Raw genomic sequence first — 135,814 nt, 5'->3', positions numbered from 1 at the left:
ATTTGTTACACTGAATACAACGACATAATTTATAACATGACATTATCACCAACACATGGCGAATGATTGTCAATATCTATACTATGTAATAAACTAATGCAACAATATGAATTCCATATATGAAATAAAACACACAAACACACACATATATACATGTTTCTACTATGACCAGTATTTTGTTTTTAATAAACATACGGTTTACCTTAAACTTTAAATAACAACAATTAAAATGACAAGCCAATACGTCTGGTGGATTCTGTTTTATCGGTTTGTATTCCAAATTTGATTTTAGAACATACATATTACTCCGGAAAGAACATGCCTTTGCCTTTTGTCAACCTGTGTAATATTTGACACAATTTCTATTGCAGAATTTGTGTCAGAATTAAAATGTCCATTGTGTTCGTCTATCCGCATTCTTATTGTTGGCAACAGTTTGCTATCGTTTCGTCTCGCCCGCTCCCACCTTACTCCTAGTGTTCCCTTCTGTATAGCATTCCTGTCTCGTGAAACTGTATCCTCTGTTTTTTCTTCCCTTAACCCTTATCCGCTCACTAGTGCCAAATAGGTGATAACTGAAATGAATGAATTTTTAAATAATAATAATAGATCTACTACTACTACTATTACTACTACTACTAGTAGTAGTAATAGTTGTAGTAGTAGTAGTAGTAGTAGTAGTAGTAGTAGTAGTAGTAGTAGTACCAGTAGTATTAGTAGTAGTAGTAGAAGAAGTAGTAGTAATAGTAGTAGTAGTAGTAGTAGTAGTAATTGTTGTATTGAAATAATTGAAATTAATCAAAAAATATATATATTGTCGTTATTATCTCAATTTATCCGTAAATTGTAGAAACACGGATACTACATAGATCCTTCTAAACACGTATACCACACAGATCATATTACTGTTAGAATATTTTTCTTGGTTTTGTTTTCATAAATATATGAAAGAAACCTGAAAAAAGAATGCAAAATGATATAGTGTAAGCTCCGCCCATAAAGTTTATTGCTTTATTTCACGAGAGGTGATGTTTCTGTTTCATAATAAAATAATGTCCCCACACTGATCCTACCTTTTTCTAACCGTTCAAACGCGCGTTTGCACTTTACTGAAAAAATATTCATTTGTTTTACAAAATCATGATACCTATAGAAAACTCTCATGAATGAGCGGGCTCTCCACTTTATCCCATTGAAAATGATGACATATTAAAAAAGTTATCCTTTAAAATCTTACCTTTGTCGTGCTTTTGTTGACATTTAACTCCCCACACAGATCTTAAAAAGTCACGTGGTATAGGCACCGTGAATATGAAGGACATCGCTTTCGTCTACATTAGAAGACTGGTTATAGGGTCCTGTTGCGAAACACATGTTGGCTTTCTAAGTAGATGATCCCATGTTGGGATTCCAGAGAGATCATTCGATAACGATTGCCACCGAGGTGCCTATTGTAGTTGTCAGCAAATGGCTGCTAAACCTCGACAACTCAGCGCGAACGAATGAGAATAGTACCCGGTACATATATTACCCTGCATGTATATATGATAGTTATGTACATATATTACTCTGCATGTATATATGATAGTTATTGTGCACCAGAAGGTTACGCATGCGCAATTAATTTCCTTCTATATTACATATAAAATAGTTGAAGTTCAAGATCAATTTTTACCATGACCAAGCGCAAAACCACTATATCATCGTACATCATGGGAAAGATAAATGCAAAATCTTTTGAAATTAATGCATGTCATTAAATTCTATACGCGCTAACTCAAAATATTTGACTTAGAATAGGCACACCGGTTTTGACAGCTGTGATGAATGCCATTTTGGGCTCAAATAGTATGACCTACTAAATTTCAAAGCCGGGAACCATCAACACAAAAAGTAGAGCACAAAAATGGCTTTTTTTTCTTATTGCTTACAAATTTACCTTCAAGTTGATACCAAAATCAACCATTTGCAATGTATTTTACAAATCCTAGGCAGCATGCACTCAACAATGTGTGCTAGGTATCAAGTTGACTGCATATAACCCTGCAAACAGGAGTTCCGGTTTGGGGTTATGTGACCAGAACAAACATATCATATATACCAAATCCTCTACGCGTTCCTGAACATTTCACACACCCCTTTCTGCAGTATAGTATGCAGTATAGTAAGCGTTTGGTCATAAATGGTATGTGACGATTGGATGGAAAATCTCTTCCAGGTTGTGGTAAGTGGTCCATACGAGAATATGCGGGAGTTCTGCTGCCCGTTTTGTTACCACCACTGTGTTTGGTGCAAATAGTCGCGTTGTCATATCGCATCTTTGGTAGATTGTATATTTCTGTTGATGCGAATGTAATCAGCGACGAATCTGTTAGTTGATCTACCGGTAAGTCATCATCCATTCATGTTCAATGCGAACACGAGTGGCCCTATCGCAGTGCTTTGATGGACGCCGAACGTCATCACAGATGTAGAGGACATTGATCAATTCACCAAACTTCTCAGTCCTGATAGCACACAACATGTTTTTCAAGCAATGTGCTCTGAATTCTTTCATAAAATTAAGTCATGCATCAGCTATATTTTGAATTACTTCATCCAAAGGTGCTACATCATGAATGGTTTAAGCTGTGGTTAACAAGATAGCGAGCGACATGTATAATTTGCAACCTTCATCAAGAAACAGTCTGAAAGACAGTCAAATCCCGAGTGAAGAGTTTGGACAAAGGTGAGCCTATGCATTTTGAAGACAATTATATTTTAAGGATTATACTGTGTTAATAAAATTGGTTAAACTTAATGATAAATTGTATTAATTTATTTGCGATGAATTGCGATAAATATTCAGTCCATGTATAGCAAATTGTTAGTGGGGTTGAATTATTTGAATTCCATAGCACAGCGACATTTGCTAAGCTTAACATTTCTATAAAACAAACCACTACACCGTCATCGGTTTTATGTTTAAGTTTCAGGTTGTTACACACATCGTATGGAAGTTTGGTGAGAGATATGATAGGTTGAGACACACATTGTATGGGAGTTTGGTGAGAGAAATGATAGGTTACACACAGTGTATGGGAGTTTCGTGGGAGAAATGATAGGTTGGTACACACATTGTATGGGAGTTTGGTGGGAGAAATGATAGGTTGAGTTTCAGAATTTCGGATCTAACATCTATATATTATACCTGACTATATACAGTGTTGATGTCAGATACCATTATAGTATATTTTCTGATACAAGTTAATAATATTTCATAAGGTTTAATGCAATTTTGTGTTCGAAGAGTTTAAATGTAATGCATGCAAGCCGTGAGTTTCTCACTGGTGAGAGAAGAGACGGTCAGGTTCATTCATTTGGCATTGCATATTAATTGGGCACATTTAAAGGATATGGGTGGTTATAGGTTTTACCCTTTTTTATGGAATTCCTTTATTACTATTGGAAATATTACAATCATTATAAAAATAATGACTTAATACGCTCAGCAACGTTTGTATTAGATCAAATGATTAAGTACATTTAAGTACCCAATTATATGATGTAATTTAAAAATAAGGAATTATATTATTTACAAAACCTTAATCAGTCTTATAAGCATATCCTCGACTTTTTTTGATTAATCTTAACCTGGCGAGTGTACACATAAATAGTTTATTCAGATCTAAGGTTTTTCAAATGCATGACATATCCATTCAAATGTTTCCAATTTGGACAATGTGTTTTAGCCGCGGCTTTTGAAGTATAGCCCGACCCAAAGCTCCATAAGAAATGCCACGAACGTAGAATTTGTTAATATTTACAAGGATTTATCGACGTTAAACTTATGAATGCACGCCGCTTAATAGCTTACGAGTGACAAGTTATTGCTTTCAACGCATTGTTGGAGCTAATACCATTTATCAAAACTTGGCTCCCATGAACTTTCGTTTTTATCAGTACCTTGTCAAAAAGGCAAACAAATGTATATTTAACAGTCTTGAGCGATTATTAAAATGCAACATTTATGTTAAAATAAAGCAATAAACATACCCGTTGCATATACAGGCTTTGATTGAATGATTTGTTAAGTACAGTTCGTTCTACATTTCATTAACTATGTTCTGAATGTAGCACGTGTATAATGGATTAAGGCTTAAAGAGGTGAGGTAATTATGCGATAGCTTACGAATTTATATAGTTATACACTTTTAATACATTGTATAAATAAAAATGTGGTCGATAAATACACCATAAAAATTAAAAGTAAATAAATAACCAAAATATGCACATACAATGTAAACGCGCATTTAAAGAAATCGCAGGTCGTTCATACAACATTGCAAACATTAAGCAGAATTACGGTGCGCAAAAAAACATGAACATTGAAATAAAGCATTCGGTTGGAAGTGTTTTTTTTAATTCATAACGTGCACATTGCGAATCGCTTTTCTAGTGTAAAATTTTCCATATATATGATGTCGCACCGTTAATTTAATTAAAAAAAGTTAGTCATCGAATTAGTATGACTTACTTTTTTTACTTTTTAAAGATATTACGGCTATTGCGAATCACTAATTCTAGTGTAAAATTTTGCAAATATATGATGCTTCACCGTTCATTTGATTAAAAAAACAGTTAGTCATCGAATTAGTATGACCATAACTTTTTTAAAGATATTACGGCTAAAGCAGATTTAATGCACGTTATCGAGGACCTATCAAATATATTAATCATAAAAACCTTTAAGATAAGTACTTAATGCCTAAACTATTGTTTCATCGAATGTTATTTTGAATATTTACCCGTTTAAAATACCCCATTAAACACTCAAACAATCAAAGCGCGTTGGAGTCATGCAATTAAAACAATTGATAGATTAAACGCCCTGGTACTCTTATCGATAAACTTGACCCTTGGCACTATGATTTAAATACATTAATTGAACTTCTAATGTAAAAAGGTAGTATCTTCTTGATTTATCTACAATTGAAGTCCAAACACGGCAAATAAGAAACAAGACGTTTTCCTCCACTACCATTTCAAAACAATTAAGGCAAGAAGGCTGCCAAATATTTTTTGTGAACTTTTTAAATAAACAAAAGCCGAGGTTACGCCAATATTTCCATTTTCTATCAAAATGCCCTGGATGGCACTTCGGAAAATGTTGCAAGTCGTAGAAACAATGTCTTGCAATCCACATTAAGATTGCTTATAACGTCAAATTGATTGCATACACGATTAAGTCGTACATAAATTACTCATGTAGCGGTGTAACGAGACCTTTATATCGTGGGAACGGATCGAAGATCGCGAGAGGTCAATTACTGATTCAATTAACAGACGAAATTAACTGGATTAGCTTCAATCGCAAGCTACACCACTGTGTTATTTATGGGTATCTTGATTTTTGTTCTGACCCGAATACTTGAAAACATAGTTTTCTTCATTAGCGTATTTCCTTACATACAAAATTCCTCACACGTAAAATAGTTCAAGGCTATCCTAGATAAGCAATTTAAGTGCATGTAAACCTGCATTTTGGTCATTGAGGCAATTAATATATACATGTATGTACTATAGTTCAATTGAATTATCATGCAGTGGTACATAGAGCGCACGGGTGTTTGGTATTTAGCATTTTGAAATGTTAAGTATGGATTATTAATTTTATACTAGAACAGATGAATCTGCCAATACAAGAGCTAACAAGAGCTAACAAACCAACAGAAATCGAAACTGATTGGGTGATAAGAAATCGTGGTTATGGCGACTTGACATTATTGTGTTTCCGCCGTCCATTTCCGCCGTCCATTTCCGCCGTCCATTTCCGCCGAAAATTTCAAGTTGCGCAGTTACATATTCTTTCGTGGGACATCTTAATTAAAAAGGGTAGATTTAAATTGGACACTGCCAATTAATTGCCGATATTGTCTTCCCACAATAAATAATTGTGGTGGGATATAAAGGCTCTGATGTGGTCCAAGATCAGAGTTCGTATACAATGAATATCTGTAGCCAAATATTTATTGGCCAATTTGTATAGAGCACGCAATCAGCTCAGATTGTGTTTTATCAATTAATGTTGGATGAGTGGAAGTTTATACTTGGTATTCTGCTTTTATGGATTATATTTGCATTTGTAAGTTGCAGTTTAGAATCTTATTCGTGATTTTTGATGGTGCTTTTTTAAAGATATTTATATCATGGAGAAAATTGTAAACACAATTAATATATATTCGACTGTGGCTAGATAAAGTGGCAGATAGTCTTCAAAGATGCAATTTTATTTGAGTCAATGTGTCGAACATTTCGACAAATGTCATCTATTTCGCGATGTCATAAATAAGTACTACAATGCATCAGTTCAAATCGTTTACGGTTTAATCCTAACAAGATTTTATTTCGTTTTCTTTTATTTAATCAACACGAACTACATGCTAAGTTTAATGCAGTGCGTGAAAGTTTGTTGCTCGAACGTATTAGAGTACCGGTATTTAATTTTATGACCTACTTTTCCAATATCCGGTCTAGTACAGAGGAGCAAATACTTTTATTTATTTCTTATAGATCCTTTATCAACGTCGCCAATAAAATTCGTCATCCGCTGCTTTTTCCATATAATTAAACGGCCTCTCTTTGCAGCCACTCTTTTGGCGAGTTTTTACGCCCGATTGAACAATTTTCAGCGGTGTGAGGGAAATGTAAACATTTAATGAGAAATAAACGCGCACAAGTTCATCTTAAAATTAAGCTTTAAAATTCGTGATACTGTTGCTGCTAGCACAGCGTGCCGAATTCTGCTGATTGGATCGATACATTTAACTATTATACATACTATATCAACGGACTTTCGAGTTGAAGCGTGTAGGTGATTCGGCGTACAGCGATGAGTGCTTTTGAACCCATGTATGTGTAGTTATTTTTAAATAAATGGCGTTGGACTAAAGGAAATCTCAATAAAACAAGTTTGGTCTCGCAATTTTGCAAACTCAATAGGATATATCAGTGGTACTTTTTATGTGTACTATTGTGTAGTATTTGCAATTCATTTAAGATTTGTTTATGTTTACGCATGGATGGTGTATTAATTACATGTAATGAGCAACATGAAACAATATATAGATATAAAAATATACATATAAATATATATATGAGTACATATTTAATAAATAATTGTTATTTAATATTATATATACTTGATTTTATGTAAATAAATTATCGCATCATATTATATGTTGTACTTGAACTTATTGACATAGAATTTAGTATACAAAGGCTGTTTAAATTTTACACCACTCCGAATTATTTTGTATCTTACATACACACGAATTATTGTGTATCTTACATACACATGTCCATGTTCTTTATATTAATATTTTTTATTTCAGAATGAAAACCGGGATCCTGTCGCAAACAAACAAAATTCCAAGTGCAGATTTCAATTGTTAAAGCCGCAAAAGGCGTGCGTCACGAAACATTTCGTACCAACACCACGGCGTAGCAGGGGACCGCGTGCACACACAGTGTAAAGATTGTGTTTGTACGTCCTGATTAAAGAGCACCAGGGTGAGATTAGTTGATCAATTCAAAAGAACAGAAAGACGGTCGAGTTAAATGAATCGGAACACAAGTTTCTCTTTTCTAAAGAGTAATTTGGAAACGAAGATAAACAAATCAACAATAAGTCACACAAATGTGTCAATTGAATGTTGGATTAGCGTTTTACAATTGAAACATAAACAGAAAGTGACACCGGACGATTGAAATACGATATTAAAAGCGATCAACGATCCTATCAACTGTATATCAATGACCATATATATTCAATGTACCGTGCTAGGCAAGTCTAGATAGCAAACAAAACATGTCATTCCCTTATTACTCCGTTGCTACTCTCAGTAAACGTGCGATCTATAAAACTGAGTTTGATATTTTTAAGAGGAGCACAGATATAGATTTGATAAGTTTGATAAGCTACGATGAAGAGCCACCTTTAAACTCTGCGCATCCCAGGAAGGTAAATAATAATTCTTATAAACACCAGTTAAATATAAATAGACGCCCGGAGACTGTCCCTGAAACGATCCGGCGACAAACTGTTCGAACAAATTTGAAAAGTGCTAAGAACGCTAATCCTTCCTCTAGATATTTATACCGACGACAAAAAGCGAAGAGCGCAACGGAATTAAGTTCTAGGAGATCAAACGAACATGTAAGGAGCAAGGGTAATAAGCGTGTACCTAAAAGTGCAGCTATCAGAACTAGATGCGGAACAAATGCTAAAAACGAATTTACTAAAACGTCCCAAGGTAAACCTCTGGATAATAATGAGAATCAAAAAGATGTAACCGACAAGGACCGTCTGTGTCAAAGCGCATGTGACATAAGGGATAAAGCGGATACAGTGAGAGAACCGCCAAGAAGCCGAACAACGTGCGGCTTTAATCAGGACATTAAGTTGAGTACGAAAACAAACAGACGGCTTAAACGAAAAAAAGGAAAATTAAACTCTGCCAACCATACTTACAGTAAAACAGAACAAAACGATAACTCCGTAAAAAAGATCAGACAAAATAAAGTGTTAAATAATGAGTATGAGATAAATGGATTTGTTACTGAATTCTCTGACGAAGGTTATCGAAATATTGACGACCCTAATATCAAAACACGCGTATCCTTTACAGAAAATACTAGACAAGCGTTCGAAGAATCCACCGGTTCGGATGAAAACAATCTTAGCAGAGAGCCTGCCATATCTTGCGCTGATGAGTGCACCCACAAAAGATCTTCTTCACATTCTTCGGTAAGTTGGCCGGGTGATGAATCTACGCACAATAGGATAACTCTTACAACAGGTGGCACAGGACATGACAATAAAGTCATTGAATCAAATGACAGTGGTGTTAGCAGCTATACCGCAACACCAGATGCAGACGACAATCAACACCCTGTTGAAGCAGACGACATTTCTGAGAAGAGAGTTGCTTTCAATATCGTAAATGTTAACAAAGAAGAGCTTGAAAACTGTAGTGGCTTAGAGAATAGTGAGTGTGATAGTGATGGTATTTGTGACGTGAGTTACAAAACTAACAATATAGGCAGTGAAGCGTTTGATTTTAGTAATAATATCAGCGAAATTGAAGGACTTGAGTCACAAATTCGAATTTCTACGTCTAGTGGTATTTTCGATGCTGAAACAAATTCACTAATTTCGCATCAGGAGGAAAGAAGAAAAAAGCATTCAAAGTGCGTTGATTTTCCCAATAATACTAAGACAGATATTAACAAATTAGCTATGTCGAAAGAGGCTAGACATGCAATACGTGAAACGTTGAATGACATGGGAGTTCATCGTAAGAGGAAAGGCGGCGTTGAAAACGGTTCCCATAACATTCTTCACAAAAGTGTAAAAGCTCAAAGGAAAATGAATGAGAATAGGAATAAATATGATTGCATAATGCGGGAGCGCTCAAAGTCTTTCTTAAGAAACCAGTTTGAGTCCATGGATAGTTTAGGCAATGACGAAAATAGTTCGCATTATTCTTCACCAAGTCCTCTGAAAGAATACGACGATGCCTCGAGCGAAGATTTGGAACGCGCAAAGCTTTTCCCCGCTATCCGTGAAAATACCAGACTTAGTCGTGCAACTTTGCAATCCAATTCGAAGACGAACGCATACAGTTTAGAGCAAGCAAAGAAAAAGAACTACAAAATACCGGGAATAGGAAACTATAAATTCGTAGCCACTCCGGACGACTTTGAAATTACACCGCCGGGCTTTGATAGCAGGTACAATCATAGGCCTATTATTTCCGAAGAGGAGAAGGAGATACCGCCTCGCTTGGTGCGGGAGAGATCCATACAAAAGTGTCAGAACTGGCTATCCAATGTCAGCCTGTCACCAATGTCCTTGAAACCAGTCAGAAACTCGAAGAAACATGACGCATAAACGCATTAATGTTGGGATTGTATGTGTGTTTTATGTTGACAAAATGTGTGAGCTCTTTTCTAGATCGCAAAGGGAATTATATGGAGGAGGAGGAGCAGAAGGTTAATTTTTTTAAACTCACCGCCGACTTCAATGCTATCTTTCAGGATTTTCAGTTGTTTTTTTTTTAAACTGTAGGGCTGTAGCAATTCTGTCGTTGAACAATTTAGGGCTATGTGAGGTTTCGGTCGCTTAAACTATTAGGTCGTGCGATTCCGGTCGATTGAAACTTAAGGGTCGTGGGTTTTGGTCAATCAAAACCTTTGGGTTTAGGGAGCTAAGAACTTTTTGGTTGTTTATTTTTAGATTGTTGATAATTGTTTAGGTTGTCAGATTTCGACCGCCGAAACGCTTTAAGGTCTTGTGGTTTTCGCTATATAGTGTCGGTGTGATCGTTGGCCTATTTTTGGTTTTACAGATACAACTTGCTAATTAAACTTACCTTTTATAAGAATATATGTATACATATATGTTGAGTATTTTAAACACGTGCACAATATTAATTGAAAGAGCAGATCAAATCCCAATTCATATTTATATACGTAGTAACATATTTTTTCAATGCAAGTGCATTATTTCCTTTGCATTTCAGTCAATATTTATTTCAATGTTTCATTAAGGGTGTTATCTGTGTTTATTTATTGATGTTTTAAGCAAATGCTGTATTGGAGGCGGGAAATAACACTAAACTTTTAAAGACCTGACGTCAACAAGATCTTTAAAGCATTTTATGATACATATTATATGTGGGCATTTAACGTATTTTACGGATCTGTAAATACTTTTCCATCCATATCGTGTTGTTTTTTCAATATCGAAGTTATTTAGTACATAAATACCGATTTAGAATTCTAGTGCGTATAATTAAAACCCCGAGGGCAAAATCCGTATTTTTATAGCTTTAGAACGACAAGGCGTTGTGTTCTGGCTAATTCAACGATATTGTAGCAATAATTTGTATTCTATCACAATTTCATAAATATATGGACAATAGAAATGAGAATTATACATTACTGTACTTTACTCAGCTTTACGACTTCTTTTTTGCGTAGTTGCGTAGTTAACAACTAGTTTTACAGCAGTTATTTTAGTTGTCTGTTTTAAGATCTAATAGTCTAATATTCGAATGCAGTATTACACTTTTACAGCTATACATACAAGCAACTAGAGTATTGAATATAATTATATGTCTGCTATATGCACACCGTGAACTAATAAATTCAATAAATGTATTCGTTCACAATGTGCACATGTTAAGTACGATAGTAGAAATATAATCATCGAAATACATGTATACCCATATACAGGTATATGAGCCGCGTTCTGAGAAAACTGGGCTTAATGCATGTGCAGTCCGCACAGGCCAATCAGGGACGACACTTTCTGCATTCACGGTATTTTTGTTTAAAGGAAGTCTCTTCTTCAAGAAAATCCAGTTAAGGCGGAAAATGTCGTCCCTGATTAACCTGTGCGGACTTCAAAGGCTAATCTGGGACGACACTTTACGCACATGCATTATGCCCAGTTTTCTCAGAACGCGACTCATATTATCATGAATACTAACAATGAGTTAGTGAGAATTATATGTTTATCGTTTGTGCCATATTATTAAGTGTGTATCTTGCCAAAATGTTTACATGTAAATGTAATTATATTTACAAAGACGACTGTCCGTGTTTGTTTGTTTGTTTTCCGACGTATAATTATTTTGGCATTCTACATTGGCTGATTAATTTGAGGGAACAAGATAGTATTTGATTGGCTGACTAACTCGTGGCCACGAGTAAGCTAATCGGGATCTCGAGATCTCGAAATTTTCTCCTCTTTTGTTTAATGCACCCTTCCTTTATTTACAGCACCGCTCTTTTTTTAATTGCACTCCTCTTTTATTTAGTTTTGCATTCCTCTTTTTTCTAACTCGTGGCCACGAGATAGAAAACAGAGGAGTGCAATTTAAAAAGAGAGGAGTGAATGTCACCTCTATGCCACCGTACTATAATATTAGTTTTGGACAATTTAAGTACGAAAGATAACAAAGGGCAATAGCTCCATATTGAAAATTATAGAAAAGGAGTAACGGTTCTTGAGTACTGCCCTTCCTCCCAATAAGATGTACTTACCTATTAAGTTTCAATAAATGCGACACCTCTTTCAATAAATATGTAATATAAACATCTAGCAAGTACTCATAAAAAAATGAAAAGGGGGCATATATTTTGTACCTTTTAACCGAATCATGAAACAAAATCGCACACACAAAATTAATATGTCGGGCAACACTACCTCAAAGTATGAATGTTATACGATAAAAATTGAAAGACAATGCCTTCAGCCAAGTTTTAGTCTTCGGACTGACAGTCAGACGGACAGACAGATAGACAGACGAACAGACGTCCACTGCAATTCCAGTATATACCCTTTACTCTATATCGATGGGTTTAACAGTTAAATTATGTCTTGTTTATTTTATTTAATTTATTGATATTTCAAGTGAACAATGAGCACAGGGGGACAAATGCTGGTGATAACCGCAGAAAAAACTTTCTGGTATGGTCTATTCGCTTTTTTTATTTCAACAATACATAACAATAAGATAACTATTTAATTAAACTGTATATATGCTTAACAGAGCATATGACACGTGTTTTAATATAAATAATGTATAATATATTTGTTGATATTTTATGCCTGATACATGTTCGCTATACTCCATAATTTCTGTATTACTCAAAAAATCTACAATATGGGGTTTTAAAACGGAATAATCTTGGACTGAACAACATGTCTATACTTATATTTTACTGAAAAATATCGACTATGCTAATATATTGAAGTGAGTACCACATATATAATATTTAGCCAACTTTACATGATATCTTACTTGTTAATTAGTTACACGTACATGGACCTTCGTACGATACGTGAAAACCCGGTGGGGTGTAATTTAACTCATTATGCAAAGACAATTCCTTCATTGAATTGTTGTTTTGTATGAAGTAATTCAACCGATAAAAATGACAATCACTTGGTGAGTTCGATCGGTTTGGTGTCATTATTCATTTTAACATGAACATAAAAGAGATCTAGATTAAGACCAGACTTTCTAGCGAGTGCTAAAAGGTATCTACTAAGACCAGAGTTTCTAGAGCGAGATAAGCAGTACTAAGTTACACAGAGGCAACAATATTAGTTTGAACCTATTTATTTTAGCTCGATTGCATAAAAAGCCTAAGGCTTATTTGAAACGCTCTCGAGTCCGTTTCCTTGGACTTGGTGTCTATGGTGGAAATATAAGTAACGCTCCCACAGTGGGGATTGAGCCCGTAACCTCCCGATCGCTGAGCGGACACCATATCCGCTACACCACTGCGACCTTTAAGGAAACTATATTAGATGTAAGCTAATAAGTTCTGAGGAAAGAACCTAATTTATAGAACTTGGAAGCATGTTTTGAAGCGAGACAATGCGTTATATAACACAATGATATCTTCTTGAGCTAGATTAGAATTTCTAAAGGGAGACGAGAAAGTCTAGAACCAGACGAGAAGAGAAAAATTTAGATGATAAGTTCTGGAGCGAGATGAACAGTTATATAGCGAAATGAATAGCTCTAGAAGTTCTAGAATGAGACGAGAAGTTTGAGAGCGAGACGAGCAGTTCAAGAAAGAAACAATAAGTTCTAGAACTAGAAAAGACGTTCTAGACTTTAACGTGACGTTTTAGAATGAGACGAGAAGATCAAAAGACAGGCGAGAAGTTCTGTAGCGTGTCAAAACGATCTAGAGTGAAATGAGAAGTTCTAGAGCGATATATAAGACGGAGTAAAGTCGAACGAGAAGTTCTAGAGCTAGATTAGACGGTCTAGAGTCAAACGAGAAGTTCTAAAGCGAGATAAGAGGCAGTAGAGTCGAACGAGAAGTTCTAGAGCGAAATAAGACGGTCTAAAATCAAGCGAGAGGTGGTAAATCATGTCGAACAGTGTTATGATACTTAAATAAAACACGATTAACTTCGAGATGACAAGACTCTCTGTATAGACCAGTGTATGGTACAAACTCTTCTCACTGCTGCGAACCGAGTTGAATTCTTACTCCCGGCGAACGTGAGCAACCCGATCTCCTATTAAAACAAACAACCAGAACAATACCAGCAGAAAACAAAACAATACAAAAATAAAAAATTGTTTAGTTACGAAGCTTTAATAACAATACATTGCAACAATCATTCAGATTCGTCATAGTTTGCACGAGTCTAGCGAGGTAATAAGTAAGGAGTGATGGGTCACACTCTGCATGACTAAGTGACCTTACAAGTCATAATGTAGCGTCATGCACGGAAGGACGTTGTAAACTTCCAAACACAATCACTATAAACCATTTATGTTCAAAGAAAGACAGGGAGCTCAAGAGAGAAAAGGGTTGTGTTTTAGAGCTTTGTAAGGTTATGGAACTAAGCGATAATAAGTAGAAGGTTATATATGTGTGAAACGTAAGATTCTACAGCGAGACGTGAAATAAGCGGATCTTTGGAGATTCCTTAAGTTTTAGAAAAAAACTGGATATGTTGGGGTATTATTATAAATGAAGTTCTAAAGCGATATGTAAAGACTTAGATCAAGGGATATTTTTAAGAAATTCTTCGCTCATTACTATCGCCAGAACTATTTTAAATTAAAACAAGGGACAAAATTGTCACAAAACCAGGTTTTCAATTTGAAAAAAGACTGATAAAGGGAGACAAGTCAAACTGAACTGATTGTTTAAAATTAACCCCCTTTGTTTCAAAATAAATCTATTTTTGGTCGTGGCGACCTTGACCTTGGAGATATTGGCGTAATTCTTTCGTGCGACACACCGTCCAATTATGGTAAACAAATGTGCCAAATGATTTTTAATCTCACAATGAATGACATAGTTATGGCTCGGACAAGCTCATTTATGGCCATTTTTGACCTTTTAATTCAAAGTGTGACCTTGACCTTGGAGATATCGACGTTATTCTTTCGCGCGACACACCGTCTAATGATGGTGAACAAATGTGCCAAATGATTTTTAAATCTCACAATGAACGATAAAGTAATGGCCCGGACAAGCTTGTTCCGCCCGCCCGCCAGCCCACCAGCCCGCCCGCCCGCCAATATTCGCCAATCTAATAACCAGTGTTTTCCTTCGGAAAACCTGGTTAATAACTAAATTTATTACATACAATAGAGCACGATATCACCTTTTTTCAGTATACATTATTCATTAGAATTACAGAAACAATTATTACCGGTAAGTGTAAGGCCGAGTAAGTACTGTAAGGTGTAAAGCTAACGCGAACATTAATATTACGTTGATGGCGTATTATTGCTTAATATCTCAAGCTGCAGCGACACATATTTTATAAACCTACTTTGTATTATTCTTGCATCACTTTTAATCATTAAGACTTTAATACATATAGAAACTTTTTTCATGTTTCCCTTCTCTCGAGGTAATTACATATCATGGAATCATTAATCGGAATCAAGAGTGCGAACACGTTGAAGTCTCGCGCGATAACGCCAAATAAAATAGGGTCGAAAGATAGCAGGAGATCACCCGCAATCTACTCCTATAAATATGAGGTCGATATACATCGTAATCGGTACTCGGTCAGCAGCTACAACAGCTGCAGCTGGAGCGTGCGCGTCGCGACCGAGGCGAGAGTCACCCGCAGAAGATTTTCTCATTTGAGGGGAACTTCTGCGGGCGGCTCTGCTAATCCAGCAGTCCGCCACCCTCGAGCCGTACGTACTCTATTCTGCTGGGATTGCTGTCTTGTCCAAGATGCAGCGGTCTTGTCAACCGCTGTTTATCGTCGAGAGTTCGCTGGCCCGGACCTGCCAGAGGTCCCTTCTGAAGGGGGACGGGAACAGCGGGATCACCACGGTTGAGGAAATACGGGACGGACCTGAGCTCAGGATCAGAACATCGAGGGGGTGGCCTTATAGAGGGACCCCGGAACGGCGGTGCTCAGTACGTTCAACGCAGTGGGGAAACTGTCTCTGGTATGAAGACGACGGCTGGTGACAACGAGAGTGGCCATAAAGGCAGAGCTGTGCGCTGCAGTCCCTTGGCGGAGCTGCGCTCAGTCATGAAATTGTCTTGAAATTGTCTACCACCAGTGCACATTAAGGTCTCATTGGCCACCGTGCACTGGTCTAGTTGGATCTAAATTATATCTTTGGCGAATACCCGGGCAGCCGGGGTAAATTTGACCTACTTTGGCTCAAAATTAATCTTTTTCCCCTGTAAGATCACATGGGCAGGTCCAGATAAAATGACCTCGTTAAGAGGCCTGGGAACTCCGAAGAACACAAACATCGTAATCGGTAGATTACGTCTAATTATTTGGACTATCCCGCAGTCCTGTTACCATTCCTGCATTCCTTTGGTTATTGATAGATCTTAGTGTGGACACACTGCAATTAAATTTTTTGAATACAAACTTTTTGCGTTCTCTCTGATTCTAACCATACACCGGGATCTTTGCAAGCAAAATGTTACGAGCTACCATTTGAACGTTTGAAACCGATAAGGAAAAGCTTTGCCAGTTATAAACGTATTTTTAACGCACAGTTTGTGCTTTATAACCTTAAATGATTTTCGTAGTTACGGCCCTTTTTACCAATTTTGTCATTACTTTAGCGAACTGTATTTTGTTCACATCATTGATTTAATGGAACATAGAAAATATTAGGTTTACCAAATGATTTCAACTGAGATGTTCACACAGATTAATCAACATATCTTACTGTCTTGATTAAAAAGATGAGGACAAAAATATATTAACCTGTATCGCTATTGCATAGTTAACTCACAGGTACTTGACACGTTTATTTGGTCTTAATGATTATAATAATATCTTTTATGAGTTAAATATGCAAAATCAATCTTTTGATTCTTATTTCCCGAGAATGAAACGACCAATCTTTGACGAAGCAACATGCTCATCCGTATATGAAACTTTGTTTGCATACAAACTTTATAAATGACAAGATGCTGGCAGAAGCTGCAGAATGGAAACTCCATGTCATGATACATCCACAGGGTTAAACCGTTATATTGTGTCCATTTTTGGTTGACATCTACATTAAAATACCTATAACTGTATCATGGTCTGTATGTAGGACTGTCTGATTCACTGGTTAAAGGGACCTTTTCACAGATTTTGGCATGTATTGAAGTTTGTCATTAAACGCTTTATATTGATAAATGTAAACATTGGATCTAAAAAGCTCCTGTAAAAAAACAAGAATAAAATTAAATAAAGAAAAAAAAAGTAACCCTCAACTGGGCTGGAACCACTGATCCCTGGAGTAGAAGTCTTAACGCTTAGACCACTCGGCCATCCGGCTCATACAATTAGTGATGTATTTTATACTTCATATAAGCAATCCTCGTATTGTCACAAAATATAACAACAGCAACAGAACTCTCCAAATTACTCAATCATTTAGTGTTGCAACTCTTTATAATTTTCAGGTTTTAAAATCGTCAAAAGATGCAGCAGCTTACATGTATAATGGATGTTTTAACAATTTCATTATTTGATGACTGTCTTCAAAAATAAATTGACACATGTAATAATGTTTTGGAACAACTTAAGTTTGTGACATATTTTAAGTACAAGCATTTTTTTTGCAGGAAATTGTAGGAAGATTTAATGAACAATGGATGTTTATCTGTTGTCGCTTTACGTAACATTGGAACAAGAAATAGCCATAAGAGAACTATTTGTCTTCAAAGGGTGGACATTCAACAAAGGTTTTGACACTTTTGTTCTTAAATCTGATTTTATTTAATAATCAACTCATGTTACTGTAACAATGTTATAATTTCTGCTAAACAATACTGCCTAATAAACTTTTTAAAATAAATAAACATTATTTGATATGGGAATATAAATTAAACAAAGTTTTATCTTCAAACACTGAGTAAGAAACTTATTTTCAAATTGAAGTAATAAAACTCTTCAATCATACTCACCTATTAAGTATTCAAACAATTGCTTATATTAAACACTGAAGTTAGCCTGTATAAATTATCTATTTTGTGTTGCAAACATGTATGTCTAATTTCTAAACAAAACCATTTTCTTATTTTTTAGATTTGCGTGATAGACAGATGACTGTCAATGAACAGACCTTTGAACCAAGTCAATACTGTGATAGGAGTGATGTTTCTAAGTTTTCAATAAATCAAACTGGCTCAACAGGCCCTGATGACGATCAGGGTATGGTCGGTACAGATGTTTTATCTTACCTACAGGACTATGTAACTGCTGCCCTTGGCTCAGAGCAATCAATCATGGAAAATGAAGAACGTGACTTTGAGGAAATCTGCAAAAATTCTGAAAGCAGTGCATCCATATGTTGCAAAAAGGAATTTCAAGAAAATTCAGGTTCAGAGACTGAAGTTGACGATGCTCAAGGGTTGAGACTCAATAATAATAATGATCTAAATAAAAATGACATCATTAAAAAAGAAAAGTTGGAAGAAACTATACATGGTTCACAAACTGTTGAAAAGTCTTGCAGTTATGTGAAAGAAGAGAATAAGTGCAAACAAAAAGACAGATTTACTTGTAGTGAGTGTGAAAGAAGTTTTAAGCGTTTATCTGCCTTCGAAAAGCACAAGATAAATGGTAAATGCGTGTTTGTGTGTGAATTTTGTAACAAGAAGTACACTTCGCAGACATATAGTCATTACATGTTACATATGAAATACCATACAAATGACAAGAGCCATATATGCTCCGAATGTGGAAAGTGTTTTGTAGAAGCTCACAATCTGCGTAAACACATGTTGCGACATACTGGGAAGAAAACATTCCAGTGCGAAGTTTGCGGTAACCAATTCTATGAGTCGGCTCAGTTAACCCAGCACAGGAACATTTTCCACAAAGAATCAAACATTGTGCACAAATGTGACCAATGTGAGGCCATTCTCAGCACAGCAGGTAATCTGAAATTTCACAAAGAAGTTGTCCATTCTCAGGAGCGTCCTTGGACGTGTGAAATTTGCGGCAAAAATTTCAAAACTCAGAAAACTCTGGAAAAAGTTCACGCTAAAGTGCATCAGGATGTCTATCCATTTAAATGTGATTTTCCCGGCTGTGGAAAGGTGTTCAAAAGATCTGAAGGATTATTGGAACATTCCAGGCGTCATAGAAATGAGAGAACCCATGTTTGTGATCAGTGTGGTAAAAGGTTCTATAACAGGAAGGACTTACGATTGCATAACCGAATTCACACTGGAGTTAAACCTTTTGCTTGTTCTCTGTGCCCATATAAATCCACCCTTGCTGGAAACCTACGAAAACACCTTAAAATTCATCAGTCATAAAACATTACTTAATTGCCTATGCTGGTACTGTTTAATTGCCAATACAATCATTTACATGTTCTGTGGGTTTTCATTCTTGTACTTCTAAAAAAGTAAAATCATTCGAGTTTTAGTTGAGTCAGCCAGCTGTTGGCTTATTGTTATGCTATCACAGCATTGCATTGAAGGTTTTGTGTATGTACATGTGTTTATCAATGTGATCCATATGTCCTTTAAGCTTGTCTTACTAAAAATTCATCATTCAACATGCAATAATTTATAAAAGTTGTTCATTATAAATTGTAATAGAAAAGGCTTTGTGGCATTAAACAGATATCTCCTAGCTTGATGGTCAAACTTAGAGGTTAAAGGTCAAATTTAGAAATGTTGCAGCTTGTCTGAAAGTAACTTAATAATTCACAAGGGAATCTTACAATCTTGCCTAAAATTCTGTGGAGACAGCGTCTGGTGGATGACCATTGTCCTTGTTGTGGTTAAAGGTCAGCCGTGTTTTTTGTCATCATTTTGGGAATGGGGCTTGGTCCTTTGGAATGGGAAAATAGCGTTGTTTTGACTAAACTTGGGAAATTAGTGTTTTAGATTTTTTCCAAAGAAATTCTTTAAAATCGAGAATACAAGTGATTTTAATATTACATTTACTACGGTTCAACTTTTAGATCTGGAAGGGTGATGAACTAAATGTTGAGACTTATTAATATTTTTTGGGGGGAAACCTTCAAATGGGAATTTTTAGGTCCCATTTGGGAAACATTTATACTTTTTTCTATTGGTAATGGGTCCCCCTACCAGACCTAAATTTGAATGAAACAAGAGCTGTCTCCATAGGATGACTTATGCCCCGGATGGACGCAGATTTGGAAACCTAAACGCAGATCCTAAGGTCAAGGGGTCAAAATTTGTGTGCGTATGGAAAGGCCTTGTCCATATACATATGCCTACCCAGGCCTCGACACTAACAGTGTCCCGGGAACCCGAGACCCCTAAGTTTTTGTGAGGGACACCAGTTTTTCCCAGGATTTTGCTCTAATTTTAATAGGCAGGGTTCCCTATGGACACCAATCTGTACAAGTTAGTGTCAAGCCCTGATACCAAATATGAAGGTTACATCTGAAGCGACATAGAAGTTATGAGCATTTTTCGAAACCTACACACAAAGTGTGACGGACAGACATACAGACAGTGCGATCACTATATACCCTCCTTCGGGGCATAAAAAACAACACTAGTCAGAATATGGGCATGATGCACCTTGTGCTGACTGTTATTTCATTTAACCAGCAAAAATTAAAATGCATCATAATAATTATGTTGTCCACGTTAAAAGGATTATTTTGTAAAATGTTCGGAGGTCAAATACACACTGACATTTTAAATTATAACAATATATTAGCATTCTTTACAACAGACGGGCATCTACCGGTAGCTTACAATTTACTTGATAATGTTGAAACTTTAAAACAATATTTATTTGATAATGTATAAAAACAAATATGCATCATGATAAGAAATATTTATTTAAATATAACTCTATCAAAAATAATTTAAAATGTCTGTGTGAAGAAGTTACATTGGCCATTCTTGAGGAATACAACCAAGGACAGTTATAGGACAATTGGTACTTAGTATGAGAATTTATTAATTTGCATGGTAAATAGCATACTCGTACAGAACAAAAGTACTTTCTTCTATGTATTTCAGTACTAAAAGCACATAAATTACTTGGCAATCGCCTTGTAATACCCTTAAGAATCCAACAAGAAATGAAAGATATATACATTTTGCGTATTGATGGTAACCTTTCAATGTGCAAACAGGCATGGTATGATGTATTGATAAACTGGGCAAAGTTTATTAAATCACTAATTTATAATTGGAATATATTGAAAAAATAAAGTCCTTTTTTTAGTTAAGCATATTATTTCTAATAAATGACTAGAAAATGAAAATTTAAAGACTCACACATAACTCCTTTCTTACACTCATTTAATCAGATTGTTAATCCACAAGTCTTGAATCCACAAGGAACAACATAATATTTATCATTGTTAAACTACGTTTAAGGAAAGGTCTTCCCAAATCTGCTGATAACTATAGGATTGCCAAGTATGCAAAAATGGTTGCAAACGGTGCCATAAACTTTGAAACACTACATTACTACATATCTTAATGCAGCATCACACATAAATGATTGCCTTGCATACAATTCTGATCTTGCACCACTTCTTCCCCTTATCCCTTAAGGTGGGCTTAAAATTCCTGATGTTCTTAGCCAATATCACTAGTATTATAACTAAACAAAAATTACAAGTATAGTAATATTAACAAAAGTGCAGAATCACAAGAGCACACTGTTTTCCCACTTCTCTAGTTCTGATCTGAGGCAGTGGCCACCATGCCAATGCACTTGTCAAAGTGCTTTTCCCTTAGCAAAAAAATGCTACCTTATCAAAGTATTGCTCAGAAAAAATCTGTCGCTTTTTGCCGTTTTCTTGGAATCTTCAGCAAATTGTCAGTCAATGATGGAGCCTCACTTGCATCCCGTTTCTGTCCAGGGGTCAAACTAGGGGAATCACTGAACAATGGCGTCTTATTTTTAGGTGTTGTCTTGGGCGTGAGTTTCGGGGTCTTGTCCCCCGACTGGCTCCGGGTCGGAGAGGGACTGTAGCTGGCCCGGAGAGCCTTGTCTGTCCCAGATCGGACTGCAATCTTGGAGCCCAGTAGTCTCTGGGCGGCAGGGGACAAGGAACTGATCCTCTCGATAGCCGAACCTTTGCTTGTGCCAGGGCTGTGGAGAAAAAGAACAAAAATATGAGCCTCTTTTTTGGGAGAATCGGGCAAAATGCATGTGCATAAAGGCTTATCAGGTAAGCCTTTCCGCCTTGAATGAATTTTCATTTAAACGGATGTAGTATAAATGAACAGTTCCATGAAAGAAAGTGTTCCCTGATGTGTGTGCAGACTGCACAGGCTTACTTGTGAAATAACATTGTATTGCAATCACATATATTTCTGGTATGTTGTAGTGGTACACTAGCAATGCAGATATAATAGAATTTTAAAACATCAAAATTCTTTGAATTGATATCCCGCGCAAAATAAATTGTGTTTATGGATTGATGCATATCCGTTGATATAAGGTATAATCCTTAAAAAAATAAAATAATTGTAGGGCAATTGTTTTTATGCATTGCAATTCTCCTTATTGATGTCTATACACCCACAAAGTTTTATGTTTAAATCTTGAAGTGTATCTGTTACACAGCCCTGAAAAAATACATCATATAAAACAACAAAGGGCAATAACTCTTATTTATGTAAGAAAGTGTAGAGTTATGGTTCTTGTGCAAGGCAATTCTGCTCATTGATATCTATACAGTATACACCCACAAAGTTTCATGTAGAAAGCTTGTATCTGAGATATAGCCCAGAAAAGTTACATTGACAAACAAGATATGTGTTTGTCAGAAACACTATGTCCCCTTTTGCACAGCTTTGAAACTATATATTTGACCTTTGACCTTCAAGGATGACCTTGACCTTTCACCACTCAAACTGTGCAGCTCCATGAGATACACATGCATGCCAAATATCAAGTTGCTATCTTCAAAATTGCAAAAGTTATTGCAAATGTTAAAATTGGCGCAAACAAACAAACAAACCAACAGACAGGGCAAAAACAATATGTTCCTCACTATAGTGGTGGGGGACATAAAAAACAATAAGAGAAATAACCTTATGTGAAAAAGTGTAGGGTTATTTTTATTATGCATGGCACTTCTCCTGATTGGTATCTACATGTATACACCCTCGCAGTTTCATGTTTATATCCTTTATAGTTTCTGAGATAATGTATAGCCTAAAAAAGTTTGTGACAGACGGACTGGCAAATGGTCGACAACCATTATATATCCCTCCGCCTTTTGCAGGGGATAATACATATCTTGCAAGTAACAGTGAGTACTGCTAACATATAATTCAACTCAATGAAAAGCAAGCGGCATCTTAATATGCATTAATAAACAAAAATACGGGTATTAAAGCTGTGTTCAATAAGTGATCTTACTGACGCTTTCACATTTACACATTTAACTGTGTAGAAGGTATTTTATCAATTGCTCAATTAGACACACTACATACCCAGGAGTTAAAAAACACATCAACATACTTTAAAACTCATTATTTACTTTGAGAGTACTAATGTACCTGAACAGTATTCTTTTTCAAAGTGTGACATATCAAAACAAAACAGGTGTGTTACAGGATGTGATACATACGATCACAAAACAAACCTTTTCATTGCCATGGGGAAATACATTGTACATTTATTACAGAACCAGGACAAATGTTTTTCAATAAAAGTTTGAAAAAAAAAGAAAGAAAATGCATGACTTTTGACCTCATACTGTGATTTGTGACACATCCTCTGGTTAAGGTTAATAATGCTCCATGGTATTAAAATCCTCCCAGGCATTAACAAATGAAAACAAATGTAATTTGACCTTCAATTGGCAACTTGACCTTTCAACAAGGAAAATTAGATTTGTACATGACACATTAAGTTATATTAAAATCAAATCATATACAATTTTCAGAAAAAAAACAATATCTTGACCAATGGGGACTCACAATCAATAACCACACAATCATCAACAGTCAGTGACACATCTATATGCCCTCCTGCGGGAAAATAAAAACTTAAAAATAAAATAAAATATTCTTTGATGTGTCAATCAAACATGTAACTGCCAATACCTCGCAAATCTGGAAGCCAGTCTCAGGGCATTCTCCTTCTTATCTCTGTGCTGTTTGCTGGCCTTTTCTGCAAGCTGGAATGCCAGCTGGTCTCTTTTCGGAACGTCAGGAATCTGAGTCAGAGATTCAGGGTAAGCAACAATATGCCATAAACATAATGTTTTTTCTGGTTTTCAGTTGAAAAAAGTCTGATAAAGGGAGACAATTTAAAATGTGTATTGTTAACCCCCTTGTGTAAAACTGACCTTGATTTCAATTAGAAACAAGAGCACCGCCTTGCGGGTGCAGACCGCTCATCTATTTTCTTTTTAAAGGTGAAGGGACTCTCATTTTCAATCACAAAGGAGGGAGGAGTGGAGTGAAGAGGGGTGTATAGTGTGGGGTTGTGGACATTTATTACATTATCTTCCAAAAAAGCGAAAAAAAAAAAAAAAAAAAAAAAAAATCGGGGGGGGGGGGGGGGGGGGGTATAGTGTGAGGGTGTGGTGATAATTTGTGAGATGATCTTAAAAAAAAAAAAAAAAAAAAAAAAAATCAAAAAAAAAATTTGGGGGGGGGGGGGGGGTGGGGGGGTGGGGTGGGGGTATAGTGTGAGGGTGTGGTGGTCATTTGTGAGATGATCTTATAAAAAAAAAAAAAAAAAAAAAAAAAAAATTAGGGGGGGGGGGGAGGGGGGGAGGGGGGGGGAGGGCACGGGGGATGGTTTGGGTGAAGTCTATTGTGGTATGTCAGGTAAGAGTAGTTTCATCAAAGTATCAATCAAATCTAATCATAAATAAAGAAGTTATGGCAATTTTAGCAAAATTTAATAATTTGACCTTGAGAGTCAAGGTCATTCAAAGGTCAAAGTAAAATTCAAGTTGCCAGGTACAGTAACCTCATGATAGCATGTAAGTATTTGAAGTTTGAAAGCAATAGCCTTGATACTTCGAGTGGATCGAAACACAAAATTTAACCATATATTAAAAGTTACTAAGTCAAAAAAGGGCCATAATTCCGTAACAATGACAACCAGAGTTATGCAACTTGTCCTTTTACTGTACCCTTATGATAGTTTGTGAGTGTTCCAAGTATGAAAGCAATATCTATGATACTTTAGGGGTAAAGTGACCAAAACATAAATCTTAACCAAATTTTCAATTTTCTAAGTATAAAGGGCCCATAATTCCGTCCAAATGCCAGTCAGAGTTACATAACTTTGCCTGCACCGTCCCCTTATGATAGTTCATAAATCTTGCAAGTATGAAAGCAATAGCTTTGATACTGTAGGAATAAAGTGGACCTAAACACAAAACTTAATCAAATTTTCAATTTTCTAAGTATAAAAAGGGCACATAATTCTGTCAAAATGCCAGTCAGAGTTACATTACTTTGCCTGCACAGTCCCCTTATGATAGTTAGTAAGTGTTGCAAGTATGAAAGCAATAGCTTTGATGCTTAAGGAATAAAATGGACCTAAACACAAAACTTAACCAAAATTGTCAATTTTCTAAGTATAAAAAGGGCACATAATTCTGTCAAAATGCATGCCAGAGTTATCTAACTTTGCCTGCCCAGTCCCCTCATGATAGTAAGTAAGTGTACCAAGTTTGAATGCAATAGCATTGATACTTACTGAGAAAAGTGGAACTAAACGCAAAACTTAACCAAAATTTGCAATTTTTTAAGTATAAAAAGGGCACATAATTCTGTCAAAATGCACGCCAGAGTTATCTAACTTTGCCTGCCTAGTCCCCTCATGATAGTAAGTAAGTGTACCAAGTTTGAATGCAATAGCATTGATACTTTCTGAGAAAAGTGGACCTAAACGCAAAACTTAACCGGACGCCGACGCCAACGCCAACGCCAACGCCGACGCCGACGCCAAGGTGATGACAATAGCTCATAATTTTTTTTCAAAAAATAGATGAGCTAAAAAAAACGAGATGTGTTCGTCAGAAACACAATGCCCCCTATTGCGCCGCTTTGAAATAAATATAATTTTTTTTTTTTTTTTACCTTTGACCTTTAAGGATGACCTTGACCTTGAACTTCCACCACTCAAAATGTGCAGCTTCATGAGAACGCCGCTTTGAATTATTTTTTTTGACCTTTGACCTTGAAGGATGACCTTGACCTTGAACTTCCCCCACTCAAAATGTGCAGCTTCATGAGAACGCTGCTTTGAAATTATTATTTTTTTGACCTTTGACCTTGAAGGATGACCTTGACCTTGAACTTCCACCACTCAAAATGTGCAGCGTCATAAGATACACATGCATGCCAAATATCAAGTTTCTATGTTCAATAATGCAAAAGTTACGGCCAACGTTAAAGTTTTCCTTTTCTGACATACTGACGGAAAGTTCAACTGCTATATGCCACCATACCGGGAGCATAAAAAGTCTGATAAAGAGAGGCAACTCAAAATCAAAATGTGCATTGTTTCTGATTGTTCATAGTTAGTTTACATAGTTGTTTCAAAATCAATCTGTTTTTAGTTGTGGCGACGTTGACCTTGGAGATATTGGCGTAATTCTTTCGCGCAACACACCGTCCAATAATGGTGAACAAATGTGCCAAATATTTTAAAATGTCACAATGAATGACATAGTAATGGCCCAGACAAGCTCATTTACGGCCATTTTTGACCTTCAAACTCAAATTGTGACCTTGACCTTGGAGATATCGACGTGATTCTTTCGCGCGACACACCGTCTAATGATGGTGAACAAATGTGCCAAATGATTTTAAAATCTCACAATGAATCACAAAGTAATGGCCCGGACAAGCTCATTTATGGCCATTTTTGACCTTCAAACTCAAGTTGTGACCTTGACCTTGGAGATATCGACATAATTCTATTAAGCGACACATCGTCTAATGATGGTGAACAAATGTGCCAAATGATTTTAAAATCTGACAATGACGACAAAGTTATGGCCCGGACAACATCATTTATGGCCATTTTTGACCTTCAAACTCAAATTGTGACCTTGACCTTGGAGATATCGAGGTAATTCTTTCGCGCGACACACTGTCTAATGATGGTGAACAAATGTGCCAAATGATTTTAAAATCTGACAATGAACGACAAAGTTATGGCCCAGACAAGCTTGTTCCGCCCGCCAGCCCACCAGCCCGCCCGCCAGCCGACATCGCAAATCTAATAACCATTTTTTTCCTTCGGAAAACCTGGTTACAAAATGATATTTTCATATACAAGGGTAAAATTGTTTACCACTGTCAAAAAGAACAATGAAAATTCCTAATTTTCATAACTTTATTTAGGTTTTCACACAGAAAGATTGTTTAAATGGGACCACTTTAGATGGCAAATCCATTATCTAGAACTAGGGATGAAATATGTTTTTTATTTTTTATTTTATTTTGTCGTCAAATACTGAGAAAACCAGTTTGTCATAAGTTAACATTACCTTTGATGTCTGATGACTGACCTCAAATCCTGTTGAAGGCCAACATGTGCAAAACATTGTTTCAGTTAAAAATTTAAATTATAATTTCTAGATGAATTTTGACTTCGTTTTTATCAGGGTATAAATTACTATAATACCAGTTTTAAGGCAGTAAAATGCCATCATGATGTATAACATCATTTTAATTTTATGATAATTATGATCAAATAGAATTACAACATAAGTATAGCATCATTAAAATTTAATGATAACACCAACAATTACCTTAAACGCGGGGGCATCAGACGGCACCAGTGGCGTCTCATTGGTCAGCTGGAAAGGTGTCCCCTCAATCTCTCCCCAAGTCATGAATGGTGAGTCTTCAACCCCCGGTGCTGGTGAAGGGGTTGCCACAAACCCGTAACCGTTCACTCTTGGTGTCATGGCCACCTCCAATTCCTTCCCATCATGCCCAAATTTCCCAGAATGCATAACAGCCTTATCAGAGGCAGCCTGCTTCATGGCTTCTCTGTTCTTCAGTGCGTTCCACGGATTTTCCTTGAAACGCGTGTTCTCGTGAACAACTTTGCGAGGTTTTTTCTTTTTTAACTCAAGAAGTTCAGATGCACTGTAGTCTACTCCGTCTGGAACGTACATGAGTGCGTTTCTTGTTTTATACTTCCAAGTGTCCACCCCAGCTTGGCCATCGGTTATTGCTGCCTGTGTTTCAATATTGGGCAAGGCTAAGCGGTCGTTTTCCTCCTGAAACATTTCAACAAATATTGAATACAAAGAGTGAATATCATTTTTAATCTTGGAAACACTAGGACAAGTACAGCATTTGTCATATTAATACATAATAAACATTTCATTTTTCTTATTAAAATACATCTTTCAACAGTTAACTTAAATAATTTTAAAACCATTTATTTAAGCTCAATTGCCCCGAAAGCCTATTGCTTATTAAAACACTATCAAGTCTATTTCCTGGGTAGGAAGTGTACTCTATGTCTTTGGAGTAGAAATTGGGAAGGCTCCCAGTGTGAGAACCTTTGACCTCTCGCTGACAAGATGGGTACCATATTAACCCCGCTGCAACTTTATCTCACCATAAACATTTGTATGACTATGAAAGCTACGGAAAACATTCATAAATCATATGGAGTGAAATTGTAACCCTATCCTAAAATTTGTGTTCGAAAAGGTATAATTTCCTGTTGAAATACAATAGTTTATTAATAATTTAAACTTAATAAGACCAAAACATAGGACAATCAGCACCATAATTTACCAAATTGTTTATTGTTATTTGAGGAAATTCATTCACATAATTACATAATTATCTGATTATTCAGAGAGAAAATACAATACATTTAATTTTTAATTTAAGCTAAAAAAAAGTCTGAAAAATAATTAGGTACTGGTTCTACAAGAGTGTCTCAATAAGCCATTTGTTTTTTTCCATTGTTTAGAAATAAGTAAAACAAAACTAATGAAGCACTTGTACATGCACCTTTGTTCGGTTAGTCTCGTTTTCAAATAGCCATCCATGTTTTTCTCTGTGCTTCTTTTCAGATTCAGCCAATATCTGCCCAAAGGATTGATTGTCTTCACTTGTGTTGCGAGATAAGAAGGAATCCAGGTGTAGCTTTGGACCTGAATCATCTGTCCGGTTCAAACAGAGATTTTATCAATTAGAACAGGTTTATGGATGCAAGAAATAATGTCAGAAATTATGGACTAAATAGACTTCATTTCAACTACATACAATCAGAATGAATTGAATAAGATTGAAGTTTATGCGCTCTCAATACATCAACGACCTGCAAATACCTTTTGTAACTTGTGTTTGTGCATGCAAAATGTCATCTTGATACTGGGATATATTATGTAAATTTATTTAAAAATCTCATCCTGCATGATGGAGAAACAGACCTCACAGCCACACAAACATCTACTATCACCACTACCATATATAACAAACACTGTACAAAAACTTCAAGTTGTAATGATATGATTATCGTAAGAGCCAATGTTTTTCATAATACCATAATGCTGGATAAAGTTACTCGCCAGGCACAAACACGTGCCTTCACTTTATCCATGTAAGGAATATGCACAAAGTGTCCAGTGTGACCTTGGCCTTTAAGCGAGCAACTCCACCCAATCAGTAAGGAGGAGAAACAACCACAAGCTTCAGGCCACTGTATATTCTATGTTGGAAAAACAAAGAAAAGGGCAATACATATGCCAAAAATTGTCACAGCAAAAAGCCCTTCTTTACGACCATCTACACATTAAGATCACTCAACTGTGAAAGCTTGAGCGAGATCCACCCTGTTATTAAAGAGAAGTTCAAAACCGAAGCTTCAGAGCGTGCTATTGTACAAATGCCCCTACTTCATATGGGCATAAGTACAAACGCTAACAAGTTTTACCATATGCTATATTCTCCAGGTTATTCTCTGTCAGGGTAACTGTGGGATGTTTCTGTGTTTCAGGTCTGGAACCCGGTTCTGGAGTTTCAAAAGTTGATGGGGACGAATCTGCAAATATTTCAAATAAATTATATACTTTACACTTTACATTACAAGTATTTTTTTTAGCTCACCTGTCACGAAGTGACATGGCGAGCTTATGTGACCGTGTGATGTCCAGCGTCCGTTGTGCGTGCGTGCATCCGTCAACAATTTGTTTGTGTAGCAGTAGAAGTCACAGTTTTCATCCAATCTTTATGAAATTTGGTCAGAATGTTTATCTTGATAAAATCTGGGTAGGGATTGTATTTGGGTCATCTGGGGTCAAAAACTGGGTCACTAGGTCAAATAATAGAAAAACCTTGTGTAGACAATAGAGGTCACAGTTTTCATCCAATCTTTATGAAATTTGGTCAGAATGTTTATCTTGATGAAATCTGGGTTGGGATTGTAGGGGCCGTCCATAAAGTATGTCACGCTTTTTTATCCACCATTTTTACCCCCCCCCCCTGTCACAAACTGTCATTAAATCTTGGACCCCCCCCCCTAAAGTACGTCACAAACTCTAACTTTTGAACATATATTTTTTTAATAAATACCTATTTCAAATTTAATCTTAAACAAAATTCACAATTAAACCGTGTTAAAATTTCACTTAAAAGAACGTTCACATTATTAAAAGACTTTAATACTAGAATAGTTAATTGTCAACAGTTGTCACATTTTTTCATTGAATAACATGTTTGATTTAAAAATGTTCACTGTGGACATCATCCATCCATGGTGAAGTGAAGTGTTCATCCATCAGGCTTTTATGACTGTAGGGTTGTTACGGTGTGCAGTATGAATATTTATCTATGTGTTAACCTCTAATAAAAACGAAATTATAATTCAGATTTTTTTTCAACCCTTTACTAACTAAAAAATGGAACAGTCCAATAAATTATTTCCTCATTTACTAATAAAATCTGCGTGGAGGTTGTGTCTATTGAATAAGCCGGCCCAGCCAAGGTGCCTATTAAAAACCCGAACAACACATTCAGGAGATACGCAATTTGTCTTATTTTGACATAAAACTAATTCAAATGTTTCACTTTTTTTAAAAATTATTGTCAAATTTTACTTAAGAAATAATCAATATTTTTTATCTTTTTTTTTAAATAAATGTGTGACATCACACATAACCTGATCCCCCCTCCCCCATGTCACAAACTGTCACACTTTCTTACACCCCTCCCCCCACCTGGAGCGTGACATTCTTTATGGACGGCCCCGTAATTGAGTCATCTGTGTCAAAAACTAGGTCACTAGGTCAAATCATTGAAAAACCTTGTGTAGACAATAGAGGTCACAGTTTTCATCCAATCTTTATGAAATTTGGTCAGAATCTTGATGAAATCTGGGTTGGGATTGTATTTGGGTTATCTGGGGTCAAAAACTAGGTCCCTATTTCAAATAATAGAAAAACCTTGTATAGACAATAGAGGTCACAGTTTTCATCCAATCTTTATGAAATTTGGTCAGAATGTTAATCTTGATGAAATCTGGATTGGGATTGTATTTGGGTCATCTGGAGACAAAAACTAGGTCACAAGGTCAAATAATAGAAAAACCTTGTGTAGACAATAGAGGTCGAAGTTTTCATCCAATCTTTATGAAATTTGGTCAGAATGTTTATCTTGATGAAATCTGGGTTGGGATTGTATTTGGGTCATCTGGGGTCAAAAACTAGGTCACATAGTCAAATAATAGAAAAAACCTTGTGTAGACAATAGATGTCACAGTTTTCATCAGATCTTAATGAAATATGGTCAGAATGTTTGTCTTGTTAAAATCTGGGTTGGGATTGAATTTGGGTCATCTGGGGTCAAAAACTAGGTCACTAGGTCAAAGTTAAAAAATAAACAACTTTATAGACAGTAGAGGTCACAGTTTTCATCCAAACTTAATAAAATTTGGCCAGAATGTTAATCTTGATGAAATCTGGGTTGGGATTGTATTTGGGTCATCTGGGGTCAAAATCTAGGTCACTAGGTCAAATCATAGAAAAACCTTGTGTAGACAATAGAGGTCATAGTTTTCATCCAATCTTAATGAAATATGGTCAGAATGTTTATCTTCATAATATCTGATTTTGGATCGTATATGGATCATCTGGGGTCAAAAAATTAGGTCACCGGGCCAATTCTAGTAAAACCTTGTGTAGATGAAAGTGGTCACAGTTTTCATCACGTCTTAATGAAATTTTGTCAGAATGTATTAATTAAGGAAATCTGGCTTGGGATTGTATATGGGTCTGATAGAATTTAAGTTGATGTAGCAAGGTTAGTCAGGTGAGCGATTCAGAGCCATCATGGCCCTCTTGTTTTACAGTATTTCAATCATAACATGGCCATCAGTTAACACACAAACAATTTTCTTCAGTAAAGTGGTTTACCAATTAAAAGTGCACATATTGAACTCTGCCCTACTTGAATAAGAAGAAGGGGGAGAATGACCAAATAAATAATTTAAATTATTAGTTGAAAGTGATGTAATTCTGTGGTAATCCAAAATGTAAAGGTTTAATAATAAGAACAAAATTTCTCTTTAAAAGCAAAAACTACCAATATTACACTTGAAAAGTTCAAACGTGAATTAATACTGAACAAGCCATCATAAACCAGGTATGGGTCAGATGTCCATAAAAATAACACTGGCGATCTTGGCTGTTTAAATTCTGATTAGATATTCAGTTGTATGGTTCAGGGATAAGAAATGTCCACATCATTAATAATTGAAAACTTGGAATTTTGGCACAGAATGATCAATTTTGTGATTAGAAAGACAATAAGAAATACAAATTTCACAGAAACCACGCAGCGCCAACATACATATAGATTTGTCTGTGTTGGGTCTTCTAGAGAATCTGAGCTCTAGTTCACGTAACTTGACTAGGTCATTCTTCTCCATTGCTTCCATGTATTCAGACTGTGCCTTCATCTTCGACAAGTCGGGGAAGAAATCTTTCTCTATGATCTTTTCAATACCCTGGAATTATATTAAAAGTATTTAAAGTCAGTAAACTCTTAAAATACATTCAAACTTATAGGGTATTATCTAAGCTCAGAAAAAGTTCTAGTTGACTAATCATCTTAAAAAAAACACTGCATGAGCAAATGAGGGCATAAATATGCACACTAACCTTTCTTACCAACAAACTAAACATCACTACCATTTCTTATTTGTGGACATTTTTAAAAGACAATATTGTTAACCTGTTGTTGGTTTATTCTTTGGTTGAAAACCCAGTTATACAGAAATGTCTCTTTTAGCATGGGTGAAGATTTTCAGAATCCTGAAATTGAGGCTGGGGTCCTAAGGTCTGAAGGACCCAGGTTAGTTCAGGGCATTGCCAGAAAGTCAGAGGTCCCTGTGAGCTCCTGGATTTTGGCTTATTTTAAAAGCTTGAAATCGTTGCATATTGATTTGACTGTCTCTTTTTAACAATAATACATGTCCAGAAAAACTGAACAAGGGGCTCACCTGGGATTTAAGTAAAAATCCTTGTTAATGTTCACAAGCTTTGCCTTTTTTTTGAACCCAGTGACCTTGTTTTCACCCGATATGACCCAGTTCCAAACTTTACTAAGATATCATAGGAACAAATGTTCTGACCTAGTTTCATTTACTTGCACCAGCCACCAAGTTTTTGACCCTGTGTCAAAAGCCTTTGATGTGAATGCTGAGTTGGGGCCAATTTCTAAAGAGTTACAACTGTAAGCTTGTCACACATCAATAAGTGGCAGTTTCAAATGGCATTACCGTAATCGGTTGTGTATAACGCGCATTTGTGTATAACGCGCATCAACTTTTTGAAGCAAAAAATCGGGAAAAAAAGTTTTTGATGCAAAAAAACTGGGAAAAATTCGGTTCCATACTCCATGGGCTAACAGAAAATCGTTTTATTTACATTGCCGGTCTCGCGCGTTATTTCGAGCGTCTATGCGATATAGATGGTAAGGTTACATTACACAAATATATTTGTGTTTGACAATTTGCAAAATATTCTTTCCAGAATATGCGCGGTCCTGAAAAGGACCTTTGTTGTTGTCTTTGATCGTCTTTATAAGGGTCGTCCGTCTATGTCCGAAACGTCAATATTGTGACTGACAATTAAAAAATTCTGACAATTCAAAGACAATTTCAAGATTCTTTCTCTGTCGATCGCAGTGCTATTCAAGATACGGTAAGTCTAATGACAATTTTTATAATGATTAAAAATGGCAAATGTGCAGTTTTTATTCATGTTGAAGAGTGTTGTTTATTGCTCATTCAGTTGCTCAGTATAATTGACAGGTGACTTTAACGACTCAAACTTCTCAACACCATTACTGACATTACACGCGATAATTAAACAGTGGAGGTGTGATGCCGTCTGCCGGTTCGCATGTTTTGATAATAGCCCAGCTACACAAAACTTGACAGGTGACTCAAATCTTGACAAGACGTATGAAAACGTGTGAACAAACACAACATCAATTTTATTAACACATTTGAAAAGCAATAAAAATAATCATCAATATCGGGAAAGGCCTTGCCGACATACTATTGTAAATCGACAAGTGCCCCAATTAAATTGTGTAACCCTAGTACAGTAGGGTATAATATTGTGGGAATAAACAATAAAATTTAAATAAAAATGGCTTCCTTGTTTTTCATTATCTCCTTCAAATTTATTTGATTTCGATGCTCTGTACGTACCTGAAAAAGATAGAAAATATTAATTTTAACTTTATAACGTTTGTTAATCTATATTCAGATCGTAAATATAATACAATTATTAACATAGTGACAGTTAAATCGACTGGGAACAGAATGGTCCGAGTTACCGTAACTGGGTAACTGACAGGGAAAAAATGTTTTGGCATGCCTGTTGTTGTGCATAACGCGCATCAAGTTTTTTAAATCAAATTTGGGGGTAAAAAAGTGCGCCTTATACACAACCGATTACGGTAATCAATACCACATTACTGGATGCATGCACAAACTGTCCAAACTGCCCAATAGAGCATTAATGAATTGGCTTCTTAGAGGATATGATGTGTGAAACTTATCGGGCATTTTACCGGATAAATGGATTTTAAATGGATGTGAAGAAATAAATTGTGTTTGCTGGAATTTAAATAGAAGGTTGTTTTGACTTGAAAATTAGGGTGAAATGGATTTCTCCTTGCTCATAAAATAAAGCCACTTTTGCCGACTTTCAGCGAAATTCTTGTCCGAGTCGCCCGTGGTTGTAACATTATCTTTCATACAAATTTTGCACTTAAGACAAATGTCCAAAACCTGTTATATAACAACAAGCCAGTGGAAATCATTTTTACAAAGATGTAATTGTTATTTGTTTTTCAGACACATATTCACCGCTGTGTTTTGCCAAGAATACTTTAGAATTTGTCACCACCTTCGCTATTGAATCTCAGAGTACGATGCTGTCCGGTAATCTTTCGCAGTTAAGGATCAATTGGTTTAAAAACATGTTCTTTTATAAATTGACAACAAAATATCTATATTTATTATGAAAACAATAAGTTCATGTGCTTATTAACACAAAAATATCTAATTAATTCAGTGAAGAACTGTCCGATTTGATTTCAAAACAAACATGACTCACTTCATTTTCAAACTATCAGAGTGTCCGGTAATCTTGCGCACTTTGTATAATGACCTCGTTTAGGCAAAATTTCCAAAATTGTAGACATATGGTGTCCAATTATTGACAAACAAACATTCCAGAAAAATATTTTAAAAATCAGTTTGTAAAACCATTGAAATTAAATGTGGATTTCTAGTGCAGTTTTTGTTCACTACAAATCAATAAATAATATAGTCACTAATAATAGTGTACAATTAATAAAAAAGTACCGGTATGCGTGAAAAAAATGCATAACAGGTTTGATACCACGATCATGCTTCCATAGTTTACAGAAAATATAAAAACTAGGCCATTGCGCATGCGGAGATCATACCAAAATGGTTTGACAGAATGGCGGGAAATGATGACTATGTCGTCTGATGCGATATATTTTTATGGCAAAAAATATCAAAACTGATCGGATATTGTGCAATGGAATAATAAATTACACGTTGGATATATGAATTCATAATTTAAAGTATGAAAACGCTAAAGACTGCAATGAATTTGTGATTCATTTTGAATTTTTCGTTAGAAGGCCAGTGTTTACGATGTATAGGGATGACGCGACCGGTGTTTAAATGAAATGATCGAATTTAATTTTGCATGGAATACGTAACTTTTAAATCCGTTAATTCTTTAAAATGTGAAATTCCATCTTTCATCACTAAAGAAAACCATTCGTCGTCTGCGAGATTCGCAAATGCGAAGTGCGCAAGATTACCGGACGCGCAAGATTACCTGACTTAACTGTATACTCTTCAAAACATCTTTTCCAGATGGTTTGGGTCATGTAACAAATTCTTAAAAGTTGGGTGTGCACGCCGTTAATGAAAGTTTCCTAGCCTTTCGGCGTTTATTAGACATTTTATTTTTTCTTTAAATTTAAACCTATATATTTTAGCTCAATTTAATAGAAAGCCCATGGCTTATTTTGAAATGCTATTGAACTGTTTCAGAAAAAACATTCCAGAAAAATATTTTAAAAATCAGTTTGTAAAACCATTGAAATTAAATGTGGATTTCTAGTGCAGTTTTTGTTCACTACAAATCAATAAATAATATAGTCACTAATAATAGTGTACAATTAATAAAAAAGTACCGGTATGCGTGAAAAAAATGCATAACAGGTTTGATACCACGATCATGCTTCCATAGTTTACAGAAAATATAAAAACTAGGCCATTGCGCATGCGGAGATCATACCAAAATGGTTTGACAGAATGGCGGGAAATGATGACTATGTCGTCTGATGCGATATATTTTTATGGCAAAAAATATCAAAACTGATCGGATATTGTGCAATGGAATAATAAATTACACGTTGGATATATGAATTCATAATTTAAAGTATGAAAACGCTAAAGACTGCAATGAATTTGTGATTCATTTTGAATTTTTCGTTAGAAGGCCAGTGTTTACGATGTATAGGGATGACGCGACCGGTGTTTAAATGAAATGATCGAATTTAATTTTGCATGGAATACGTAACTTTTAAATCCGTTAATTCTTTAAAATGTGAAATTCCATCTTTCATCACTAAAGAAAACCATTCGTCGTCTGCGAGATTCGCAAATGCGAAGTGCGCAAGATTACCGGACGCGCAAGATTACCTGACTTAACTGTATACTCTTCAAAACATCTTTTCCAGATGGTTTGGGTCATGTAACAAATTCTTAAAAGTTGGGTGTGCACGCCGTTAATGAAAGTTTCCTAGCCTTTCGGCGTTTATTAGACATTTTATTTTTTCTTTAAATTTAAACCTATATATTTTAGCTCAATTTAATAGAAAGCCCATGGCTTATTTTGAAATGCTATTGAACTGTTTCCTGGGACTAGAACCAGTATGGGAAAAATCTAAAGAACATTCCCACAGTGGGGATAGAAGTTCATAGAACTGGTGACCGCCCGTTCGCTAGGTATAGAAAGTTGAAATTTTCCAGAACTTTTGAGACGGAAGTAAATTTCTATGTAGACACTGGCCTGAACTGTTGTCTATGTAAACTAACTACATATATAATGGTGGCACTTATAGTTACAATATACTTATTCCAATGGAACGCAGTACGATAGAAACGGTACAACTACAACTATTATCAATTGCAATTCGTTTTCCTTTTGCATAAGCGTTTTTTATACAGTTGATTTTTTATTTCAATTCTTTTTTTGCGCATAAAAATCTTCAAAACGATAAAACGATCTTTATCTGTTGCTTTGTTTACAACTTAAAAGGAGTGCTTTGTAAGAAGAAGAAGAACAAACCTCTGTGTATTCCTCTTCATCAAGAACTGAGACCTTTTTCTTTTCTGGTCCCAGAGCGCCCTTCGGTTTGGCCACTACTAAGGCCTTACTACACATTTTAGCTAGGTCCATTGTGAGATAAAAAGGTAAGTCGCTTAAAATTTAAGCAAACCATTTATTTATTTTACATATGTCAAACGTTCCGGAAGTCGTAGTGCTAAGACGCTCTTGGCGTCTGCTCCAAGCCTCCATAGGCAAAGAATAAACAACAACAACAATTTGGACTTTGAAATTAGAACTTGTAATTGTATAGAAAGTGTTCAAACAGACGTTTATTGTTAGTTTGGTTACGATGTATGTATACCTGCAGTTAAAAGATGTGTGTGTTATTGTTGCTTCGTGTAACGTCATGAATCAGTTGTCCATGTAATGAAAATGTAAACAATATCTATAGTGTTACCATGTTCGGATAAATAAATTCGGATTAAAAAAACAGTCTTCGAAATTAGCTTTGAAAAGTCACATGCCAGTCGGACGAGTTACTTAAGAATTATTACATGCCCAACATATTTTTTACATGCCCAAACTTTTTTAACCAAAAATGTAACAAACCACAACATGCTTGCACTTAAATGCTACACATAGTAAAGCAGAAAATTTGTTTCAACAGTAGTGAATACAATGACATCTAATCAGTCACTAGAATAAAGACGGTCGATCGTTACACCAGAGCGCTTGGAAAGAGCGTTATCTGGTGTCCTCGTACGCATTCTTGGCTTCCTTTTTCTATTAATCATTGTCAATTTTCTATTTTGGAAGTGTTTTACCGGGCTTAGCCCCATCAACATACAATAGATACTACATAGCCTCTATGTCGACAATGACATTTGTTGACATTGACGAAAACGGAAGCGTATTACTTGATTGAAATAATCGATTCAAAAAGCATCTACTCTATTACTTTCTAAAGAAACCGTCGATAAGAACTGAATGTAACCGAAATGCATCGGTCAAAAACAATAACGATGACGTGAGCAGGCAGGTGCATGTTGTTATACCGATAGAATTTCATTGTTTTACAACTTCCAAAATTGAAAAATAGATTTGCAAATATCAAGAACTTACGATTTTTTTATAAACTGTCAATTGGCTTCAATAATTAACATGCCTGGCGGGCCACAAACATGAATTTTCGTATGCGCCCGGCATTAATTTAACTCGTCACGGGCGATCGGGCATGTGCTAATTTCGAAGACTGAAACAACGACCATCCTAGGTCAGGGTTCGACACAGTAATGCACGTCCGACAGACATTGTCTAGTAAGATCGGTGGTCGGGCTAGTAAAACTGCGGGCTAGCTTGTCCGACTGGTCGTACATGAAAAAATCTATACTGATTCATAGAACTATAACTAACTGCTGTGAAAACCTTTTTTCTTAATGTGTAAAATTACTCTCGTATCTGTTATTTACATCAGAACAAAACTAGCGTATATAAATAAACACGGAGCATTCACATGATTCATCGCTATTTTTAGACGCAAAGGAGGGCTTCCCACAGAAATTGCTTTTTTTTTCCATTTGTCAAGTTGTCATGGATATTCAAGATTTTCTGCAGTGTCGTAAACCTTTACAGCATGTTTTTACGACTTTTATCGAAAATCAGTATCGTCAATGTTAACATTTTGGCGTAGCAGACAAAAGAATGTAATTTAGAGAATGGCTTTGTTCAAGTACGGATTTTCGTCCGAAAAATCAGTCAAAAAGAAAAATCCGACGGTAAAACTGACAGGAAATGTAAATATTAAAAAAAAGAAAACGTCAATTTTATCCTAAATGGAAAATTGAGTTTCCATGGTTTGAACTTGACGAAGAAAAGCAAAAACTGTTTACTCTATGCATCAAAATAACTTTCTGCTGTTCACTGATTTTTTAATTATAAATCCTGATTAAACAGTTACAGTACACTCCACGCGTTTTCCCCAAAAAACGCGCTCCCTCCGCGGGTTTTTTCTGCTAGCGAGTGTTCACGCGGCGTTGAGAGAGTGGTGAACTCGATTAAACGCTCGGCATTACGCCGCGTTCGCTAATTCCCGTGGCGTGTACATTTGTATTACTTTAGCCTAGTCGGTAAATGCAGACAATTTCCGTTCTTATCAGTGACCGCCGCGCAACGCTGCGTTAGCAGTGTGCTACTGGGCATGCCAAAAATTAAACATTGTTATAATAAATTGTTTAAATACTGTAGTACATGTATAAAAAAGAAAATTGTATAGAAAATTAATACGTATAAAAATTATGCTTTTAATTCACAGGTCCGTCTACAATATGAATGAATATAAGACATTTGACAAATTAATATTTAAATCATAACACATATAACAAAAGAATAAATGTTCCGTAAAATTTCCAAATGAGAATAATAATTAGTAATCCGAAACACACTACGATTTTTAATGTTAACACAACGTTTACAAATGCTTCCAATATTCAGTCATCATGTATATTTCCCGACAAAAGCGCGCGAAAATTATGCTGCAATGTACAAGGTCAAGGTATACTCTTGCAAAGGGTGCGTGTATTGAATTTTTTATACAAACTTTGTAGCGCAGAGAACATTGAATTTTGTTGATTTCAGTTAAAAGTTACTTTGGTATTTTTTAACAAAATTATATCGCGAATAAGTTGATATTTCCTCCAAAATAATTTCAAATCGAACACGCCGAATCTTTATCGTTACGGTATTTTAGTAGAGTAATTATTTTAACAGTAATTGTACTGTAAACTGATTAAAGAAGACATCTGGGCGGAACTGGATTTTAAGTGTTTGACGTTATGAAAACACGCAAAGCTTGTCTACTGACCTATTGTGTAGACTGCTGTCTGCGGTGTTTTGACAAAAGGGATTCACATGTGTGAATGTCACTCTGCCGATTTGGTCCATAATTACTGGTAAACATTGTTTTGAATGTCGACGCAACAAGAATACAACTGTGAATATTAAATGCAACTATCAACTCAATAGTTACCACCTTCTTTTAGCAATCAATGGAATAACCTACCTACAAAGAGAAAATAAATGCATTAGCGAGCAGAGAATTGACTTTGTTCCGACAATTAAAACCATTCCTTATGCATTCCTTGAACGTGTTTACTTGAGTAAGTTATGCCTTTAGACAGGAAGCGGCTTTTCTTTGATTACGTCAAACTGTCAATTCACACAGATTTGCGAGATATTTAAGGTCCTTGGTCATTTGTTTACATGTTCAGTATAGAAAATCACCTGCTAACATGAAAACCTTGGATTAAATTATCAAAATAAAAACAATGTTGCAAACTGTGTTTATATTAATTGGTAAGTATTAGTTAAAAGACGACGTTTTGTGTGTTGTAAATCAACGAGTTTTCTATACAACAACAACTACTTCTACAACCACGTCGGGATCGATCTATCTTGGTTGTTTTTTTTAATTGTAAATATTATACTTCATGTACATGTATGTACTTGTAATAAATGTAATTTTATTTGAAAATCAGGAAGTCAAACAAAATTAAATTGATCGTTATCTCGTAAAACGCGGAGTTTCCCCCGCGTTGCCAACACAGAGGGCCGCCGTGTCGGCTTATCAGTTTTGCGGATCGTTAACCGCCGCGTCCAAAATCATGCAAACGCCGCGCCTCGCAGGATTTTCTTTATCTCCCTCCAGGTCAATCCCCACGGAGTATGGAGGGAAATTGGGGAAAACGCGTGGAGTGTACTGTACATGACACAATTGTGTTTATTTGCTATGTCATTTATGGTCTAGTAGACATCAGATTCGGGCTAGTACATTTTAAGAGGAGCTGGTCCGATGGTCTTGCTGTAAAAAAAAGTTAATGTCGAACCCTGTAGGTACCAGTTTTGGAGACCAAGATGGTTTTTCGAAATAATAGTTAGAATGAGCTTTCATTTTTTTTTGCAAACTAATTATACGTATAAGTGTTAGACTCGTACTTTATTGTTGAAGAAGACCGCATGAAACTCATATAACATATTGCTTCTTTTTCAGAAAGAGGTGGTTCTTTCTGCAGGTGAATAATTTGATTACACATCAATAAGTCACATTGACCTTGACCCCAAAACCCAATGTTCAATAAGTTGCTACTACTCAGTCAATTATTTGATATTGACACTGCTTAATAATTGGTCATTATAATATATTAAGAACACAGCATTATAGATAATTTTTGACCCATGGGGGTAAATACCCCCACTTTTCAAAGCATGGGGGTAAATGGTCAAATTTTGCCTTGCTTGAAGGGTAATTTGCTAAAAGTGAAACAAGAATATAGCTGCGGTACAGACACACTACTTTAATCATGTTAAACACAATAAACCATTAACTATGTGTATTCCTTCAAAGTAGTAGGTTTCTTAAAGTGTTTTTTGTTTTTTAACTGCCTTGGTTAAGTTGGTTTATAGGCTTCCACCACCATGAGCTATGGAAAACTTTTTTGCCAACTTTCAACAGTTATTTGTTTAGGCTTCAAAGAAGCCATGCTGACCTCTACATGTAATTTAATAAACACATAAGCGCTTAACTGTCTGTTAAAAAAATCAATACTAAATTTACTATGCGTCTAGATGAAACAGAGTATAGTATACATACCAACTGGCTAACTATTTCTTCCATCCAGCGCACAAATAAGCTCTAATTTTTACGATAACCAGTCTCATATTTCGGAGAAAGGCAATCAGCTGTTTATATTTTTTGTGAACACTATACACAGAGAATTTATATAATTTGCGTAAGTCCAGATTGGCTTGCTTAAATTTACGCATGGAAATGATAAATTGAGCGTATCTTGATATTTCTAATGCGTATATTACGCTGATACGCAGCTTATCTAGAACGCTGAGAACGGTGTGTTAGTTTGCTCTTTGAATTACATGATTAACACATGTTCAGTAATATTGGTCAAGGATTTATTGGACATTAAATAAAGCATTAAAAGCATTCAACCGTAGCAGGGCTCAACATTAACCGAAGAACCAACTTGCCCTGATGGCAAGTACTTATTAAATCTACTTGCCCTGAACCTAAAGCCACTTGCCCAAACATGAAATATCACATCAACTGTGAACATCATATGTTTTAATAAATCAAAATGATACACCACAATACCTTTTTTATTTTTGAACATTTAACAAAATGATTACAGCAATTAAAGTCTAATTAAAGTCTAAATTACATGTACTTTGTTTTTTATGCGCTTTTCCGGGGGAACAACTAGATTATATAATAACTTGCCCGGACCCAACTTTTACTTGCCAGGGGCAATAGGACAACCGTTAATGATGAGCCCTGCCGTAATTAACTTTACAACGTCGCTCCCATGTTTACATCTGAGATATTACAAACAATTTTGTTTGTGAAATTCTTAATTATAAATATTTGCCTGATTTGGAATTGTTTTTAAGTTGTTATGTCACTGTCAAATTTTGGGCCGAAATTAATTCATCATCATATTAGGCCCCATTCCCAATATCCAAACGTCTATTTTTTCCCAAGTGACTGCTTAAAATTCCAAACCGAAGGTTGAAAAAAAAGTAGTACTAAATCTCAATTTAGTTTATGTCCCTATGCAGTTGTATTACTTGAACTTAAGTTAATCTAATATTGGAAACACTTTTATTTATAAAAAAATAAACAACACCAATTTCAACACTTAAGTCAAAAATACACATTTTTTCTCAATCCAAAAGGCCCTGGCCCCATTCCCAAAATTGTGAAAAAAACACGAATTAGGGTAAAACACACTGTGTACCCTACTCCATTTATATTTCAAACTGTTATCACCATAGACTCCTGAAAAAATAATTTCAAACTGTGTTTATATTATAAGTTGATTTCACTCATGCAGTCATAATCAAGGAGATGACATCAACATTAGCAGTATTAAATTATGCTTACTGTTTGAAGTGTCTTGGTAACTTTCTGACCTATCCTATCGAGATAAGCACTACATCTGTAAATTATTAATTGTTATCATTTACATGTACCTGGTATTATTCTACAGATAATTATCATCAGAGATAGACATGGAGAATTTGGATGTAGATGCACTGTTCACATCAGATTCAGAAAAGACGTTTCAGTATGACAGTAGTCTACCAAGTCTACCAGTCCCTTCCCTTCAACACACTCTGGACAGATATCTCGACTCAGGTTTGTTAAAAGTAAACTCACAAATTATTATTACGGTAATAATCATTCTGTATATGCTTACTGTAAACTCCACTGAAGATTCCTTTCTGTTTACAATCCTTAATTATTTACCATTAACCATTACTAAAATAATATTGTTGTGTGATTATCTTGATTGTTTTAAGTCATCAGAGTTGATCATTTTAGAGGATCTGTGGACAGTGGATTATATTATTATAAAGATAACTGATAAGGAAAGCGTTAAACAAGAATAACAAATCATGCTGTTCATGTATTCTCCAGTTAGGGAAAGTACAAATTAATTTCTATGGAGGAGAAGGCAAATTAAAGTTGTATTATAATCCTCCAGCTCTGCAGGGTTAAACAATACTATTGGCTTTCTCAAGGGTTAAGTCAGTGGTTACATACATGTATATGGCTATATGCAGTACAGTTGATTTCACTTGAGGCTTGCAAAGAGTGAAAAATTGGTATTGTTACTACCATGCTCACTGAATATTTTGCTAATACATACTGGTTCAATGCTATTGAGTTTGATAACAAAAACAAGTCCACAAAACATGATTTATATGAGTGTGAAAATTAAGGCCAATAAAACAATTGTTTTTTTAAGATGTGATCTCATTTAAATGTTGGACTGTCTCTACATGTGTACTTCAGGTCTTTTTTCAATGTATTATGAATAAGATAAATATGTACTCCATGGAAAAGCAGACCTTTTATTCAATCTCTGATGCCAAAACTTATCTCCTGTTTATATGTGAGCATTGTTTTTACCTTCAATAAAGATTTTTGTTAGGGTTTATTCAGTCACAAAAAATTTGTGATGAAAGTATGTGACTAGAATCAGGGTTTTTTTCCTTCTTTGGGACCCGCCGAAAAAAATCGGCTCTTTCCCCTCTGATTTTTTTTCCACTCAGTTGGTAAATTTTCCCCTAGATTTCATTTTTCCCACCAAAAAAAAAAAAAATTTTTTTTTTTTTTTTTTTTTTTTTTTTTACTTTTAGATAAATAAGTTAACCTGATCCACTGTTGAAAATAGAAAAATATTGCATAATTAAATTATCTGTTGCCTTGAATTTGTTTTAAAAACAGTAAAATATGTTAAATTGATTATTTTAGACTTTCCTTATTTTCCCCACAATCCAGCGTTTTAAGTGATTTTTCCCCAAAATACGGCGTTTCACGTGATTTTTTTCCCCTCAAAAAAGGCCAGGCCCTTTTCCCAAAATCAGATAAAAACCCCTGAGAATTCACCAGTATTTTCAACAATATAAGTAGCATTTGAAGAATCTTTCTTCTTAGTTCGGCCGCATGTGACAGATGCTGAATTCAGGCAGACAGAATTCCTTGTGCAGCAATTTGCTTCTGGCGTTGGCAAAGACCTTCATAAACAACTTGTTGAGCGGGCCAACAAGCATAGAAATTGGGTATGTTTATCTAGCATTGTTCTGTGTTTTAGAAAATGTTGTGTGTTTTTTGTATAAAATGCTAAATGCTTTGTGAAAGAATATATTAAATGAATGCATGTTTATTGAGAAAATGAAGTGATTTACAGAATACAAGGTAAATATTGGTAGTTTATTTGTTGAGCACATAAACATGAGCGACTTGCCAAAGCTTGTGGTTAAGTTTTTCTAAGCCTTGCCAAAAATAAATTGAGTTTGAAACTGTTGTGCAGTCTTTAAATTTCGCAGGTGTTTCCATTGTTTTATGCTCAATCCACAAGCAACGTTACACTTCTATATACCAGAATGATGTTGTATTACAGCTAGAGCAATGGTGGCTAGATTATGCGTACAACGATTTTCGCATGCCACTGTTTTTGCTCAACTTTGGTGGACCAGGCCCCTATGCTGATTTTCTAGCCATCAAACCTGGCAGCCAGATTGAGCGAGCGGGGCTACTCACACATTTGAACCTCTTGTTCTGGAATCTTGTTCGAAAGTAGGCGAAGTGCATGTACAAGTACATGTACCAACAAAACGTTCAGTGTATAAATGTATTCACAAGTATTCCAGCAACAGTATAGCACTTTCCTTTCCCTTCTAGTTATACCATGTGAACCAAACACTATAGCATTTTTTTTGTATTGATGGAGAACCTCCTCTGTTACATATCCAGAAGACACTTTTGTGGAGATAAATATTGTATGGCACACAGTGCATATATGCTGTAATTGAAAGAACCCAAATATAGTATTCGAATGCACACTACACAACTTCAGTCCAGTTAATACACTTCCTTTCCAGCTGGAGCAATGGTGGTTTGACTATGCGTATCTGGACTTTAGACTCCCCATTGACCCCTATATCAACTTTGCTGGGCCCGGACCCTACATGCATCACTTCCTCCCGCCACGACCCGGAACCCAGGTTGAAAGAGCTGCCCTGTTGACGCACTTTTGTCTGAGGTTCTGGAGCCACCTTAGGAAGTATATAAAGGAAATTTGTTGATATCATAATGATGTAATATCTAGTTCTCTCATAACAAAGCTCTTAAGATGCAGATGGACTTAAAGCATTGAATCAAAGATGGTCCATGTTATAACCCCGAGTTTCAAACCTGGCCTAGGGGGTCACATATTTTGTAAAGTCACAAAAAGCAAATGAACATACAGTAACATCTTTTGTTATATAACTGCAAAGCTCAAATAATGTTCAAAAATAGGCCCCTTGGGTATTATAAGCCACTCGTAGGGGTTCAAATTCCAAATTGGTTTCAAAGTCTCAGCTGGTATCCCATGGACTTTTTCGTTAAATTGTAAATGAAAAATTTTGCTTGACTTAATTATTGTGTTTTGTCACAAATTGCAGACCGGCATTACACGTATTGATGCACTATTTCAAACTGCATTAGACTAAGACAAAAGAAACAGTTTAATACCAATGTTATGTTACTGATATGGTTAGCTTATATTTCACTACTTGGAATAATAAATATAAAGCAACATCTTTGTTCACAGTATGTTCTTATGCATTGTATAACTGTTCAATTTTGTGTCTGCTTAGTGTTTCCTCTCTGATGTGATTTAAGGTCCTTACATGATTATACATATCAGTATACCTGTATATATATAATTAAACCTAACAGCAGGAATATGTATACTGATAGATGTCTTTTCTAGTTACTCCCTGCACCTACCCTTTTAATTATTTACCTATTAAAAGCTTACCAATATATACCCACAGCATTTGTGTTTGTGTCTTAGTCATTTGCAATTGTATTATATGTATTTATATTGATGTTTTCACTTACACAAGAAATTTATCTAAATTTATATTTTCACAATAGTTTTTTGTATGAGTATTTGTTTTTATTATTATTAGCTCATCTATTTTTTGAAAAAAAATTATGAGCTATTGTCATCACCTTGGCGTCGGCGTCGGCGTTGGCGTTGGCGTTGGCGTCGGCGTCCGGTTAAGTTTTGCGTTTAGGTCCACTTTTCTCAGAAAGTATCAATGCTATTGCATTCAAACTTGGTACACTTACTTACTATCATGAGGGGACTGGGCAGGCAAAGTTAGATAACTCTGGCGTGCATTTTGACAGAATTATGTGCCCTTTTTATACTTAAAAAATTGAAAATTTTGGTTAAGTTTTGCGTTTAGTTCCACTTTTCTCAGTAAGTATTAATGCTATTGCATTCAAACTTGGTACACTTACTTACTATCATGAGGGGACTGGGCAGGCAAATTTAGATAACTCTGGCATGCATTTTGACAGAATTATGTGCCCTTTTTATACTTAGAAAATTGACAATTTTGGTTAAGTTTTGTGTTTAGGTCCATTTTATTCCTTAAGCATTAAAGCTATTGCTTTCATACTTGCAACACTTACTAACTATCATAAGGGGACTGTGCAGGCAAAGTAATGTAACTCTGACTGGCATTTTGACAGAATTATGTGCCCTTTTTATACTTAGAAAATTGAAAATTTGATTAAGTTTTGTGTTTAGGTCCACTTTATTCCTACAGTATCAAAGCTATTGCTTTCATACTTGCAAGATTTATGAACTATCATAAGGGGACTGTGCAGGCAAAGTTATGTAACTCTGACTGGCATTTGAACGGAATTATGGGCCCTTTATACTTAGAAAATTGAAAATTTGGTTAAGATTTATGTTTTGGTCCACTTTACCCCTAAAGTATCATAGATATTGCTTTCATACTTGGAATACTCACAAACTATCATAAGGGTACAGTAAAAGGACAAGTTGCATAACTCTGGTTGTCATTGTTACGGAATTATGGCCCTTTTTTGACTTAGTAACTTTTAATATATGGTTAAATTTTGTGTTTCGATCCACTTTACTTCTTAAGTATCAAGGCTATTGCTTTCAAACTTCAAATACTTACATGCTATCATGAGGTTACTGTACCTGGCAACTTTAATTTTACTTTGACCTTTGAATGACCTTGACTCTCAAGGTCAAATTATTAAATTTTGCTAAAATTGCCATAACTTCTTTATTTATGATTAGATTTGATTGATACTTTGATGAAACTACTCTTACCTGACATACCACAATAGACTCCACCCAAACCATCCCCCGTGCCCTCCCCTCCCCCCCCCCCTCCCCCCCCCCCCCCCCCTATTTTTTTTTTTTTTTTTTTTTTTTTTTTTTTTTTTTAAGATCATCTCACAAATTACCACCACACCCTCACACTATACCCCCCCCCCCATTTTTTTGTAAAAAATGGTTATGTTTGAAATACCGTCCAACCATCGCACCCAAACCCCCCCCCCCCCCCCCCATCGCCCCACCAACCCCCCCCCCCCCCCCCCCCCCCCGGATTTATTTATTTATTTTATTTTTTTCCCTTTTTTGGAAGATAATGTAATAAATGTCCACAACCCCACACTATACACCCCTCTTCACTCCACTCCTCCCTCCTTTGTGATTGAAAATGAGAGTCCCTTCACCTTTAAAAAGAAAATAGATGAGCGGTCTGCACCCGCAAGGCGGTGCTCTTGTTTAAATTGTTATAACAATACTTGTTTAAGAAAAATAAAAATTAAGCTTATATATATATAGAGGAAACCAAAAACCTGTTTACTTTTGTAAGGTGAAACACAACACTACATGTACATGTATTTAATTTCATATTACATAAAAACATTATGACCTTTATGTATAGGGTAGTCCATAAAAAGCTTGAGAGATTAACTTTAGACTTTTGCTAAAATAAGCACATCCAGACATTAAAAGGAAATCATTTCATTGTAAAACAGTGAAAATTATTTATAATGTTCACTTTTATTTTCTGTCACTGTTTAAAACGGTGAATTATTGTTTTTAAATCAAGTGTATTTCCCTATACACCACAGAAAAGCATTAATTAAAAAAAAATCTAGTCTATTAACAAAATGACTTAAGATACTTTTATAAATACACAGTTTTACAAATGTGTAATCTGTTAGAAATGTTGATCTTTGTATAGGATTATAAGAGCCTTGATCTAGATTAAACTTGGCCCAAAGCATGTGTGTTAAGTGTTATCCCTGATTTGCTTGTGCAGTCCGCACAGGCTAATCAGGGACAACATTTACTGTGTAGACTGGATTTTTGTTTTAAAGAAACTTCTTCGAAACAAAAAACTCCACAAGATAGGACAGTAGTGTCTCTGATAAGCTTGTGCAGACTGCACTTGCTAATCTGAGATGACAATTTACGCATGTGCATTAAATCTAGTTTTCTAAGAAAAAGGTGTATTGCAAGCAGTATGTTATTGCATAAGGGAAGGGTGAAACCAGACTGTATAACAAGCAGTATGTTATTGCATATGGGAAGGGTGAAACCAGACTGTATAAGTACTAAGTTCAAATGATTTCTAATTTATTGAGAAATGATGTTTGATTTTGTGAAGGATTATTACAAGCAATGTCTTAATGTCCTAGGGAGAGGGTGAAAGCAGACAAAGACAGCAGGGGACAGCATCTGACTATGGACCAGTTTCGTAGGCTGTTTAGTACCTGCAGAATACCTGCAGTGCAGAGGGATCATCTGGCTACATACTTCAAAACAGGTCAGTGAAGATCTCTGTGATAAGTGCCTAATGCTCCCACTCAGAAGCAAAGTGAAAATGGCTATATGCAACCAGTATAACACTAGAACAGCCTGCAAGTAACTAACAGTCTTTTCAGGTTTTATGCTGTTTGCTGTTTATCAGTATCTTAGGGTTGGAAATGAAGCCTTTAAAACTTGAATCTCGTAAGGAAGGTCTTAAATTATATTTGATTTTCGTAGGTACAACAAACAGGTGAAAATGCGTATATGAGTGGTAAATGGTTAATGCTTTGGACATGTTCTTGAATTTGTGATGTTAGGAATTGTGTACTGTTAATTATGAAAAGTCTTGAAACCAAATTGGCAAAAAGCTGTAATTTTTTTCTCTCTATTCCTGAGATGAACAAAAAATATTTTATTCAGTATTTTGAAGTTGTGAACTAAAAATGGTGAAATGCTGTAATATTTTCATAAGCATTAAAGTTTAACCCCTTAGGATTTCAATATGAATGTATATCTGTTTTATTTGTCTGTATTCATTCATTTGAGTGAATGTTTTGGGAAAACTGGTCTAAGTGTATGTGCCTTAAGTGTCCTCCCAGATTGGCCTGTGAACACTGCACAGTCTAAAGTGTCCTCCCAGATTGGCCTGTGAACACTGCACAGTCTAAAGTGTCCTCCCAGATTGGCCTGTGAACACTGCACAGTCTAAAGTGTCCTCCCAGATTGGCCTGTGAACACTGCACAGTCTAAAGTGTCCTCCCAGATTGGCCTGTGAACACTGCACAGTCTAAAGTGTCCTCCCAGATTGGCCTGTGAACACTGCACAGTCTAATCAGGGACGACATTTTCAGCTTTTATGGAATTTTTTGTTGAAAGGAGAACTCTTCTAACCAAAAATCTCGTGTATGCAGAGATTGTTGTCTTTGATTAGCCTGTGTGGACTGCACAGGCAAATCTGGGATGAAACTTTACACACATGCATTAAACTCAGTTTTCTCAGAACAAGGTGTGATTTAACCCTCGAAAACACAGAGTCTGAAGGGAAGGCTCCCACTAACATCGTGGTGCTGTGCGGTGGTCGGATATTCAACATGACTGTGATTGACGATAGCGGTGAGCCCCTAACAGCTCTAGAACTGCAGGCCCAGTTCCAACGAGTCAGGGATCATTGTGACCGAGAACCAGAGGGGCCAGGGATAGGTGCCCTTACTGGGGATAATAGGACCTCGTGGGCACAGGTGGTTTATTATTGATGCATTAAGCCTGGTTCTGAGAAAACAGAGCTTAATGCATGTGCCTGAAGTGTCTTCCCTGATAAGCCTGCATGTGGAGTCCGCACAGGCCAATCAGGAACGACACTTTCATTTTTAATTATATTTTTTGGTTTAAAGAAAGTCTCCTCATAGAAAAGATCGAGTTAAAGTGTTGTCCCTAAATAATCTGTTGAACAGCATTTAATGCACATGCATTAAGCCTAGTTTTCCTAGAACAATACAATAAATAAATGTTTTGCAATTCTTTATGATGTTTTTGTCTTTATCTGTTCATTTGCCTGCCAATTTTTCCATCTTATTGCATGTAATGAAGATATTTTGATTAAATAAACAAGAACTGAAGATACTATGATTCCACATCAATTCACTTAATATGCATGACTTTATTTTTAACCAGATGTCAAATGTTACAATGCTTTCACTACTACAGAAAAAACTTGATATTGGACAACTGGAATAGTACATAACATGAGATATGAAACTGGGTTTAGCCCTTTGCATGCTGGAAAATTTGTTGTCTGCTAAAATGTTGTCTGCTGAATTTCTAAAATTAGCATTTTCTTTGATTTTTTTCTAAGTATACTATCAGAATAGCGAACAATTTGGATCCTGATGAGACACCATGCTCTGTGGCGTCTCATCTGGATCAAAACTGTTTGCAAAGGCCTTCAAAATTCGGTTCCAGCACTGAAAGGGTTAAATATTGGGCTATGAGTTCCCATTGTCTGACTATTTGTCCCTCTGTTGGCACAAAATTAAATTGCTTGAACAGAAATAAGGTATGACATTGACAATTGGTATAAATGATTTGGTATAGATTTATCCTTTGTTTTTCTGCCCATCCCTTTCCACTGTTTGACCTTCTGTCTGCAAACAACTGAAATAGATTGGAAAGCAGATTGAAAAGTCACTGTTTGCAACAAAATATGGGTATTAAGAGTGTTGACAATGTTATGAATGAGATTTTTTTCTCCAGAGAAATGAGCTTGTATTTCTCTAGAGAAACGTTATGTCACTGTTGCTAAAAACAGAAAAAAAAAACACTGCAATAACTCAAGAAGTGTATAAGATTATGACATTTATGTTATGTGTATGCAGAACAATTTTGTATCCCCCCTAAGAGAGGAAGGCATTAAGAATTGCACTGGTCAATCCAGCAGTCAGGCTGTACAGAAACTTGTGTTTTCAACTCTTCTCAAACTGCTTGGTGGATTTTGCTAAAAAGTTGACAGTTAAATGACACTAATGTGTAGATTTTTGTTAAGAAAGGATTTTTGTAGAATTTTTGCAATTTTGCATGTATTTTACATCCTGGAGCTTCACGCTGGGTATGCGGATACTTTGATAACGGATGGCACTTTGATAATAGAAAACAACAAAAGCCACTCGCGAGAGAAGAGATCTTCTGTCAGCGTTTTTGCATTTATGTTTTGTTCATTTGGTTTTCAGACACGGAATATTGTTTGGTGGATTAATGGTATAGCACTTCATATTGTATAGAAAGAAATGTGCTAAAAACGGTTGATAATCTGAAAAAATGATAAAATTCCATTGATAATCAGAATGATTTGGATGATCCGTACATATTTCAACAAAATAAAATACTTGGAAATAAATCAAGAACCTGCTTACTATTTGAAATTAAATATCAAAAGTTGGTTCCTAATTTTCATGTACACTTCTTTAACCTATCATCTTAATGACAACTGCACAGCTGAATGGACATCAAAGTAACATAAGTTTCTTATCCCCCACCATAGGCTGAGGGATATTGTTTTGACATTGTCCGTCCTTCTGGCACTTTTTTGTCTGGAGCCATATCTTTGAAGTGCTTTGGCGGATTTCATTGAAACTTGGATAAGATGATTATGCACAGCTAAATGGGTTTGTACACCAGCTGTTAATAACAGAGTAATGGCCCTTTGTATCTTGAAAAAATGCTTATTAATATACATGAAAGCTTAGAGCTTTATCTTCATTAACACATGAGCCTGAGCCATGAAACTTGCCATAGTTGTTCTCAATCATCTGAGGGTGCTTCACATTCAACACCCATAATCCTAGGACGGAGGGATATTGTTTTGGCGTTGTCCGTCCGTCTTTCCGTTTTTTCTGCATTTTATTGTCTGCAAACCCATCACATGTACAAATGAGTTTAAAGAAATAATTGACAAAAGGCACAACCCTTCACTAATACCTTTTCTTTTAGTTCTACACCCATCCATAAACAAAATTTATTTGGCAGGGGATATCAATTCAACAAATTTGCTTATTTCCATAGATACGGAGTCGCCTTCAGGCCCTACACCCTGACAACTACCACAATCTGGATGCAATTCAGCGCAGTATCATGTGTGTGGTCCTAGATGACAGTTCACCCAAAGATGAGACGGAGGTAGGACTGCTCTATAATGCTTCTGAAGTATTTTTTAATCCACCATAATCTACGTATGACTCGAAAACCAGTTTTGATTCTCACAGCTTATTATTTAGGGTTTCAAATATCAATAGTGAATGTTTTTTTTAATCATTTCCAACTGATGCTTACGCTAATCAGGGTCAATTTTTTCCACCTACATGATATTTTTCGTTAAACAAGTCTCTCTTAAATGAAAATCAAGTTTAGGCGGAACGTTTCTTGTCTGATAAGCCTGTGCTGATTGCTCAGGCTAATCTGGGCTGACACTTCTCACATGCATTAAGCCCCATTTTCCCAGAGCATGACTCAAATATATTACAGATGTGTCAGATAGCACTGGCAGGTGACTCCAGGAACCGATGGTTCGACAAGTCTCTGACCATGATTTACTACAAAAACGGCCTGGCTGCATCAAACTGTGATGTGAGTGGAAAATGCATCATTTCCTAACACAAATAATTCTTGTCGCCGTGGCGTAGTGGATATTTTATCAACCTTGAAACCTCTGGGGAATCCTGGGTTTGATCTCAATTGTGGAAAAGTTATTATGATCTACCCTTAACATAAAAAAATTGTTTCTACCCATGAAACAAATTCGAGAGCATTTCAATAATCATTCTGCTTTTGATGCAATTAAGCTTAAATAAGATGGTTGAAGTAAAACTAAACCTTTTTATTTAGCTTGATTGCATAAAAAGCCTTTTCTTATCAAGAATTAGCTCGATTCCATTTCTAGGGTAAAACCAGTATATGGTGTCTTAAGGGAGACCTAAGGAATTCTGCCACAATTAGGATCAAGCAATTGACATCATGATGGCAGGGGGGACACCTTATCCACGGCACCACAGATACCTTACTTTGTGTAAAATAAGTGCAGATGCCTAGGAATTAACCCTTTCAGTGCAGGAACCGAATTTTGAAGGCCTTTGCAAACAGTTTGGATCCTGATGAGACGCCACAGAACGTGGCGTCTCATCAGGATCCAAACTGTTTGCTATTCTGATAGTATTCTTTGAAAAAAATATCGAAGAACCATTGGGCTTATGCACTACTGACGTAATGCATGTCCTTCAAATGGCAAATTCCTGTTTATGAACCGATATACCGGAGGTAAAAAGCCGTGCCCTTTACATGGTAAAATACTGTAGAGGCTTTTTACTTTGCAAATACCACATGGGTTTTGTGTTTTTCCACTTTCAATGTATCGAAAAAGAAGATAAAAGTGATTAATATTTTCTCTCCAACTTTTCAGCATATCACTATGGGTGTTTTTCAACTGTCAATGTATCAGAACAGAAGATAACAAGTGGTTGTTGTATTTTATTGTATTTATTTGACCTTGCAGTCAAGGATAACCCATGAAAGTGCAAGCACTTATTTCCAATGGGGTCCTTTGGTTTTTGCTGCAGAGACAGCAAACATAAGAGACAGTTTTGGGATACAAGGAATCCGGGTGCGATACCTTAGCTCTTTGCGAATAGATCCCTTGGTTCTTTTACGTGCTCAGTGTAAAGCACCGATACACGCGAGAATTACCTGGGTTTTATACCAGTACATCTCTATTTGGGTGGGAAACACTTGAAGCGTTTCTGAAATTTCCAGTGCCCCGGCCGGGAATTGAACCAGGGACCTCTGGAATGGTAGACCAGAGTGTTACCACTCGACCACCACACCACCCAAAAGTACATTTTTTTCTCTCAAACTTTTCAGCATACCCCTATGGATGCCATGGTTTTGGTGGTCTGTGTATATTACTGTCATCTCCAGGTGACTAAATGTAAAGGAAATTGGCAGGTAGGTTGTTTTGCATCTTGTACATTCTTTTGGATATTCAGGGACAATTTGATGGGTTTTAGGGTTTAAATCCTGTAAGGCAGTAAAACCATAGAGTTTTCCAGCATTAAAGTAAGCATGATGTTCATTAAATGTATGCCTCCCTCTACTATGAAGCCAAGTTGTTCATTTGTGCAATTATTTACATCAGCAGTAAGCATTTTACTGAAAACTCGTCTGAGAAAAAAACCTTTAATTTCGCAAATTATATTGTAGTTTTTAATGATATGAGATTATTTTTTTCAGGGCAGTCAGGAGGTCCGTTCCCTTGACCCACCGAGGGAATTGGTGTTTATCATTGACGATGTCATTACCAGCGGTATAAGCAATGCAATCCAGGTCTACAGTATGATTGTAAGAATACATTGAATTGTTTTCAGCTATTTTTAGCTCGCTGTTTTCGGAGAAAACCCAAGGTATTGTCATAGCCAGCTTGTTGTGTCGTGTCTTTCTTCCGTCCGGTGTCTGCTGTGCTAAAACCTTATCATTGGCTCTAAAATCAAAGTGCTTCCACCTACAACATTGAAACTTCATATGTAGATGCACCTTGATGAAGTCTACACGCCACACCCATTTTTGGGTCACTAGGTCAAATGTTAAGGTCAATGTGACCTCTAATATTCTTCTGACAAGCTTTCATTTATTCAAAACTGCACCCACAGCCAAGTGTTGGCATCCGTTATGCGTTGCTCTTGTTCATTATTAGTATTAAACTGAACTCATTATTGCCATTAAATAATCAACAAATTCAATAATAATCAATTGAATTATAGAATATACAAACATTTTGCATCAACTTATCTGAGAAATGCACATGCTTATACCTGTTCAATTTTGCATATTTACAGTCTTAGCGAATTTGCTAAACCTATTAAGCCTGAAAAATACAAAACTGAAGACAAAGAGACAGAAGATTTCCTTTTTTCCTCATATTTATTCCCTATTTATGACTCACTGTATCATTGACTGCAGGTGATATATGAGATCACCAATAGTGAACAATGTAACTTGATACTACATATAATGTTGCTCGTCCTTTTCATCACCTGTTTATTTAACAAAACAAGATTCGATTCGACAATATTTCATTACAACAATAGATATAATTGTATGAATATTGCACAGCGGTGTAATGAAATCACAAATGTACATCTTTTGTAAAATTTACATAACTACTTAAAATAGTCATTGGTTAACTCCTTGGATGACTTGTACCCATTGATCAATTATCCTCAGCATGAGTTTTGCCCAATTAACTGATGCAAAACACATAAAACTCTTATATGAGCCCTGATCTAGGAAAACTGGGCTTAATGCATGTTTCTTAAGTGTCGTCCTAGATGAACACATTAGTCAGCACAGGCTTATCAGGGGCAAAACTTTCTGCTTAGACTGGATTTTCTGTTTGAACAAACATCCCTCAATTACAACATTCAATAAAAGTGGAAAGAGGTGTCCCTGATAAGCCTTCGCAGACTGCACAGGCTAATCTGGGCAAGCGCTTTGGGCATTAAGCCCAGTGTGACAGAGTGAGGCTCATTTGTTTTACGTTTCAGGCCAACAATCTACAATGTTGCTGTATGACATTCACGTTGTATGGGAAGAAGTTCCTTCGGTCCCTGAAGCTTCACCCCGACACGCATGTCCAGATAGCTCTCCAGTACGCCTACATCAAACGTCATGGGCGGTAATTGCATGTCTTCTATTACAAATTGAAAGTTCTGCTCTGTTTATTTTAACTGACATGACTTACCTGTGTAAATTTGTGTAAACATGAACCATTTGTATGATGATGGAACATGGTCCTAATAAAAATACTTTTAGAAACAATTACATATTTTTTTATGGTTAAAAATCCGCTTTAAAGAGCGCTTTACTTTCTTGTATTTATTTTCTACACCTTTGAATTGTGCCCTTTTTGTTAGGTACAATATTGGTGAATATTGACTGTATCCATCAAATGTTGATGATATTTATCAAATACATAAATTGTATATTAAATATAGTACAATCTTTAATAAACATGTACTTTTTACCTGTAATAATATTATGTGATAGTGCACATATATTTCCAAATAAAACAAGGCAGCAGTAAAAAAAAGTTCTGTATGATAGTTTGCATTACCCCATCACACACTTCTGCACAACTAAAAAGTCCATAGTTATTATATGAGTTATAATAAAATAAACACAAGCTGATGAAATGTACATCCAACCAACTCTTTTAAATCATATTATAATGTTCAATGTGGGATAACATTTGATCCACATTAGTTAATTCATACAAAAACCTTATTACATTTACATTCATGTCAGAGGGTTTGTAACTCTTTACCACTCAGATACCCACCTTGACACGTTTATAGTCCTTCACAAATTCAAATTAAATTTAAGACCTTTTTTTACCATATTAAACTTTGGATGGATTCATTTCTAACCCAACGATACTCAGATATGCATAAAACAGCATAAAACTTGAACAGACTGGGATTTACTTGCAGGCAGATCTTGTTTTATGTTGATTGGATATAGCCATTTTCACTTAGCTTCTGAGCTGAAAAGGGTTAAAGAGTGATACATGTCTGTATAGCCCAGCACCCACCTACCAGACAGCAACGACGCGCAAGTTTTACAACGCCCGCACAGAGACCCACAGGTCATGCACCCTTGAGTCAGTGCAGTTTGCCAGGGCAATGCTGGATAAGAGTGTCGGGGTGAGTGACAGGAAGTGACAAGAACTGTTTGGATTTAAGTACTGATACTTGTGTGATTAGCTGGATTAAGCTACTGATATTTGTGAGACTAGCTGAATTAAAGTACTGATAGTTTTGAGATTTCCTATTTTTAAGTACTAATACTTGAGAGATAAGGTAGATTTAAGTACTGGTACTTGTGAGATCAGCTAGAATTAAGTACTGATACTTGGGAGATAAGCTAGATTTAAAGACAGATACTTGTGAGATAAGATAGATTTAAGTACAGATACTTGTGAGATAAGCTAGATTTAAGTACAGATACTTTGAGCAAATTTAAGTACTGATAATTGTAATTGTGAGTTTAACTTGAATAAAGCTATGATACTTGTGAGATAAGCTAGATTTAAGTACAGATACTTGTGAGATAAGCTAGATTTAAGTACAGATACTTGTGAGATAAGCTTGATTTAAATACAGATACTTGTGAGATGAGCAAATTTAAGTACTGATAATTGTGAGATTAACTAGATTAAAGTACTGGTATTTGTAAGACTAAGATAAGCTGGATTAAAGTACTGACACAAGTTAGATTGCTAGATTGAAGTTGTGTTATTTGTGAGATGAGCTAGATTAAATTACTCATTCTTGTGATATAAGCTATATTAAAGTACTAATACTTGTGAGATTAGCTGGATTAAAGTTCTGATACTTGTGATATGAGCTAGATTGAAGTACTGATAATAGTAATATTAGATAAAATTTAATTCCTTATATGTGTGGGATTACCTAAATTTTAGTACTGTTACTTGTGAGATTAGCTAGATTAAAGAACTGGTATTTGAAAGATTAGCTATACTAATTAGATTCTAATTTAAGTACTAGAATATTAATTTTAATTGTATGATTGTATGATATCTTAAATTGTAGTTATACAATTATTGAAATGATAATTTACTGTTTTATTTTAATGTCCTTAAAGTTCATTTTTCAGAGGGGATATAACTTTGTAGATTAAATTACTGATACTTGTGAGATTAGTCATTAAAATATTTTTTGTAGTTTTTTAATTATGATTGTAAGAATTATTTTGCAGATCTTAAATTGTGACTTATAATGTGCTTGTAATGCGGTGATTTATACCATACTGGTTTACTGTCTATAGATTATGCAGCTCTTACATAAAGGTATTGCTGACTTTATGACAATTGATAGGACATTTAAGTAACAAGTTCTTGTATTTATAATACCAGTATATGTTGAAGCTTGTAGGGTCGTTATCAATGTGACTATGTTTCTCTTTTATGGCACACACTTATATTTAGCATGTACTTTTTGTATCCAACGATCAAAATACATAAAAACATAACTGGATTATGTATGACAAATTATGCTTCATTACTGTATACAGTCTAAAAGAAGGTAAATATTGAAAAATCTTAAAAAAAGCATTAAAATAGCAATAAAGTTTAGATAGATTTATTGCTCTATACAACGTAAAATAATATAATAAAATATAGACAAAAGATACGAGAAAAAGAGCATAAATACATCGATCCAAACCATGTCAGCTATATATGACACAGAATCAAGAATGTCTTTTGTTTTCATAGAAATCATTTCAAATAAATAGTATTGTTTATACCAATATGGACATGTCTTTAGTCATGTTTGAAAAAATGCGAGTAAGAAGTATTCTAGGTAATTAATGTATTTTTTAATAAAATAGAATTAGCTTATATAAATATTGATAAGCTCAAGTAGTTACTAGGATGTTTCAGTGATGTAAAGGCCAAAGGGATGTTAATAACGGCGATATATGTGCAGGGGGAAACCTGGGCTTGGTACATACTATGATGGCTCAGTGGTTTGAAAACATAGAGGATATTTGTTGGATTCGGTGGAATATCGATTTTAATCCACAATGATCATATAAAATAATATTTCACCACGAGTGAAAATATATATTTTCTATAATCACAAGTGAATTAAAATCGATATTCCACCGAATCCAACAAATTTTCTTTTTATTTAATGCTTTTTTCACCGCTAATATACATTATACAAGAGTTAAACATAAGAATTTCGCTGGGATAATGACGTCATTTCGTCAAAAAAATGACGTTATTTCACAGAAACAGTGACATTATCAGTTTTAATTCACTGATATTTTTCTAAAAAACCACCGGAAAGCATAAAATAAATATTTATACTGTGATATAAATGGAGGTGGAAACCAGGGTCTGGTAGTTACTTTGATAGTTAAGTGGTGTGAAACCATGTTTATAACTGTGATGCAGGTGGAAACCAGGGTCAGATAGTTACTTTAATAGTTAAGTGGCGTGAAACCCTGTTTATAACTGTGATGCAGGTGGAAACCAGGGTCTGGTAGTTACTTTGATAGTTCAGTGGTGTGAAACCCTTTTTATAACTGTGATGCAGGTGGAAACCAGGGTCTGGTAGTTACTTTGATAGTTCAGTGGTGTGAAACCATGTTTATAACTGTGATGCAGGTGGAAACCAGGGTCTGGTAGTTACTTTGATAGTTCAATGGTGCGAAACCCTGTTTATAACTGTGATGCAGGTGGAAACCAGGGTCTGGTAGTCTCTTTGATAGTTCAGTGGTGTGAAACCCTGTATATAACTGTGATGCAGGTGGAAACCAAGGCTGCTCTGTACCGCCAGGCCGCTGCCAGACACAACCAGCTCATGGCTGAGGCAACAGAAAACCAAGGTTAACAGTAGCACTGACAGTTTAATGATCTTCATTGTGCGCCATTTCTAAATTCTAATAACAAATTCTAACATGAAAACTCTATTGTCCTTGGCATTTACTTGACATCTACTTGTGTTTGCCAAGATTGCATACGTAGAGACTTGTGTGAAAACTAAAATCTGGATCCTGAGACAACTCAAATAGTACTTTAGCTAGGTTGGTCAAACTCTAAATGTGGATGGAGGGCCATATGGTGCATATGCACAGTATTTCACTGTTCTTTGAGACCAAAATTGTAGTTGCTATGGTTACAGAGCTAATCAAAAACTAAAACCTGCGTCTTGTCATAGTTAAAAAGTACTTAAGTAAGCTTTATGAAACTTATTGAGAAATTGTTTTTATTTTGACAACATTAAAGCTCCATTGGTCATTGTCGTCTCTTGATCTACTTAACAGTACTCTGGGTACTCTGAAGTCTTTAGTGTACAACAATGTACGATAAATACGCTTAAAGGCACCCGGCCAATATCAGACTGTACCCAAGTTTTATTCCCATCCAAAATACGATGTAATAAAGCACGCTATCGATTACAAAACCTACCTCAACATGCTTTTTAAAGTATCAGTTTCAATAATATAGAGGCCATTTTACAGAATATTGACATGAATATGAACATAATTAATTGAACAAAAAATGAGCGGACAACAACCAGTTTAGCATTAGAATTCTTGGGTACGTTTTAGTATTTTTCCGTACCCGGGATACATTGCACAAACGTTTTGATTACCCGGGTACTTTTAAATTGTACTTGAGCTTACAATCACCAATCAAGCAACATAAACTTATTTGTGGACTGCTGTTTTGTCTTTTACAAAGCTGTTGATTTACTTATTTTTAAAAAGGGTTTATTTGTTTGAACATCTGTAGTTTTGAGGATGGGCAGGTGGGTGGCATCCAGGAGAAAGATTTCGGCTCAATAACTCTAACATTATAAATCAGATCATCATTAAACTCGGCAATAATGTTTTTGGGCATGACATCTCAGCAAATTTTGATAATCATAAAGAACGCATTAAGCACCTCTGAATTATGGTCCTTGAATTATTAAAAGATTTTTTTTGTCTTGTCTGTCCTCCAAATCCTATTTACATTAGATTATTGTGAAACTTATGCCATGGCCATGTTTATGGGCATTTAATCCCCACCAAGAAAGATAATCATCAAAATGGCATTAAACACTTTTGATTTATGGCCCTTGATTTGTCCACAATTAGCCAAATTGAATGTGTTCTGCACTCTTATAAATGGTTTCTGTTCAGTTTGCATAAACTAGAATGATGAATATAAAAATATTGTTAGCTTCATGATTGACTTTGGGGCTTGCAAGGTCAATTTCAGTTAAAATAGGTAAAGGGTTGCAAAATGAAACGATTCACAATGCTGTAAAAGTTTTACCTCATAGATCTGTGTATCATTATAAATTTACAGGCTGTGATCGGCACATGTTTGGGATGCAGATTCTCGCTATGGAGCAGGGACTTCCTATGCCTCTCGTATACACAGACCCATCCTATACCAAGAGGTTTGGGACTGGATATTATATTACTGATACTTAAAACAAATCACTCATTTATCTACTGTCTTGTTGACTTGAACAATGTATGCCTGTTTTGTTTGTTGACCATTTTGAATCAGTCACTACAGTTAAAGAAATTGTGTCTTGTGTATTGACATACAATTATTGTGTTGATAAATTGTATTTGGAAAATAAAGGTTCTTTTCAGTTTCATCAGGAAAATACAGATTTTGCGTTGTTGTAATGCATATGTGGATTAAGGTTGAATGAGTTTTTAGCTCTTGTCTGTCGTGCGTCGTCCGCTGTGCGCCGACAACTTTTGCCTTGTTAACTCTCTAGAGGCCACATTTATTGCCCAATCTTCATGAAATTTGGTCAGAAGATTGGTCTCAATGATATCTTAGATGAGTTCAACAATGGTAACATTTGCTTTAAAAACATGGCTGCCAAGGGGCGGGGCATTTTCCTTATATGGCTATTGTAAAATCTTGCTAACACTCTAGGGGCCACATTTATTGTCTGAATTTCATGAGACTTGGTCAGAAGATTCATCCCAATAATATCGTTGATGAGTTCGAAAATGATGCAGATTGGTTGAAAAACATGGCCACCAGGGGGTAGGGCATGTTACCTTATATGGCTATAATAAAACCTTGTTAACACTCTAGAGGCCACATTTATTTTCTGATCTTCATGATATTGGTCAGAAGATTTGTCCAAATAATATCTTGTTATCTCAGGTGAGCGACTTTTGGCCTTTCAGGCTCTCTTGTGATTAGATTAGGTTAATAATTCTAGAGTATTCATACCTAAAAAGGAAATCAGTACAAGTATTGTTAGTTAATTATTAACTCAACTATTAAGAACGTATTTTTGAAAACATGCCTAGCAAAGTGTTTCATTTTTATTTCAGTGGAGGTGGTGGTAACTTTGTCTTGTCAACGAGTTTTGTAGGCTACACTCCAGTATATGGTGGTGTTGTTCCAATGGTGGAACACGGCTATGGCTCTTTCTACATAATAGAGCCCACATTGTGAGTAGCTTTCAGTAGATAAGTATTTCACTTTTTGACAAACACACACACACACACTCCAAAATAGAAAATATCGGTAATAGTTATATATTGAATAGGGAGAGTTTTATCTAGGGGTGCTTAGAAAACAGGGGGGACATATTGTTTTTGCCCTGTCTGTTTGATGGTTTGTTTGTTTGTGTCAAACTTTAAGATTGGCCATAACTTTTTGCAATATTGAAGATAGCAACTTGATATTTGGCATGCAGTGTGTATCTCATGGAGCTGCACATTCTGAGTGGTGAAAGGTCAAAGTAATCCTTCAAGGTCAAAGGTCAAATATGTTGGGGGGGGCAAAGTGTTTCACAAACACATCTTGTGAAATCATGTTTTTTGTAAAACTAAAGTAATTATCATGAAACCTAACCTTTCATTAATACAGAAACTATAGATCACTATAATAATAGTATTATAGTAATATAGATAAATGTAAGACATTGATACATTCAGATGAAGTAAAATACACCCAAACATGAAGTTTTAGAAAGAGTATATTGCAATCAATGAGTTTGGGTTTAGTGTTAAAGTTTGAACAGGTTGAGCCACTGCACATCAAGGGTATACTTGAATACATGATATCACCCCATTGGTACAAAAAATACCATGTGACATTGAAATAAGAAGGCAAATGGTACCTTTATGCACCAATGGGGTGATATTATGTTGTCACAATCTAGTGTAAATGTGCAAATCACTTTTTACATCGCCAGTTATCCATACATTTTTGACTTATTTGCCTGTTATCATAGCTGATAAAGCAATTAGAATTTTAAATCAGATGTATGACAAAGTTCTAGTAATCCAATTAGCAATCAAATGAAATAGAGCTATAGTGTTTGTGTTGCTGTCATTTTCAAGGATAACCACATTCGTCTCTGCCTGGAAGTCCTGTTCAGAGACTGATGCGGTCGAGTTTAACCGCACCGTGCACGAGTGTCTCGTAGAAATGGGCGAAGTATTGAAGGCCAGCGCTGGAGTAGCAAGACTGTGAACCGGTTTATCCCTAATTAACTGGGTGCTTTAGTGGGCATTTTTTATGAGTATATTATTAGGTACTTGATTGTATGCAAATAAAATGTTTGTGTGTGTGACTCGTGTAATAAAAAATAATTATACATGTTTATGAATGAAGTTTTAGGCGCAATTTTAATGGTTCCACTTATAAATGTATCAAATCCATATTTTGTCAATAACCTTTTATTTTTCATTAAAATTCTATAAAAATAGTTGCAATGCATGATTATTACAGCATTCTATTTTTTTTTTTTAGATAATATTTACCATACGATTGACAGATGATTAAAAACATTTCATTATTTGGGTAAATATTCAAAAGATGTTAATTTAATTTCTTTCCCATTCTTTAAGGTGTTCCATTTATATAAAATAAATGCAGTACTAGTAGTATTTTCCATCCAAATAGAAAACGGTGAATTTAAGATCCTGAACTTGATATTTGTAAAAATGTTTTGTTGTTTACACATTTCTTTATTATAAGACATTTAATTGTTTATATTTCTTAATTGATTTTGTAAGTGCCCTTTGCCTGTGTTTGACATTTTAGTTCATTTATACAGAAAAATCACTGTCGTTTTTAAATAACTGAAATATATTTTGTGGTCCTGATTATTGTTACTATGTATGACCTAAAATCATTGTTAAAATTATATGCTGTAAATATTAGTTAATACCAATAGTGTGAAGATTGATAATTTATTCATAAGCAAATAGGGCCAATAAAGTGTCAAATCATATGAGCTTTTTAACTCAGCGAGTACTGGTACCATCCTGAGATACGTAGTGGAGTTTGTTTCATTGAGCACACTTTTTTAACATTCACATTGTTTATCAATAGGAATCATTAACTGTTTTTTAAGTTAAACTTATTTAACTATATCAGTTGTATTTGTAAATCTTACGTTCTGTACTTTCTAAATGATTTTTTGTGTCAACCTTTTTAATCAATGCAAACATTTACAAATTATATTACTATTCCTTATTATAATGTCAGATATATGTTTACACATTTATGAAAGCAATGCTGTTCAATGTTTAATAAACTGCCATTTTACTAGCTAAAGTTGCTGCAATCACTTTCAGTAAAATGCACAATTAATATTATTTCAATGACATATTTATATCGTTCTCCGCTCACAACAAGTTAAGTTTCTTTAAGATTGATCTCAGCCGAGAAACGTTACTACCTAGCTAAGAAGGTAAAGCACTTGACATCAGCACTGATCGTTGGTTCAATACGCAGCAGTGCCATATAACTTGTCTATGGATTGTTCATGTAATTGTTTATACAGGCATTCTACCTCTACCACTGATTCAAGTCGGACAATTCGCAGCTATTGACATACGTTTGTTCACTTAGTACTAGTCAACCAGCTAACCTAGGAAAAGTGCGAGCAGCTTAACTGACTGCAGCAATAATACTAACATTCCATGGAATATGCCAAAGTCAAAAAGTTACAAAATGTATAAGCATAGTTTTCAGTATTGAAATTATGAGCAGGCAACTTTATACTGGCACTTAAAGAAAGGTCATGTTTCTCCTTTGATTCATCTAATTACTCAGTCATGTTGTGCCATTCTGATTGTTCAGTAAATGATTATTTAATATATCTGTTTGAAGATTCATGTTCAGCAATACCAATGCAACTTTTTATTTTTAATGTGGGTTTTTAATACTATTTATATGAATAATCAGGTTTATTTGCTGCATTTGCTTCAAACTTGAAATTACATGTGTGTAGACATTTCTTTCGACTAATAATGGGTCAACAATTTCAACTTAAAAGTATTTTATGACTATTTATAATGTTTAGTTTAGTTGTGATTTTTGTTGATGTTTGCTTCATGTATGTTTATTATGATTTTCTTGTAATGTTGATCAATTTCATGATCCTAAATACTGTAAATTGTATTCAATACAGTATTAAATTCATTTAAATCATGTGCAACTTATAACCGAAGATTTCTTACATTATAAAGACTGTGGGTTTGTTTACAAATTATTATTGTCATATCTTTGTTTTGAATTGTGATTATATGTTTGCCATTTAATTTTAAACAGATTTTAATAAATTTGATTTTATGTATGAATTAGCAGTGTTTGCATTCCCTCTATTTTTAGCATAGACGGACCTATGTCCTCCTGGAGTACGCCCACAAAGATACTGACCCTACCCTTTAGTGCTACATGTGATTTTTGTGGGTCATCAACATATTGCTGGATACCACTCCAGAAGCCATATTTATGTCTCAATCTTGTTGAAAACTGGTCAGAATGTTTATATAGATACTTGCTGCAACCATGTATGTTTATCTGGATAAAATTAAGGCCAAATTCACATCTGGGTCAGGTGTGTCCAATAACTATTTTGCATGGTCAAATCTGAGAAAAACTGTGATACCAATTTAGAAGCCACATTCATGACACAATCTTGATTAAACTTTGTCAGAATCTTTATCTTGACAATATCTAGGAAAATTGAGTGTCTGAGTCGTGTTTGTAAAAAAAACTAGGTCCACAAGTTAAATCCTAAAAAACATGTTACCACTATAGAAGCCACAATTATGACTCAATCTTGGTAGCGTTCGATAGAAATGGCCAGTCTATATCCTCTATTCCTATAACTTCGTGCAGCCTTATAAGATCGTGTACTTTTTTATGACGTAAACTCCTCAGCAACATTCGAGCGCACGTGCCCGAAAACTGTTAACTTTTGTAACGCGAGAATTTTCACAGCAGATAAGACAAAAATCATGAGGAAAAAAAAACAATAGATATGATATAAATTGTCCGTTTTTCTAACCTCGTTCCCAGAAAAATAGCCTAAACAATGTTTAAAACCTGCACATTTCCTTCACCAGACGGACGCGGCCATGTTTGTCACTGTTTTGATCGTAAAATGTTGAAAGGGTAGTTTTCCTTGGAGGTTGTCTCGAATTTGTATTGTGCTCTCTGTTATGAGTAATCTGCATTACAATACGATTTTAATAAGTGTATGCGGAAAAATTTACCAAAATCCTATTTTATAAAATCCAAGAGTCAAACTAAGAGTCAAGGGAAAGCATGACATGAGTGTGCTCATTAAATAAATGATTAATCATGCTTTTAGTAAAAGAAACATCGGCTAAAAATACTTTTTTTATGAGAAGTGATTTTTCAAGGAAAATTGCAACAAAAAAAAACAAAACAACTGTCAGTGCTTTTTTGTAAAGTTGAAAATTTGACCTGTGGTCTCCTTGATGTGATGGTTTTAATACTTATTTTCTCGCGTTACTCTCGTCTTGTTCATGACTGCATGGTATAGTTTAGGAGGGCAAAAGCCATATACGGGGTATGCAATCGTTCAAGAAAACGTTATAATTCAGACGCCCATTTGAAGTAGAAGGCAACTTTTGTGAAGGTATAAAAAAAACGTAAATAGGAGAAACACACAGTAACGTACGCTCCACTTGAAATCCATTCTGACAATCACAAATGTGAACCATCGTTGAAGACAAATGCATCCCATGACGGTTATGACAGAAAGTTCGAGGTATATTTAATAGGAATAACTTTTATGTAATTGGTCAGATAGTGTTCGGTGTTCAAATGTATAAGAGTGCGTTTCACTAAGACGTTCCCCGTCGCAATTTAGTTTACCTTGTCACACAAATTCGTGACCCGAAAGTTTCAAAGTAAAAGCTGACAATAAGAGAAGACTTGCAATGAAAATATATTTATTTTGAGCTAAATACTCCATTATTTAATATGAATTAATGGTCATACACAGTAAGGCACTGGCCAAGGTCTCGACAGCTATGTCAGTAAATTTGTGCGTATTTCAGGGTTTATTTACAGGTCCCGCTGCGTTTTCACGACTGCATTAATGTGTAGACCTTTCATAATTGTGTAAACATGTGTTTGACACTACAAAATGGATAAAGTAATACATATATGTATTGATAAATAAGATAGATACAAAAATATTTATAATGTAAAAAGTGAGTTTATAAAAATAAAGGAAAATATGATTTAATATATTGACTTTGTACAAAAATAAGAGGTGTGCATTGCACGAGTCAAAGACACTCATATTCAAACAAACAATCTTCTAATACTATCTTGTCAACATACATAATGCAATAAAACACATTGTTCACGCGTCCGATTGTTCATTTACTGTCCGCATTTAGGTACTCGCTCATTTTTTGTAAATCCACTAAAACAGTTGGTCATACTGGAATAAACAGGTTCAAGCCCTTGCTTCTCCCGCGCTGGCCTTCAAGACTGCACCCATTTCTACGAGACACTCGTGCACGATGCGGTTAAACTCGACCGCATCAGTTTCCGTACAGGACTTCCAGGCAGAGACGAACGTGGTTATCCTTGAAAATTACAGCAACACAGTTAACAAACCATATCTCACTTTGATAGGATTTTGATTTGATATACTAGAGTTGTGTCACAAGCATTACTAAAACCCTGCATTACTTTGTCAGTTATGATCAATGGCAAATAACTGAGGAATGTTTTGATCAGTGGGAAATAAAAGTGTCACTCTTTTATGCTGTAAATTTTTTTTTTTTTCTGAATATATGAATCACAACTTGAGGTATAATACATTATTTAGTATAACTTATACCGTATTATATGCAATAGTTATTAAAGGTATGAGAAAACATAAGCAACTGTTCATTGATATCAAATGTATAAATATAAACAGTAGAACATGGCTATAATGTTTATGATAATAACTTCACCACAGCAGCACACAACATGTCAATATTATAAAAAAATATCCACACACAAATAATTTATATAAATAATTGGGATATTTCAAAATCATGTTTACATATATACACGAAGAAATTAAAAATTGGCTTTTATGGCAATATATATCTCTAGTCAAGAAAAATATGTGCGCATTTTGAGGCATTTTCTGACAGCTACTTACAATGTTGGCTCTATTTTGTAGAAAGTGCCATAACCGTGTTCCACCATTGGAACGGCGCCACCGTATACTGAAGTGTAGCCTACAAAACTTGTTGACAAGACAAAGTTTCCACCACCTCCACTAGAAATACAATATTTCAATAATTAATATCTTCAAACACAAATAGTTCAGACGGGATGTCATAGTTTACGATACAAAATACCAAAATTGACTTATGAATATGTGAACAATGCTTTAAAATAATAAACCATCTTATAAAAAGTGTTCAACCTAAGTCCACATATATATGAACGACTCAAAATGTGTATTTAATAATGACATTTGAATAACCAAATAATTGATGTAATTACACAAGAGACCATGTCTTTAATTGCAGTCACAGCTTCAAATTGTTCAAAACTTACAACAAACAGCCACCTTTAAGTCGACAAAGCATTCTGTCCAAAGGGTAGATTTAATTAGATAAAGCAATGGGTTGTGTTTAAAGAATAGTATAAGTAATATACTATCAAGCAACACACCTCTTGGTATAGGCGGGGTCTGTATATATCAGAGGCATAGGAAGTCCCTGCTCCATAGCAAGAATCTGCATCCCAAACATGTGCCGATCACAGCCTGTTAATGTATAATACATGGGTCATTGACCTAAACCTGTAGCTTCTAAGCTAGTATTCAATAGGACCTGGGCCCGTACAACAGCCAATTATTAGAATATAGAAAAAAAACTAAAAAAAACGTATACCCAATAAAAACTGTATTCATAGTTTGAATATATACACGCTGTTAACAGGTTCTTATCTGATTAATAAACTATCCTACATGCTCACAGATTGAAGAAATTATTGTTTTAAAGAATTGTTATAGTTTCAAAACATTCTTTATAGTAAAGCAACACTAGAGATTTAAACTGAACTGACAGTTTGTTTTGTATATGGCAAATTGTGGGTCATCATGAATTACTATGGTAAACTTCTTATTTATAAACTTGAAACATGTGTGTATTACCAATTTAGCATTGATAATACGGTTTGAATGCAGGTTAACGCAAAACACTGTATCCAACATTTTTCTTCACTATAATTGTTACACTTAATCAAAGTGCTTTTGTTTTTTTGCGGCAATGTCAACCCTTTGGGAATTGTTCAAGTACACAACACATTAAGCATAGTGTAATTTTGAACCTTGTCTAAGATTATAATTTTAGACAAAAAGAAAAAAACAACCAAACCCTCTATCTTCTAAATAAAACCTTTTAAGTTAAATATATTATAAATGTAACTGGTAACCTTGGTTTTCAGTTGCCTCTGTCATCAGCTGATTGTGTCTGGCAGCAGCCTGTAAGTACAAGGCCGCCCTAGTTTCCACCTGCAAGAATGCAATAGTCAGAAGTTATAACCATGTAGGTAGGGGTGTTTCGTTTGTTTATTTAGTTTGTGTGGATTTGTGTGTGTGAAAACTTTTATTTTCATTTTCATTCATTTAATGGCGTTCAGCTTGACCACTCCCATGCGAGCTGGTATACCAATTCTATTTGCTAGAAACTGGCAAATGTCCTACATGAATCAGTAATAGTGGCTGAATAGCCATATACATGATTTATTACCAAACACCAAACAAGTTATGGGACTGGGTCAGGAATCGAACCTGTGATTTTCGTATGTATAGTCCAGAGCTATACCTAGTGAGATTTACGGCCCGTTCATGGGCTTTTGTCATCAGACTTTAGTCTTGTTTTTATATAAGGGACCATGATCATGGTTGTTATATGTGTGCACCTTAAAGAAGAGCGTTGCATTAGCCGAGGTATTGTCAAATGTTCACCACATAAACATCGACATAGTTTTTACATATCCGGATGATTAATTCAAGTACCTAGGATTTAGATAGCTCAATACCTTATTTAGTTCTGATTAGGTCAGTCATACTGTAATATCACATCTGCAAAATGTTTTTAAAAGTGCAGTGACATATATAAATCATTAAATTACAATTGAAGTATTTGTAAATGTAAAAACGTTTAGCTACATTAACTATCTTCAATATCAACCATAATATTACAAGTAATATCCCAATACTCTAGAAATTTAAATACTTAACTTCATAACTAATTTAAAAGTTCAGTACTTTAAGGTTCATGGGAGGGATAAAATTCATTAAAACTTCGATTTGGTTTTTCTTCATTCAATGTGGTACAATATGGTCAAACTATATATCATTTAAAAGGTAAAGACGGATAGAATAACGTAAACACATTTTTGACATTCAATATGTTTTTGCTTTATTCATATTTTTGTTTAAAACCAATACATTTGTACACAAATTTACAAAATCTCAATCTTAAGTTAAAGGGATCTTTTCACGCTTTGGTAAATTGACAAAATTGAAAAAAGTTGTTTCAGATTCGTAAGTTTTCGTTTTAGTTATGATATTTGTGAGGAAACAGTAATACTGAACATTAACCATGCTCTAATATAGCCATTATATGCATCTTTTGACGATTTTAAAACCTAAAAATTATAAAGCGTTGCAACGCGAAACGATTGAATAATTTGGAGAGTTCTTTTTTTGTCGTTAAATTTTGTGAAACTACGAAGATTGCTTATATAAGGTATAAAATACGTCTAGAATGTGTACTCGGCGGAATAGCTCCGTAGGCTAAAGCATTTTTACTTCAGGACTCTGGCAGGACTCCAGGGGTCACTGGTTCGAAACCTACCCCGGGCAATGTTCTTTTCCTTTTTTAAATTTTTTTCTTGATTTTTTACTGGAGCTTTTATGATCCAATGTTTACATTTATCAATATAAAGCATTTAATGAATAAGTTAAAAAAATGCCAAAATCTGTGAAAAGGCCCCTTTAAGAAGGATATGCACTACCGTAAGTTGAATAAATACAAAGCTATATACATATACAAGGTCAAGTTAGCAACATTTCACAGAAAATTATTGTCAGAAAACAACAAATGAGTTATTATTCAACTGCATTTTTTGGATAATTTTCCTAAACAAAATTCTAAAAATAACTAAACTGAACTACTTTTTAAAAATCCAGGTACGGTGGATAATAAGAGTCACCATTCTATTTCAAGGGCTTAACCATTTTGCTATAACCAAATGGAAAATTTTAAACCATCTCAAATTGAAAGAAATTGCAGACGACATATAAAATTGTAAATAAATATAAAGAAATAGGTTTGGCTGGGTAGAAATCATTGTGATAAAAGGAGATATTGCTCATCAATAACAAGATTTTATGAGTTTTGTGCAGACGACTCTAGAAATCATAGTTTTACATAGAAATACACAGCTAGGTATCATAGTTTTTTCTTTCTTCCTTCCTGAACAACTACTGTCCTTGTATCGTTTTGAATAATGTGTTCATTTTGGCAAACCGAATCTTTTTATACATTTGTATATCGAGTCCTTGTACCCATTTTGAAAGCGTGGCACTCGCTGTGCTCTGTAAAAAAAACGTGCATAACAAATCGGTCGAAATCACGTGAAGTAGTAAGAAAACCTGGTATGTGTATACACATACCTGAGAAAACACATATTTTGACAGTTTGTCGCGACTAGTAAAACAACTGTTAACATTAATCAGGAAGAGATCGCGCTTAATAACAGAAATGATCGCACATAGATATAATCACTTACCCCATTTCAAATATTTTCCAGCTGAAAATTCCCCCCCACACGTCTTTTTTTGGTGTATTTGTATTGTTTTTCTGGAGCCGAAGTGCATCTCACATAATATCCATCCGACTTCCGTTGTTTTCACTTTCGTTATTAAAAACTTCGTTTAAAAGAATTATTTTTACATTTAGGTTGTTGAAGCGAATTATTATTTTATATTATCAATAAAATAGTATACCGTGATGAATTAAACGGAGTTTCGTATCGATCTTTCTGTCAGTCTGTAATCGTACTATTTTGTGCGCAATAATACAAGTACATGTTATTCGACAACAATTGTAAACATTGGCGAAATGCTTCTTACAAAGTTATTTTTTGGAGTGTTTATGAGGTCTGATCATGCAGTTTGCACACATCAACGGAAAGATTACAATCCAATGCATTTTTCATCGTCAACCGTTTGGAATGTCAATTAGGCAATGAGTGAGTTTTTAGCATGATTCTTTCAATTTTATTAATCTAAAAATGGCTGCCCCCATCGTAATGAAATGACATGTGTTCGAGTTTTGATATTTCTAGATATGTAAAAAAAATACTATTTAAGCGTAACTTGCCCTCATCAATGTCGATATTATTAACTAGTTATATAATTTTCCGCCGAAATACGTTGAATAAACATCATTCAGATTTTTGAAAATAATGTCTATTTTTGTGTTAAAATCGCTTTGTATTTTGATTGATTTTTTCGATGGTATGAGATTTTGCTGAACAAAATTGGTAGCAGTTTGAAGGAAAACCACCCTTTTAAGCAAATATGTAAACATTTTCAATGTGGCACTCTTCGTTTAGTCAAATTTGAGTTCAATGCTAGGGGTCCAACATTTTTCAAACTGAAGCCTCTACATGAACCATAATTAATCTAGCAAATCTCACAAGTATCAGTACTTTAATCCAGCTAATCTCACAAGTTTCAGTACTTTAATCCTGCTAATCTAACAAGTACCAGTTCTTTAATCTAGCTAATCTCACAAGTACCAGTTCTTTAATCTAGCAAATCTCATAAGTACCAGTTCTTTAATCTAGCAAATCTCACAAGTAGTAGTTCTTCAATCAAGCGAATTCACAAGTACCAGTTCTTTAATCTAGCAAATCTCACAAGTACCAGTTCTTTAATCTAGCAAATCTCACAAGTACCAGTTCTTTAATCTAACAAATCTCACAAGTACCAGTTCTTTAATCTAGCAAATCTCACAAGTACCAGTTCTTTGATATAGCACATCTAACACGTATCAGTACTTTTAACCAGCTAATCTCACGCGAATCAGTACTTAAATCTAGCTAATCTTACAAGTACCAGTACTTTAATCCATACAGCTCTAGCCATTTCCTGTCACTCACCCCGACACTCTTATCCAGCATTGCCCTGGCAAACTGCACTGACTCAGTGGTGCATGACCTGTGGGTTTCTGTGCGGGCGTTGTAAAACTTGCGCGTCGTCGCTGTCTGGTATGTCGGTGCTGGGCTGCACAGATATTTATTTCATGTATATACCTTAAATATAATTTTTGACATCGATGCTAAAATGTTTTTACTTTCTACAAGCATTTCTGAAACTGTATCATACTAGTATTCAGTATACCCTTTGTGTAAATATAATTGTTTGGCTAGCTTTTTCAATAATTGTTTTGCTGCAGAAAGCATTGTTTACTTCACATTAAATAGTTATTGATATATTTTAGTATTTAAGAATACAAGTACTATGCAAACAAGATGTACAATTTTGTCATACGAAAAACAGCATTTTCCAACCGGGGTAATGTTGTCGGAGTGAGCAAAAAAGTCCATAAGGTAGCTTAAGTACTTAAAGTTTTTCGAGGACATACATTTGTCCATTCTATAACCATAGCATCCACAATTTTACTCTGATTAAAAACGTGAATAATACGCATATTTACTATATGGGTTGTCTATCCACATACACAGTTTCATCAACCTAGTTAGAATACTTTTTTACGTCGTCGCATGATCTAGATTTTAGCGTTCACTCTATCAACTACAATTTTTGTCTGACAAAATAATTGAAAGAACTTTTACGTTATCCCCATAAAGTTGTATATTCATACACTGATTTCCATCAATTCAGCTGTAGTACTTTTTGAGTTATCGCAGGATACATATTTCAAGGACAAACTGACGAAATAATGGACGAACAAACACAATTGAAATAAATTACATATTGCCCATATGACCCTTAATATAGGTACACAGTTTCATAAACCTTGTTTTAATTCTTTTTGATTTATCACAGGATGCAGATTTATGTTGTCACTTATTTATGTATTCATACCCATTTTTTGTTATGATGAATATTTGACTGAAAACGCTAGATCGCCTTTTGTTTGTATTATTGTAACAATCGAGCTGAACGTAAATGGATTGCCGTGGCGTAGTGGATATGGTGTCCGCATAGCGACCGAGAGGTCATCGGTTTGATTCCCCCTGTGGGTGCGATTTTTTTTCCCCCAAAGACACCAAGTACTGCTTGTTAGTCCCACAAAACGGACTTGATTGCGTTTTAATAAGCCAAAGGCTTTGGGCGCAATCAATCTAAAATAAATAGTTTGAAACGAAAACGATTCCATGTTTAGCCCCCAGTGAGGATCGAACTCACGACCCCTGGTTTACAAGACCAGTGCTCTAACCACTGAGCTATGGAGGCTCATATTCTGCATTAAATATATCAACAACCGAGTACATATACCCTTTAAATATAACTATTACCTGCCGTAGTTGATCTAGTTATTTATCTCATACAAGTGATGTGTGAATATCCATTTTAAAGTCGTGCCTCAGTGGTAGAGCATCGGTCTTGTAAACCTTGACCTTGACTAAAACCTCAATGTATACATACAAGTACATCCTTTACTTGATTAATAATGAGTCTTTTAATTTGTGTAATCATAGCTCGTTCTACACAACTAAACAATACAATAATGTAAGTGATTGTGAAACTAGTATATCTTTATGAGTTTCTCGATGACATGCCAGCAATACATGTTATACACGCTATTCAACATTGTTCTTTAAATATCATAGGTCTTTTAGAGTATAATGTATATTGCATATTGGATATGTCAATAGAGCATGACCATCGTTACATATAGTTAATAAAAACACACCATTCAAAGTGCAAACTATTCGTAGAAACCAAAAACAAAAGTTTTAACCTTTTAAAAAATCAACCGCTTTATATTTATAGTGCAGTAATACCAATGTACTTACTACATGTAATTATTTAAATCATGTTACTTTTGATCAGTTTCCTTCACTTGAGCCATGCCATATTTGAATACATTTTCCATGATAGGGATCGTATGATTTTGAGCGAATACTTATTGTTTGTAAACTTATGGCAATTTTCCATAAATACTACATGCGGGTTATATACATAAAACTAGACCGCGCCGAGTATGCTTTTGTTGTAAAGCACATTGTATTTTAAAACAATACAGGGATGTGTTAATAGGGGTGTGCCAACAGGAAAACAAAAGAGATTAAAAAATTATGATTATACGTATTAATTCATCGTTCATTATGAGAAATTAGTCAAAACATGGATACATTTAAATGCATAATAAACAGCGTGTCATATAGGCCTTTAAGTACTACTGCAAGTTAGCACCCACTTCAGCATGTTCTAGATCAAAATTAGGATCGTCCTGAGGAAGACCTGCTTTAAATATCGTTGCTACATTCAAATACGTCAATATTTCAAAATGATTGGCACTATAAATGATAACTATTGCGCAAGTAAAAGTCACTTGCGGCTTACTTTATACTGTATCAAGAAGCAAATCATGGAGACGACTTTAGTGTTGTTGATAATAACAGCTGTATGCGCGGCGTTACATAAGACGGAAGACGTATGTTCTAAGGGACTTGAACAGTTAGAACAGAAAGGTAGGTTAAGTAAAAACCTGTTTTACAGCGATGTGTATGTTATTCATCCTGCTTAATAGCTATTATAAATTAGCAAAAACTGTTATTATATTTAATAACAACGCAATAGGCTTTCCCATTTATAAGGCTGTGATTCTTATATACCGTGTTGTTAAGCACGAAAATATTTGAATGAAAAGTCAATTTGACAACTAATTTGAGAATACATTTATCAGTCAACTTGTGTTAAAACTAATGATTACTACTTGCCAAAAATGAAGCGCTGCAAATATTTCAAGCGATGACGTTCGAGGATTCAGAATATCTATAAACTAATGGAATATCTGCTTTGTGTTTGTTCTTTATGTATTTGTTTTATTTTTCAGTATTGGTTAATATGTGTGTTTCTTTAATTATAAAGTTCGACATTATGTTCAAACTAACTAGAAATTCAAACTAACTTACAAAATGATATTTATTCCATACAAAAAATGGTGCACCCTCAATAACATGATGATAAACCCTAGTAAATCAAAATGCATGCTTATTGGATCAAAACAAAAAATTAAGAATATCAACCTTGATCTAAAAATAGATAATAATGCTATTGAAAATGTCACTAGCCATAACAATTTAGGACTTTATATTGACAAACATCTGCAATGGAAAGTACACATTGATAAAACATGCTCTAAAATAAGCAGTAAAATAACTCTACTTAAAAGATATCAAATTATCTCATTTTTGATATGAAGAAATTATTTCATAATTCATATATTCTAACATGTTTCGATTACTGTTGTACGATCTGGGGCAACGCTAATAAAACCAATTTAAAAAAAGTGAATATTTTACAAATACGCGCAGCAAAAGTCATTCTACAAAAACCAAATAGAACACCACCCAAAGAATTGTTTTTACAGCTTAATTGGCTCTCGTTTAATAATAGATGTAAATACCACACGGCAATCTTGATATATAAATGTGTCAACAATCAGACTCCAGAATATTTAAATAATATTATAACTTTTTCTCAAAATCAAAAATATAACTTAAGATCTGCCACCCATAGCGATATTGTTAATACCAAAGCAACTACAGGTTATAAAAAACAAGTTATGGGACTGGGTGAGGAATCGAACCTGTGATTTTCGTATGTATAGTCCAGAGCTATACCTAGTGAGATTTACGGCCCGTTCATGGGCTTTTGTCATCAGACTTTAGTCTTGTTTTTATATAAGGGACCATGATCATGGTTGTTATATGTGTGCACCTTAAAGAAGAGAATTGAATTAGCAGAGGTATTGTCAAATGTTCACCACATAAACATCGACATAGTTTTTACATATCCGGATGATTAATTCAAGTACCTAGGATTTAGATAGCTCAATACCTTATTTAGTTCTGATTAGGTCAGTCATACTGTAATATCACATCTGCAAAATGTTTTTAAAAGTGCAGTGACATATATAAATCATTAAATTACAATTTAAGTAATTGTAAATGTAAAAACGTTTAGCTACATTAACTATCTTCAATATCAATCATAATATTACAAGTACATGTAATATCCCAATACTCTAGAAATTTAAATACTTAACTTCATAACTAATTTAAAAGTTCAGTACTTTAAGGTTCATGGGAGGGATAAAATTCATTAAAACTTCGATTTGGTTTTTCTTCATTCAATGTGGTACAATATGGTCAAACTATATATCATTTTAAAGGTAAAGACGGGTAGAATAACGTAAACACATTTTTGACATTCAATATGTTTTTGCTTTATTCATATTTTTGTTTAAAACCAATACATTTGTACACTAATTTACAAAATCTCAATCTAAAGTTAGGAAGGATATGCACTACCGTAAGTTGAATAAATACAAAGCTATATACATATACAAGGTCAAGTTAGCAACATTTCACAGAAAATTATTGTCAGAAAACAACAAATGAGTTATTATTCAACTGCATTTTTTTGATAATTTTCCTAAACAAAAATCTAAAAATAACTAAACTGAACTACTTTTTAAAAATCCAGGTATGGTGGATAATAAGAGTCACCATTCTATTTCAAGGGCTTAACAATTTTGCAATAACCAAATGGAAAATTTTAAACCATCTCAAATTAAAAAAAATTGCAGACGACATATAAAATTGTAAATAAATATAAAGAAATAGGTTTGGCTGGGTAGAAATCATTGTGATAAAAGGAGATATTGCTCATCAATAACAAGATTTTATGAGTTTTGTGCAGACGACTCTAGAAATCATAGTTTTACATAGAAATACACAGCTAGGTATCATAGTTTTTTCTTTCTTCCTTCCTGAACAACTACTGTCCTTGTACCGTTTTGAATAATGTGTTCATTTTGGCAAACCGAATCTTTTTATACATTTGTATATCGATTCCTTCTACCCATTTTGAAAGCGTGGCACTCGCTGTGCTCTGTAGAAAAAACGTGCATAACAAATCGGTCGAAATCACGTGAAGTAGTAAGAAAACCTGGTATGTGTATACACATACCTGAGAAAACACATCATTATTTTGACAGTTTGTCGCGACTAGTAAAACAACTGTTAACATTAATCAGGAAGAGATCGCGCTTAATAACAGAAATGATCACACATAGATATAATCACTTACCCCATTTCAAATATTTTCCAGCTGAAAATTTCCCCCCACACGTCTTTTTTTGGTGTATTTGTATTGTTTTTCTGGAGCCGAAGTGCATCTCACATAATATCCATTCGACTTCCGTTGTTTTCACTTTCGTTATTAAAAACTTCGTTTAAAAGAATTATTTTTACATTTAGGTTGTTGAAGCGAATTATTATTTTATATTATCAATAAAATAGTATACCGTGATGAATTGAACGGAGTTTCGTATCGATCTTTCTGTCAGTCTGTAATCGTACTATTTTGTGCGCAATAATACAAGTACATGTTATTCGACAACACTTGTAAACATTGGCGAAATGCTTCTTACAAAGTTATTTTTTGGAGTGTTTATGAGGTCTGATCATGCAGTTTGCACACATCAACGGAAAGATTACAATCCAATGCATTTTTCATCGTCAACCGTTTGGAATGTCAATTAGGCAATGAGTGAGTTTTTAGCATGATTCTTTCAATTTTATTAATAAAAAAATGGCTGCCCCCATCGTAATGAAATGACATGTGTTCGAGTTTTGATATTTCTAGATATGTAAAAAAAAACACTATTTAAGCGTAACTTGCCCTCATCAATGTCGATATTATTAACTAGTTATATAATTTTCCGCCGAAATACGTTGAATAAACATCATTCAGATTTTTGAAAATAATGTCTATTTTTGTGTTAAAATCGGTTTGTATTTTGATTGATTTTTTCGATGGTATGGGATTTTGCTGCACAAAATTGGTAGCAGTTTGAAGGAAAACCACCCTTTTAAGCAAATATGTAAACATTTTCAATGTGGCACTCTTCGTTTAGTCAAATTTGAGTTCAATGCTAGGGGTCCTACATTTTTCAAACTGAAGCCTCTACATGAACCTTAATTAATCTAGCAAATCTCACAAGTATCAGTACTTTAATCCAGCTAATCTCACAAGTTTTAGTACTTTAATCCTGCTAATCTAACAAGTACCAGTTCTTTAATCTAGCTAATCTCACAAGTACCAGTTCTTTAATCTAGCAAATCTCATAAGTACCAGTTCTTTAATCTAGCAAATCTCACAAGTAGTAGTTCTTCAATCAAGCGAATTCACAAGTACCAGTTCTTTAATCTAGCAAATCTCATAAGTACCAGTTCTTTAATCTAGAAAATCTCACAAGTACCAGTTCTTTAATCTAACAAATCTCACAAGTACCAGTTCTTTAATATAGCAAATCTCACAAGTACCAGATCTTTGATATAGCACATCTAACACGTATCAGTACTTTTAACCAGCTAATCTCACGCGAATCAGTACTTAAATCTAGCTAATCTTACAAGTACCAGTACGTTAATCCATACAGCTCTAGCCATTTCCTGTATCTCACCCCGACACTCTTATCCAGCATTGCCCTGGCAAACTGCACTGACTCAGTGGTGCATGACCTGTGGGTTTCTGTGCGGGCGTTGTAAAACTTGCGCGTCGTCGCTGTCTGGTATGTCGCTGCTGGGCTGCACAGATATTTATTTCATGTATATACCTTAAATATAATTTTTGACATCGATGCTAAAATGTTTTTACTTTCTACAAGCATTTCTGAAACTGTATCATACTAGTATTCAGTATACCCTTTGTGTAAATATAATTGTTTGGCTAGCTTTTTCAATAATTGTTTTGCTGCAAAAAGCATTGTTTACTTCACATTAAAGGGATCTTTTCACGCTTTGGTAAATTGACAAAATTGAAAAAAGTTGTTTCAGATCCGTAAGTTTTCGTTTTAGTTATGATATTTGTGAGGAAACAGTATTACTGAACATTAACCATGCTCTAATATAGCCATTATATGCATCTTTTGACGATTTTAAAACCTAAAAATTATAAAGCGTTGCAACGCGAAACGATTGAATAATTTGGAGAGTTCTGTTTTTGTCGTTAAATTTTGTGAAACTACGAAGATTGCTTATATAAGGTATAAAATACGTCACGAATGTGTATTCGGCGGAATAGCTCAGTAGGCTAAAGCGTTTTTACTTCAGGACTCTGGCAGGACTCCAGGGGTCACTGGTTCGAAACCTGCTCCGGGCAATGTTCTTTTCCCTTTTTTAATTTTTTTCTTGATTTTTTTACTGGAGCTTTTATGATCCAATGTTTACATTTATCAATATTTAGCATTTAATGAATAAGTTAAAAAAAATGCCAAAATCTGTGAAAAGGCCCCTTTAAATAGTTATTGATATATTTTAGTATTTACGAATACAAGTACTATGCAAACAAGATGTACAATTTTGTCATACGAAAAACAGCATTTTCCTACCGGGGTAATGTTGTCGGAGTGAGCAAAAAAGTCCATAAGGTAGCTTAAGTACTTAAAGTTTTTCGAGGACATACATTTGTCCATTCTATAACCATAGCATCCACAATTTTACTCTGATTAAAAACGTAAATAATACGCATATTTACTATATGGGTTGTCTATCCACATACACAGTTTCATCAACCTAGTTAGAATACTTTTTTACGTCGTCGCATGATCTAGATTTTAGCGTTCACTCTATCAACTACAATTTTTGTCTGACAAAATAATTGAAAGAACTTTTACGTTATCCCCATAAAGTTGTATGTTCATACACTGATTTCCATCAGTTCAGCTGTAGTACTTTTTGAGTTATTGCAGGATACATATTTCAAGGACAAACTGACGAAATAATGGACGAACAAACACAATTGAAATAAATTACATATTGCCCATATGACCCTTAATATAGGTACACAGTTTCATAAACCTTGTTTTAATTCTTTTTGATTTTTTACAGGATGCAGATTTATGTTGTCACTTATTTATGTATTCATACCCATTTTTTGTTATGATGAGTATGTGACTGAAAACGCTTGATCGCCTTTTGTTTGTATTATTGTAACAATCGAGCTGAACGTAAAAGGATTGCCGTGGCGTAGTGGATATGGTGTCCGCATAGCGACCGAGAGGTCATCGGTTTGATTCCCCCTGTGGGTGCGATTTTTTTAATATTCCCCAAAAGACACCAAGTACTGCTTGTTAGTCCCACAAAACGGACTTGATTGCGTTTTAATAAGCCAAAGGCTTTGGGCGCAATCAATCTAAAATAAATAGTTTGAAACTAAAACGATTCCATGTTTAGCCCCCAGTGAGGATCGAACTCACGACCCCTGGTTTACAAGACCAGTGCTCTAACCACTGAGCTATGGAGGCTCATATTCTGCATTAAATCTATCAACAACCGAGTACATATACCCTTTAAATATAACTATTACCTGCCGTAGTTGATCTAGTTATTTATCTCATACAAGTGATGTGTGAATATCCATTTTAAAGTCGTGCCTCAGTGGTAGAGCATTGGTCTTGTAGACCTTGACCTTGACTAAAACCTCAATGTATACATACAAGTACATCCTTTACTTGATTAATAATGGGTCTTTTAATTTGTGTAATCATAGCTCGTTCTACACAACTAAACAATACAATAATGTAAGTGATTGTGAAACTAGTATATCTTTATGAGTTTCTCGATGACATGCCAGCAATACATGTTATACACGCTATTCAACATTGTTCTTTAAATATCATAGGTCTTTTAGAGTATAATGTATATTGCATATTTGATATGTCAATAGAGCATGACCATCGTTACATATAGTTAATAAAAACACACCATTCAAAGTGCAAACTATTCGTAGAAACCAAAAACAAAAGTTTTAACCTTTTAAAAAATCAACCGCTTTATATTTATAGTGCAGTAATACCAATGTACTTACTACATGTAATTATTTAAATCATGTTACTTTTGATCAGTTTCCTTCACTTGAGCCATGTCATATTTGAAAACATTTTCCATGATAGGGATCGTATGATTTTGAGCGAATACTTATTGTTTGTAAACTTATGGCAATTTTCCATAAATACTACATGAGGGTTATATACATAAAACTAGACCGCGCCGAGTATGCTTTTGTTGTAAAGCACATTGTATTTTAAAACAATACAGGGATGTGTTAATAGGGGTGTGCCAACAGGAAAACAAAAGAAATTATAAAATTATGATTATACGTATTAATTCATCGTTCATTATGAGAAATTAGTCAAAACATGGATACATTTAAATGCATAATAAACAGCGTGTCATATAGGCCTTTAAGTACTACTGCAAGTTAGCACCCACTTCAGCATGTTCTAGATCAAAATTAGGATCGTCCTGAGGAAGACCTGCTTTAAATATCGTTGCTACATTCAAATACGTCAATATTTCAAAATGATTGGCACTATAAATGATAACTATTGCGCAAGTAAAAGTCACTTGCGGCTTACTTTATACTGTATCAAGAAGCAAATCATGGAGACGACTTTAGTGTTGTTGATAATAACAGCTGTATGCGCGGCGTTACATAAGACGGAAGACGTATGTTCTAAGGGACTTGAACAGTTAGAACAGAAAGGTAGGTTAAGTAAAAACCTGTTTTACAGCGATGTGTATGTTATTCATCCTGCTTAATAGCTATTATAAATTAGCAAAAACTGTTATTATATTTAATAACAACGCAATAGGCTTTCCCATTTATAAGGCTGTGATTCTTATATACCGTGTTGTTAAGCACGAAAATATTTGAATGAAAAGTCAATTTGACAACTAATTTGAGAATACATTTATCAGTCAACTTGTGTTAAAACTAATGATTACTACTTGCCAAAAATGAAGCGCTGCAAATATTTCAAGCGATGACGTTCGAGGATTCAGAATATCTATAAACTAATGGAATATCTGCTTTGTGTTTGTTCTTTATGTATTTGTTTAATTTTTCAGTATTTGTTAATATGTGTGTTTCTTTAATTATAAAGTTCGACATTATGTTCAAACTAACTAGAAATTCAAACTAACTTACAAAATGATATTTATTCCATACAAAAATGGTGCACCCTCAATAACATGATGATAAAACCTAGTAAATCAAAATGCATGCTTATTGGATCAAAACAAAAAATTAAGAATATCAACCTTCATCTAAAAATAGATAATAATGCTATTGAAAATGTCACTAGCCATAACAATTTAGGACTTTATATTGACAAACATCGGCAATGGAAAGTACACATTGATAAAACATGCTCTAAAATAAGCAGTAAAATAACTCTACTAAAAAGATATCAAATTATCTCACTTTTGATATGAAAAAATTATTTCATAATTCATATATTCTAACATGTTTCGATTACTGTTGTACGATCTGGGGCAACGCTAATAAAACCAATTTTAAAAAAGTGAATATTTTACAAATACGCGCAGCGAAAGTCATTCTACAAAAACCAAATAGAACACCATCCAAAGAATTGTTTTTACAGCTTAAAGGGGCCTTTTCACAGATTTTGGCATTTTTTAACTTATTCATTAAATGCTTTATATTGATAAATGTAAACATTGGATCGTAAAAGCTCCAGTAAAAAATCAAGAATAAAATTTAAAAAAGGAAAAGAACATTGCCCGGAGCAGGTTTCGAACCAGTGACCCCTGGAGTCCTGCCAGAGACCTGAAGTAAAAACGCTTAAGCCTACTGAGCTATTCCGCCGAGTGCACAGGTATCAGGTATTTTATACATTATATAAGCAATCTTCGCAGTTTCACAAAATATAACGACAAAAACAGAACTCTCCAAATTATTCAATCGTTTCGCGTTGCAACGCTTTATAATTTTTAGGTTTTAAAATCGTCAAAAGATGCATATAATGGCTATATTAGACCATGGTAAATGTTCAGTATTACTGTTTCCTCACAAATATCATAACTAAAACGAAAATTGCGAATCTGAAACAACTTTTTTCAATTTTGTCAATTTACCAAAGCGTGAAAAGATCCCTTTAATTGGCTCTCGTTTAATTCAAGTTTTTCAAGTTTCAAGTTTTAATAATAGATGTAAATACCACACGGCAATCTTGATATATAAATGTGTCAACAACCAGACTCCAGAATATTTAAATAATATTATAACTTTTTCTCAAAATCAAAAATATAACTTAAGATCTGCCACCCATAGCGATATTGTTAATACCAAAGCAACTACATGTTATAAGAAACGAGCTTTTTCATACCATAGCATGGATATTTGGAACAGTATACCGATTGGAATAAGAATAGCATGCTCTATCTCTGCTTTTAAAAGGCAATATAAAGCACATTTATTTTCTAAACAATAATATGTCATATGTTGTAGTTGTCTTTTTTTTCCTAATCAATGATATTTCATGTGTGTCTGTCTAAAAGACAAAATGTGTGTTATGTATTGGTGTAAGAAAATATTGTTTAAATGTTTTACTTGTTATAGACCTATTTGTGTATGTTAGTTTAAGAAGGCCACATTGTAAAAAAGTATTGCTTCATCTGCATAATATGTATAATGCGTCATTGTCTTTATGTGTAATCTTCTGTTGATAAAGCTTTTATTATTATTATTATTATAATCAATAATATTTCATGTGTGTCTATCTATGTGTGTTATGTATGGGTGTAAGAAAATATTGTTTGAATGTTATACTTATTATAGACCTATTTGTGTATGTTATTTTAAGAAGGCCACATTGTAAAAAAGTATTGATTCATTTGCATAATATGTATAATGTGTCATTGTCTTTATGTGTCACCTTCTGTAAATAAAGCTTTTATTATTATTATTATTATTATTATGTTATATCCTTAAAAATCAGATGAGCACTACTATTTACCTTATGAAAAACAATTGAATATTTAAGCACATGTAAAAATATTAAGGGACTCCTCATTGAGAGCACTAAATATATATTGGCAGGGTAGATTGCTAAAACATATGCTTATTTTGCACTTACAAATTTTTTTTTGTTAAAATGTGATATTTGTATTAACGCTGTCTTAAAGAAACCTGTGTAGAAAGCATAGCGCATTAAGCATGACGTGTTTCAGTAAATGATCAAAGATTTACGAAACGTTTTACAATACTTCATGTGCTTTAAACACTTATTTAGTGCATCTTGTCTTGTTGCAGTGGCGGATCAGAGCAATTGGATAGAAATGCTCCAAAAGACCACAGACGAACTTGCGAAACAGAACCTTATCAATAACGACCATGCAAAGAAAGTCGACAACATCATTTCAGAATCAAATCTTATGAACAGTCAAGGTAGCGATCATATGAAAACATAAATATTTGTAGAGCAAAATATGCTTAGTTTGTAAATAAATATAATTATACAGAAATCGCGTTAATTGTGTGAGTGTGTGTTGTGTTATAATTAACAATTTCTTACAGTATAGTAGTTACGCTTTGTTCGTACTCGATCATTTGTTTTGAATTTATACCCTGTGCAGCATCATTTCAGTCATATATTGTCAATATTCAACCTTTTAGCATAATCGGTAAGAATTAAAATGCAATTAAAATTCTTGTTCTACCAGAGAATCTTTTTATTTACAGAACCGTTACATGCGACAAAGTCCAAACGCCAAGAATCATCTTTTCCTGTTGTTGCGTTTACAGCTGTCAAGACAGATATTCAAAATAATGTCGGCGTTAACCAGAATATCTTCTTTGACAACATTGTCCTAAATGAAGGAGGAGGATTTCATCCACAACACGGCTTATTTATTGCTCCCGCAAGAGGAATCTACTTTTTCACAGCCACCGTTCTTCATCCGCCCCAAGCCAACATATACCTTCATGCTGCGATTACCCACAATGGCCAAGATGTAGCCCTATTGCACTCCGCTGCAAACATCTGGGATCAAGGGACACAAACCGTAATTCTGAAAATCGAGCCAGGAGACGAAATCTGGGTCAGAAATGTTCACTATGGAGGCGAAATTGTTAATGGCTGGTCCTACACAACATTTTCTAGCAATCTTGTCAATGCCCTTTGAATAAATATTTCATAAATGTAACTTGTTTTGGTGTTGTGTTGTTTGCAAAACATAAATAATGCATTCTTTTGTGCATGCTCAGATCTGTGATCTTTTCAAACGACCAAGTAATGCCTACATGTAGATATATTTTGCACAAACTGCATATATATAAGTCGCGATCTATGATAACCCGACATAATTCTCTTGCGTACAGTATCGTCATAGATTAGCCTGTGCAGTTTGTACAGGCTATTCAAGAACGACATTTTCCGCCCAGACTGGAATTTTGTTAACAAGAGACTTCCTTTAAAGAAAACATTCCTCAAAGGCAAAAAGTATCATCCCAGATAAGCCTGCGCGAAGCACACGGGTAAATATGGGACGATAACTTACGCAAATGTTTTAAGCCGGCTCAGATTTATGGAACTTGATCCATAACCCCCAAAACGTGTTAAATTTTCAGTTGAATACCTGTAGTCAAAACAGTGATATAGAAATAGTGCACGCTAACCGTTACCACAGCAGACGCAGACGCCGATATTTAGGGTAGAAGTATTGCTCGGACTATTCAGAAGTCGAGCTTAATAACCCGAATACCGTCAAATTTGGCTTGTTTTTACAAAAAAGAGCAATAAAACTGGTAATTCTAGCCCGATGTGTTTTACATTTCACAATATTGTTTGATTGATTATTGAACAACTGTGCAAAACTGATGAAGATTTGAGGGAAAATGAGTTCAAGAGCCAATGGTGAAACCAAAAGACATCCCGTTAAGAGACAAGTGAATAAAATGAGAGTGAACTTGACATTTTGATACAGGACAAAAAAAAAGATAAGAAATCTTAAGAAATATCGTTTCTGCGCATAACATGAATATCTTCTCAACATTGCGAACCTGTTGGTAAAGTTATTATCCCTTTGAATGATGTTTTATTTTGTAAATAGTGTTTCGTGCCCATATTTTGAGCGTTGGCCTTGACAGTTCAGCGATTGAAACAGGCATTGCAAGCAACACGTTGTTACTTAAAGGTTAACAGGTGCGGCAAGTTCTTTTACAATTTCCTGATGCATTCTGAGTTAACGTCTGTACAAAATGAAGTATGCTCGAATATGATCTTTAACCCAATAAGTGTACCTCGCCCAAGAAGCATTGTACTCGTTTACGTCTTAGACAAAATATACAGATTCTTCAGAAGACAACGACTGAAAGTAAATGATAAACAATGTCAGACGTGATTGTTCAGTTTGAGACTGCAATGGTTGAACAAATAATATGACATATTCGTTCTGACTTAAGTTGCAGGCGCCTATGAACAATTAATAGAGCAAACTCGATATCTTTAACAACCACTTTTTTCAAAATGAAATTCCTCTATACAATCAACATATTGTATATGTATTTACTGAACAAGTCGCTTGTTTTTGCTCTTCAACAGTCGATGATATTTATAATCACATCTTGCTCGTGTCAAGAGGGTGGTTCACCTCAGTTTAGTTGCAAGGAATAAGCAATAATTTATATACATGTAGTCTTTTACAACGGCAGGTTACTTGTTTTCTATACACATAGATGGAAAATAGTGTTATTTATCCTGCTACAAACCATTGACAGAACCTTAGATTGTAAAAGTAAATTGCAGTAATCGATACAATTGTTTAGTAGCGTGCAACTGCTTCATGGTGTTTTGACGTCTTTGTAAGAGTATAGATTAAACAGTGTTCTAACGGTAAAAGACGAAAAAAGTCTATTCGTAGACAAGTTAAAATAATGTACAGCTAACTGTTCGTTATTGCGGTTATTACAAACGGCTTGTCATTCCGATGCTTGATATCCGAGGCTAGTGCTTTCGTGGCCTACGCATCGGTGAGCGTGATACTTTAAAGGGGCCTTTTCACAGATTTTGGCATGTTTTGAAGTTTGTAAACAAACAAGAATATAATCAAAGAAGTTAAAAAAGTAAACCTCAACGGGATTCGAACCACTGACCCTTGGAGCCATGGAGAAAAAGTCTGCCGCTCTATCCACTAGACCATCCGCTCTTAAACTATCTAATGCATTTTTACCTGATATATGCAATCCACGTAGTATCAAAAAATACAACGACAACAACAGAATTCTCCAAATTATTCAATCGTTTCGCGTTGCAACGCTTTATAATTTTCAGGTTTTTAAATAGTCAAAAGATGCACATAATGGATATTTTAGAGCATGGCAAATGTTCAGTATTTATGTTTCCTCACAAATATCATAACTTCAAGGAAAATTTGCGAATCTGAAACATTTTTTTTTTCAATTTTGTCCATTAACCAAAGCGTGAAAAGACCCCCTTTAAACCCTTTATCAAAAAGCATGCAATTACCGCCCGTGTCGTTTGAAGAAGGCGTACTGGATAGCTAACTGGACATGCGTGTCGGGGTGAAGCTGCATGGAGCGCAGAAAAGTCTTGCCGTACGAAGTGAATGTTAGGGTACAACATTCAAGATTATTTGCCTGAAACGAAAAAAGCATGTGTATAAAATATACACGCCCCGACTTGCAGCCAAACTCTTATTGTGCTTGTGCAATTGTGGAGATTTTTTTTAAATAGTACATACACTAATATAACATTCGTGCATGAAAATTATGGTCAAGCGTCTGTAATATTAACTGATAATTGATAAACGTATACACATATAATACAGAACAAGTATTGAAGACAGATTTAGTTATTTATCTGTCTTATAAAAATGCTTTCGGGTTTGTAAACAAGAGATGCTTGTGTGACCCTTCCCCAACTTATATAAATTTTGACTTATGTAAATATCCTGAATTTAGAAATCAGCCAGCACTTAAAATAAAAAAAGGCAGCCCAACAGTCATCTTTAAAGCATGCAGATATTCTTTTGACTTTGAATAATTCCCTTCATTTTGAGCATGCACGATTCACTCCAAACATATGAACATCTTCTTCTTGGCATTATTTTTTCTGAAAATCTTTCAATTTGCATAGGAGATATATAGTATGCACAAAACAATAATCTATTGATTTTAATTGTGATATTCATCAGGCGTCACGGATTCATGCCTCCTCAAAATCACCCGATGACATTTACATTGTATATAAATTTCATTAAGAACTTTCAAGGGGTAAATGATATACTGAGTAGACACAAAAAGGAAGGCTCAGACGTTCTACATTCAAATGTCAACAGTGTGCCATCTATACACTGCCTAGAATATCACTGTAGCCAGGTTTCATAAAAGGTTATTGGAAATACAGAACTAAAAAAGGCTCAAACTTTTGACCTTGAAGAACGACATTGATCTTGAGTCGGCGTGACTGACTCATGCTTTCTGCATAATGTCTAAATGGCTTAAAAATTCTACTAATGATATATCATACTGACAATCATAAAGCTTGTAAATTTGCTTATTTAATATGTATAAGACTGGAATAAGAGGCTGAAACATTTGACTTTGAAGTTCGGCCTTGACCTTGAGTCAGCATCTCCGCATCGTTTCACTGACCTGATTTATTCATTGTTTCATGAACAACCTCAAAAAAGTTTAGGTATTAAGCATACCCACAACTATAAGCTCCCACTTTAGACCTTGATCTTGAGTCGGTATGGAAAATTCACGATTCACATATAAAAAGTTGTTTCATGACATTGAATCGATTGATTGGCAATACCCATGTATTTCTTTCAATAATCTTTTCTTACAATCTTGCTGTAGACCTGAATGGCATTGCTTATTCCATGGGTAACGCGATCGTCTACGATGAACTTCAGTTCCTTCGGATAGTCGAATGAACGGATCTCCTGACTACCCTGAACAAAACGGAATATAAACAGTTGTACTTTAAATTATTACGCTGTTTCTTATAATAATTTACTTAAAGGGACATTTTCACAGATTTTGGCATGTATTGACATTTGTCATTAAATGCTTTAAATTTATAAATGTAAACATTTGATATAAAAAGCCCCATTATAAAACACAAGAATAAAAATAAAGAAAGAAAAAAGTAACCATCAATTGGGCTCGATCCACTGACCCCTGGAGTAATAACCATATCAGTGAGAAATTATTATTAATGAATGGCAGAACATGGTTCCTGTCAGGCATGAACAGTAACAGAGCGGAGACAAAATCTGGACTGACGGATAATTCAAACACCCAATAATCAATTGATGGAACTTCCTACTTTTATGTGCCCCAAGGAAGGGGAAATAAAAATTCTGAAATATCGTCCGTACTAACATATGGGCTCCAACCCTATCCCGATCCAAATTAACTCTATATAGCCTTGTGGTGCATTTGCCAACAGACCATGCAGAAACGTTCAAGAGGCTCTACCTGCCACTTTCCTTTACATTTCATAATCTGGAGGTCTCCATAGTATATACAGACCACCAACACCATGGCATCCATAGGGGTGTGCTGAAAGGTACGAGAGACAAATAATAATTCACTATTGGTTACACTACTAGTTAAACAAATCAAATCTCAAATGATGCAACGTTTGATGCTTATATACTTAACAAGACGAAAAATCCCTCAGATGAGACACAAATGAACTTTACTGTTCTTAGAAGCTTTCGTTAGTTGATGTTACTGTAGAAATCGACCGAGATACCATTTGACAAATGTTCTGTTCACGTTTCACGATGACTCAGCAGACAAAGTGAGTTTTAGCGGGTTTGCAAGGTTGCACTATTGCACTATTGCTTTATAAGGAATGTAGCCACATCCCTGGTGGTCATGATTTTCAGGTGGCCTGTTTGATCTGGGCGAGATTTTAATAGCTGAGATGTACTTAGCATTATGCTTCGACAAAATAAAGAATTTACATCTTTTAATAGTGTTCAAAATGGTGTTCGAAAGATATTTCAGGAAAACTGCCCCTGTCCCTGGCGGCTAAATTGTTCAACGGACTGGAACCATAATTGTTCAACGGACTGGAACCATAATTGTTCAACGGACTGGAACCATAATTGTTCAACGGACTGGAACCATAATTGTTCAACGGACTGGAACCATTTTCGATTCATGAAGGTTCGAAAATGTGACTTCTATATTGACTTCGTGTTTTCGCTATAGCCCTTAAAGGTAAACACGGCCATCCCCTCGCGGCCAAGTTTTTTAAACGGGACAGAACCCATTTGTATTTCACCTGAGATAACATACAGATGTTCTGAGCAAGTTTCTTACATAGTGGCATCGTCTTTGAAACGTAATATAACACTTTCAAATTCGGCCAAGGTATCTTTAAGGCAAATATTCTTACAAATGCTCATGCAGATTGGGTTACATGTATAAATATGACTGCTAGTATCCCAAAGGTAAATATTGATGAAAATTGACTAAAAGTGGTTGCCAACAAGGCACAAATGGTGATCATAAAAACAACCAACTGAAATAACCAATGAGTGTTTATTACCTATCTTATTCTTAACCCAACATGCAAACACGTATGTTCCCTAGAATTACTGTCAACTTTCCCCCAAACCCTAGAAACGTCAAGTCAATGAGCCAAACAATTCATGTTTCAAGACAATTAGACGTGTCTTCTAAATTATGCATATAAAGGTGATAAAAAGGGGATACAATCATCCAGATAAAATCCAGGACTGGTCCATTTTGGACAAAGGGGTATAAATTGAACAGTTGTCCACTGAATGTTGTTATACTTATAAGCCTTGTCTTGTTATTTTGCTATGTTAGTCTTTAAATATCACGTGACACCTGTGGAGTTTTTAATTTCAACCACATGGGCATGATTTGATAAACAATACAGAGGAAAATTTTACAATTCTACACAACATATATATGAAAAAAAACGACCCGTTCATTTTTTAGCTCTGGTGCAACGGACCACAATGATCTAAACAACTTAGTAAGAGGGTCACCCAAGGATCATTCCTATGAAGTTTTGTTAGAATGTGCCCAGAGATTCACGGCGGGGTGTCGTAAGAAGAAAACGCACGCACACACGGACCTCCGGACAACACGGTATACTTAAAGCTCTCCATGGCCACAATGTGCTCAAGTGAGCTAAAACGGCACAGGTTGTGCTAAGATACAATGGTTTCAATCTTCGTTATCTATATTTACAAACAAAGTTATACATGAAGTTATTTATTTACGAGTAAATAATTTGCACTCACATCGCAGTTGGATGCAGTCAGGCCATTTTTGAAGTAAATTAGGCTCAGAGATTTGTCAAACCAACGATTTCTGGAGTCACCCGCCAACGCTAACTGGCATACCTGCGATACAGTTCAAATGAATAGACGCATTACTAGTTCAAAGGAAGTATATAATTACAAATACTAGTGGTTAAAATTAATTTGTTAAGTGTAGATTATATTTATTTTATCCTGTATGAGGAAAGTGTAATGTTCACACTGATTGGATTAAACTGAATAAATGAATTGTCAATTGACATATAAATAAAAAATTTGGTGGTCGATACTCGTGCTGTTCGTGTCAACAACACAGGCGCAATGCAAATCACGGTGTTTGTGAGTTTGATTGGTGATTACCATACCCGATAAGTTGGTGGTCACCATACACGACTGGATTTCTTCCAAGAAATTCAAAGGCATCAGTTAACACGAAATACGTTCAATAAAATATGAATTACCGAAAATTGCAGCTTTAATTAAGGATGATTCTAAACGTTTGAAAGAATGGTAGAATTATTAGGGAGGAGTGGGCTATCACATAACGAAGCCTAAGATATTAAAGGACCTCAAGAATAATAATTTCCAAATACACATCAAAGAATTATATTTATCATCCAGCTCTCTCACATTTAAAATAAAAACCAAACTACAACATCTAGAATTATTATCAAAAAATCTTGCCTCTGTCTCATCTTTTGGTGAATTGTCATCTAGGACCACGCACATGATGCTGCTCTGTATCGCCTCTAGCCTGTTGTAGTTGTCAGGGTGTAGGGACTGCAGGTGACTCCGTATCTATGGAAATAGAGGTTCCTTATTGAATCTCTTTAATTAGCTGTACTGGGCAAAGCTGAGTAGCCCGAACATTACCAAACCAAAAATAGAATAATTTGATTTAATATATACAATTGTGATGAGCAGCACACGTCATGAACATTTGAATACTAAAATATGGAACTTCATATATTTGTTTATGAGTTTTATGAAGTTTTTTAGAGTACCAGTATTTTGCGCCGTGAACATATACACAACGGTTGGTGTCTGGTAAATAAACAAATGTCATTTATCATGGTCGTATTGCTTTTTATAAAGAAACCCAGTTTTATCAAAGAACGTCCGAACTTCGTTGTTTCGAAGTAGACGGAGTGGTTTTTAGACTCAAACATATCTATAGTTCGACTTATCCGAACTGGATATTATTCCCGTGGTGAATTAGGCTTTATGGTTTACTTGCAAACTGATTATATATGTATACATTATGAAAATATGGTAGCCCATTTTGTGCAAACTCTTCAAACAAAGAAAAGCCATAAAATACACACCGCTTTCTAAAAAAAAAAACAAGAAACCGTTGGAGACGGGTGATGCTTCCCAAAGGTTTTTTTTGTCACAATATTGCAATTTATATTCAGATTAAAGGAAACATATTGAGGGGCATAACTTTGGACAAAATAACACGATGGATGGTTTAGCAACTTAAAAATTTCAAAGGGCCATAACTCTCTAAATAAATCATCTAACCAGAACCCACTTATAACATGCGCATCTCCTTAAGGTAGTTAAGCTTCCCATAAAGCTTCATTGAAGTCCAGTCAGGAGTTGGGGAGAAAAAGCCCGGACAAGAATTGCACTATATGTACAGTTTATAGAAAAATTCAAAGGGCCATAACTCTGAAAAATCATCCGACCATAACCGGCTGATAATATGCACATCTCCTGTTGGTAGTGAAGCTTCCCATAAAGTTTCATTGAATTCCCGTGATAAGTTGCTGAGAAATAGCTCGGACAAGAATTGCACTACATGTACAATGGAAAATTTCAAAGGGCCTCAACTCTGTGAAAAATTATCCGACCATAACCGGCTGATAATATGCACAGCTCTTGTTGGCAGTGAAGCTTCCCATAAAGTTTCATTGAATTCCCGAACTAAGTTGCTGAAAAATAGCTCGGACAAGAATTGCACTATATGTACAATGGAAAATTTTAAAGGGCCATAACTCTGTGAAAAATCATCCGACCAGAACCGGCTGATAATATGCACATCTCCTCTTGGTCGTGAAGCTTCCCATAAAGTGTCATTAAATTCCGGTCATTAGTTGCTGAGAAATAGCCCGGACAAGAATTGCACTATATGTACAGTTAATGGAAAATTCTAAAGGGCCATAGCTCTGTGAAAAATCATCCGACCAAAACCGGCTGATAATATGCACATCTCCTGTTGATAGTGAAGCTTCCCATAAAGTTTCATTGAATTCCCGTGATAAGTTGCTGAGAAATAGCTCGGACAAGAATTGCACTATATGTACAATGGAAAATTTCAAAGGGCCTTAACTCTGTGAAAAATCATCCGACCAGAACCGGCTGATAATATGCACAGCTCTTGTTGGCAGTGAAGCTTCCCATAAAGTTTCATTGAATTCCCGTAATAATTTGCTGAAAAATAGCTCGGACAAGAATTGTACTATATGTACAATGGAAAATTTCAAAGGGCCATAACTCTGTGAAAAATCATCCGACCAGAACCGGCTGATAATATGCACATCTCCTCTTGGTAGTGAAGCTTCCCATTAAGTGTCATTAAATTCCGGTCATTAGTTGCTGAGAAATAGCCCGGACAAGAATTGCACTATTTGTACAGTTAATGGAAAATTTTAAAGGGCCATAACTCTGTGAAAAATCATCCGACCAAAACCCGCTGATAATATGCACATCTCCTCTTGGTAGTAAAGCTTCCCATAAAGTTTCATTGAATTCCGGTCATTAGTTGCTGAGAAATAGCCCGGACAAAAATTGTGCACGGACGGACACAGGGACACACGGACGGACAGATGAAGCGGCGACTATATTCTCCCCCAAAAATAAATGTTTGGGGAGCATTTGTTCGTAAACGGTTTATGTATGTCTACTTCAACGCTACTACGCAGAGGTTTTGATATCGAGCAAGCAATCTCGCTACGCAATCATATGAGCCTCGTTCTGATAAAACTGGGCATAATGCATGTGCGTAAAGTGGCGTCCGAGATTAGCCTGTGCAGTCCGTACAGGCTAATCAGGAACGACACTTTCCGATTTTTTGACATTTTTAGTTTCAAGGAAGTCCCTCCTTACCGAAAATCCAGTTAAAACGGAAAGTGTCATCCCTGATTAGCCTGTGCGGATTGCACAGGCTAATCTGGGACGACACTTTACGCACATGCATTATGCCCAGTTTTCTCAGAACGCGACTCATCTCTTCGGAAGCTTGGTTCTGCTTGAGGAGTCCACCTACAAAGGCGGCATGAAGTCACTGAGGTGGCAAACTTTACTGATATTTTTGTTATAAAAATACATTCTTTATGATATAAGAATGATGACACTCGGGAAAATATCTTCACCTAGACTTCAACGAAACATCGACTCAACCGAGTTCGAGATACCGAAGTACAGTTGTAATCCGTCAGTACTTTCTTATTTAGCACAGGATCCACATTGACAAACGGACGGACATGTTAACATATGTGAAGACATACGAAGCGATAGGACTTCAAACATTTTGGGCCTAACAAATTGGAAAGTTAATAATAAATCATCCGGGCTCCAGAGGACCTATTGTTATTTCATCATTTATTACCTGAGCCCATGAGGTCCTATTGTCCCCAGTAAGGGCTCCTATTCCCGGCCCCTCTGGTTCCCGGTCACACTGGTCCCTGACTCGCTGGAACTGGGCCTGCAGTTCAGGGGCTGTTAGGGGCTCACCGCTATCGTCAATCACAGTCATGTTGAATATCCGACCACGGCACAGCACCACGATGTTAGAGGGAGCCTTCCCTTCAGAATCTGGGTATTAATTTTAGACTAAATGCCAAGAGTGTGAATGCTTTTGTGTAAGAAAAAAACATTCTGGCGTTTAAGAATAAATACATGAAGAAATAGTGGGTACCTTCCTTTCAGACTTACATTAATCAACAGATTATATTGCAGAAATTGTAATTTTTGAAAAAACAAATGCAAGAGAGTAGCATCTGAGAGCCACGGCTAACAATCTTATGCGAAAACTTTAAGCGATTCATAATAACATGTGTTAGTTAATACCTTGATATTTTAATTCCTTATAAATATAAAGGCAAATAATGTTTGAACATTTCAGGGTCTTGTGATCGTTTGATTTTCTGATACACATGATTGGGTTGTCCTAAAATAAAAAAATATTTAACTTTCCCAACAAGTACTTATTTATTATATAAATAATATACAGATTCATACTTAACATATTCAAGAACATGTCCAAAGAGTAAGGAAGTAATACACACTTCGTACAATTTTAATTTTGAATTAAAGAGAATGGGATCAGCTAAATTGAACAGAAATCACAAGCAAGATAAACATTAGAAGGCAATGAACAAACCAGTTTTGAAGTATGTCGCCAGATGATCCCTCTGCACTGCAGGTATTCTGCAGGTACTAAACAGCCTACGAAACTGGTCCATAGTCAGATGCTGTCCCCTGCTGTCTTTGTCTGGCTTGACTCTCTCCCTTAAGAAACAAATGCCCGGAATAATATTTATTTTGAATTAAAAGCACAAATAACTTATCATTGAACGAGTAAACAAGATAACCAAATGTTAGATTTGAATTTTAAAATGTTATGCCTTGTAATGTTTATTACTGACCAACTTGATTAAATTTTAGGTTTAAGATAAATAATAAACTTACATTTATGTTCCTTTCAAAATTATTGTTATAAAAAAATCAATATATTAATATGTATTTCTTTTCCAAGCAGATCTGCAAAGTATATGTGAATAAAACTGCAACCTACAAAAAACAAATGATGCGTATAGAATAGTCCTCGAGAAACAGCAATATACGGAATATATCACATAGACAAAGCGTGGAGAAATATTCAATATACCGCTGCTACGAGCGTGTCTTTCTGAATAAGACTAGGGATACATATTGATGGTTAACCCTATTAGCAAACCATACAATGACCTTAGGGAAAAAGTACTGTTATGTCTCATATAATGGCCACTCCTACTTGCATTTTTGTAATTTCGTTATTATTGAAATAAAAAAAACATTTAGCGCTGAATGTTGAATATTTTTTATCAGATACTTCAATCTCAAATATCTTATGAACAAACAACACCACATTGTATCCACTTAAAATTAAAAAACACAAAAATGGGAGAACTACAACAGCAACAACACCACGACCAACAAAAAACCACGAATAACAACATAAAGAACAACTTCATCACGAGCAACAACACTAATCACAACAACAGCTAGAAGAAGAAAAATCCCCAAGAATAACACATACAAAAATACCACAACAACTGCAAAAATACAAGTCACAAATGCGACCTTGACCCTGAGCTCTCACGACGCACTCGTGCCATTTTTCACATTGTATAAAGGACATTATGATTGTTTACATCAAACGATGTATGATCTAATGAACGGACACGACAATGGAAGTTTAAACTTCGATTTTGCATAGGCGTGACTGACACATCTTCAAATCGATTAAATAGCGTAAACATTTGAGGCAAATTTCATGTGAGTCATTCAATGACTGGACAGGCCAATCTTGGACAACACATGCACACAGAGCACGGCCCAACTATCTTACTTCCTAAGGTGGCTCCAGAATCGCAGACTAAAATGTGACATCAGGGCAGCTCTTTCCACCTGGGTTCCGGGTCGTGGCGGAAGGAAATGGTGCATGTAGGGTCCGGGTCCGGCAAAGTTTATATAGGGGCTGATGGGGAGTCTAAAGTCCAGATACGTAAAGTCAAGCCACCATTGCTCCAGCTGTGTGAAAATATGAACGAATGAGGCCTAAGTTGTGTTGATTTCGTCTACCTTTTGTATGTGATTGTTCCGTAACTGTGGATTATGTCAATTTTATATTGTGTATGCTTAAGAGTATTTTTTAAGTATTGGGACATTGGATGTTTTCGTGTGACTTATTCCGATTACTGTCACGAACACAGACATTACAATAAAATAGTTTGAAACACTTCTGGATATATTTCAGGAGGTGTTATTCATCAATGCCATAAAGGAACTATAAGAACTAGTATATCAGTCCATTAAAAATTCATATTTGACCTACGTATAATGACTCAATGTGTGCGATATGAGAGTATTTATTAGAGCCCGTATAGATTACTTTTATGCGACCATATGTGCTTGTTAGATTGACATTTTCTGCTTGGAAACTCTGTAATTAACGTTTTTGGTGTTCATGGGAGCTTTCTATTGTAACACGTACGACATGCATGTCAGGCTATTAGAAATTGGCAATACAAATACATGGGAACATATCTCGAGTAAAGCTCATAGCTGACACGCATATACGGACTCATCGCGACAAATAAAAGCATATTGGAACGCAGATTTTTTTATGGGCTGTTAAGCCTGTCCTAATGTGGCATTGCCCATTGAAGTCGCAATTTGGTTTTTATGATCGAACCTACATGGGACATATGGCCTACTCTATGACATATTTATTAACTTGAATGTTGAAAATCCATGTAAGCCTTGTCGGATATATGTTATCATTATACATAATCATAAATACACTTAATATCAGACTGTAATGATTTAATATAATCATTAAAGTATTAACGTATGGTATTTGTGGAAAAATTGTGTTGCACCTTTGTGTGGCAGATAAGTGGTAAACTCAATATCTTAAAAAAGGGTCATTCTTACAAAATGACCTTGAAGAATAGATCTTATATTATGTTATATCGTTTTCTGTTACTAAGAAAGGATACTTGATGTACTGTCGTACAACCATTATAAGCGCTACCGTTTTCTGCCAATTTACTGTTGAGGTATATATCATGAAATACCCCGGTAAACTCTTATGTTCTCGCTTTACTTCAGAGGTATTTATTCAATATACTTCAATATACACATGTAACTTTTTTCACACAACACAACAATGACAGTTCTCAAACAAAGAACAATGCTAGATAAACATGCCCAGTTTCTGTTGATGCTAGCCCGCTTCACAAGTTGTTTATGAAGGTCTTTTCCAACACCAGAAGCAAACTGCTGCACCAGGATTTCTGTCTGCATGAACTCTGAATCTGTTATATGTGGTCGAACTAAAATGATAATTTCTTAAATGCTAATTAAAGCATCACACATGGCATGTTAAGGGGCTTTTTCACAGAATTTGGCATGTATTGAAGTTTGTCATTAAATGCTTACATTGTACACATTGGATCTAAAAAGCTCCAGTACAAAAACAAGAATAAAATTATAAAAAGAAAAAAGTAAAACTCGTCAGGGCTCGAACCTCTGACCCCTGGAGTCCTGCAGTAAAAGTCTACCCACGTGCCATCTGTGCTCATACATTGAGGCATGTATTTTATACTTTATATAAGCAATCCTCGTAGTTTCACAAAATATAACGACAACAACAGAACTCTCAAAATTATTCAATCGTTTCGTGTTGCAACGCTTTATAATTTAGGCTTTTTAAATCTTCAAATGATGCATATAATGGCTATTTTAGAGCATGGTAAATGTTAAGTTTTACTCTCTCATCACAAATATCATAACTTTAACGAAAATTTGCGAATCTGAAACCACTTTTTTAATTTTGTAAATTTACTTAAACGTGTAAAGGCCCCTTTAAGAACGCTAACCCTCATTACAAATGCAAAATCTCCCTGGGTTTGAACTGGAGACAGTCAAAAATATAAATGAGATTCTAAAATTATTCTTAACAAGTGAACTTTATTTAAAACAGTGCTTATTAATTGGGAATAGTTGAAATCCTTTACACTGTTATGTTATTACTCAAAACGCTTTGACGTAACAATGCAAATGATAGTGAACCACGAAATCCCAAATCTCTTAACACATTTGTACTTTATACATGAAAACACTTAAACACACATTGTGGAGAAAATATCTTGTATACCCTTGCATAGCAAAAGGATACATACTTATACTTTTTTTCTCTAAGGATTTTCTTTTCAAATACATTAGTACTTTTCCCGATCTTCTGACTACGTCAAATTGTGTGTTCTTTTTAAGTTTTTCATATTTTTCAAATAACTAAGATGTACACACTTAACTACATATTTTTAATTACAATTTGGAGTAAATAGTGAAGTAGCTAAATAAAAAACATTCCGTGACATAATTTTAAGTGTTGATATTGTGTACAAACCTGAGTCGAGATATCTGTCAAGAGTGTGTTGCAGGGAAGGGACTGGTAGACTTGGTAGACTACTGTCATACTGAAACGTCTTTTCTGAATCTGATGTGAACAGTGCATCTACATCCATGTTTTTCTGGTCCATCCCTGAATGTATCTGTAGAATACATAAATATATATTAAAGTATCCGGCATTTATTTTTTTATATAACTACATACATACATATATTATTTTTTTCCACGCATCATGTATTTTTGCAACGATGTTAAATTGGAATTGAAGAAAAAAATACTACTTTAAGACGCTGGTTTGAGTGTTGTTTTATGCTTGAACAAAACCATCACACAGTCTTTATTGTTTTGTTGCGAATCATGCTAAATAAAAACATACTCTGATATATGAGCTTATGTTAAACATGTTTAAACTATTATGAACATACCTTTTTAAATTCTTGCTTAAGCTAGATTTGAAAATAAATAATTGCGAATATATGACGCGTGCTATTAAATCATAAAGAATACATCTGAAATGTATATATAATCCAGACTTATTATTCAATAGGTACTTCAAAACGTGTTGACGCAATGCCAAGTCAAACGACTTTGTGATGCAGATTTTATTGGCCTTAAAAACACAGTTGACAAGTTACAAGCATGCACAAACATTGCAGCTTTTCGGAATTATTTGAAGTTATTAAAGCAAAGATTATCAAACTCATACGATGACGCAGATGATAACACCAACATAATACAAGTTTATCATTATATGTTAACGTGATATTATGCGTATCTAACAGTATATGCTATGTTTATAGGTGTCTATCGCAACCGTTGTTTATTTTTGGTGTTTTCACTTCATATGTACTTATATTTGTTAATGCAGCATCAACATACTAAAACGATATCCCGGAAAGAGAAAAATAATGCATTTGAATATCAATCGTACTTTCGTTTTGAAAACCGCCGATAGAAATGATTCGATGTACGATATGAATCTAACTTTTGTTTTAGTGCAGATTCGCTCATACGACACAAAGCCACTATTTTGTTTTACGGATCATTTTGGTTAAGAGGATTGTACAGTCATGTAAAATATCGAAAATAATATATTAATTTTATAAACAACTGGAAGCAAGATGAGTTGTAGATAATTGGTCAGTTACCACATTTTAACTAACTCTTTGACCCGTTAATTCTTTCAGCTCAATTCAACAGTGAAAAATGCACATAATATCACTTTAAGAGCCTTTAAACTATTTGTTTCAGATAACATTATGCAATCAAAGTATATGTTGTATTCATAATTAAAAACACATATCTTGATTCATTCAAATTCAATTCAAAGAGTGGAGAAGCATTGAAAACATGAATAATATAATTATGTAAATATTGATACAATACAAGATATGGAACAGACCACATGCATTCCTCCATTACAGGAAATAAGGGAATGCAAAGCATTGAAGCAGATCAGAAGGAGCAGGTTCTCAAAGGATCACTTGATGCACAGCAGATTGATTAGGCTTGGATTAAAGGGATCTTTTCACGCTTTGGTAAATTGACAAAATTGAAAAAAGTTGTTTCAGATTCGCAAATTTTCGTTTTAGTTATGATATGTGTGAGGAAATAGTAATACTGAACATTTACCATGGTCTAATATAGCCATTATATGCATCTTTTGACGATTTTAAAACCTAAAAATTATAAAGCGTTGCAACGCGAAACGATTGAATAATTTGGAGAGTTCTGTTTTTGTCGTTCAATTTTGTGAAACTACGAAGATTGCTTATATAAGGTATAAAATACGTCACATATGTGTACTCGGCGGAATAGCTCAGTAGGCTAAAGCGTTTTTACTTCAGGACTCTGGCAGGACTCCAGGGGTCACTGGTTCGAAACCTGCTCCGGGCAATGTTATTTTCCTTTTTTTAATTTTATTCTTGATTTTTTACTGAAGCTTTTACTACCCAATGTTTACATTTATCAATATAAAGCATTTAATGAATAAGTTAAAAAATGCCAAAATCTGTGAAAATGCCCCTGAACCCTTGAAATGGGTACTGAAACTTTATATATTTGTCTAAGAAAGCAAAGCAATGCCTAGTAAGCATCAGGATCCGCTACCGACGGGTAGATATATTGAACCGAACTTACGATTTGCCCTCACGAGAAATACCGACATATTCACAGCAGTCTTGGATCTCACCGAAAAGAAAATAGCATAGAAATCCTGACGCTGGTCAATAAATTAAAGTTCCTCCAAGGAATCAAGGGCATTTACAGATGCGTATAAGACAATGACGGTACAGAGTTCAGGACCAAAAGGGTACGTGCAGTGCCCAGACGGTCAGTGTCAGGAACCTAGAGAGAACGTGCAGTGCATAAACGGACGATAAGGACGTACATGGTACGTGCAGTGCCCAGACGGACGATAGGGACCTAGAGAGTACGTGCAGTGCCTAGACGGACAAAAAGGACCTAGAGAGAACGTGCAGTGCCTAGACGGTCGAAAAGGACCTAAAGGGTACGTGCAGTGCCCAGATGGACGAAAAGGACCTAACGGGTACGTGCAGTGCCCAGACGGACGATAAGGACTTAAAGGGTACGTGCAGTGCAAAGACAGACGATAAGGACCAAAAGGGTACGTGCAGTGCCCAGACGGACGATAAGGACCTAGAGAGAACGTGCAGTGCCTACACGGACGATAAGGACCTAAATGGTACGTGCAGTGCCTAAACGGACGATAAGGACATAGAGAGTACGTGCAGTGCCTAGACGGACGAAAAGCACCTACAGGGTACGTGCAGTGCCAAGACGGACGATAAGGACCTGAAGGGTACGTGCAGTGCCCAGACGGACGCTAAGGACCTAGAGGATACGTGCCGTGCCCAGACGGACGATAAGGACCTAGAGAGTACGTTATGTGCCAAGACGGACGATAAGGACCTAGAGGGTACGTGCAGTGTCCAGACGGACGATAAGGACCTAGAGAGTACGTGCAGTGCCTAGCCGGACGAAAAGGACCTAGAGAGTACGTGCAGTGCCTAGACGGACGAAAAGGACCTAACGGGTACGTGCAGTGCCCAGACGGACGATATGGGCCTAGAGGGTACGTGTAGTGCCCAGACGGATAGTTTCAGGCGAGGAAATACCAATAAGCCTCCACGGCTCAAATTACATGTACATAACTGAGGTAAAAGCATGATTCAAATAACATCAGCAGAAAACCAGTCCAATACACCCAAATAGCCCAGATAACTTATAACAGGTGTTTTTTTTTCAGTTCTAGAAGCCGCAAATTGCCAACAAACTGCCTCGCCTCAAGACAACACTACAAACTGCTACAAACTTCAAGTGTTGCAGATTTATATCCTTAAGCAGAATACATTATTATGCGGAGAGAATGGTGAAGCTTGTAGAGGAACAAGACCAAACGGAGAAAAGAGTCAGTTTAGAAGAAATGAAAACCATCGTCAAGTCTCTGTTCAGAACTTCACTGCACCAGGGCAGCTACCATCAGCTGTTCACACTCGAACACTTGATCACCTTCAGACTGCCAACATGACACAATTCTAAACAACCAAATGCACAATAAATTTTAAAATATATTTGTTGACTATACACGGCCATTATTAGCATCATAGCCTCCAAGTGAAACGGCGATAAAGAAAACAAGCATCACAATAAAAAGAATTTTTGAAACACCTCTCGGTGATATGCAAAATTAAATGTTAATTTAAACCATAAATTGAAATGATTAAAGCTCTAAAAGCATATACTTACTGTGTTTTTGTTTACAATCTATTCTTGTTATAATAAAAGTGTACTTTTTATTTGCTTCATGATCAATAAATACTACACTTATACATTTTGCAAAGAGAACTCACAGTGCACATGGTTCGCAATGAGCTTCTTAAAGGCGCTAAGTTTGTGAATACGGAATAGTACCTTCATTTTCCTCTTAGCGTTGAACTTCTTGATGTTGATCTGTGCACCCTCCATGTGTTCACCGGACGCTGCGATGCCACGGACCCACGGGTGGCGCAGCGCCTCCTCTGCCGTCAGTCGCTCCTTGTCATTCACCTTCAGCAGCCTGCTTATCAGGTCCTTAAGTGAAGTGAACATTGTGTTTACATGTGTATGTGTTTTGAGTGATTTCTGTATATATCATGTTTAAGAATTTGTTCTAAGCTGAGCTTACTCTTCTGTTTGCCAATTTCATTAAAAGAGCACATTCGGCCAAACATTTATTTAGCTATTTATGTCAATAACCCATAAGAACAAGTGGAACCCTGAAAATAATGATATGACGTACCAAAGTGTTTAACAATATGTCATTAAATAAAGTAGAATCTTTGTTTGACAAACGTACGAGGTCCCGGTTGGTGATGGATGAACGATTTCTTAGAAAAGGTAAAGGCAATAATGGGTAATTTGGCTGGGAATTATAAAAATACAGCACAACAGTGTTAGTGTTTGACAATGTTATCACTGAGTGAAAGTGCTTGACAAAAAAGTAAATATATGTTTTAAACTTAAATATCAAGTAAGAAACATGACATGACAAGTGAACCAAAACTGATTGCTACTTTGTATTAGTTTTTTTTTCAAATATTTGTAAATATGAATTTTTTCTTAGAAATTGATATAATTTATTTTTATACATCTCCAAAGTTGATATTATTAAAAAAAACTAGTATAAAATCATCCTCATATTAATATGTAAAACTATGTATTTTTTATATTTTGCAAAATAATTCAATACAAATACGTAGTTTCCTTACACATATATTATTGAATTTTGGCAATTTTGAAAATAAGTATCCTTTTGGGTTATGGAAACCATTATGGACACACACATATAGCTTAAAAAGGACAGTACGTTCACTATTTGCCACTTTCATAAAGATGCCGTTGTCATAAAAGTATGATGAGAAAAGATTGCAAGGCACTGCTTTCTTTCCATTTAATGAATTTTAGGAATAAACTTAAATCGATCATATTCTGAACATCGACCACAATTTTTCGAATGCAAAATTCTAATAATTCGCAAAATTCTAATTTCAGAATACAGAATTTAGAGACAAAGTAATTAATTTTCAATACACTCAACACAAATGAAATGTATTAAATATTGATTGCTTGGATACATATTACAATTAACCGGTTTCACTTTAAAACGCAATTTCCTCACCTTAGAATTTATTGTGTTTTTGTCCCAGTACGTTGAATTAAACTCATAATCTCCTTTTACAATCTTCTTGTACATTTGTTGTTCACTGTCATGGTTGAAGGGCTCGTAACCACACAACCTAGTTTAAATATTAAAATGCACTATATGTTAAAAATCGATTAAGAACGTGGCAGCGGAACGAAAGCATTAAAGTTTGTCTTTGCAAACAAAAAGTTGATAGTCGCTTGTCGCAGAAGTATAACTTAAAGTAGCTATTATATTAAGAGTCAAAAATGTGCTTATTTCAGAATCGAGAAACATGAAAAAAGTATTTTAAAAAGAAACATGGCAATACCACAAAATCAGGATTTTAAGACTTAAACAATTAGCTTACTTTAATTAAATTAAAAACCTCTGTCTACACACACTCTCTTAACAATGTCCCCATCCCAACTGCAGCTTAAACATCACACTTTTCTTAGTTCTGTTTTAGTAACAGTGGCCTTGCCCTTTATATGACTGATCCCAAATATTATCATGTCAATCACCTAATGAAAAGGGGAATAAACCGGTTTTCTATTTAAGAAACAGTGACCCAAACCTTAATCAAAATAGTACCATGGAATATCACACTATGTCTGCATTTAAGATACATGTATGCACATATACAGGTAAATATCTCCATCGAAACTCAAGTTATTTAGTGGTAACCATCTTTTTATTTTAGAAAGAGTGATCATTACAAACCCCACATAATATCCACAGATACATGTCTCTACGCATGCTGTATCAAACGTTTAGTTTAGTTTTGTAAATGCAGACTAAAGTACTTGGTCTGAAATCGCCAGTTTTATGCCGAAGTCAATACAGTTGATTTTATAAATCTTTTGGTGCAAAGAGAATATTAACTGTGAACGCTTCGTTAAATAGAATATACATACGTTTCCAAAAGTATCACTTTAGCTATCCCATGAAGACAAACTTAACGATAAATAAGAACCACAGCTTTCTTATTTTATCTATTGTTTGCACTTTCATCTGTCCATTGGACGCGATATCTATAGTTATTTTTTAATGGAACTGGGCTTAAAATAGTCAAAAGCTTAAATTGAAATTACCGTTTATAAATAAGAAAGCATAATATTTACCCTGTGAGGTAGAGTTCAAATTATAGATTTAAAAGCTGAGAACAAACTAAGTCTACGACATACAATAATTTAAATTTAGTAGATTAACATTACATAATAACCTAGGCAAACATTTATTTTTTAAGAAATGGAACCCAATTAAAAATCGGAGTGCAAATGATTTCAAGCAATGTTTTAATATTCCATTTAAGATAATTTGGTATAATTATAGTTTTTCTAACAAACAATACAATCACAATATTAAACAAAAGGTATGTGTACACCAAAAGTACGACCTAAATAATCTCTTAATTAAGTAACACAGAAACTCAATTGGGCGTTATCTGACATTGAGTCATCGGGGTTTAGTGTCTGCCTTATTTGTTTGGTAGTTACATGTATTCATTAATTTTATCTGCAATTTAATCGTGCACTAAAATCAATTATTATTGTTTCTATATAAACATGAAAAAATATTGAAGATATCACAAATATAACTAAATAATTATGAAATCTCAAGCTAGGTCTGCATTTAGCAAATTATTCAGCGAACACCGTTTTTCTAAGTTACACAGACATTGACCTTGACCATAGTCCCACTGCTCTGAAATGCAATCCTAATATTTATCTGCATGCGGGCATTTTTAATGATGAAATAATCGCGTGACCTACTAGTCATCGATCAGACCCGATCGAAGACTGAAATCTTCACGGAGTAAAGGGAGTTTTCCCTGCAAAGTTCACGGACCTAGGTACCATTATTCAATTTAACGTATAAAAAAATTCTAACCGTTCTTGCCGTTACATTATGCATCAAAACTAACTTTCCAGCGCCGTTTGAATCTTTGTTTAAATACATTTCAACTGGCTGACATTTTAAACACACGAGTGATTTCATTGGTCAAAGCGAAGGTGCGTTTTTACTCAAGGAGATTTCTTTCATTAATCAGGTCTGATTGTTGACGAGTAGGTCACGCGAGTTTCTATCGTGTTATTTCTGAAAATTTGACCCAGCATTTGTAAAAATATTACAAGAAATGTACATTTCCAGAAAGGAAAATCATTTCTGCGTTGAAATCGCTGCACAATTGATGAAGTTATGGATGTTCAAAGCGTTGCACGCTGTTTTCGGGTGATTTTGAGTTGAATACCTTGTTATAAATATATATAGAAATTTTTTTTGTCAGAGAAGTTGATTTTTCGTTATAATTTGATTACTTTTCATTCAAAATGATGTTTTACTAATTAATATCATAGCCACACGCTAACCACCTGTGGTTTTAAAGGCTTTATTTCCAGCTCTTAGATACTGACGAGCAGCAAACAGCATAACACCTGAACAGACTGCGAGTTACTCTGGTTTTATGCTATTTGCACATAACCATTTTCACTTTGCTTCTAAGTGGGAATAGTTAACATGTAAGGGGTATGAAACACAGGTTTGTGATCTTTTCTATGTTCACCAGTTTCTTATCACCTTATCACAAACATACTGTATGCAATGACCCCAGAGCAAGCAAGTCCCTTTCCACTTACAGAATGTATGCAATGACACCAATGCTCCACAAGTCAACCTGTGTGCTGTACAGCCGGCCCGTCACAACTTCAGGGGCTTTAATTGAAACAGAAACAACATGTTCAGCAAAGAAAGCATATATCTTTAAGGTAATAGCAGGGGATCAACTAGCATAAATACTTTTATTAGGGTCTGTGCATCGATAAAAAGTACATAGACATGAAACTATCATGTCGCTTGAGCGCGAAAATAAGAACCTAGCGATTGAACAAGTGTACAAATAGAGTTCATTTATTACAGCAGGAAAAATTCATACCATAACTACAGAAAGGGCACTCCGAAGTTGACAATAAGCATTAAGCAAGTACCGTTAAACATCAAGCTTCCGATTGGCTTTTCTTTTTAGCAGACACCATCCATACTATTACCAAAGAAAGGGACCAACAAGTAAAACAATCAGAATTAATTAAAACTACAGAAAGGCTAAACAAGGTTGACAATCATAATTTGTAAATGTAACATCAAGTTTACAAATACGATTTTCCTATTCCCACAAGCATAATCGATATCATTACTACAGAATGAGTCCACTTATGGTGACACTCAGAATACAGCAATCTCTTACCGCAGTAGCCTGGCGTGCAACACACTGTGTTGGCCTTAACCTGCTCTTCAATTATCTTTGATAAACCAAAATCAGCTAAAATGAAAATGAGCATGCATTTATTTGTTTCTTTTAGAAAGTTTAAAAAATCCGCAAAACTATCAATATATATGTATTTACAAATAAAAAAAGGGGTGGAATAATGCATAAACGAGAAAAGATACGCATTGCAATGTAGATCTAATAGTAAACAACACCAGTAAAATTTATCAGTAAACGATTCAAAATATTCCGTATATTAAAATAATGCTTGCCTATTTTTAATTTGGCATCTGCTGCTGAGCTTTCGTACAGTAAATTTTCGGGCTATAAAATAAATATAAAATGTACACATAATTATCATGTAATAATAAAAGGAATAAAAACAAAAAATAGGTCTATTCTGCAAATATACATGTTTCTTCGATATTTAAACGTAATCTGAAAGTGTTTAGCTTAGCGTTTGTAATAAAAACTCTTATTGAATGCTTTTAGTTAAGAATGGATGTGTTCAATGTCACAAAACTTTACCTTAAGGTCTCTATGAATAATCCCGTTTTCATGGAGATACTGAAAAAAGTAATTATTAAATAACAACAGTTTGAAATGCTAAAGAACAAATAAGAAGATATATTTCAGTTATTTAAAATAAGCACTAAGCAATAAACATGGTCATGAAGTGCAAAAACACGGATTTAGTTCGCTAGCAAGAAAATGCGAAGAAGGTATCCGGACAAACTGCAACCGGACAATAAGCACACTGCGTTTTGTTTACAATCACGGACAATCGGCACCGCGTAAGTTTGTCGACCAGGACAATTGGCACCCGACTCAATTGCAAACCCGGACAATCGGCACTCGATTTTAGGCTAAGAAACAGTGTATTTTTTCCTATAAAGACATTTGATTTGCTTTAAATTTGCTTCGAAAGAAAATCTTTAGCAACATGGAAGGTAGATCCTGGGACCATTTTTACCTGGACTCCCCCAAGCATTTCTTTCACAGCAAATGCAGCGTCCTTCTCGCAGTAATGTCCCTTGTTCACGATCCTAGAGCATGGATCGCAAAAACGTCAATAGTTAATACATGATTCGTGACAAGTGTATGTAGAATTTGTAATCCTATTTAAAAGCCTTTTCGTTTTTCAATGTTAATTAGCCCATTTAACTCATGCAGGCTTAGTAAGTAAGTATTATCTACGTAATAGCAATCGGTAGGATTTTTTAGCAAAGGATGCTGACATATACCATTTAATACCTTTCAAATAACTCCCCTCCAGTAACCAAATCTAAAACAAGCAGTATCTGAGAAGGCGTCTCATAAATTTCCTTCAGTCGAATCTGAATATAATTTTATGTATGTATGTTTAGCATGTTAATCAAGGACATTTAAACTACACTTCACAACATTTTAATGCCTAATTGAGTACTTGTATTTAGTAATAAAGGCAAATTATGATACAATTAATTAAATAAAGATTATTCAACTTGTGTTTCTTTCAAAAATAAAGTCCTATAACCATCTGTGAATGAAAGACTTCAGTGGTATTGAGCAAATGATGAAAACTTGTATTATCTAGCCAGACAAAACAAAAGTAAATTAATACATGTTTTATTTAAAAATACGTTGTTTCAATAAAATGTTAAACAAAACATCAATGAAAAGAAAACTGTATTCGACTATCTCAATCGTTTTATATTGAATACTGTTGTTATATTACAGTTAATGATATATATATATATATATATATATATATATATATATATATATATATATATATATATATATATATATATATATATATATATATATATAAATTATATGTATATATAGATATATGCATATATGAACATCCTGACCACTTACCACATTTTCATGTGTGATTTTCAGAAGAATTCCTATTTCTGTGCGTTCAACTTTTCTGTCAACCTTGGTTCAACACATCAATCATTTTGTATATGAAATTTAATATGGTATGAATTTACAATTTATGTCAAGTTTATATATATCTTTGCAGCTGATCTTACCCGATAATAACTTTAACATGAATGACTAATTATGATGTACATGTTAACAAAAATTAGAGGTTATCTGTAAACATTTCATTATAATTGAAATTACGAGAACGATTTGAATAAAGTATAATTTCTTATTAGTATAAAGTAATGAACTGTGTAAGTGTACCCTTTTTTCTTTCGTTTCATAATATTGAGCTTTGTGTTAAGTAACTGCGTTATCACTGTTTGCCAGAGCACAACCTTGCATTTGAAACTTGCATAAACATCACAAATAATTTTTAATGCTTTACATTCATTATATTCAATGTGGTTCGAATTTACAAAACGTTTTACGAAACAATATTAATTTTATTGCACATTTACTGCATTATATTTTACTGAAAAATCATGCTACCTTTTTCTTGATGATCTTTACTGCCCATGGTTGACCTGTTCCGTTGTGAGTACATTTGAAGACTTTAGAAGTTGCGCCACTGCAAAGATTGAAGGCATACATAATGGTGTCTTTTTCGACCGTAAATTTTGTTAAACACTTGGCTTACTAAAATTGCATGGCTTTATTATCCTCTCCACAAACGGGTTTTATAATGGACCATATCAATTAGCTTTGGAAATGGTTTATATAATGGACCATATCACTTAGCTTTGGAAAAGTGTTTATACATGAATAACGAACCATATTACTCAGCTTTGGGAAAGGTTTAAATAAAGGCCCATATAACTTAGCTTTGAAAATGGTTTATATAATGGACCATATCACTTAGCTTTGGAAATGGTTTATATAATGAACCATATTACTTAACTTTTGGAACGGTTTATATAATGGACCATATTACTTAGCTTTGGGAACGGTTTATATAATGGGCCATACTACTAAGCTTTGGAAATGATTTGTATAATGGACCATATCACTTAGCTTTGGAAATGGTTTATAAAATGGACCATATCACTTGGCTTTGGGAACGGTTTATATAATGGACCATATAACTTAGCTTTGAAAATGGTTTATATAATGGACCGAATCACTTAGCTTTGGAAAGGTTTATATAATGCACCATATCACTTAGCTTTGGAAATGGTTTATATAATGGATCGTATCACTAAGCTTTGGAACCGTTTTTGTTAACGAACCATATTACTTAGCATTGGAAATGTTTTATATTAGTGGACCATATCACTTAGCATTTGGAAATGTTTTATACAATGGACCATATTACTAAGCTTTGAATGGTTTATATAATGGATCAATTCAATTAGATTTGGAAATGGTTTATATAATGGACCTAATCACTTAGCTTTGAAAATGATTTATTTTATGGACCCTATCATTTAGCTTTGGGAACGGTTTATATAAATGAACATATCACTTAGCTTTGGAAATGGTTTATATTATGGACCATATTACTTAGCTTTTGAATTGGGTCATATAATCGACCATATTACTGAGCTTTGGAAATGGTTTATATAATGGACCATATTGTTGATCTTTGAAAATGGTTTATATAATGGACCATATCACTTAGCATTTGAAATGGGGGTTTTAATGGACCATATCACTTAGCTTTGGATATGGTTTATATAATGGACCATATCACTGAGCTTTGTAGATGGTTTATATAATGGACCATATTACTGAGCTTATGAAATGGTTTATATAATGGACCATATTACTGAGCTTTGGAAATGGTTCATATAATAGACCATATTACTGAGCATTGGAAATGGTTGATATAATGTACCATATTACTGAGCTTTGAAAATGGTTTATATAATGGACCATATTACTTGATCGTTGGAAGTTGTTTATATAGTGGACCATTTTACTGAGCTTTGGAAATAGTTTATATAATGGACCATATTTCTGAGCTTTGGAAATTGTTTATTTAACGGACAATTTCACTTAGGTTTGTAAATGGTTTATTTGATGGACCGTATTACTTAGCTATGGAAATGGTTTATATAATGGACCGTATCACTTAGCTTTGGAAATGGTTTATATAATGGGTCGTATCACTTAGCTTTGGAAATGGTTTATATAATAAACCATATCCCTTAGCTTTGGAAACGGTTTATATAATGAATCATATCACTTAGCTTTAGAACTGGTTTATATTATACACCATATCACTTAGCTTTGGAAATGTTTTATGTAATGGACCATATTTCTGAGCTTTGGAAATGGTTTATATAATGGACCATATAACTTAGCTTTGGAAATGGTTTATATCATGGACCATATTACTGAGCTTTGGAAATGGTATATTTAATTTACCATATCACTTAGCTTTAAAAATGGTTTATATAATGGACCATATAAATAAGCTTTGGAAATGGTATATTTAATGAACCATATAACTTAGCTTTAGAAATGGTTAATATTATATACCATATCACTTAGCTTTGGAAATGGTTTACATAATGGACCATATTACTGAACTTTTGAAATGGTTTATATAATGGACCATATAACTGAGCTTTGGAAATGGTTTATATAATGGACCATATTGCTGAGCTATGGAAATGGTTTTTATAATGGACCATATTACTGAGCTTTGGAAATAGTTTATATTATGGACAATTTCACTTAGCTTTATAAATGGTTTATTGAATGGACTATTTCACTAAGCTTTGGAAATAGTTTATATAATGCACCGTATCACTTAGCTTTGGAAATGGTTTATATAATGGGCCGTATCACTTAGCTTTGGAAATGGTTTATATTATGGACCATATTACTTAGCTTTTGAAATGGTTTATATAATGGACAATATTACTGAGATTTGCAAATGGTTTATATAATGGGCCATATCACTTAGCTTTGGAAATGGTTAATATAATGGACCATATTACTGAGCTTTGGAAATGGTTTATTTAATGGACCATATAACTGAGCTTTGGAAATTGTTTATATAATGAACCATATCAATTAGCTTTGGAAATGGTTTGTATAATGGACCACATTACTGAGCTATGGAAATGGCAAACATAATGGACAATTTCACTTAGTTTTGGAAATGGTTTTTTAATGGACTATTTCACTTAGCTTTGGGAATGGTTAATATAATGCACCGTATCACTTAGCTTTGGAAATGGTTTGTATAATGGGCCGTATCATTTAGCTTTAAAAATGGTTTATATAATGAACCATATCACTTAGCTTTGGAAACGGTTCATATAATGAATCATATCACTTAGCTTTGAAAATGGTTTATATTATGGATATATCACTTAGCTTTGGAAATGGTTTATATAATGGACCATATTACTGAGCTTTGGAAATGGTTTATATAATGGACCATATCACTCAGCTTTTGAAATGGTTTATATAATGGATCATATTACTGAGCTTCGGAAATGGTTTATTTAATGGACCATATCACTTAGCTTTGGAAATGGTTTATATAATGGACCTCATCACTATGCTTTGGAAATGATTTATTTAATGGACCATATCAGTTAGCTTTTGGAACAGTTACTGAGCTTTTGAATGTGTTCATATAATGGACCACATTACTGAGCTTTGGAAATGGTTGATAAAAAATGGACCACAATACTGAGCTTTGGAAACGGTTTATATAATGGACCATATGCTTGATCTTTGAAAATGGTTTATATAATGGACCATATCACTCAGCCTTTGAAATGGGTTTTTAATGGATCATATCAGTTAGCTTTGGAAATGGTTTATATTGTGGACCATATCTCTGAGCTTTGTAAATGATTAATATAATGGACCATATTACTGAGCTTTCGAAATATTTTATATAATGGACCATATTACTGAGCTTTGGAAATGGTTTATATAATAGACCATATAACTGAGCTTTGGAAATGGTTGATATAATGGACCATATTACTGAGCTTTGGAAATGGTTTATATAATGGACCATATCACTTAGCTTTGGAAATGTTTTATATAATGGACCATATTACTGAGCTTTGGAAATGGTTTATATAATAGACCATATAACTGAGCTTTGGAAATGGTTGATATAATGGACCATATTACTGAGATTTGGAAATGGTTTATATAATAAACTATATCACTTAGCTTTGGAAATGGTTTATATAATAAACCATATAACTAAGCTTAGGAAATGGTTTATTCAATGGACCATATAACTGAGCTTTGAAAATGGTTTATATAATAGAACTTATCACTTAGCTTTGGAAATGTTTTATATAATGGACCATATTGCTGAGCTTTGGAAATGGTTTATATAATGGGCCATATAACTGAGCTTATGAAATGGTTTTTGGACAATTTCACTTAGCTTTGTAAATGGTTTATTTAATGGACTATTTCACTAAGCTTTTTAAATGGTTTTTTATATAATGCACCGTATCACTTAGCTTTGGAAATGCTTTATATAATGGGCCTTATCACTTAGCTTTGGAAATTGTTCATATAATGAATCATATCACTTAGCTTTGGAAATGGATTATATTATGGACCATATTACTTAGCTTTGGAAATGGTTTATATAATGGACCATATTACCGAGCTTTGGAAATGGTTTATATAATGGGCCATATCACTCACCTTTGGAAATGGTTTTTATAATGGACCATATTACTGAGCTTTGGAAATGGTGTATTTAATGGACCATATAACTGAGCTTTGGAAATGGTAAATATAATGGACCATATAACTGAGCTTTGGAAATGGTTAATATAATGGACCATATAACTGAGCTTTGGAAATTGTTTATATAATGCTCCATATCACTTAGCTTTGGAAATTGTTTATAAAATGGACCATATTACTGAGCTTTGGAAATGGTTTACATAATGGATAATTTCACTTAGCTTTGTAAATGGTTTATTTAATGGACTATTTCACTTAGCTTTCAAAATGTTATATATAATGCACCGTTTCACTGAGCTTTGGAAATGGTTTGTATAATGGGCCGTATCACTTAGCTTTGGAAATGGTTTATATAATGAATCATATCATTTAGCTTTGAAAATGGTTTATATAAAGGACCATATCACTTAGCTTTGTAAATGGTTTATATAATGGACCATATTACGGAGCTTTGGAAATGCTTATATAATGGACCATATCACTTTGCTTTGGAAATGGTTGATATAATGGACCATATAACTGAGCTTTGGAAATGGTTTATATAATGGACCATATCACTTAGCTTTGGAAATGGTTTAAATAATGGACCATATAACTGAGCTTTGGAAATGGTTTATATAATGGACCATATCACATAGCTTTGGAAATGGTTTATATAATGGACCATATTACTTAGCGTTGGAAATTGTTTATATAATGGACCATATTACTGAGCTTTGAAAATGGTTTATATAATGGACCATATAAATGAGCTTTGGAAATGGTTCGATATAGGAATGGCGAGTTGCTGTCATTAATTGGCAAAATTAGTAAAAATTAATGAATACTTTTAAAACGAAACGCTAGACACAATCTCAATGCAAAAATAACATTTATATAAATAAATATACGTTATGAATTGATGAACTCATGTCGCCAGAATCAATCTAATGGAGATTCTTTGGTGAAACTGTATCACTTTGGTGTTCAAATGCATATTCTTGATACATTTCAATTAGTAAAATGTCAGATCAAGGCCGAAATCATTTTAACACATACATGCACTTAATATCAAATATCAATGGTTTTCAACCGCTACCGTGAATAGTTGCATACGTTTAATAAGTCTATGAATAAAAATTGGCAACAAACTTCTCTCCCTAAAAAATAAATAGATAAGGATATAAAGTGCGTCTTGACAATTTTATATCGGAATAGATCGAAGAACATGACTTATGTTAACTGTCAACGCTAATTATTTTAAAACTAGATAAGTGTGACATAAAACCTATAAAAATGATTATCTAATACTTATATCAACTTTAGCTGATGGCTCAGAAGCACATTTTATTTTCAGAAGAGTTATTATTTGCAATCATGTCATGGCTGAATTGCTGTATTTTATTTTGACATGCCTGTGATTTCAGGCAATTATAATGTATCATATTACTCGAGTCTCTCACGAACATGACGAACGGGTGTTACTTTTACTTAAATAAATTATGCATAATTATGTTCACATTTTGTTTTAAGACGGCTAGATCCGAGACCTACGTGAAGATTGCCGCGTTGCAGTTAAACTACCCTGTCACTTATTGCCACATTGACACTTAAAGTGCTATTATGGGCAGTTTTCACAGTTGAATTGAGCTGAAAAGAATTAACAGGACAAAAAAAGTTAGTTAAAATGTGGTTACTGACCAGTTATCTGCAACTCATCTTGCTACCTGTTGTTTATAAAAATATATATTATATTCGATATTTTGCATGACTTAACCAGTCCTCTAAGCCGAAATGATCCGTAAAACTAAATTGTGTCTTTGTGTCGTATGAACGAATCTGCAGTAAAACTAAATTTAGATTCACATCGTACATCGAATCATTTCTGTCGTCAGTTGTCAAAACAAAAGTACGCTCGATATTCAAATGCATTATTTTTTCTTTCCGGGAAATTGATTTAGTATGTTGATGCTGCATTAACAAATATAAGTGTATATGAAGTGAAAACACCGGAAATAAACAACGGTTGCGATAGACACCTATAAACATAGCATATACTGTTCGAAGCCCAAAATATCACTTTAAAGGGATCTTTTCACGCTTTGGTAAATTGACAAAATTGAAAAAAGTTGTTTCAGATTCGCAAATTTTCGTTTTAGTTATGATATTTGTGAGGAAACAGTAATACTGAACATTTACCATGGTCTAATATAGCCATTATATGCATCATTTAACGATTTTAAAACCTAAAAATTATAAAGCGTTTCAACGCGAAACGATTGAATAATTTGGAGAGTTCTGTTTTTGTCGTTAAATTTTGTGAAACTACGAAGATTGCTTATATAAAGTATAAAATACGCTCAGTTTGTGTACACGGCGGAATAGCTCAGTAGGATAAAGCGTTTTTACTTCAGGACTCCGGCAGGACTCCAGGGGTCACTGGTTCGAAACCTGGTCCGGGCAATGCTCTTTTCCTTTTTTTAATTTTATTCTTGATTTTTTACTGGAGCTTTTACGATCCAATGTTTACATTTATCGATATAAAGCATTTAATGAATAAGTTAAAAAATGCCAAAATCTGTGAAAAGGCCCCTTTAAGAAACGCTCGATGAGAATCACGATGTTATAACTCAGTTAAATTAAACAAATTATTATGGTGTACATGTAAATAATAATTTTAATAATAATAACAACAAATGATTAATTAAAGTAAATTAAAGTGGTGTCCTTGTGACTCGTCGCGGGTTCCTTTGAACATAAACGCCGGCTCTATATGGAATCAAACAATGAGATTCGGCTGTTACCGTTGCTATTAAACACGTTTTCGAGTGTATTCCCACAATACAATCCATGTTTGTATAGTCACCAGTTGATTACTGGCTTAGATTTATTAAGTGTTCTTACAGAGCAGATTGCGTGTTAGACTCGCATGTAGAGTCGTATAAATGAGTTTTATCGAAGACGAGCAATAAAAAAATCAATTAACATGATTCGGCAAAAAAGTTAATAAAATACGTGCTCCATCTACAGTTGACAACTCTTGCACTCTACCAAATAGTTTAAACAATGCAACATAAATGCTGCAATAAACAAACACAGAACAATACTTAAAAATAACATTGAGTATTCTGCTAACAATCAATCCCTAATAATTATATGAAACAGAATGTTCTTCAATAAAATAATGCTTGTTTCTTTTGTCCAGTCGAAGAAATTATCAGGAAAGGGACCTTAACTTTCAAATTTTATGTAAACGGATGGATATGGGGCGGTACAATTTGAACATCGGTGTCTTTTACGATGCTTCAAACAAATAAACATTTCTTTACATTTGCTTCATGGGAAGACTTATACATACATGAACGACGGAATGCTCGCACAGTTGTCTCTGTTAAAATGATTTTTTTTCGCAACATCTAGTAACCATTCACACGAAAGCACAAGCACATACAGTAAAAGAGCATGACCTTCATAACAATGAAGTGCACCTTTAAAGTACAGCATACATTTGTTAGTAAATATCAGGCTTTATGTGTCAGGTGTGGCGTTTTAGAGGTTACACAAATTTAACTTTCAGGATTTTATTGGTCCTAGCCCACAGCCTTCCACCCCAGGCCAAAGCTTGTCCGGAACCTTCTTATGGCTAAATAACTTCAGCTTATTTTGAAATATTGATGTAGTTTTCTTTATGTTTATTTACTCATTCTTGAAAAACAGAGTTCTCACACAGTTGTCTTTCGTAAACGGACATGCTTTCGGAATCCCCTTATGACAATTACATGTTAGCGCACTCACACGTGTTTAAAAAGCATGGTGTTGATAAAAAATTATAATGTTTTAAGTACAGAATGCATTTGTAAGGTAATATCAAGGTTTAAATGTCATGAGTGTCGTTTTATGAAGTTACAACAATTTATCTTCCAGGGGTTCCCCACCCTAAACCATAGCATGCCATAAACCCACTCGGGACCAAAGCGACCTCAGGGTTTTGTTTAGTGTTCAAAATTTGAGTAACAACGAACTTGGCCGCGCAATGCTTCTGATACGGAAAATGTCCTCTAAGTAATAACCAAAAAAATCAGCAACATGTTAACAAAATTGTTTCAATTAACTAATTTTGTTTTCATATTATTCTTAAAATAAAATTTAATGTATTTGACGTAGTTTCTAGTAAACAGTGTTTAATTAATACGGGTACAGATGATGTCACTTAGCAAATTAATATGATTTATTTACCAGCCCAATTCCTTTTGGACAGTATATATATCCTCAAATGCGCGTTTTTTAACACTTTCCGTTATTCGAAATTCCGGCATTTTGACGCACAACACAGAATTTGAATGGAATAAAACGTTGTTGACAACGAGTAGACAGCTTGATCATTTATGGTAACACGAGACTTTAATTTACGACGAGTTATATAAAACACAACTTAAAGCGCCGACCGCTTAATGCAGACTACTTTTTATGGATATGTATCGTGGATAGAACGCGAAGCCGTACAGTCAGCGATATCTTCGGAAAACGCAGCAAATATTGGGATGAAATGTAAATGCAGTTTAAACAGAACATAATCATATATCACATCAACTAGCGATGCTTGCTATTTGTTGTTGAATACTTATTACTCTTTAAAATTATCAGACGGAGGCGAAAAAATGAGAAGACACAAATATAAAAAGCGTCTTTACATATTATTTTGGTTGATCGTTTCAAGTTACATGGCGTTGCATGTTTAATACAACTACTTTACTCTTGATTGTATCAAACTGATAAACTAGCTAATATACGATTAAAATATAGAATTTTTCAGTTTTCAGAATAATCTGTAAACTAAGGCATGTGTCTTAAGAAACGGTTGGTAAATACGATTCCAGGTCATAGGCTGCAATATCTGCTTTAAAGTGACATAAGGTTTCTTGGTTTATTGTAAGCAGTACATGACTGTGGCTTAAACACTATTTGTTTTTGTCCCAAACATTTGTAGATGAATGTCCATGTCTGCAGCATATCTAGTTCTCTGGATCTATTGTATAATCCGATTCAAAACAAATTCAAGTTTGCCCCTTGCCCTATTGTCGACGTAATAAAATTAATCAAAGTGTTAGATAAGATAGAACCCCAGAACAAAATGACATACCCGGTGTGTGAAGGAAGCTCAACCTGTAGATAAATTGAAGCAAAAAATTGTATAAAACTAATATAAATGGGCCACCTTTTTGCACATATAAAACCATGCTTTCATCTGACTTACTCGACAAAAACATGCAATTTATTTGATTGGTCCCTTCTATGAACCCATGTAGGTTTTGATAAACTTTCAAGTACCTTTCATGTCGAGCGTGTAATCATTCACCAGGGTCCCGTTTTATCAAAGATCGTACGACAATGTTAACTTACGATTGAATTTTGTAATTTTAAAATGTAAGTGAAAATGATTTGTATGTTTCAAATATAAAGGATATTTGACAGCTACTTTGAAAATGAATGGAAATGTTCAACAAAAGTAATTATAAATGTGACGGTTACGTATTTATGGCGCTTCGAAAATTGCATCGTAAGGTGAGAATGTCGTACGATCTTTGATAAGACGGGCCCCTGGTCTTTAGTTGCGAATGATTTAACAGTTTAGGCTCTCTACAAAAGCAACACCACTTAAGGTAACATTAAGTTGTATTGAATTTGACTACGCGAACAGCAAAACGTAAGGTAATATATAAATATACTTCTTAAATAGGTTTATGTAAATATTGCTAAATATTTTGTGGGCATTTGTTTGTGATTTATATGTTCTTGTAAATTTAGTGTGGGCTGTATGGCTATGAGCGTCCTATATTACCTAAAAAACGTTTGTATTTATTGAAGACATTGATTTATTGCATTTTTAAGATTTAATATGGAAATACTATTAATCTGACATGTTACAAGTTGTAGAATGCTCACTTCCTATCTAAAGGAAAGTGTTGGAAATCCATAGTTGAGCTTTAAAAGGTAACGGCTTCCTGTGCATGTGCGATGATCATCATAAAGCTTCATACAGGAAATATGCCTTTGGTAATGTATGGTCAAAACATAATGATGTATCCTACCAGCTACTATAAACACTGCGTATAGACTTAGACCCGGTTATCTACAAACATGAGTTATACTTAAACAAGCCATGCACAGAACTTCATGCTATGAAAATAGGTCGTTGGAATTAAGAATAATTTTGCTATGTGAAATGCGAATATTGTATGCGCCATACAGCAAAGTTGTGACAGACAAATTATTTCTGCATTAGGTAGCGCTTTAAAACTTTGTCAGACTTACTCTTTTTTTAATATACGAGTTAAGGAAAAGATCACCGCAGAATAATTATTAATTTAAAAAGATTTTGAATAACATTTGTTTGCTTATTATATATTTGTATCGAGATTTAACCACCAGACTGTTCTATAATTAATGTACAAACACCATGTGATAAGCAAACTCTTTGCGATCTCTTTACATATTTCGTCTTCTAGTAATGCAATATATAATTACAATAGGAAATATAAATGTACCCAGACTTGTCTGTTCTGATTGATAGGGGAAGGGGCAGACGTGTCTTTTCTGGTGGATGGTGGAGAGGGCACTAGTCGGCGTGTACCCAGACGTGTCTGTTCTGATGGATGGGATGGGGGTGGGCACAAGTCGGCGTGTACTCAGACACGTCTGTTCTGATGGATAGGTGGTGGGGGCACGAGTCTCGGCGTGTGCCCAGACGTGTCTGTTCTGATGGATAGAGGAGGAGGTGGGGACACAAGTAGGCGTGTACCCAGCCATGTCTGTTCTGATGGATAGGAGGGCACAAGTCCACGTGTACCAGTCGAGTCTGTTCTGATGGATAGGGGGGGGGGGGAGGCACAAGTCGGCATGTACCCAGCCGTGTCTGTTCTGATAGATAGGGGGGGGGGGGGGCACAAGTAGGCATGCATTCAGACGTGTCGGTTCTGATGGATAGGGGGGAGAGGCACAAGTCGGCGTCTACCCAGACGCGTCTCTTCTGATGGATGGGGGAGGGGTCACAAGTCGGCGTGTAACCAGACGTGTCTGTTCTGATAGCTGGGGGAGGGGGCACAAGTCGACGTGTAACCAGACGTGTCTGTTCTGATGGATAGGGGGGGGGGCACAAGTCGGCGTGTACCCAGACGTGTCTCTTCTGATGGATGGGGGAGGGGCACAACTCGGCGTATACCCAGACCTGTCTGTTCTGATGGTAAGGGAGGGGGGCACAAGTACCCAGACTTGTCTATTCTGATGGATATGGGCGGGGGACAAGTCGGCATGTACCCAGACATGTTTGTTCTGATGGAAGGAGAGGGGACACAAGTCGGCGTGTACCCAGACATTTCCGTTCTGATGGATACGGTGGAGGGGCACAAGTCGGCGTGTACCCAGAACTGTCTGTTCTGATGAATAGGGGGGGGGGGGCACAAGTTGGCGTGTACCCAGACGTGTCTGTTCTGATGGAAGGGGGAGGCACAAGTCGGCCTGTACCCAGAACTGTCTGTTCTGATGGATAGGGGGGCGGGGCACAAGTCGGTGTGTACCCAGAACTGTCTGTTCTGATGGATAGGGGGGTGCACAGGTCGGCGTGTACCCAGACGTGTTTGTTCTGATGGATAGGGGAGGGGGCACAAGTCGGCGTGTTCCCAGACGTGCCTGTTCTGATGGATGGAGGTTGGGGGCACAAGTCGGCGTGTACCCAGACGTGTCTGTTTTGATGGATGGGGGAGTAGCACAAGACGGCGTTACCCAGGCGTGTCAGTTCTGATGGATAGGGGGCACAAGTTCCCAAACATATCTGTTCTGATGGATAGGGGAAGCACAAGTCGGCGTGTACTTAGACATGTCTGTTCTGATGGATGGAGGCGGGCGGGGGAGGGGGGGGCACAAGTCGGCGTGTTCGCAGAAATTACTGTTATGATGGATAGTGGGGGGGGGGAGGGGGCTTAAGTCGGCGTGTACCCAGACGTGTCTGTTTTGATGGCCGTTGCGGGGGGGGGGGCACAATTTGGCCTGTACCAAGACGTGTCTGTTCTGATGGATAGGGGGGGCACAAGTCGGCGTGTACCCAGACGTGTCAATTTTGATGGATGTTAGGGAGGGGGGCACAATTGGGCCTGTACCAAGACGTGTCTGTTCAGATGGATAGGAGGGCACAAGTCGGCGAGTTCCCAGACGTGTCATATTTGATAGATAAGGGAGGGGCACAAGTCGGCGTTAATCCAGACATGTCTGTTCTGATGGATAGGGTGGCAAAAGTCGGCGTGTACCCAGACGTGTCAGTTCTGATGGATACGGGGGGGGGGGGGGGGGGGGGGGGGGGGCAGACGTGTCTTTTTTATGGATTGAGGAGGGGGCACAAGTCGGCGTATATCCAGACGTGTCTGTTCTGATGGATGGGGGAGGCGCAAAAGGTGCGGCCTGTTCCCAGACGTTTGTGTTGTTCTGAAGGATATGGCGGGGGGGGGGGGGGGGCACAAGTCGTCTTGTACCCATACGTGTCTGTAATGATGGATAGGAGGGGGGAGGGCTGCACAAGTCGGCGTGTACCCTGACTTGTCTGTTCTGATTGATAGGCGGCACAACTCGGCGTGTACCCAGACTTGTCTGTTCTGATTGATAGGGAGGGGGGAGCAGACGTGTCTTTTCTGGTGCAGGGGGGAGGTGGCACTAGTCGGCGTGTACCCAGACGTGTCTGTTCTGATGGATAGGTTGAGTGGGCACGAGTCTCGGCGTGTGCCCAGACGTGTCTGTTCTGATGGATGGAGGAGGAGGGGAGGGGGCACACAAGTCGGCGTGAACCCAGACATGTCTGTTCTGATGGATAGGAGGGCACAAGTCGACGTGTACCAGTCGAGTCTGTTCTGATGGATGGGGGGAAGGCACAAGTCGGCATGTACCCAGACATGTCTGTTCTGATGGATAAAGGAGGAGTGTAGAACACAAGTCGGCGTGTACCCAGACATGTCTGTTCTGATGGATAGGAGGGCACAAGTCGACGTGTACAAGTCGAGACTGTTCTGATGGATAGGTGGGAGGCACAAGTCGGCATGTACCCAGCCGTGTCTGTTCTGATAGATAGGGAGAGGCACAAGTAGGCGTACATCCAGACGTGTCTGTTCTGATGGATGGGGGGGGGGGCACAAGTCGGCGTCTATCCAGACGTGTCTCTTATGATAGATAGGAGGGACCAAGTCGACGTGTACCAGTCGAGTCTGTTCTGATGGATAGGGGGGGAGGCACAATTTGGCATGTACCGAGCCGTGTCTGTTCTCATAGATAGTGGGGCACAAGTAGGCGTGCATCCAGACGTGTCTGTTCTGATGGATAAAGGGGGGGGGGGCACAAGTCGGGCGTCTACCCAGACGTGTCTCTTCTGATGGATAGGGGGGGGGCACAAGTTGGCGTGTACCCAGACATGTCTGTCCTGATGGATAGGGTGGGGTAGGCACAAGTCGGCGTGTACCCAGACGTGTCTGTTCTGATTGATAGCGGAGGAGGGGGGAAAAGGCGGACTATACCCAGACGTTCTGATGGATTGGGGGGAGGTTACAAGTACCCAGACATGTTTGTTCTGATCCGATAAGGGGAACACGTCGGCGTGTACCCAGGCATGTCTGTTCTGATGGATTGAGGGGGGGGGGGGGGCACAAGTCGGCTTGTACCCAGACATGTCTGTTCTAATGGATGGGGTGTGGGGCACAAGTCGGCGTGTTCCCAGATCTGTCTGTTCTGATTGATAGGTGGGGGGCACAAGTAGGCTTGTACTCAGACGTGTGTGTTCTGATGGATGGGGGGGGGGGGCACAAGTCGGCGTGTACCCAGACGTGTGTGTTCTGATGGGTGTGTAAGGCACAATTAGGCGTTTACCCAGACGCGTCAGTTCTGATGGATAAGGGAGGGGCACAAGTCAAAGTGTACCAAGACGTATCTGTTCTGATGGATAGGGTGGCAAAATACGGCGTGTACCCAGACGTGTCAGTTCTGATGGATTAGGGGGGCAGACATGTCTTTTCTGATGTATGGGGAGGGGGCACTAGTCGGTGTGTACCCAGACGTGTCCGTTCTGATGATGGGGTAGGGGCACAAGGATTTGCCTGTAAGCCAGACGTGTGTTTTGTTATGATGGATTGGGGGGCACAAGTCGACAGTGTACCCATACGTGTCTGTTCTGATGGATAGGGGGTGCACAAGTCGGCGTATACCCTGACGTGTTTGTTATGATGTATAAGTGGGGCACCTGTCGGCGTGTACACAGACGTGTCTATTCTGATGGATAGGGGGGGGGGGTGGCACAACCCGGCGTGAACCCAGACTTGTCTGTTCTGATTGATTGGGGGGGGGGGGGGGTTGACGTGTCTTTTCTGATGGATGAGGGAGGGGGCACAAGTCGGCGTGTACCCAGACGTGTCTGTTCTGATGGATGGTGTGGGAGATGGGGGCACAAGTCAGCGTGTACTCAGGCATGTCTGATCTGATGGATAGGGGGTGGGGGCACGAGTCTTGGCGTGAACCTAAACATGTCTGTTCTGATGGATAGTGGAGGAGGGGGGACACAATGTCGGCGTGTACACATCCATGTCTGTTCTGGTGGATAGGTGGAGGGGGGAACAAGTCGGTGTGTACCAGTCGTGTTTGTTCTGATAGATAGCGTAGGGGGGGGGGGGCACAAGTCGGCCTATACCCAGACGTGTCTGTTCTGATAGATAGGTGGGGAGGGGGCACAAGTCGACGTGTAACCAGACGTGTCTGTTCTGATGGATAGCGTAAGAGGGGGGGGGGTACAAATCGGCCTATACCCAGACGTGTAAGGTCTGATAGATAGGTGGGGGGGGGGGCACAAGTCGGCGTGAACCCAGACTAGTCTGTTCTGATAGATATGGGGGGAGCACAAGTCGGCATATACCCAGACGTGTCTCTTCTGATTGATAGGGGGCACAAGTCAGCGTGTACCGAGACGTGTCTGTTCTGATGGATAGGGGGAGGCACAAGTCGGCGTGTACCCATACGCGTCTGTTCTGACTGGATAACGGAGGAGGGGGGCACAAGTCGGTGTGTAACCAGACGTGTCTGTTTTGATGAATAGGGGGGGGCACACGTACCCAGACATGTCTGTTCTGATGGATAGGGAGGGAAGGCACCAGTCGGCATGTACCCAGACATGTCTGTTCTGATTGATAGGGGAGGGACACAAGTCGGCGTGTACCCATACTGTGTCTGTTCTGATGGATAGGGGGGGGGGAGGCACAAGTCGGCGTATTCCCAGACGTGCCTGTTCTGATGGTTAGGGGGGACACAAGTCGGCGTGTACTCAGACTTGTCTGTTCTGATGGATAGGGTGGGGGCACAAGTCGGCGTGTACCCAGACGTCTCTGTTCTGATGGATAGCGGAGAAGGGGTGCACATGTCGGCGTGTACCCAGACATGTCTGTTCTGATGGATAGAGGGGGGAGGGGGGCACCAGTCGGCGTGAACCCAGACAGTGCCTTTTCTGATAGATATGGGGGGGGGACACAAGTCGGCGTGTAGCCGGACGTGTCTGTTCTGATGGATGGGGGAAACACAACTCGGCGTGTATACAGACGTGTCTGTTCTGATGGATAGGGGGTGGGGACACAAGTATGCGTGTATCCAGACGTGTCTGTTCTGATGGACATGGTGGTGGCAAATCGGCGTGTATCCAGACGTGTCTGTTCTGATGGACGGGGTTGGGGGGCACACGTCGGCCTGAACCCAGACATGTCTGTTCTGATGAATAGTGGGGTGGGTACACAAGTCGGCGTGTACCCAAACGTGTCTGTTCCGGTGGATGCGGTGGGGGTGGCACAAGTCGGCGTGACCCAGACGTGTCTGTTCTGATGGGAGGGGGGCACAAGTCAGCATGTAACATTTACTGGTTCCCCACTTGACTATTGCAACTTTATAAAGAACTTCGAAACAAATTTAGAGTGCAAAGTAAGTGACAATAGACTTAAATTAAGTTATTTAATACAATATTGTACAGGTGAAGCCAGGTCATGCAAAGAAGATTGTGTTTTGTTAGACTCAAATGTAGGGTATAGCAAAGGTAAATCGATTTTGCAGTCTCGCTATGGAAGGCCGCATGTTATAGCAAGAAGTCACATTGATAAATTGTTACACGGTCCTCCAGAAAAGGTCTCTGATGTTAGTGAGCTTTCCAAGTTAGCGCTTGATATGCAAAAATGCCAATTACACTTTCACAACTAGGGTTTGTGTCTGATATAGATAACTCTGAGAATATGAGGCGAATTGTTAGACGTCTTCCTATGCATTTGAGATCTAGATGGGCAGAAATAGCATACTCTATTTTTGAGTTAGGCAGAGAACCTAGTTTCTTTGATTTGGCAAAAAAATTGTTGATGAAAGGTCACGAGTGGCTAGCTCGGTGTATGGTATAGATGTTGTTAACGAAAATGTCCGAGACAGTAAACCGCCTCATGGTTCGTCAGGGTAATATTGTTAAAGGGAAAGTCACTACCCTTTTCTACATCTACAGAAAGTCAAGCACATAGATATGATAGAAAATGTTATTGCTGTTAAGGTGCATGTACAGACCTAACGTTTTGTGATAAGTTCAAAAGTATGTCTTAAGAAGATAGAAAGAAGTATGTCGCAAAATGCAAACTATGATTTAATTGCGTCAAATCGCAATCATATGTCAAGAAAATGTGACGTGACAAAATGTGTACTGTGTCTGATTGTACACGCAAACATCATTCATTGTTGCATATTTGGGTTAAACCAGAAAATGTTGTTTCGCAACCTTCTGTTAATTGTGCAGCTGTAAATGGGTCATTTGTTAAGACATGTTTGGGGATTATACCTGTTACTATCAAGGGTGGGAACGGTCACTTTTGTCAAACGTATGCCCTGCTCTACGATGGTGCAGACAAAACACTTTGTTATGAGAGATTGATCCAGCAGTTGAACCTCCGCAGTAGACCCGTCACCTTCCAGATATCGACTATCAGCTAGACCGGAAGTACTACTCATAGACAGGAAGTATACCTCAGTGTGAGTCCTGTTTCCAGAAATGACGGCAGCGTTCAGCTAAATAACGTTTGGACGGTCAAGCAGTTATCAATCTCCACACGGTCTATTGTGGCGTCTGATGACATAAGGGGGTTTCCATTACTTGTCCGACCTGCATATTCCCCAAGTGAAAGTAAACCAAGTCCTACTATTGATTGGCACTGATTTTCCCGAAGCACACATACCCCTTGAAGTGCGTTCCGGATACAGCCACGAACCATATGCGATACGGACGAGACTAGGATGGGCAGTTCGTGGACCAGTCCCTCGAGCCAGTATAGAACCGAGCCGAACAGAGCACCCCAGAGAAGAAGCGAATATCAACTTTGGTCAATCAAGTGACGTTATATTTCAACAGCAACTTGAACGTATGTGGACCTCAGATTTCAACGACGCGTCACATTGCGAGAAAGATTCGATGTCAGTTGAAGATAAGAGAGCGTTGCGTATTATGGAATCAACCCTGTCGCACGTGGATGGTCACTATAAGATGGGACTACCTTGGCGAGCAGACGACATTATACTACCGAATAATTCGGCGTTGGCGCACGCACGTCTTAACCAACTGAAGAGAAAACTTTCAAACGACAAAACATTGCATGAAATGTACACTAAAACAGTTACAGATTACATCGACAAGGGATACGCGAAAGAAGTAGAAGATAAAGATACAGACTGCAAGCGGATATGGTATTTACCCCACCACCCCGTGACCAACGGAAATAAACCGGGAAAGTTACGTGTGGTATTTGACTGTGTCGCGAAATACAAGGACATCTCGTTGAATAGTCAACTTCTGTAGGGCCCTGCCATGATAAACAGTCTCGTTGGCGTACTTACCAGATTTCGTCAGTAAAATATAGCCATAGCTGCAGATATAGAAGGCCATGTTCTATCAAGTCCGCGTGTGTGAGGAAGACTGTGACGCACTCCGCTTTCTATGGTGGCCTGGTGGGGACATCTCCATAAGTCCGAAAACTTATTGTATGCAGGTGCACTTGTTTGGTGCCACCTCATCTTCTAGCTGCGCGGCGCACGTATTGAAAAGAACAGCCAGTGATAACGCGGGAACATTCCCAGACGAAGTTGTAGATCCCGTAAATAGGAAACTTTTACGTAGATGACTGCCTGAAATCAGTGGATTCAGAAGAAAAAGCGTCGAAGTTAGCATCGGATCTGCAATCATTGGTGCAAATTGGAGGAAGTGGATCAGCAACAGCAGAGCGGTACTCAATACAATTCAGGAATCTGAACGTGCAGCTACGGTTATTCGTCTCGACCCAAAAGAAGCGCTTCCGTGCATCGTGCATAAGGGGTAAATTGGAACGTCAATGACGATGAAATAACTTTCAAAATAAGAATAGCTGATAAGCCACTGACAAGACGCGGCATCCTTTCCATAGTTAGTGCCATTTTCGACCCACTTGGATTAGAAAGCCCAGTGACATTGCGAGCGAAAATAATCATACAGCAGCTCTGCAGAAAGAAAATAGGCTGGGATCATGTAATACCACAGAAAGAGCAAGACGATTGGCAACGCTGGATAGCAAGCTTACCTTGTTTGGAGAATATTCGAATACACTGATGTTACCAACCGAAACACTTCGATGAAATAAGAATATTCAGTTGCACGTGTTCAGTGATGGTTCCGAGGCGGGATACGGCGCATGTGAATACCTACGATTAGTAGATCAATGTGATAGGATCGTTTGCAAGTTTGTACTTGGAAAATCACGACTCGCCCCGATCAAGCAGTCCTCTATACCCAGACTTGAGTTGTGTGGAGCCGTAGTGTCGTGTAGACTGTATGCCATGATCAAAGATGAACTTGACTTTGACCAGGCAGTTTTCTGGACTGATTCCATGATCCTACTGGGATATATCAACAATACAGCAAACCGTTTCAAGACATGTGTTGGAAACAGACTTAGCTGTATTCACGAAATGACTAAGGCCGGGTTTCCATGTCTCCGCGTCCACGTTCCTTGTCCGTGTGTCCGATGTCCGCGAAAAAACGAAATGGTTGAAATTTGTTGGAGCGATTCATGTATCCGCGTTCCGCGTCCGCATTTTATCGACCGCGAATTGCGTCCGTGAAAAAATCACTCGGTGAGCGATTTTTCACGGACGCGGACTCAGTACACGGACGGAAGTGAACATGAATGGTAGACTTTCAAGCATAAATGTTAGTGAAAAAATAATATATTTAGTAATGGGATCACCCTGAAATATACAACCAACGTATGAAAGAATACAACGACATTGCATCAAACAATTTGAATATATATCGTCTGCATATTGTACACTCTATAGTCGCTTTTCAGAAGACACATTTCAAACAAAATATAACGCTATAAGAAGTCGCTATTTATGTTCTTTTATGTCTATGCGGGATTCACATACAAGTTTTGAAGTCTGTAATACGAATAATCAGCAATGTTTATCAATATAACTATGCTTATTGTCATTAATTCAGCCTGTCCAGAGTGGCTTATCAGCTAGTTTCGGCTTTCTGTACTGTGGTGTTGGAGAAATTAGCTGATAGCGGTATGAAAACAAGGAGATAATCAGGATTTTTGTATACCTTGGGTTATAACAATATTAAAATATTTTGTTAATAATTATTAATAACTTACCAAGGTCCCGAACTCTTCATCGTTCAGCTCTAATTCTCTAATAAGATGGTAGTATGTACCGTAATCTTGACGGTTTCTTATTATGGCACGTGACCAGTACCTATGTCTGCGTTTCCGTCTACTAACATGCAGTGCTGCCGCAGCAGTCATCATAAAAAATGTGTGCTCTTCTAATAGCGACATCCTAATCCAAGTATCATCACGTTTGGAATGAGCTTTTTACACGGAAAAGCTTAAATAGGCGGATGTATGGAAACGATACTCCGTGTCCGTATACGGAACGCGGACACGGAACGCGGACCCGGAGCGCGGACACGGATGCATGGAATACCCGGCCTAAACCTGAACAATGGCGTTATGTTGACTCCAGATCCAACCCCGCAGATCTGGCATCGAGAGGCATTGATCCTCATGACGTTAGCAGTTTGAAGACCTGGCTTGAATGACCAGAGTACCTGTTGCACGATGAATCGACTTGGCCTTGTTTACCAAATAAACCGGAAGTAGCGGAAGAAGACTCGGAAGTCAAGCACGAAGTTGTAATCAACACCACCGCATCGTTCACCGGAACAAATATCGACGACTTAATCAACCACTTTTCTGACTGGAACAAGTTGCTCAGAGCGGTTGCCTGGCTACAGAGGTTCATAGTATTCTGCAGAAAACACTCACCCTTTGATGCAGAAGAGTTAAAACGTGGAGTTCTCGTGCCAGTCGAAACACAGAACGCTACAGGTGCAATATTACGACATGTACATAGGGCCCATTTTATGCAGTAAATTGAAGGCCTTAAAAAAGGCAATCCCGTGAAGAAAAATAGAAGATTAGCTATGCTAAATCCGATTCTGGTAAACGGACTCATTCAGATGTCAGGAAAAAAATCCCCATAGATAATGACAAAGCCCAAATTATCCTTCCCCATGATGATCACGTGACAGAGCTATTTATTCGCCATTGCCATAACAAGCAATGGACATGTAGGAAGACACCACGTATTTGCTGAATTACGAGCGAATTACTGGATACTACGTGGTCATAGCGCTGTCAAGAAGACGATTTGAAAATGGATTATTTGCAAGAGACAGCACGCAATCACCCAACATATGGCACCACTAACCCAAGAGCAGACGACGCCTGACAAACCTCCGTTTACATTCGTAGGCGTGGACTACTTTGGACCTTTGATGGTAACACAACGTAGATCCAGCGTTAAAAGAAATGGTTGCCTGTTTTCCTGTTTGACGACGAGATCGGTCCATATAGAAATAGCTCACAGCTTGACCCCTGATTCGTTTCTAGCGGCTTACTTAACGCTTTACAAGCAGACGAGGATATCCTGAAAAATTGTTCAGTGATAACGGTACCAATCTAGTCAGCGGAGATAAAGAACTGAGGAAATATAAAGAAGAGTGGAACCAAAGATCGGAAGATATTTGTTACAGAACAACGTAGAATGGTAGTTTAACCCACCATATGGAAGCAACATGGGTGGAGCATGGGAGCGCATGATCAGGTCTACGCGCACGATACTGAAATCCCTTGCCAATGTACAGCTCTTAACAGACGAGAAATTATTAACATTGATTGCCGAGACCGAAAGGATTATAAATGACAGACCTATCACCCCTGTTAGCAACGATCCAAAAGATATCTCAGCATTGAAACCAAGCATGCTACTATTAATGAAGAGTAATCTCAGTATACCAAGAGGAGTTTTCCAAGCAGACGACATATATAGCAGAAGATGGTGGAAACAAATACAATACCTCAGCGACGTCTTCTGAAAACGATGGGTGAAAGAATACTTGCCAACTGTTCAAATTCGCCAAAAGTAGAAAAGGAAAACCAGAAACTTACAAGCCGGTGTGGCCACTAGGCAGAGTGACCGAAGTATATAAGGGCAGGGATGGGCTTGTACGAAAATGTAAAGTTCAAACTAGAAGCACACATCTTTTATAACAAAACAACGTTATGTTTATTAGAGGGCACTGATTAAGATGTTTAAATGCACAATACTTTTCTTATGGTATTTCTATATGGTATTTTCAATTTTTGATATTTTTCTATAGAACATTTTATTGTACATGACCTTCTGATAAGTGTATTTTGTATCGATTTTTGAATTTTGACTACTTTTGTATGAGATGAAATTAAGAGATTTCATGGAAGGCACTGTAAGAATTTAATATATATTTAATTCTTAGTTTTTAAATTGTTAAAATGTTAACTTTCTATTAAGCGCGCTTTTAGTTTTGGCGCTTAAAAGTATGACGTCGCCGCCTTTTTTACGTCGACGTCTCATAACAAACTTCAGCCAGTAGAAAAACAAAAGTTAACGGCAACGGCCGATTGATAAGACAAACACATAATTATTCAGGATTTGAAGCTAAATACATTATTAGACACCAAAGTTAGGTAAGAGTTTTGATAAATCTTTTATTATACACGCTTATTTCATTTTGTTTTAAGTAATAAATAATTACAACTCACTGAACAATTTAATAATAATGTTTTCCATTCTTATCTATCAGCATTCAGGTCATCTTATGGATGTCAAACAACTTTATTAAAACTAGTAGAAGATTGGAAACAAGCCCTAGATGAAAACAATTATGTAGGAGCTGTTTTAATGGACCTGTCTAAAGCGTTCGATTGCTTACCTCACAATCTAATTGTACTAAAACTCAAGGCCTATGGATTAACCGAGCATGCATGTAAATTAATGTTAAACTATCTATCAAACAGGTCTCAAAGGGTTAAAATAAACAATTGTACTAGTAAATGGCAAGAAATCATTAAGGGAGTGCCTCAAGGCTCTATACTCGGTCCGTTGATCTTTAATATCTTTATCAATGATATTTTTTATTTTATAGATACGTCAACCCTGTATAACTATGCAGACGACAATACCCTTTCCTTCAGTCACAAAAACTTAAATACCTTTAAGGAAACTATTGAATCAGA

The 135,814-nt window shown here is 35.8% G+C and overlaps 6 protein-coding genes, 1 long non-coding RNA gene and 2 other non-coding genes across 14 annotated transcripts in view; 5 read left to right on the top strand and 4 right to left on the bottom strand.

Moving 5' to 3' along the window:
• Nucleotides 1-3,994: 3,994 nt before the first annotated feature.
• Nucleotides 3,995-11,594, top strand: LOC127855946 (uncharacterized). 2 transcript variants are annotated; one of them, XM_052391873.1, is made up of 2 exons: nt 3,995-4,146; nt 7,374-11,594. In XM_052391873.1, the coding sequence occupies exon 2, from the start codon at nt 7,850-7,852 to the stop codon at nt 9,932-9,934; it is 2,085 nt and encodes a 694-aa protein (XP_052247833.1). In that variant the 5' UTR covers nt 3,995-4,146; nt 7,374-7,849; the 3' UTR covers nt 9,935-11,594. The 2 variants fall into 2 exon arrangements, with proteins under 2 accessions (XP_052247833.1, XP_052247834.1); XM_052391874.1 differs by having other exon boundaries at nt 3,995-4,151.
• A 5,029-nt stretch (nt 11,595-16,623) lies between these two features.
• On the top strand, nt 16,624-19,405 carry LOC127855169 (gastrula zinc finger protein XlCGF57.1-like). Its single transcript, XM_052390581.1, has 3 exons — nt 16,624-16,819; nt 17,644-17,763; nt 18,107-19,405. The coding sequence occupies exons 2-3, from the start codon at nt 17,670-17,672 to the stop codon at nt 19,342-19,344; spliced, it is 1,332 nt and encodes a 443-aa protein (XP_052246541.1). The 5' UTR covers nt 16,624-16,819; nt 17,644-17,669; the 3' UTR covers nt 19,345-19,405.
• A 1,555-nt stretch (nt 19,406-20,960) lies between these two features.
• On the bottom strand, nt 20,961-38,129 carry LOC127855168 (splicing factor ESS-2 homolog). Its single transcript, XM_052390580.1, has 7 exons — nt 37,908-38,129; nt 32,842-32,998; nt 29,930-30,037; nt 29,005-29,156; nt 27,777-28,253; nt 24,097-24,209; nt 20,961-22,129 (listed from the first exon to the last, which is right to left on the bottom strand). Exons 1-7 carry the CDS (start codon nt 38,016-38,018, stop codon nt 21,802-21,804), a joined length of 1,446 nt encoding a protein of 481 aa, XP_052246540.1. The 5' UTR covers nt 38,019-38,129; the 3' UTR covers nt 20,961-21,801.
• On the top strand, nt 38,089-66,795 carry LOC127855167 (peroxisomal carnitine O-octanoyltransferase-like). 3 transcript variants are annotated; one of them, XM_052390577.1, is made up of 17 exons: nt 38,130-38,240; nt 41,935-41,956; nt 43,946-44,094; nt 45,400-45,524; nt 46,347-46,528; nt 49,996-50,123; nt 51,140-51,345; nt 53,663-53,776; nt 54,122-54,223; nt 55,511-55,594; nt 55,880-55,987; nt 57,190-57,320; nt 58,224-58,347; nt 60,982-61,060; nt 62,532-62,625; nt 63,533-63,652; nt 64,550-66,795. In XM_052390577.1, exons 3-17 carry the CDS (start codon nt 43,968-43,970, stop codon nt 64,680-64,682), a joined length of 1,857 nt encoding a protein of 618 aa, XP_052246537.1. In that variant the 5' UTR covers nt 38,130-38,240; nt 41,935-41,956; nt 43,946-43,967; the 3' UTR covers nt 64,683-66,795. The 3 variants fall into 3 exon arrangements, with proteins under 3 accessions (XP_052246536.1, XP_052246538.1, XP_052246537.1); XM_052390576.1 differs by lacking the exon at nt 41,935-41,956 and having other exon boundaries at nt 38,089-38,240; XM_052390578.1 differs by lacking the exons at nt 41,935-41,956; nt 46,347-46,528 and adding an exon at nt 45,866-46,041 and having other exon boundaries at nt 38,089-38,240.
• A 1,613-nt stretch (nt 66,796-68,408) lies between these two features.
• LOC127855772 (peroxisomal carnitine O-octanoyltransferase-like) lies at nt 68,409-121,575 on the bottom strand. 3 transcript variants are annotated; one of them, XM_052391575.1, is made up of 26 exons: nt 121,368-121,575; nt 112,959-113,037; nt 112,413-112,475; nt 111,804-111,886; nt 111,523-111,595; nt 111,078-111,116; nt 110,822-110,873; nt 110,529-110,603; nt 109,924-109,999; nt 107,282-107,399; nt 106,036-106,194; nt 102,100-102,244; nt 100,899-101,023; nt 99,535-99,716; nt 98,305-98,432; nt 97,531-97,736; nt 94,602-94,715; nt 93,900-94,001; nt 92,089-92,172; nt 91,452-91,559; nt 90,107-90,237; nt 81,239-81,362; nt 70,929-71,007; nt 70,164-70,257; nt 69,643-69,762; nt 68,409-69,073 (listed from the first exon to the last, which is right to left on the bottom strand). In XM_052391575.1, exons 1-26 carry the CDS (start codon nt 121,445-121,447, stop codon nt 68,941-68,943), a joined length of 2,772 nt encoding a protein of 923 aa, XP_052247535.1. In that variant the 5' UTR covers nt 121,448-121,575; the 3' UTR covers nt 68,409-68,940. The 3 variants fall into 3 exon arrangements, 2 of the variants coding, with proteins under 2 accessions (XP_052247535.1, XP_052247534.1); XM_052391574.1 differs by lacking the exon at nt 81,239-81,362 and adding an exon at nt 74,673-74,796; XR_008037728.1 differs by lacking the exon at nt 68,409-69,073 and having other exon boundaries at nt 69,710-69,762; nt 81,195-81,362.
• Trnat-ugu (transfer RNA threonine (anticodon UGU)) lies at nt 75,921-75,993 on the bottom strand. Its single transcript has one exon. It is a non-coding gene; the product is annotated as a tRNA-Thr (tRNA).
• On the bottom strand, nt 83,008-83,080 carry Trnat-ugu (transfer RNA threonine (anticodon UGU)). The gene has a single exon. It is a non-coding gene; the product is annotated as a tRNA-Thr (tRNA).
• On the top strand, nt 86,893-87,785 carry LOC127855773 (cerebellin-3-like). The gene is made up of 2 exons (XM_052391576.1): nt 86,893-87,027; nt 87,322-87,785. The coding sequence occupies exons 1-2, from the start codon at nt 86,919-86,921 to the stop codon at nt 87,762-87,764; spliced, it is 552 nt and encodes a 183-aa protein (XP_052247536.1). The 5' UTR covers nt 86,893-86,918; the 3' UTR covers nt 87,765-87,785.
• A 13,601-nt stretch (nt 121,576-135,176) lies between the features above and the next one.
• Nucleotides 135,177-135,814, top strand: part of LOC127855633 (uncharacterized) — a 2,762-nt gene continuing 2,124 nt past the window's right edge. Inside the window, exons 1-2 of the long non-coding RNA XR_008037608.1 lie at nt 135,177-135,265; nt 135,382-135,814. The exon at nt 135,382-135,814 is cut by the window's right edge and continues 2,124 nt beyond it. This is a non-coding gene — a long non-coding RNA (uncharacterized LOC127855633). The remainder of the gene's footprint in view (nt 135,266-135,381) is intronic.

This window comes from Dreissena polymorpha, chromosome 13 (assembly GCF_020536995.1).
Source record: "Dreissena polymorpha isolate Duluth1 chromosome 13, UMN_Dpol_1.0, whole genome shotgun sequence".
In the NCBI taxonomy this organism is placed as follows: Eukaryota; Metazoa; Mollusca; class Bivalvia; order Myida; family Dreissenidae; genus Dreissena; species Dreissena polymorpha.
The sequence above is the reverse complement of the archived record's forward strand: the minus strand, read 5'-3'. Positions and strand labels throughout refer to the sequence as shown.

Excerpts from the sequence above, each read along its gene's own strand:
- LOC127855946 (XM_052391873.1), top strand. The coding sequence starts at position 7,850 with ATGTCATTCCCTTATTACTCCGTTGCTACTCTCAGTAAACGTGCGATC.
- LOC127855169 (XM_052390581.1), top strand. The coding sequence starts at position 17,670 with ATGGATGTTTATCTGTTGTCGCTTTACGTAACATTGGAACAAGAAATA. Across the intron at positions 17,764-18,106 it reads AGGGTGGACATTCAACAAAG|ATTTGCGTGATAGACAGATG; the intron begins GTTTTGACACTT and ends CTTATTTTTTAG.
- LOC127855168 (XM_052390580.1), bottom strand. The coding sequence starts at position 38,018 with ATGGACCTAGCTAAAATGTGTAGTAAGGCCTTAGTAGTGGCCAAACCG. Across the intron at positions 29,157-29,929 it reads CCTGGAGAATATAGCATATG|ATGATTCAGGTCCAAAGCTA; the intron begins GTAAAACTTGTT and ends TGAACCGGACAG. Across the intron at positions 28,254-29,004 it reads ACGAGACTAACCGAACAAAG|GAGGAAAACGACCGCTTAGC; the intron begins GTGCATGTACAA and ends GAAATGTTTCAG.
- LOC127855167 (XM_052390576.1), top strand. The coding sequence starts at position 43,968 with ATGGAGAATTTGGATGTAGATGCACTGTTCACATCAGATTCAGAAAAG. Across the intron at positions 50,124-51,139 it reads GGCTACATACTTCAAAACAG|AGTCTGAAGGGAAGGCTCCC; the intron begins GTCAGTGAAGAT and ends TCGAAAACACAG. Across the intron at positions 55,988-57,189 it reads TCCAGGTCTACAGTATGATT|GCCAACAATCTACAATGTTG; the intron begins GTAAGAATACAT and ends TTTACGTTTCAG.
- LOC127855773 (XM_052391576.1), top strand. The coding sequence starts at position 86,919 with ATGCTCCAAAAGACCACAGACGAACTTGCGAAACAGAACCTTATCAAT. Across the intron at positions 87,028-87,321 it reads AAATCTTATGAACAGTCAAG|AACCGTTACATGCGACAAAG; the intron begins GTAGCGATCATA and ends TTTTATTTACAG.
- LOC127855772 (XM_052391575.1), bottom strand. The coding sequence starts at position 121,447 with ATGCCGGAATTTCGAATAACGGAAAGTGTTAAAAAACGCGCATTTGAG. Across the intron at positions 71,008-81,238 it reads TGCTGGATAAGAGTGTCGGG|GTGGAAACTAGGGCGGCCTT; the intron begins GTGAGATACAGG and ends GCATTCTTGCAG. Across the intron at positions 70,258-70,928 it reads AGAGGCAACTGAAAACCAAG|GCTGTGATCGGCACATGTTT; the intron begins GTTACCAGTTAC and ends ATACATTAACAG.